This window comes from Equus caballus, chromosome 16 (genome assembly GCF_041296265.1).
Source record: "Equus caballus isolate H_3958 breed thoroughbred chromosome 16, TB-T2T, whole genome shotgun sequence".
Taxonomy (NCBI): Eukaryota; Metazoa; Chordata; class Mammalia; order Perissodactyla; family Equidae; genus Equus; species Equus caballus.
Window position 1 is genome coordinate 59531190 of NC_091699.1, and position 144179 is coordinate 59675368.

Genomic DNA, 144179 nt, shown 5'->3' on the forward strand with positions numbered 1-144179 from the left:
CCTCTCTTTTTTAAAGCTCTTCTGTACAGAAAAATTGCCAACATCACAAAAGTAGAGAGAATAGTATAACAAACCCCCATAAGAGCTATTACCCAACTTCAACAATTATCAATATTTTACTAATCTTGCTTCATCTATACCTCCACTTTTTTGTTTGTTTTGCTTGAGTATTCTAAAGCAAATACCAGACACCATATTATTTCACTGATTATGAGAGAGAAAGAGAGAGAGAGGGGCGGTGGGGGTGGGGTGCGGAAGAAACACACAGTGGGTATTTCTAATAGAAAAAGACTTAAAAAACCCCCACATAACCACAATATCATTATCATAACCAATAACACTGACAATGATTCCTTAATATCATTATAATACCCAGTCTGTGTTCAGATTTCCCTGAGTATCTTAAAAAGTTATTTTTACAGTTTTGTCAGAATCAAGACTCATAAGGTTAGCATATTGCTCTGGGTTGACATATCTCTTAAATCTCTCATACGCTGTTATAGTCAACTCTCCCTCACCCCCTCTCCACTTTTTTATTGCCATTTTTTGGTTGAAGACGTCAAGGGATTTGCCCTGTAGAATTTTCCACATCTTGGATTTGGTTGATTGCATCCTCAGTGTGTCGTTTTAACATGTATTTCTCTATCCTCTGTGTATCCTGTGAACTGATAGATAGATCTGCAGTGGTGATTTCTTAACCCTTTATGTGTCATGGACCCCCATTAGGTAATCTGACAATGTTCATAGACCCCCTTCTCAGGAAAATATTTTTAAGTGCATAGGATTACAAAGAAAGCTATTTACATTTTACTATAATTCTCAAAATATTTTTAAACTTTTGTAATATAATAATATATCTTCTTTAACACATTAAATAGCAAGACCTAGCAGCAGGACTAACAATTATCATAATTATGAAGTAGGTATCAGCAAAAAACAATATTTTGAGGTATCCACAACAACAGTAATGGGATACGAAAGAATCCATTTCATTGTTGACAAAGTTTTTGGTACTGCTTTTATTGTAATTTTGTTTTTTGTTTGCATTTACCTACATTTATAATTGAAGACAAATTATGCTAAATTTAAGTTAAACTTTAGTGAAAATCAAGATGGTAATTATGTTATTGTTCAAGTTCACAGACTTCCTGAATTCTACCCATGGATCCTTGTTTATGAACCTCTAGTTTACAGGTTAGCTTAGATTCAGATTCATTTTCTTGGGATAAGAATTCTTCATCTGAGTTGCTGTGTCCTTCCCTTTATATCACATCAGGAGGCACTTAATGTTTGGCTGTCCCAGTTTTAGTGATGTTAGGACTGATAAATGGGGTAAAAAGAAATAACCAGATCTCTTCTTTCTCCTAGTAGGTTTACTACCACTGATGATCATTGATGGATGGGCTCCCATTGTTCAAATAGGGGAATTAGAGCGTTAAGAAGAAAAATGACTGTAATGATTAAAGTACATGAAATAGTCTTTAAAAATTCATGAGTTCGGAGCCAGCCTGGTGGCGCAGAGGTTAATTTTGCACATTCCACTTTGGTGGCGGTGGCCCGGGGTTCGCCGGTTCGGATCCTAGGTATGGACATGACACCGCTTGGCAAAGCCATGCTGTGGCAGGCGTCCCACATATAAAATAGAGGAAGATGGGCACGGATGTTAGCTCAGGACCAGTCTTCCTCAGCAAAAAGAGGAGGATTGGCAGTAGTTAGCTCAGGGCTAATCTTCCTCAAAAAAAAAAAAAAAATTCATGAGTTCATTAAAAAAAATTTGTTAGTTTCTAGGGTACCAAGTCATTATTCTGAAAACTGGTAAATAAAGGGAGGAAATACATATTTATCCTGCCTTTTCTATATAAATTGTTTTTCATGACAACCAAATGATTAAAGGTGGAAAATTCATCATTGAAGAATTCTAACTAATAAATTCAGAAAGAAAGATAGAACTAGAAAAATGGTTTTCTTTGATGCTTAAACACAACTCTATTCCCCTTTGGCAGTTTATTTTTGCTTTCTGGAAAAACAAAATGTCCCAGCCTCAACTTATACATTTCTGCCCTCAACATGGAATTAGTGATTTTCTTTAAAAAGTCCTGGTTCCTTGTAGAGAGGAATGGTGTTTAGAGATCACCTCCTAGGGCCCAACAGTGCACACTATTATTGAATTCAGACACACTGCATCACATCAAGGATGGACAGTTGAATAGAGCTAGACAGTAAACTCCAAGTTCACATTGATATTTCCAATTCCATTTTCAGATTACAGAATTTTCCCTAACCTCTTTGATTTTTATTTGTATTTCTTTTCCCTTACACAGAAAATCTTGGTGTTAAATGACATTATCATAATTGATTATTTGCTTATTCTAATGTATATACATTACCGAGTAATAAAAATGTTGCCAAGTAATATTTTTAAATAAAATTTTTTTAAAGATTGGTATCTGAGCTAACACCTATTGCCAGTGTTTTTGTTTTCCTCTTCTTCTCCCCAAAGCCCCCCAGTACATAGTTGTGTATTCCAGTTGTAGGTCCTTCTGGTTCAGCTATGTGGGATGCTGCCTCAGCATGGCCTGATGAGTGGTGCTAGGTCTGCACCCAGGATCCGAACTGGCGAAGCCCTAGGCCACAGAAGCAGAGTGCACGAGCTTAACCACTCAGTCACAGGGCCGGCCCCTAAATAAATGTTTTTAAGAATGTTTTTGAAATATATCAATATTACTTAATAACAATAAGACTATTAAATTCAAGATTTTTTTGTTGGTTCTTTTCTTCCCCTTAGGGTATATCCCTTTAGTCAAAAAACTGTGTTTTAAAGTCACAAAATAATTTTCATTTGGTTATGCTACCTGCTTGATAGACAGTTAAGTTCATTTCAATTTTAGGAACTACTTTTTAGAAATTAGACTTAACCTTTCTATTATGTTAAATGTTCACATGGTCCCAAAGTAAAAACTATAAAACAAGATGTATTTAAGGAAGCCTTGCTTCCCTATCTTTCCCCTTTACTCTGTTCCTTTTTGTAAGTAACCATTTGTCTTAGTTTTGGGGTTTCCTTTCATTGTTTCTTTCAGAAAATATAAGCAAATGCAAAAATTATTCACCTCTCCTTACTCTAAAGGTAGCATACTATACACACTCTTCTCACCTGTTTTTTTCCCACTTTACAGTATTTCCTCCCCTTCAGCCCACAGTGTTGTATAGGGATCCCTCATTTCTTAGTACAGCCACATAGTTCTCCATGTTGTGGTTTATTCAATCAGTTATCTATTGATGGACATCTCGTTCCCTTAGTCTCAATCTTGAACAGATAAGCGTCTGAGGAAAATCCAGAACATTGAGAACAAAACAAAAAACAGAAACAGAAAAAGGAAGCCAGAGAATAGAGCCTACGTGAGAAAACAAAAACTACCATTGATAGCTGCATGGAGTTGAGAAAAGGTATGTAACCATGGAAAAGAGAGTGGGGTATCCCAGCAGAGGAATGCTCACAGGATAAGAAAAAGCTCTTGGAAAAATGACAATGTGATATCAGAAATAAAAAACTCATTAAGAAGAATTAGAAAATAAAACTGAAGAAATCTCCCAGAAACAAGGGCAAAAAAGACAAAAACAATGGAAAATAGGGGAGAAGTGATTTGAAATCAAGGGACTATATCACAGGGACCAATCCTGGAAGTCTGATTATAGGATTCCTATAATTTGAATAATAGGATTTCCAAAAAGAGAGAATAGGGAAAATGGAGAAGAAATAATCAACAAAATTATTCAAGATCATTTCCCAGAACTAAAGAGCTTAAGTTTCAAGATGGAAAGAACCCACTCTATACACAGTGCAATGGATGAATGGGCCCACACTGAAGTACATCATTTAGTAATTTCAAAGCATTGGGGAGAAAAAGATTTTTTAGGCTCCCAGAAATTAAAAAAAAAAAAGTCACATAAAATGGGTAGTTGGAAGTTTTCGGATTTCTAACCTAGAATTTTATACCCAGCCAAACTATATCATGGGTGAAGACAAACACAATCTAAAAAGAATTTACCTGATGATGCATAAATCTTGAACCAAAAAAACCCAACAACAAGAGTTAGAAGCTTTATTTAGAGACAGAGCCATCAAAATGATCAACTAACAGAGATAAAAGTGGTTACCTCTGGGGAAGAAGTGCGCTGGGGGGGGCTGACCTTTTAACTGTGAGAATGTATAATTTTGGTAAAAATATAAAAATAGCAGAAAGAGAAGAAATAGTTTTAAAAAGAAAGACAACTGTTTTGAGAACTGTTTTGAGTTGATATGACTGTTTTGAGGAATATGATGAAGGATATCAGAGGAAGTATGACAAGAAGATTCTGAGATGCTTATGGAACTGGTCCAAGGGCGGTCCAAGTGTCACCTCACCAATCTCATGGCTTGTTCTCCTTGATGTAAGACCCTGCCTAGGCCTTCTGGAAGCAGAGACTCCTTGCAATTGGCCAAAAAGAAGAGGCACGCTAGAAAAGGTGGCATAGGCCTTTCCTAAATATAAAACTGGGAGATGTTGGGAAAAGCACTGCAGAAAGGATATGTAAAGTCTCCTAAAAGTGAAAGGACCAATTTTGTCTGAGAAATGCAAGTAGCTCCAACTGTTTGGAGACCAGTTGTGTTTCCCAAACTTTGCCTCATGTTATAATCACCTGGGGAATTTTAATAATACTGATGTCCATGTCATACCCCATAACAACTAAATCAGACTATCTGGGAGTAGGAGACAGACATCAATATTGTTTTAAAGATCCTCAGGTGATTCTAATGTGCTGCCGAGTTTGGGAACCACTGGAGTACAGTGTTTGTGTGAGGAGGAGAAGACTGGAAGGTAGGGTAAAATCACCAAGAGTCTCAGACGCCCAGCTACCTAATCTGGTCTCTGTAGGCAATGGGGGTGCCACTGAAGGCTTTTTAATCGAAAGTGATGCAATGTGATATTTGGGGAAGATTAATTAAAGGTGAGACTCCTCCAGAAGCAAGGAGACCACTAGCTAGACTGATAGGCTAGTTCTTGATTCAGAATAAGCAGCGTAGAGAAATACACGGGCTGTGTGCATTAGGTGTGTCCATGAGTCACCAAATACTGCCTGCCTCATTGGAAACTGTACTGTTCCTCTCGCTAAAGCACTGTGGTGTCCTTCTCCCTGCCCCTGGGCCCGCCTGGTGTCGTGGTCTCCCAGGTGGATGCAAGAACCACCAGGAGGCAGTGTAGGCGAAAGCCTTGCCCCCAGAGAGGGCTGCGGGCTTTGCTCTCTGATTGGGCCAAATCCCTGGCGTGGAGGAGAGTAATCCCCTTCGCCTAGAAGTTGAGGACCAAACAGGAGCTGTGAGCGAAAGGGTGTGCAGCTTGTTGCGCCGACAACCGAAGGAGAAATGGCAGCCTGAGGTTGTCCTAACCGTCTCCCAACTCTTTCGGTCATCACTGCCCTTCCAGGAGGTTCCTTGTTAGTTCCTGCCTGTGGTGCGAGGTTCACGCCTCCGTAAGCGCCATGAACACGGCTGCGAGCATCAAGACGTCAGGGGCCTCACTGGCCTCTTTGCGTGTGAATCCCCAGCGTCTCCAGAATGGAGAGCCGAGCACACGGTAAGTACTCGATACCCAACGAATGACTGAGGCAGCCGGGAAGCGGGAGCTAATGGGCACGGCGTTCGTTGACCCGTGGGCTTTTCTCCCTAGTTTCTTTGTTGGAGAGGAACAGGAGGGAAGGAGGAGAGGCGAGCCAAGGCCGTTGGCTGACCATTTCCTCAGTTTCCCCTACAATCGCGGCGGGCCCCAGTTTACGAAAGCAGAATTCACCGATGACCGAAACATGTCGGAGGGGTGTGTCTGTGTGTGCACGCTCTGTCCCTCGTGGTCACCGGCTCGAAACACTTATTTTTCAAAGGCGGCCGAGAGACACCCCATTGGAGCACTCACGCAAGATGGGAGACAACGAAACGCCTCTTTTGAACACAGTGACAAACACCCCCTCCCACCCAGCGGCGACGTGCACGTGACACTTTTCGGGCTTTCGCAACTACGTGGAAACTTGGAATAGGTCTGCGGCTGCACACAGCCGGGACCCGGGGTCCCCTCGCCCCCGCCCCTGCTCGTCACGGCCCGGGAGCCGAGCCACCGCGAGCAGGGGACCCCGCGCCGCCCCTGCCCAGGGCCGCGGCTTTCGAGCTTCCGCACTGCCCGCCGCGCCCTGTCCCCCGTGAAGCGGCTGCCAAGGCGGCGGCGGCAGCGGTCCCTCCGGCCCCGGCCATGTGGGACCCGCGGGCAATGAGGTGCGTAGCGGCGCGGGAAGCGCGGGGGGCGCCTCCAGCCTTCCGGGCCCCGCGCCTCTTCCCGGCGGGAAGCGGCCGCGCGCCAGGGCTGACGACCCCCGAGGCGGCGGCCGGGCGGGCCATCCCCGTGGGCCCCGCTCTCATCCAGGTGCAGATGGGGGGCCTGTTGCACGGGATTGGGCTCGGGGGGCGGCTCCAGCCTTCCCGGCTCTGGGGGACTAGGGCAGGGGCTGCGACAGGACTGCGGCGGCGCGCGGCCTGCCTCGTCCCCACCGGAGTACCGAACCTGCCGCTCCCAGGCCCACCTCCCTCATCCTGCAGGGGACCCGTGGGCCGCCAGCAGGTTCTGATGAAAGGACCAGCGGACGCGCCCCCGGGGCACTCTGGCTGGCAGGCGCCGGGGCTCGGGGCGGGATTTCCTGGCAGGAGGAGGGTCGCGATTCCAGCCGCGGGCAGGCCTTTTCCCTAGCCCGCCCGATCGTGAGCTGGGCTTGCCCGAAGGGGCCTGCACCGTCCGCCGTCCTCGGCTAAACGAGTCTGGGGGCGGGGTGGCAGCAGGGGCCGAAGGCTCAAAAGCGGAGAGCCCAGAAGCCCGGGCTTCTGCTCCGGAGCGTTTTCAAACGTGGGCTCGGAGCCTGGAACCTGGGAGGCGCACTCCGCCCCCTCTGTCCCCGCGCCGCCGGGGAGCCCTGCGTGTTTGCAACCTGGCTGAAATAGCGCCTATTTTTCGGTGTGCAGGGCAGGCCAGCTCCACTCCCAGCTGGGGGCGTTTCTGGGCGGCTGCAAGCTTTGATGCTTCCTAGGGAAGATTCTTAAGGAGATGTGCAATATGAAAAATAAAACATTTTCAAACAAGGGGAGAGAAAGGGACTCTGACGTCTCTAGTCCCTAGCCCAGTTGCTGTTGGCCCAGTCAACTCTTACGCTGGGAAGGAAGAGCCGGGAGCAAAGGTTCTTGCGTTCCCAGCACCCAGCTTCTCTCCACCCCGACCCCGATGCCTCGTGCTGAGCCTCCCGGGGGCCAGGCACCTTTTTGTGGCAAGGCTGTTACCCAGATCACTGGGTCTTTTGTTGAGCAACCTGTTTCGTGCCTTATAGAAAGCACTACTTTGTAGGAGAGTCAGAAGTTTCTTTCAACTGTTTTCCATCAGCACTGTTTTGTAGAATTGCAGGATGGGTGCTTGCGTTCTAAGCACCCTTTGTTGGCACTTGCATCCTCTGCAGGGAATGCTGGTGCGATGGGTGTGTGTGGCATTCACCCCCAAAGTCAGATTCCACTGCCTCAGGCCTATAAGGTTTCTCAGTCTTTTTTGACCAAGACCCACTATAGAGACCCACACCCACCTACATACATATGTAAATATAAAACTGCACCAAGAGCTTCATGGTATATTTATTCTCTCTGCAGGGAGAAGTATAATGATATTTTCTATTTTCGGTTTTTTAAAAAAGTTAATCATAATCTGTTAATTGATCTTATGACAGACTAACCAGTTTTAGGTGGCAACTGCAAGCTTTCTTTGGGGCATCTCCAGAGAGGCTGAGGAGAACATCAGCATTTCCCTGGGAAGCTGACTTTGGAAGGGAGGGCGTGGTGTAGAGATGGAGGAGGCTGAAATCTGTAGCGGAACTGTGAAAGTACCATAGGACGCGGCTGTGAGGTTCACACCAGTAGCATCTGCAAAGGCAGGCTGGAGGATGCTTTTAGTTACTCTGGTTCTGCCTGTCTGTCCACACCAAGCTGGCTGCCTGACATGGGGCCCAGTGGGGACTTGTGTGAGTGCTGGCAAGGTAGGGAATAATGGCTCCTTGCTATTAGGACTTTTGTTGTTGTTTTTTTTTTTTTGAGGGAGAGCAAAGGAGGGTGCTGCAAGGCTGCCACAAATTCTGGATTTGTACATTTGAAAGGGGAGTCTTTAACTCTGCTCAGAATTTTACAACTGCAGTGTCAGGAGCGGGGCCATCATGGTGTTATAGATGAAGAAACTGAGGCCCATCACCTGTTAGTCCTTACAGCTGCTTAGTGGTAGATCTGAGCTTAGACCCCCTCTCTCTTGACTTCCCAGCCCGTGGCTCTCAGGGACAAATAGAGACTTTGCCTTGTGGAATTCTTAAACTTCTGTTTGCTGAGTTCTGTTTTCTTGTGCTTGCTACCAAAGGCCCATTTCTATGGTATATATCCTCTTATTATTTTATCTTTGCTTTTGAGATGAAGATTCTTTTACTAGCCAGAGTAGGGCCTGCAAGCCCGTTGTTTGAGTCAGGAAGGTACAGTAATCCTGAGGATATTTTTAAGAACTGAAGTGGAGGTTAGGGTGTGGGCCTCTGGCATTGTGGCATTGTTTTTGCTGACCTTGAGGAACTAACTAGCTGTTCTCTCCCTTTCCCAGATGGGGAAGTGGAGGTGACAGGTCACTGCCTTGCCTCCAGTTTTCCAGTCAGTGACACAGCTGACCGTGGGCTCATGGCTTTTGTAACAAGTTTCCTTGGAGCGCAGCCTGAGATTCTTAAGGCCAGTAAAATCTTTGTTAGTAAGAAATCTTTAAAAGGAAGAAGAATTGGGGGAAATGGACAGTCTCTGAAGCAAAGATGACACTTTAAGTTACAGCAGAGATTGATGGTGGGGACAGTGGCAGTGGCAGGCACAACATTCAGGTTTAAACTAAAAAAAAAAAAAGTATTGAGCCAGGTAGACAGGCATCCCCGAAGCCCCCAAAATGCCCACAGTGCTCCTGGGAGGCTGTCCATTTTGCCTGATCGGACATTTTTCTTGGTCTCAAATTTCTTAAGTAATGATTGCCTTGTTTCCTTGTTTTTGTGGAAAATCTGGAAGCTTGAATGAGCTTTATCTATGATACCCTGACCCAGTTTACCTGAATCGACTCCACTCCATCTTTTTCCTGGGTGTTGAGCCTCACTCAGTATCAGTGCCCACCTGCCCTCACCATGGCACGTTTGTCTGAGCTCCTGTGTGCCTGGTGAGCTGGCGGGACTCCTGTGTGTCTGTCAGAGTTAAGCCAAGTCTGAGTTTAGCTATGCCTTTATTTGAAGTTCCAGTGACATTTAGATTGAGAAGTTTTAATTCTTTTAGATACTGGGCCTTCCTGTTAATGGGGGCAGCACTTGGAAAGGGGACAGGCCTGCTAGCCCTAGAAAATGGTGATGACATTTTGGAGGTATAGGGGCAGAGAGATTTTCCCTTCTTCCCTTCTAGGTTCTTTGGCTGGTCTAATGATTAAATTGACATAAGACAGATTAACGGGAGAAAACCAAATTTAATTTCATATGTACAGCAGCCCCATAAAAAATGAGACTCAAAGAGGTGACCAAAACAGAAAGCTTTTACACCTTTTAGACAAACAATAAATTTGTGAAGAATTAACAAGACAAAAGGGTTTGGGACTTCAGGTATTAAATTAGTGGAGAAGTAACAAGATTTGCTTATATAGCCTTCTCGGCCCTAAATTCCCTTTATCTGGGGATAAGGATACCTTCTATTCTCCTGGTACGGGGGGATCCTTTCACATGGGAGATTTATCTCCTGCTTTCAGGGAGACAAGGGTCAGTGTGTCCTTCTTGTCTCGGCTGTTTCTCATTACCTTTAATTCAAAATAATCTATGTGCCAAAGTGGCATATTTTTGGGTGGTGTATTCTCCCCTTCCGAGGAATCCGGCCATTTTGCAGGGAACTGCACGAAAGATAAAATATAGAGAATTACAGTGCTCTGCTGGGCAATTTGATTCCCTGTGACAAGAATACTCAGATCATAGCCTTGGACTTGGATGAGCTTCGTGTCGAGCTGTGGCCTCCAGGGCGCTTTCCTTTGGTCACCGTTGGGCCAGCTCATCCTCTGCCCATCAGGGTCCACTCTACCTGGATGCTCAAAAATTTGTGACTTTGAGGGCTCACTCAAGTCTAAACTCATTGGCCAGGTACTAAGGGTCACCGTTATTTGGCTCTCTCAGACTTTTTCTCTAATGTGCACTTTCTCCTCGCCTCAATGTCTGACCTCTTCTCAGCTCTTTTTGCATTTTGTTTTTCAAGTCAGTTCCACTCACCATATGTGTGAGGGCCTTGTTTTGGCCTATGGAGGATGCAAACTTATTTGACACAGGTGCTGCCAGTGGCGGTAGAACAGAGTCAGTGCCAGGCAGACCCATGAGAAAGGATTAGTGGAGATGCAGACAAGCACTCCTCCAGCTCCCAGCTCCTGAATCCTTCCCAGGAGGAAGTGTGGGAAGTCAGTTTTGAGCCTAGACAGATGCAGAGAACTTCTAGCAGGTAGATTAAGGGGTGCCAAAAGGGAGGGAGGGACATTCCAGGTAAAAGGAGCAGCTTCTTATTAAGGATAATGGTGAGCAAAATGGCTTATACTGTAAATATCAATGTAATAATAAGAATAGTTGACCCTGTGCCAGGCTGTATGTTGTGTGTTTCATGTATTATCTTATTTAATTCTCACAGAAATATTATGAGCAATCCCCATTTTACAGATCTCCCAGCACCAGAATGTAAGGTTCATGAGGGCACAGTGTTTTTGGTCCATCTTGCTCATTCAAATATCCCAAGCATCCAGCAGAGTGCCTGGCACACAGTAGGCACTCAATTAATATTTGTTGACTGACTGAGGAAACGGGTAGTCCGGTCATGTAGGTGATGCTGTCCCTGTTTTCCAGCCTAGGATTAAGTGAATTGGCTACCTGACACCAGGCCGGGAAGAGGTAAAGTGGGACTTGATCTCAGGTTCTGGACTTTCTCTTCTCTGAGGAGGACACACTCATATCCTCCTTCTGGTGCTAGCCCCAGCCTTGTTACACTGCTGTACAAAGATGTGTAAGAGGGAGGGAGCCAGACGAATTTGGGATCATGAGGCTGCAACGTGGGGGAGTCTATAGTGTTGGAGAATGCTGGAGAGGTGAGTCAAAGGATGTGTATATGTGTGTGCGTGTGTGTGTGTGTTTTAACAGCTGTGTTTTATTTGGAAGGCTGGGAGTGTGGGTGAATACATTTTTTTCAGCCTGGCCAAAGTCCATACTTTTCTCAAGGGCAAGTTGAAGGCCCTGTGTTTCAGGAAGCGGTCAGCTGGTGTTAGAACTCGAGCTAAACCTCATGTCCTCCCGGCACTTCTAAGGGGCCTCCCTTCGGGGGTATCCCTTTTAGGGGTCCCTGTCTAGGGGAGACTCTTCTGTTTATCGGGAGCTCCTGAGCGCTCTGCACACTCCCCAAGCTGCTGTGGATGGTGTCTGAGCCTCTCCGTTGGGTTTGTCTTGATTTCAGATTGAAGCAGAAGCAGATTGCTGTGGTCTTGCTGGTGGCGGGTGGGATGGAGGCCATTAATTAGCATTTCCAGTCTTACAGAGGAGCTTGGGGAGGGCGCTGGAGGAGAGGATCACTAGGCCGCTATTACTCAAATTCTCCTTTGAGAAAGCACTTTGTTCAAGGGCTGTCATGGGCTGGGCTTGTGTCCTCCGTGGGGCTGCTCCCAACTTCACCACCACCTGCAGCTCCCAGGTCCTCTGAGGGAGAGTGGGGAACCAAAAGGAGGGGAATATGGCAGGTGTGGGGTGGTCTGGATTTAGCACAGATACCTGCTTCAAGATTTATGAGCAGCCTGTGCTGCCGATGCTTAACTTTCTCATTTGTCTTGAGGCAGAGTGTGGAATTCCAGCTTTCTGGGTTTTCTTTGGGTTTGCTTTGCAGAGATTTGATTTTAATTTTAAAGACCATCGTTCTTGTTTTCCCTAGTCTCCCTCACCTCTTGTTTACCTCATCTCCTCCAGGGCTTGTGGACACAGATTTTGGCATCAGACTTGGGTTTGGGCCTTGCTTGGAGAAGTTCCATCACCTTGATTAAACCTATTCCCTGACCTGTAAAATTGGGATAATAATTATACCTCCCCTGCCAGCATTGTTAGGGACATTCAGTGAGAAAATTCAGGAGAAGGGCTTAGCATAGGGCCTGGCACAGAGTAAGTGCTCAATAAAGTTTTCCTGTTATCACGCAGCTGCCTCGGATGACTCATATTCAAATAGTGAAATGAAATGGAAGAATGCCAGGCTGTGGCACATAGTAAGGAGATATCGTGCCCACCACTGGCCACCAGCTGGGAGGGAGGCCTCCTTATGGCCTTCCACTTTGGAAGTCAAGGGATCGAGATTCCACTTCAGAACCAGAAGTTGAAATGGATCCATCTTTGCCCTGTAGTGATATTTCTCCAGCATCTTCCAGGGGCCTGCAATGGTGTTAGGGTCTCAGAATGTCTGCCTTTCAAGGTCTGTACTATCTGCGCACTATCCAAGACTGAACTATACTGTGAGGTTTTTAGCTTGTCCTTCCTTAAGAATGGCTTTCTTTAGTAATCTGAGTTTACATTCTTCCTCCCCCCCCCCTTTTTTTTTTTTGCTGAGGAGGATTAGCCCTGGGTTAACATCTGTTGCCAATCTTCCTCTTTTTATGCTTGAAGATTACCCCTGAGCTAACATCTGTGCCAGTCTTCCTCTATTTTATATGTGGGTTGCTGCCACAACATGGCTTTGAGTGGTGTAGGTCTGCTCCTGGGATCCAAACCTGTGAACCTGGGCTGCCGAGGTGGAGTGCGCCAAATTCAACCACTATGCCACAGGGCCTGTCCCTCTTCCTCTTTTTTTTGGAGTTAAAATATTCCTTCTTCTGTGAAGTTATGGGGACAGTAGATGATACACTTTTTTTTTTTGATGTTCTTCTTTGGCAAAATAAAGAGCTGGCAACCCTGTTTAGGTTCCCTTCCATTTCTTGCACGTGTTACTGTTTACCAGTTCCAAAAGTCTCGGCACCACTGATCTACAGGATTATTCTTTGCTTTTAGCATTTCTGAATCTCCGAGACCATAGTTTCACGTGGTTGGGTAAGTGGCCCTGTTTACTGACCGTTGAATTCTCAACAGGTGCTTATAAATATGCAAACATCTTTCACCTTTATTTTTCCCCCAGTAGCCAACAGCTTTGGCAGTTTTATTTTGCTTGGACTAATCTGTTGTTTCTGGTTTGTGCTTTGTGTCATTGGCTTTTATTAAAATCTGTGTCCTCCAAGGGAACAGCTGACCATTCAACATTTCTTGGCTTTCCAAGAGACGGTCATAAATCCAAAACCACCAGTGAAATCGTCTAGTTTGAATTAAGCCTCCCAAACCTTTCATCTGTCTCTGATAAGTGAAGAAAGAGCCAGAAAATCATTTATTTATGCAACAATGCGGAGCCCGTGGGTTGCAGAAATAATAAGACTTACCAAGACTGAGTTTCTGCTTTAAGAACTCAGTCTACTGGGGAAGGCAGACAACAAAGTCTCGAGCGTGGAGCTTTTGAGACCTTGCACAGTGGTGGGGGCAGGACGCCCCTGATATAGACCCTTGTTTAACGTGAAGTTGGAGAGGGGGTGAAATGGGCAAACCACTCTCGCTTTCTTCCTTCTTTTCCAATGAATGAAAGAAGGCAAAAAACTATGTAGGCAAAATGAAGAAAGTTCTGGAAGGCTGCTAATGTCTTTGGTAATTAGGGAAGTGGCAGGAGAACATCTGGGCCTCAGAGGCACTGGATTGTGGAATTGTGGGGCCCCAGAAGCCCCACTTTCTGCCTCTCCTCTCGCTAGGTGTAGGTTTCCTGTTCTCTCACCCTAGCCAGGCTTCTTCTCAGGGTGGGGGGTAAGCTGCACCTCTCTGGAGTCTCCTACCCCAGCTTCTACCACCAGAGGAACACCTCCCAAAGTTCCAGTTCAAAAACTCCTGGGAAAGGGCGCTGGCCTGCAGGTCTGGCACACAGACCTCTCCCCTGAGAAGGGCTCTGTGGGGACCTGAGCAGCCATCCCGAGTGTACTTCCTTTTCTTTTCTTTTTTCCTTGAGGAAGATAGCCCTGAACTAACATCTGCTGCCAATCCTCCTCTTTTTGCTGTGGAAGACTGGCCCTGAGCTAACATCCGTGCCCATCTTCCTCTACTTTATATGTGGGACGCCTGCCATAGCATGGCTTGCCAAGCAGTGCCATGTCCACACCTGGGATCTGAACTGGCGAACTCTGGGCCGCCAAAGCGGAATGTGTGAACTTAACTACTGCGCCACTGGGCTGGTCCCCTCTGAGCGTCCTTCCTATGGGGACTGTCCTCCAGCTGCAGAGGGTTTAATAGGGCCTGAGAGCAGGTGCTGGGCCCTTCTTCTCAAGGAACAATCACAGTAGAGAAAGATTTGGAACTATTTTCAGACATTACAGCACTGATCTCTCCCACCCCTCATCCAAGGCCTTGAGTCTCAGATTTTCTCAGCTGTAGCTGCTTCAGTGACTGCCAATTTCAGGTAACCCCTTTGAAAACAGGCAGATGCTAGGGCTGTGTTTTTCTTACCAAATATTTTCTCTTTGCCGGGTAAACAAAGCAAAGGTTCTGTAAATGTTGCTGGGATCACACTCAAATTACATGCAGGGATGGCCATGGCCCATACCATCACCCGGACCATCGTGGACCAGGGGCATGACCTGGGTTCTGGTCCTGGCTTTCCTGCCCACCCACAGGTGGTGTGGACCAGGGCTCTGGGTTGGTGGCCAGGAGGTGAGCCTGGATGTCACCTCTCATGCTCACTGCTGTGTGACCTTGGTCAGGCCCTTGAATCTCTGAGCCTTGAGTTCCTTGCTCCAGAAATTTTAGTGCAACCATCTCACTTTATTAAATCCTTTCTATTTATATCATTCTGTGAACATATTCAGAGAGGTGTTGTATAAGTTTCCTAGGGGTGCAGTAACAAATTACCACAAACTGGATGACCTGAAACAACAGAAGTTTATTCTTTCATGGTTCGGGAGCATTCTCCCCATTCCCAGGTCTACTTCCCAAACATCACCACTCTTACTAGGTCCTTAAGTGTCCTTCCAAAAATCCTCCTAATAGGTCAAGTGCACACATGCACAAATATATCCTTAAGCTCTTCAACTTTCTCTACGAATTGTTCTCCAGCTTGCTTTATTCACCTTAAGTGTGTATTTTTTTTAAAGATTTTATTTTTTTCCTTTTTCTCCCCAAAGCTCCCCTATACATGGTTGTATATTCTTCGTTGTGGGTCCTTCTAGTTGTGGCATGTGGGACGTTGCCTCAGCGTGGTTTGATGGGCAGTGCCATGTCCGCGCCCAGGATGCGAACCAACGAAACACTGGGCCGCCTGCAGCAGAGCACGTGAACTCAACCACTCGGCCACGGGGCCAGCCCCCTTAAGTGTGTATTTTGACATCTCTTCCTCTTACTTTATCTAGATCTGCCTTACGGTTTTTAATAGTTGTATGGTGTTCTGTACTAAGCTGTCCCATTCTTTGTATAAACGTCTCCAGTTGTTGGATGTGTATCGTTTTTACTTTTGCAGAGAACAAGCCAGTGAACATCCCGATGCACTTGAACAAAATATGTTTGCAGAATAAATTCCCACCAGCTAAAGAGCTGTGTGAAAAGTTTGTGCACTTAACATTTCTTTTTTTTACCTTATTTTTTTAATTGAAGATAGTTGCCGTACTACGTTGTATTAGTTTTGGGTGTACGAGACGTAGTGAGTCAACATTTATTTACATTACAAAGTGATCACCCTAATAAGACTAGTTACCATCTGTCACCAGACAAAATTGTTACAATATTGTTGACTATATTGCCTATGATGTACATTACATCCTCGTGACTTATTTATTTTATGACTGGAAGTTTGTACCTCTTAACCCCCTTCACCTATTTCACCCATGCCCCACCCCATTCCCCTCCGGCAACCACCAGTTTGTTCTCTGTATCTATGAGTCTATTTCTGTTTTGGTTTTTTCACTCTTTTTTTTTTTTTTAGATTCCACGTATGAGTGAAATCATACGGTATTCTTTCTCTGTCTGGCTTATTTCACTTAGCATAATACCCTCTAGATCCATCTATGTTGTCACAAATGGGAGAATTTCATCCTTTTTTATGGCTAATATTCTATTGGATATATACACCACATTTTCTTTATCCATTCACCTACCAATGGACATTTAGGTTGCTTCCATATCTTGGCTATTATAAATAATGCTGCAGTGAACATAGGGGTGCATATATCTTTTCAATTTAGTGTTTTTGTTTTCTTTGGATAAACACTCAGCAGTGGTATTTTGAATCATATGGTAGTTCTGTTTTTAATTTCTTGAGGAACCTCCATACTGTTTCCCATAGTGGCTGCACCAGTTTACTTTTCCACCAACAGTGCACGAGGGTTCCCTTTTCTCCACATCCTCGCCAACACTTGTTCTTTGTTGTCTTTTTGATAATAGCCATTCTGACAGGTGTGAGGTGGTATCTCATTGTGGTTTTGATTTGCATTTCCCTGATGATTAGTGATGTTGAGCATCTTTTGATGTACCTATTGGCCATCTGTATGTCTTCTTTGGAAGAATGTCTGTTCAGGTCCTCTGCCCATTTTTAAATCAGATTATTTGTGTTTTTTTGTTGAGTTGTATGAGTTCTTTATATATTTTGGATATTAACCCCTAATAGCATACCTCATTTGCACGTATCTTCTCCTATTCAGTAGGTTGCTTTTTTGTTTTGTTGATGGTATCCTTTGCTGTGCAGAAGCTTTTTAGTTTGATGTAGTCCCATATATTTATTTTTGCTTTTGTTGCTGTTGCCTGAGGAGATATATCCAAAAAAATATTGCTAAGATCCATGTCATAGAGTTTACTACTTATATTTTCTTCTGGGAGTTTTATGGTTTCAGGCCTTACGTTTAAGCCTTTAATCTATTTTGAGTTTATTATTGTATATGGTGTAAGGAAGCGGTCCAGTTTCATTCTTTTAATTGCATATTTTGGCATCTCTTCCTCTTACTTTATCTAGATCTGCCTTATAGTTTTTAACAATTGTATGGTGTTCTGTACTAAGCTGTCTCATTCTTTATATAAACTTCTCCAGTTGTTGGACTTTTGGATGTGTATTGTTTTTGCTTTTACAAGGAACGAGGCAGTGAACATCCTCATGTTCTTGAACAAAATACATTTGTAGAATAAATTCCCGGCAGCTAAAGAGCTATGTGAAAAGTTTATGCATTTAACATTTCCACAGACAGATGCTGCACCGCTTACCCCTGCCATCGGTGGTGTGTGAGAGTGCTTCTCCATCTCCAGCCATGATTTTGCTGGTGTAGGGTGTTATTAAGCTATTTTGGGGGCTTTTTTGATGTAGAGACGTTTTAAATTTTTTATGAATTTATGTCTATCACTGTATGGTTTCTGCTTTTGGTATCATTCGACTGGCTTTCTCATATATGAAGGAAGATTACATACAATTTTTTTTCATTGCATTAAAACTTTTAAAAATTTGTGTAAATCAAGAATCAAAAAATATAAAAAGATTACAATGAAAAGGAGGGAGTAGGTCTCTCTCCTCAGCACCCCCTCACCCCCAGTCAGGTTAAATAATTTTATTTCTGATGGATCCCTCCAGAATTTCTTTATACATATACAAGCAAATGCGAATATATATTCTTATTCAGCTCTTCCCTCTTGTTTTTTAAAATTTTGCACAAAAGGGAGCATAACGTACACACTGTTTTGCATTTGCTTTTTTAAAATATATTTTTGAGATTATCCCAGATCAGAACATAGAAAGCGTCCTCTTTCTTTTGCTCTATCTTTGTTTCTTGCCGTCTGTCTGTCTTTCTTCCCATCTGTCTTTCTTTCTTCCCGTTTGTCTTTCTTTCTGTCTTTCTGTCTTCACTGTGTAATACCCCACTGGGAGAGCTGCACTATAATTTATTAAACCAGTCCCCTGTTGGTGGGCATTAGGGTTGGTCCTAGTCTTTTATAATTACAAACATTTTAACAGTGACTAATCTTGTACATCCGCCATTTCCTGTGTGTGCAATCAGGGTGTAAGTTTGATTCTTGGAAGTGGAATTGCTGGGCCAAAGGCCATATGTATGTTTCACTTAGTTAGATATTGCCAAATTTCCTCCTAGAGTGGTTGAAGATAATCTAAAATTTGTACCTGTTTTCTCTTTGTGCTTTTATGGTTTCTTTTTCTCAATGCTTTTTTAAAAAATGAGATATTTGTGTGTAAGTAAAGGCACAGATTTTAAGTGTACTGTTCAAGGAGCTTAACAAATGTATACACCTGTGTGGCTACCGCCCCAATTAAAATATAGAACATTTCCCCAGAAAGTGCACTTGTGCCCCTTTCCAATCAATAGCCCTCTGTCCCTAGGCAACCGCTTTTCTGATTTCCTACATTTGCCAGTTCCAGGTCTTCATCTAAATCACACAGCCTATACTCTTTTGAGTCTGGCTTCTTTTGCTCGACATAATGTTTTTGAGGTTCTTTATGTTGCTGTGTGTGTCAGCAGCTTGTTCCTTTTTATTTCTGCGGTGTCTTTTTCACACTAACATTTTTTCATTCATTTAGAACGAATTTTGGTTTATGATGTGTATTAGTTTTGTATTACTGCCATAACAAATTACCACAAATTTAGTGGCTTAAAACGCTGCAAGTTAATTACCTCACAGTGTGTAGGTCAGAAGTGCAGGTTAGCCTGGCAGGCTTCACAAGGCTGACATCAAGGTGTTGGCTGGCTGGGTTCTTATAGACTCTGCAAAGAATCCTCTTCCAGGCTCATTCAGGTAGTTGGCAGGAGCTGGTTCCTTGCAGCTCTAGGACTGAGGTCCCTGTTTCCTTACTGACTGTCACCCAGGAGCCTCTCTCAGTTTCTAAGGCCACCTACATTCCTCATCATGTTGCCCCCTGCTCCATCTTCAAGTCCTGCAGCCATGGGTCGAGTCCTTCTCAGGGTTCACATCTTCTGTGGCCTCTCTTCTGTTTTCCTCTTCCCCTGCATCTCTCTGACTCCAGCCAGAGAAAGTTTTCTGCTTTTAAGGATTCATGTGACTAGATTGGGCTCACCCAGACAATTCGGAGTAATATCCTTGTCCTAAGGTCTGTGATCTTAATTACATCTACAAAGTCCCTTTTGCCGTGTAATGTCATGTATTCATAGCTTCTGGGAATTGGGGCGTGGACTTTTTGGGAGGAAGCATCCATTATTCGGTCTACCACATGGTATGAAGTAGAAACTTAACTTCTATTCCAGACATTTAGCCTCTTGTACCAACTGATTCATTCTTTGCTTATCTATTTAAAAAATCACCTTAATCATACATGGAATTCTTTTGCTGTATATATTTATTTCTGTTTATTCTGTTTTGGTCCATTGATCTGCTTACTGTTATGTTAGTATCACACTTTAAAAATTCGATAAGTTTGATAAATTTATTTTAAAATGTTAGAGGAGATTTTCTCTTAATACTTGCTTTTTTATTAAAAATGTCTTGGCTATTCTGGCTTCTTTACTCTTTTAGATGAGCTTGAGAATGCTTTCATTAGTGTAAACATCCTGGTTTTTTTAATTGAAATTTATATTAATTGAAAATATACATTAATTCATTAATATGGGGACGATTTGACATTTTATAATAGCAAATTTGCCCAAACAGAAACATGTTGGGTATTTTTAAAAGTCAAGACTATTTTTTTGAGTAAAGTTTTGTTTTTTCTCCGTATGAGTCTTGCAATTTTATGAGTGTTAGTGGATATTCTATAAGGAGCCTTTAAAAAAAGCTCCTATGAGATTTATATATATAATTATACATATTAAGTATATATATAAAAAAATAAGGTATTTTTTAATTAAAATTTTTCTTATTACCCTGGTTTTTCCTTGAAAATCTGGGTCTGTTCCCTCAGGTTGGACAACTTATTTTATTCCTGTGTTAATTTAAGCTTGTAAGCATCAAATTGTAAAGCAGTGTGACTCTAATTAACCTTCCCAGGAGTCCTGCTTTTGCTTTTCTCCACATAGTGAAATGTTCCATTTGTAATCTAGAATTTACAGAAAAGCATGTTTTGAAGTACTGCTTAGCTGAAGGACAAGAGTGAGTCACTCTGAGGTGAGTCAAGTCTTAATATGAATATCAGGGGACACTTAGGACTTTAAAGATGGCTGTACTGAAAATTCTGAGCAGCTGGTCAGTCAGTAGGGATCAAACTTGAATAGCAGAATAAAACTATTTGCCTTCTCAAACAGAAAACAAGTTGCTTAATGAAATCATGTCAGAAAATTGTCTTCATGCTTGCTTCGCAAAGTCAGTAGTGGGTGACTGGAGGAAATACGGCCCGATTTACTCAGCACAGCCTTTGACCCCACATTTTGTGCAAAATAGAGTACAGAAGTAATTTCAAGAGAACTTAGTTCCTGATTGCAGATATTATTAATCTCTTTATATTAGATGTTGTGCGGGGTAGAAAGACACGCACTGCTCATTAATCTCTGTGTGTTAGGTGTTGTGTGGGATAGAAAGACACACCATGTTTAGAGGTGGAAATAGGGTAGTGCAAGGAGTGTGGAAATACCCAGCCCCTGGGGCATAGACTCTGCACACCAAAATTTGGGGAAACACCCTCATACATCTACCACTCTCACACACAAGGGATTAAAGGCTAAATTTCTCATTGAGAGAAAAATAATATTTCAGATGTTGCAGCCAGACTACTAGTGTCTATACAGAACTGCACTCTCCAATAGAACTTTCTCAGTGATGGTGATATTCTGTATCTGACCTGTCACATATGGTAGCCGCTAGCTACAGGTGACCATTGAGCACTTGAAATGTGGCTACAGTGACTGAGGAACTGAAGCTCTCAATTGTATTTCATTTTACTTAGTTTAAATTAAAATGTAGATAGCCACATGTGGCTAGTGGCTACCATATTGGAAAGCATGTTCCAGATAGAGTAGTATAGTTTGAAGTCCTAAATCACGATGCTTTTGGCTCTGAGTAACAGAAAACCTAATATACGCAATAAGGATATTTATTGGCTCCTTCTGGGACACCCTGTTTGGCAAAGCCAGCAACTCCTGCCAACTACCTCCTCTCCGGCCACCTACCATTATAGAGCCAGATGCTTGTTTTCCCAGATTTCTGCTTATGACCAGTGAAACACATGGAGAAGTGTGCTTGGGGGTTTGGGAAAGTTTTCCTCTTTTATAAAAGTGATGAGTGGTAGTAGGGAGCCAGATGGTTTTCTACCACCCGTCCATCCTGCCTTGAATGTAATGCCTGGAGTTTTAGCAACCATCTTCTTCCATGAGGGCACTTAGGTTGGTGTTGCAGAAAGATGAAGAGCTATGCTCTTACCCCTGACTTCTGATTATGGGAGAAAATTTCTCCTCCTGGTTCAAGCCACTGTTAGTCACAGAAATGGAAATCCAGAGATAGGGGAGGCCTCAGGATTCTCTCAAACCAGTGGCCCGCACATACTTTCCTGTGATTCCCTGGCCCCTGTCCCCTTCCTTTCAGTGTTGGCTTCACCCTCAAGCTGGAAGCAAAATGCAGCTGAAGTTCTGGGCTGCACATTTACACATCTCAGTGTCTAGATTTGCAGCCTCACTTCTACACTGGACAGTGCCCCGAGTGACAGAGAGATTTGCTTCTGGAAGCTTATTCAGAAGAACAAGAAAAAAGGTTCCCAGAAGCTTCCAGCAAACATCGCTTTAAGTTTCAGGGCCAGGACTGAGCCCCAAACCCAGCTCTGAACCAGTCCCTGGCGGGGAGATAGAATTTGCTCGTCAGACCTTCCTCAGGAACTAGGGATGGGATTGGCTTCCCATAAGGCTAGGGGCTCAGTGAGGAAGGGATAGGTAATGGAAAGAAAACTAGGGTTCAGTTAGGCAGGAGTGGCCACTTTAAAGGCCCCAGGAATGGTTCATTGTAGCCAAATGGGTAGAGTGTCCGAGTTTCCTAAGTTGTAAATATCATTAGTTGTTATTCAGTGCCAGCTTTCAAGTTTCTGCCACAGAAGTTTAAGCTGTCTTTAGTTTTTTACAAAAACATTTCCTGGCACCATGCTATCACTAGAATCTAATGAAATCTCCTTAGGCACTTATTGGTAAAGCCTCTTTAGAAAATTCATTTCCTGAGCTTTTCATCGTTGGTGTGCTGTTTAGTGGAATGATGGTTGTTGGGTGTCCGGGTCAGAGTCCACTCCTCTCCCTGCTGTCAGGTAGCGATATTATTGCTGAGAAAATGAGCTGAAGGGAGTCTGCCATATTGTCGTCTAGTGGTTACTTATTAAAAACAAAACAAACAACAACCCTCTACTTTTAAATCGGGTCTGTTTGGCACTTTACGAGGGAGGATATACATATGGCTAATAACCTTATGAAAAGGCACACAACATCATTAGTCATCAGGGAAATGCGAATTAAAACCACAATTGGCTAAACTTAAAAAGACTGATAATACCCAGTATTGACAAATGTTGGCAGTTTGTACTCCCAACACACTGCTATTGAGAGGATAATTGGCCCCATCCCTTGAAAAACTGGCCGTATCTACTAAACTACACAGTCCCTCTACCCTGTGATCCTGCGAGTCCGCCTCTTGGCTCCATATCCAAAAGAAATGCAGGCATGCGCTCACTGGAAGACATGTACAAGAATGTCTATAAACAACTTTATTCCTAATTATCTCAAACTAGAAACAACCCCAATGTCCATCAATGGAATGGATAAATAAATCGTGGCATATTTATACAATGAAACACTGTATAATAGTAAGAGAAATGAAATACTGAAGCACACAGTAACATAGCTAAGTCTCACACGCTTAATCTTTAAGGAATGAAACCAGACTCAAGTGTCCCACTGTGTGATTATGAGGTTTAAGAACAGACAAAATGAATCTATGGTTTAGGGATCAGAAGAGTGATGAAGGTGGGTTTAGACCAGTCAGGGGCAAGAGAGAACCTTCTGGGGACCTGGAAATGTTCTGTATATTGATCTGGATAGGGGTACATGGATGTGAAAATTCATTGAGCGGAGCACGTACGATTAGTGCATGTAATACACAGTACTGTGTTTTACCTCCATGAAAATGTTGAAAGAAAAAAATTGGGCTTGTTCAAGGTAATGGGTTATGACAGATTCCTACTATATATCTTTTCATTAATATTGCATGGTAATTGTTGATGTATGTTGTCTGACGATTTGACTGTAACCCCAAATACATTAATTGCATGATATTCATGGTCATATAAATTATCTTTGAGTACTGAAAACCACATGCATATGATGCCTGCTGGAGGACTTTTTTTTCCCCAGCTTTATTGAGATATAACTTGTAAGGTATTTTAAGTATACAGTGTGATGGTTTGCTATACGTATAGTACTTTTGGAAAGGATTTGGGGAGGGGTTTTGATTGCCATCTTGTCAGTGGGGCTAGCACCTTGGCATGGCTTTGTAAGTTCTTGGTACCTGCTGGCCTTTCCTCTCCTGGATGTGCGTGTAAATCAGGACTGCCATGACACAGGGGAGGCTTAGGACCCTGCTGTCATTTGGGTATCTTGGCATAGCATAGTACATAAGGAAAATAATTTTTCTGTCAAAATTGGAGTAGAAACACAAGTCTGGAAAATATTCTTTTACATTGATGTATTAGTGTTTCTTTTTTCTTCCTTTCTAGGTTTTTAGTTTGTTTTCTTCTCACTTTTCGGCAAAAAACGTAACCTAAGCGTTACCTTCTTAACCACTTTAAGTATACAGGTCAGAAGTGTTAAGTATATTCACATTGTTGAGCAACAGATTTCCAGAACTTTTTCAGCATGCAAAACTGAAACTCTATGCCTATGGAATAATAGCTCCTTATTGCCCCCTCCCTCTAGCCCCTGGCAACCACCATTTCTACTTTCTGTCCCTATGAATTTGACTACTCTAGGTTAAGTGCACTCCTACAGTGTTTGTCTCTTTGTGACTGCCTTATTTCACTTAGCGTACATCCTCAAGGTTCATCCATGTTGTAGCATGTGGCAGAATGTCCTTCCTTTTTAAGACTGAATAATGTTCACCATATGTATGTACCACAGTTTGTTTATCCATTCATCTATTGATGGATCTTTTATTTACCCTTAACGCTTTTTTTATCCTTCACTTTCCTCTAGGGCAATTTCTTAACTACTTTTTTCCTTATAGCCACCTCCCCAACCTTTTAAGACTTTTTTTCCTAATACAGCTCTCTGCCCCCCATGAAATTTTAATATCTCAGATACACTGTATATCTATTTGTGTATTGTATGTATATCTGTGCTTTGTACATAAAAAGGATAAAAGTTTTCACTCCTCAAGAAGCAATTTTTGCCCTTTTGGGGGACAATATTGCCCCATTGAGAATGCACGCTATGGGGAAGATGACTTCCAGACAAAAGTCATAGAGGCAGCCCCAAATTTACTAAATATCTTGGTAATGAAAGAAATGGCACTTGGAGAAAATTTTAAACTCACCTCTGCTTTCTCTTCTCCCACCAGCTCCCCAACCCTCCCCACCGTGTGTGCCTGCACCCCTTAAACAAACACACAAAAAAGAAAGAAGAAAAAGGCGAATCCTGACTTTGGTTTGGTTGGGATAGAGAAGTATCCTTCCCAGTTCTGGTGTAGGGATGGCGTCCTCTCTGCTAGAGTGGAGAATGGCTCTGTGACGGCCGCCACCCCCTACCCCCTTACCACTGCTGTTGCTGGAATGCTGTAATGAGTTCGTGATGCCGTATTTGGCTCACAGGAAATATATTCCTATAGAATATATTTCTACTTGGTACATCCTTGACAGTCACAAGTGATCCATTTTCAGGCTTTTCTGTGCTTTCCAAAATTGTGTACGTCATAAAGCATATACTTTACGCCATTAGATTTGGCGGCATCAGAACGGTTATTCTCTGGCTAGGCTGTGTATGTGTAAAAGAAATTCAGTATTATATGCATTTATGTTTGGACCCAAAGCTCCTACTTTTGTAATGCAAAATAAAGTTTGACTAAAAGCTTTAGAGTTGATTTTTCCTGCCCTTCACTCCCTTGAAGTCCATTAGCAACTCACACTGGCTCTGCCTCCTGAATTTGTTTTACGTTGGCCCATTTCTCTCCATCTTGTCTGCAGCCAGCCTGATTCAGTTAGTTCTTATTAATCCCCAGCTTAAAACTCTCTAGTGCTGTACTGTCCAATATGGTAGCAACTAGTTGCATTGTGGCTATGTAAATTAAAGTTAGGTAACATTAAATAAAGTCAAAAATTCAGTTCTTCAGTTGTATTAGCCACATTTCAAGTGTATAACATCCACATGTGGCTAGTGGCTATCAGATAGTACAGAAGAGAACATTACGATCATCACAGAAAGTTGTAATGGATAGTGCTGCTTTCCCAGTTGCCTTTAAGATGAATTCCAAAACCCTCTGATGGCCTTCAAGATTCCAGGTCATCCATCTGTTACAGCCATTACCTACTCCTCCAGCCTCACGTCTGTCCCTTACCCCCCTGGCAGTTCTTGAACTGTGAAGCTCAGAGCCTTTGCATATTCTGCTCCCCTTGCCCTACTCTTCACTGGGCTAACCAGTTATTTTTTGGATCTTGGTTTAAATGTCGCCTCTAAGAGAGACCTGCCTTGCCCGCTACAATCGAAGTTATATTCTCCTTTTGTATGCTTTCTTGTACCCTCTACTTTTTTCTTCTTTTTCTTTTTTTTTTTTTGAAGATTGGCACCTGAGCTAACAACTGTTGCCAATCTTTTTTTTCTCCTCCTCAAATCCCCCCAGTACATAGTTGTATATTTTAGTTGTGGCTTCTAGTTGTGGCATGTGGAACGCCATCTCAGCATGGCCCAATGAGCGGTGCCACGTCTGTGCCCAGGATCTGAACCAGCAAAACCCTGGGCTGCCGAAGCGGAGCACATGAACTTAACCATTTGGCCATGGGGCTGGCCCCTACTTTTTCTTCTTAATATTCATGTGTTTATTTATTTAATGTCCATCTCCGTAACAGACAATAAACTTCTTGAAGGTGGGGATAGTGATCCTTTCACCATCGAACCCCCGATACCCAGTACAGTGCCTAGCTTGGGGTAAATGCTGTGTAAATATTAAAATTGGAGTATTTTGAAAGTTATAGATCCTCTTGGGAGCCGCATATGTGTTGGTGAGTGTGTGAAAATTTCATCAAAAGAGGCACAGTTTTAAAAACAATAAAAAATCCCTGAATATTAGGGAAATAGTTATTTATGGTGTATACTTGGTGCTGGGAGTAGGACTTCTAGGATGCTAATTTTACAAGGGTGTTTTGGACCTGGAAAAGTCAACTGGTTTTAGGATTACCATCTTGACTTTGGTGTCCATGTAGTTGGGGGTAAATGAGGCCGTAAATTAAAGCTGAATAATTTAAAGTTGGTGGATGAAAGGGACAGGCTGGACTGGGACAGCCCTAGGGTATGGCAGGCCACTGAACTGGGCTTTTGGTGGCCTGGGCAGGCTGATGAGACAGCTGAGGTGGTGACAAGGTGATCTGGTCTTTCTTGTTGTATTTAAACACCCAGGTAGGAGAGGCTTGGGCCCAGCGCTTCGTACTTTCCAGAGGCCTTTTGAAAAATTTTGAGTGAGTTTCTTAAGACAATCCCTATTCTTCTCCTCCTGCCTTTGTAACCCTTCCCTCAAGAAAAAAAAGAAAGAAAAGCAAAGAAACAAATTGGAGTCCCCAGAATGAGGCCTGACTTTGGCTTCTTATCCCAGCTGTCTCTCGCCGCTTCCCGTGGGGAGTGGGAAGGAGTCTGTTCTAAGAATTGCTCTTTCTGGCCTCAGTTTGGAACTGTCTCTACCCCTAGCATTCTAGAGTTGATCTTGGATCATTGACTGCTTTTGCGGTCTTTTGAAAGGATTTTAATAATAAACAACATTACCATCAAATAACAAAATTTAACAAATTTGTTATCAAGATTTCAGGTATTATCCAAAAACTTAGAAAGGTAAAACCTCCCTCTGCCCATTCAGCTGCCCCCGGGGCCCACCCGTTTGTAGATTTTGCTCTATTCCTGTAAGTCAGTTATAAAATTTCATGTGTATATATACCATGAGTAATAAAAACCACAACAACGTGGATCTGTTTTGTTTCAGATTTGCTTGTTTCAAGATCTACTCAGTGGATTTGCATTTTTCGTGCTTCCATTTTCTTGGGTGTGGCTAGGCAGCCCATGACGCCTCCTAACAACTGGACCTTGAATTCTGTAGGGACGTAGTGAAACTGACTGACAGCCAACACTGCAGCTGTGAAACTGTCTCTAATCTTTCAGCTTTCGCACCACTAACGAAACTGAAAGTGCAGGGGAGTGAGTGCCCAGTGCCAGCCAGAATATCATATACTGCAGCCACGTGACTGGGTGCTGACCTGTTAGCCTCTGTGTTGGCCCCTCAGAGGTAGTTGAGCTCCTAAAGTCAGGCTAGCTAGGTTTGGATTCCAGCTCTACCGCTGTCCATGGGACTATGGCAAGCAGCTTAACCTCTCTTTACCTCGGTTTCCCTGTATGTCAAATGGGGGCACAGTCATGCTTACCTTATGGGGCTTCTTGTAAGAATGAAATGACACGATTGCTACAAAGCACATGGTAGGTGCTCAGTACATATTAGCCTTTAAGGATATTGCCATTATGGTAAGTCATTACCACTTGTATTTAACAATTTCATCCTATAAATAGACTGCCTAGTTGTTAAAAAAAAAAAGACTCGACAACTGAGCCCTCTGTGTTCTAAGGCAGAGAGATAAAGCTTTCTTCCCTATGATGAGAATGTAGCTGTCAATAAATCCTATTAAAAAGCAAAAAGCCTTCTGTGTGGTTGGCAATCCCCTTTTCCTGTGATGTGATTGAACCAAGAAAAAGCAGAAACATGAGTGGATGAACACACTTGACGTTTGCTAACATAGCATTAAGGGCTCACTCTTGGTTTCCAGAGGAGTAGGAAGAAAACCAAAAATTCTGACGTGAATAGTTTTTATTGTATTTGTAAATACAGCGGAAACGTTTTGTGTTTGAATTCTTTAATTAAGCCCTTAAGGGTCTTGTTTTAATAACATTTGTGGTCTGATTATTAAGGCGGTATATTGTAGAGCAATTGGAACTTCAGAAAAGCACAAGGAGGAAAATTGAAACCCTGCCTAATCCCAGTGGTGCGGCTGTTATTTTGGTGTATTTTTAATACATTATATGTGTTTAAAATTTAATTTGGGATTGTATGCCCTTTTGTGTAGCCTGTGTTTTTCATTTACTGACTTAGCCTGTCATTAAATGTTCTTTTACAAAATGGTTTTTAAAATAATTGTCCGATGTTCTACCACATGGATGTTTTATAACTGATTCAAATCCATTATGCATTGTGGAACGTTTAGGGTTATTTCCACTTTTTCACTGTGGCAAATATCCATGAAGCTGAATCTGTCCATGATGTAGTATATTTCCCCTTTAAGCAGTGTATGACAGCCCCCAACATTTGGGGTCATCCTTTTAAGTATTTTCCAGTGTTTCCACTTCGTTGTTTTAATTCTTACTTTCTTTGCTCACTAGTGAGGGTGATCCTGTTTATCCATTCCCCACAGATTTAGCCATTACTTGTATTTTTTTGTGAATTGTCTGCATAGGACCTTACACATTTTGCACGGGGTGTTGGTCTTTTCTTGCAGTGGAAAGGTATTTATAAAGGAGGAGTATTAACCCTTTGTCAGTTGTTACAGCAATTTCCTTTTTCTAGTTGTCTGATCATGGCCAGTTTAAAAAATATTTATTGGACGTATGGCTGACAATATGCAAAGGAGAAACATGTTTTTATTTTGTCATCAATTAATTTTTGAATTTTTTTTCATGTTCTCCTCAGTCATCTCTGTAAATGTGAGCTATAGAATTGAGAGATTATTTAATGAAAAGTATAGGTGGAATTTCATGCTCTGGCTCATTTGAGAATCCTGTGCTTCATTCTGATACCGCTCTGCCTGAGGAATGCGGTGCAGTTCAAAAACCCCAGTCCCAATAAACTCATATGGCTTTAAAATAAGCCACCACTTATGTCTGCTTGGATCTGCTTCCCCTGTCCCAAAACCCCTCACCAAAATTTAAAATGATAAAAGTAATAACAGTTATTATCTATCCAAAAATTGCATTGGTTAACAAGACCCCAATAGGTTGTATGACCCTACAGGAACATGGCATATGTAAACACCTGAATTGTCCTCCCCACTGCCTTGCCTTTCCCGTTGCCATCTTGGGAGGAGAAAATCCTAAGGGACATGGCTTCTGACCCCCGCCTTTCCCTGCCTCATGGACAGCTGCTTCTTGAGGCTTTCCAGGGTGCTCTCCTCTCTCTACCTTTGTTCAGCAAACATTCCTGAGGTCCTTCAGGTAGGCAGGGCTCCAGGTGCTTATCTCCGACTACCTGGGCCACACCAGAGAGAATCAGTTACAGGTAGCTTCTCTGGGTCTGGCTGGCATTCAAATCAGTTATACTGCAAATATTTAAGTATGCCTGGCTACAAAAATGATCAAAACAGAAGTCGTGACCTGAAAGAAGCAGGTGCTTCTTGGAGGGCACAGACAAGTCAGCAGGCAGTGGCAGATTCAGGGACAAATACTCGGAGGCTTATTTGATAGTGTTTTAGGAAGGAGAGGAGGGCGGGAGAGGCAGTGGTTGTGGCCCTGTGCCTAGCCCCTTGTGTATTGAGGCCTTTAGAAATGCACGTCTCATCCCCCTCCCACCTTCTAAGAGAGTGGAAGGACCATCATCTGAGTTTTGCTTGTGCCAATAGGTGATGTGGTACAGTGGTTAAGGCAGAAATTTGGAATTGGAGTCAGAACCCAAAAATGCCATTAGCAGATGCTTAGGCATGTGACTTGAAGCCCTTTGAGCCTCAGTTTCCTCATCTTAACAGTGGGGACAATGCTTCCTTAGGGGAGGTAGTGATGGGTAAATGAGAGAGTAGTAACAGTACCAGTTATGGGAATAGCTGCTGCTTCTCGAGCGCATACTACCTGCCAGGTTTATATTGGCTAGTGCATGGAAGCAGCCCCCTCGCCCAGTGCCTGGCTGATCATTAACACAGAATAAATGGAACCATTCTGGCTGCTGCCCCTGAGGTCAGAAAAGAGCTGGGGAAGAAATGGTCTCAGTCTGGTCCCCTGGTGGTGAGGGGTGTTGTCAGGGTGTGCCCTCTGCAGGGGGTGGGGCCAGAATGAACAAACTGTCTCTGCAGACTCTCAGCAGGGCAGATGTGAAGGCGGACGTCATGCCTCATGCAGCCCTGGCAGCGAGCGTTTCCTCCTTCTCCTCACAGGATGGACCCGAGAGCTTACGCTGAGCTGTTGAAAGTGTCCGGCAACCAGGTTCTTAAGAACGGGAAATTCTCTTTGGCCATCAAAAAGTACGACGAAGCCATCCACATTCTCCTGCAGTTATGCCACTGGGGGTAAGTGGATTTGTTTTTGTTTTAAAAGTAAATGGGGACTCACTTTGTTGCTTATGCTTTCTTCTAATTTCTTATCACACCACGTAGTTTCTGTTTTCTTTCTCTGCCATTTCCTGTTTGGCTTCTCTGCCTCCTCAGCTCAGAAACTGAACAGAGAAGAGTAGAGTAATAAGAGAAATGGAAAGTGAAACACGGGACTGTTCATAAACATTGCAAAACTTCCCCTTCTGTCTGATTATGGGATTGGAGTCCCTGGGATGATCGAAGTCCCCAAACCTCTCATTTGTCATTCATTTCATTTTCTTGATTATCTATGCCATTTACTCCCTGGCCACAGTGCACACCCCTCAGGAACTAAGGCCACCTCTTCTCCTGACCCTTCGAGTAAAGGCTTATGGAGGACCCCAAAGGGCTTTTGTTTATGTAGGTTGTAGCTATCAATATAGTGTATTAGAACTTAAAACAGAGAAAAATTTTAAATATGTATTCATTCATCCATTTAAAATATCATGATAAACCCATTACATGTTAACGTAAGTTACATATTTTTATGAAAAATGGCTATATTTTCTGAAACTAAAAATTTAGTGGGAAGAGTGGCACATTTTACATTTTTGCAAATCTCTTTAGTGTCTGTCTCAATAGAAGACATCTGGCTTCTCACATCTGCTTCTGTGTTCAATCTGTTGTGATATCACATGTCATATAGCCTCTGGAAAATTCCCCGCACACGTGAGAGAATGAGTGTGAAAAAGACGCAGAATGCCTTAGTATTATTGTTGTATTGGTTTTCTGTTGTCACTATAACAAATTGCTACAAACTTAGTGGCTTAAAACAATACAAATTTATCTTACAGTTCTGGAGGTCAGAAGTCTGAAATAAATCTCACGAGGCTAAAATCCAGGTGCTGGCAGGGCTGGTCCTTTGCGGAGGAGAATCCATTTTCTTGCCTTTTTCAGCCTCAAGTGGCTGCCTGTCTTCCTTGGCTTGTGGCCCCTTCCTGCATCTTCAAAGCACATCGTTCCAGCCTGCTTCTGCCATCACATCTCCTCTGCTATAGCGATGGCTCCCTCTGTCTCTCTCGTAAGGACCGTTGTGATTATATCATAATCCAGGAGAATATCTTCTCAAGATCCATAAGTGAATCACATCTGCAAAGCCCCTTTTTTCATAAATGGTAGCATTGTCTGGGGACCATTATTCAGCCTGCCACCATTGTGAAAATATTTTGACGTTGTGGACCACTTGAAACGGTCTTGGGGATCCCCAGAGGTTCCCAGATCATACTTTCAGGACAACTGTAATAGAGGAAGCAGAGGATGGCATTTGGGGGGTGCATGCACCCTAAACTTGTACTGAGAAATGACATCAAGTTAAATTCCTGAGCCATGGCTCCCACCTGCTACCACCTATCACCTTGTGTCTATACTCTAGCTGGACTTGAGTGTAATTGGTTTGGGTCTGTAATTGTGCCTCCTGGTTCAGACCAGAACTGTGTTAGAGCTGGGCCTGGAGCTCCTCGTTCAGGGCAAAACATTTGACTTTCTTAATGAGGTAGTGTTGGATGGTAGTTACGGCCATAGACCAACCCCACACTGAGTGCTCAAATCTCAGCTCCACCACTTACTAACTGTGTGACCACTAATGGGACTTCTGCTTGGGCCCTTGCGTGTTGCCTTTCATGGACTTTCCTGACACTGTTCCCTTGCCCATCACCTGCTGCCTGCTTTCTTGCCGCTGCCAGCTGGCAGAGGGATTTAGGTGCATGTGTTTACTGAGCAAGTGCTCTCATGAGAAGAGACTGAGGGAAGCAGGATGGGGCAGGGGAAGCCTCCAAGCAGGGAGTATCTCAATGGGGTCAGTTTCAGCCTGATCCCCTGGGGAGCTCTGGAGCATGAGTTGTACTGCAGAGCTGGTCCCACTTTGTGGCACAGGGCTGACCTTTTGATTCCTATGTCAGTCATTCGTTGGTTGTAGGCCATCTGACCCTGTGAGTTGTCCTAGGGAGTGGGGCTGAATTGATTAGCTTGGGCTCCATAACAAAATACCATAAACTGAGTGGAAAAACAACAGGAATTTATTTCTCACAATTCTGGAGGCTGGAAAGTCTGAGATCAAGGTGTTGGCAAATTCAGTTCTTGGGAAGAGCCCTCTTCCTGGTTTGCAGGCAACCACCTTCTCACTGTGTCCTCACACGGAGGAGAGGGAGAGAAGAGGCAGCTCTCTGATGTCTTCTTACAAGGGCATTAATTTCATCATGAAGGCCCACCCTCGTGATCTCCTCTAAGCCTATTCACCTCCCCAAAGGCCTCATCTCCAAATACCATCACACTGGGGGCTAGGCTTCATCATATGAATTTAGGGGGACACAGTTCAGTCCATTGCAGGGGCATAACTTCCTGGGGAGAGGGCAGCTTCCTTTAGGCTGAGGATAAATCTTTGGAGAACAGGGCACTAGGACCCCCTAGCTGCAGCCAATAGTTACTGCAGCTGGGGATGGCTGCCCCAGGCAGGGTATGTGGGCTGGACACTTGCAGTTACAGCTCCCTTGCCAATCACCCTCCGACTGTGCTCCTGGGGCCTCATCCCTCAACCTAGAGGGAGTGATGGGCAGTGAGAGAAGCTGGACACAGAAAGCATTGAGGATGGGGACAGTAGCAGAGGTGGTTTTTACTTTGCTTTATTTTTGTGCTTCTCTGCATCTCCTAACTTTTCTATAGTGATTTGTATTCTTTTCACAATTAAAATATTCAATAAAAAAAGAAACTTAAGCCTTGCTTTTCCCCCTCATGTGTCTTGAATTCAGTGGCACCTGGGCTTCTGTTGACATATTGTGGTATATTTTACGTTTTCTTCCTTCTTCTGACCTGGTTTCAGTACTAACCTTGCAGTGTATTAGCAGAGCCTCTGCCTCCCCCTGCTGTGTTTTAGAGGGTCCCCCTGAGACTCCCTCAGCTGTGCCCCTCTCCACAGGCAGGAGTCTGTCAGGCCAGGGGCTTGACCTACCCAGAGCCCTTGCCTCCCCTTTGGTCTGCACCGTGGGTACCAAGACCCTGGAAATCCTGCCCTTAGACCCTGCTCCCAGGGCCTGCACAGGCCTCCTATCCATGGCCCACTCTTCTGAGGGCTGGCCAAGCTCAGGGGTGTGGACAGAGATTGGAATTATGCCTCCTGCCATGCAGGATGATGGCTGAGGTGGAAAGAGAAGAGGGAGCAGGCAGGGGCGCAGGTCTGGCTCACCCTGCCCTGACACAGTGCCTGCAGTTCTCAATTTGAAGCTTGCCTTCCAGGTATTATAAAGTAAGAGGATAGAACCTATTTTATTGAACACTTTTTGAGCTGGATTCATGACCTTCAAATACTAAGGCTAGCTCAGTCCAATAGGACTTTCTGTGATGATGAAAATGTTCTATAATATAGAATTTAGCTGTTGAGTACTTGAAATGTGGCTAATACAACTAAGGAACTGAATTTTAAATTTTGTTTAATTTTAATTAATTTAAATTTGAATAGCCACAGGTGGCCAGTGGCTACTGTTTTGGACAGTGCACATTAGCCAAATGGTGGTTGGGCCCCCATGTGCACTCTGGCACTGGGTCCTACAAATGTTAGGTGGCCTGCCTATGTTCTAGGACTGTGCTCATCCTGTACCTCTCACGCTAGGTCCGTGGGGGTGCTGTGGTCATGTGTTCTGAAAGCCCCTTTCCATGGTAAGCTCTGCATCTGTTCAGCGTGAACATGCATGTGGAGTGACACACAGTGTGTTCGGACTCTGCTGAGGCTTGGTGGGAACTCCCATCCTCTCCATCCTTAGGACCAGTCACCATCTTCCCAGCATGTCTATCAGTGGTCTCTAAAAGATGAAAAGATCTGGAGAGATCAATTCGAGGTGGAACCATGGTGTTGTGAACACTCATCATTAAGAGGGGGAAGCAGAGGATTTGGGAAGGATGAAGGACAGATTTGTGCATTGCACATGCCCCAGGCTTTCTAAGGGGCTAGAGGCTCAGATGTGATGGGCATAACTTGGACATTTCCTGCTGAAACCCCTTCATGATGGCAGCAGCCAGCACCAGAAATGGTGGCCTTTAGGGGTGATTTTCTGTATTTGCAGAAAGATAGCTTTACTGACCACCAGTTTGTTCTTTCTCGCAGGGTTCCCCCCAGGGATGTGGCTGTCCTGCTGTGCAACAAATCCAAAGCGTTTTACTGTCTTGGGAAATGGAATGAGTCGTTTATGGCTGCCGAGGCGTGTCTTGAGTGGGATCAAACCTACGTGAAGGTATGGTGACACTGGGGCCTGCTGCCTCCTTCCTCTTAACCTGCCTCTTTCCCTTCCTTCTTTTTAGAATGGAAAGGCTAAGAGTGCTTCTCATTCAACTTTCTGCACCTCAGACAGATGCTCACAGGGCATGTGAGCCGTATCTGGAGAAGAGTAAAACCAGTGATGGCCAAGTGTTGAAATGCCCGTGTAGGGTAGAGCAGAGCTGGGCCTCGTGGTGGATGGAGTGCTGTGGAGTCACGTGGAGTCACCATGGAGCTCCTTTTTGTTCTGTAGTTACACCAAAACTCATAGTCTCTTCATGGTCTTTGCTGTTTGCAAGTTTCATTTTAGCAAAGCTTTATTTCAAATGCAAGCTGGGTGGACAACATGGCACCGATTCTTCAGAAAGCATCCTTACGGTAGAAGTCAGCCCCTTTGGCGGGATCAGGGAAGTCTGAGAACCCTTTAAGCTGTGAACAAAAGTCAGTAAATGATCATTTGATTGTGTTTTCAGCTAACATGCTCTGGCGCCCACTCCGCCAGGCGCCTTCACCTTCTTGGTGCCTCAAGGCAGACAAAAGGAGTGAAAGGCACCATCCCAGCCCTGTACTAATTCACAGGCAAGCTGGGGGAGGAACAGCATGTGCACAATCAGAGGCCTTAAGTTAAATTGCAGTTCTGGAGCTATCTGAGGCAACACACAATTAACTGTCAACGTAGTGGCATAGACGGTTTATAGAGGAGCTCTGCAATAAAGTGGGAAAGGCACAGCGTTTTTTCTCTCTGCTCTGCTGTGTACTGGCTTCAACAACTTGGATGAGTTACTTTTCCCTCTATAAGGCTTCATTTCTGTAGGAGAAATGTGTGCTAATATCTTTGTCTTAGAGTTGCTTCAAGGACTAAGGAGCCACTAAGTAAGGTTGTTGGCACTCAATAAATAGGAGTTTGTATTATATCCTCAGTGGTCTACATTTCATGTGTGACTACTAGAAACAGAACACAGTGGGAAGTGGGTGAGGAGGTCTCACCTACAGATTACTACAACCTGGAGGAAGGGGTTTGTGGATTTTACATTAAACCTCTTCTATTGGAGGATGGATACTTTAGAAGTTATTGAATAGTTTTGAAAATGGGAAAGCATTTCTGAGGAATTTTCCCTGAAAGACATCTTAGGATTTTCCATCCCCCAAGTAGGATAAGGGAGGAAGTTGGGAGGGTTTGCCTGCATCCCTGAGGCGGCAGCTGTGGCTGTGGCCCCAGGGTCTGAGGGGGTCCTGGATGATGCTCCCAGATTCTTCCTTAAGTGGCCAAACTTGTAGCAGCCCCTCACAGCCCAACAACCAGGACCACTCCCCCATTCTTACCTGGAGGTCCTGGGGGTCTTCCTCCTCCATTCTTTCTCCCTGCCCCAAATGTCCTCTGTAGGGGAGGAAGAAAAACCTTTTCCTCTACCCTATTTTGGTTCAGTGGCCAGGGCCCTGCAATTAGACTGATGAGAAAAATTAACAAGAGAAAAGCGTAGAAATTTTATCTGATGTTAATTTTTATGTGGCGCAGGGGCCTTCCTAGAAAAGAAGTGAAGACCCTAAAGAAGCAGGTAGGCCTGAGAGCTTATATGCCATTTTTAACAAAGAGCAATAAATGGTGGAGACGCAAAGACAAAGGGAAGGGTTTTTAGACTTCTAGGGCCTACAGACTGTGAGAAGGTAAATATATGGGGAAACTAATGGAAGATAAGGGGTATCTTAGCAGTTTGTCTGTGCTAGTCCATCTTAGTGCTGACTTTCCATCTTCTTCACGGCCATAAAAATTCCCCGGGAGAGAGGATTTATGGCAGCCCTCATTTCTTAGAGTTTCTGCTTTTAGTCGGATAAGAGAAGCTCCGGAAAGGCGTCTTTCTACATCTGTTGAATCTCAAATGCCTTCAGCTCAAAATAATCCTTATGCCAAAATGTCATTTTTTGGGGTGGCGTCTTCTGAGCCCCTCACCCCCCTTCAAAATAAGGGATGAAAGAAACTTACATCTGAGGAAGGCAAAGAAGTGAGGAATTCTGTAACAGCTTGCCTGGTTGGGGGAAAAAACACATTTTTCCCCCTTTTCTGATTCTTAGCTAAGGTTTTAGACTTTCAAGTGAAGGTTAAAACACGTCAATAAATAATCAGAGATTTGATGTTAAGTGGAATTTTCAAGTGCTTGCTTTTTATATGAACCCTGTTGGTGAACACCTTCTGTTGTCTTAGACAGAAATTATTTTGGTAGATTCTGATGCCAGTTTATTTAGATGATCAAAGTGGACAAGGCAGTAAGTATCATTTTGTTTCTACTCAAGACTCATACAGTTTGTAGACAGGCAAAACTGGACCACTTTCCTCTATTAATCATTGTAATTTTCCTCTCCCTACAGAAATCAAATTTTTTTTTGCCTCTGACGTATATTGCCTATAATGTGGAGCTTGGTTAATCTCAATGCTTGTCCTTACAATTGTTTCCCCTACATACCCAGTGGAAATTGTGTTTACTTTGATTGAAAGGGAGAGGGAACAACTTCTGTATTTTCAGGACAATCTCACTCTTTTCTGGAACACTGCCGTCATGGGTGTTTTTCGTTCCTCTTTTCTTGCCCAGGCTGTGATTTGAGGCATGAATAAATAAACTGCACATGTAGAATTGGAACCAGGCCCACCTCCTTCTCTCCATGTCATATGTCAGATGCTTTATAAGTCCTGGATTGAAAGTGATTATTTTCTTGGCAGTTAAAAAAGGACGGGAAAAATGTGTCACAGAATGTAGTGTGGAAATCCTGTATCCAGTGCTTGTTAGGAACCTGTGTTTATGTAGAAGTGAGACTCCTCGATTCCGTTTCTCCAAGTCGCCAATCTTGCTTTCCTTTCAGCAGCAGGTTAAAAGAGATGGATGTGCTACGGTTTTGGTTTTCTTCTGTTCCAGGGCTACTACCGAGCTGGGTATTCCTTGCTGCGGTTGCTCCAGCCTTATGAAGCCGCTCGCATGTTTTTTAAGGGTCTGCAGCTTCTGCAGGGCAACCAAGACCAGATCCAGGTTGCTGACTTCCTTGTGGGAATCTTCAACACCACGGACAGTAAGCCACAACTGGGGAAGCATTCTTTCTTTCTTCTTTTCTTTTTTTTAAGGTCCTTGTTAGTTTCCTTGGATGGCTCCTGGGGACTCTGGCTCCTGGGGACTCAGGCTCCTGGGGAGATCATTCTGGGGTGTTTCTTTGTGGCTGATGGTTGTAGTTTAAATCAAACTGATTTTCGCAATAGAAAGCCTTTTGGAAGCTTTGGTGGCACATGCCTTGTAAAAAACTAAGTCCTTTTGCACAAATCACTTAAAGCTTTCCTAATTTTGTTTCAGACTTTGTTTTCTGTGGTGCTATTCACAGAGCTTTCCCTACTTATACTACTTGTTTTATGTGACTTTTTGCTCTCTCCTGTGATTTTTTGTATGTATTTCTCAAATATGTCGAGAAAATATTCTTGTTTGCTATGAAAATAACGTGGAAGGGCTGATGGAGAGTCCTGTGAAAGCTGGCAATAGGTGCTCAGTGTGGCGGCTGCGATACTCATGGCAGCAGAGGATGCGCACACTCGTCTGGGAGTGACACATGGGGGCCTTTTGCATGGCTCATTAGATTATTACTCTAATGACCTGGCTGTGAGATGGCTTTGTCCATGGGCTGGATTAGCCAAAACAGAAAACCATAAAGCACAATATAATATACTCCTTACCAGTGACAAAGGAGCTCTTTCTCTGGTTATCTTAGCGCAGTCTGAAATTCCACCGCTAATCAGGCCATTGTTCTCAAATATTGTGTTTGATCACATTTAAGATTGCACTGTTTCAAGATGTGCTGTTAATTTATGTTCTGCTATTGAGAGGAAACATCGATTGTAACACCTGTCCCTGTTCTAGAGATGTTAGAATGTGAAAAACGGCACATGTTAGAATTGCTGAAAAATGGTCTTTGGCTTTCAGAAGTGGGGAAATCACAACTGGCAATAGATTCAACTCTCATAGATCCAACTGTTCCCATTGCAATTGTGGGAAAGCAACTTCTGTGGCCTGTGGCTGGACTCCTACAGACTTTTGCAAGTTTGGCACAGAGGGGGGGTAAGAGCAGTATCAGGCAGTGAGTAGAAGGGGCCTAGAGGTGGGGACAGCCTGTCTCTTAGTCAGAGAAGCAGAAGGTCCCCAGACAGGTGCTGAAGGGTTGCAGCTCTCTAGTTAGCCTCTTGCTGTGACTGAAGCCGACTTTCCTTTCCTCTGAACCTGATGGCCTGGCCCGTTCTCTATACTTCCTTATTGTCTTGTCTGTGTCTTTTAAAAGTCACTGTTCTGTCAGAAGCCAGGGCAGAGCTATGGGAATTCCAAACAACTAATTCTTGGTGACTGCACCTTTAAGAAATCTGGATGGTTTCCCTTCTTGCCCCCATCCTGAGAGGGGGCAATTAACAGGACTTCTTGGGGTGACGCATCCCTTATTTTGTAGGCAAAGCATTCCTGTTTGGAGGGTGAATGTCTGCTCACGGCCCAATTTCTAAATTTTGGAAAACAGATTTGTGGAAATTTAGTATCTTTTTGTACAATATATATTTGTTCTGGTATTTACTTATTTTTGGAAATTGATAACCCTCAAAGAGATGCCATGTTATTCTGGCACCTGACCCTTGAATGTTGTCATGCATGAGTTTGAGAAATGTGGTTTGGAGGATCGTGAGATGCCATAGGCTGATGGGCCACTAAATGAGAAGAATGAGTATTGACTAAAAGAGTTGGTAGACCTGGTTTTTGTCATGAACCAACTGTATGATATGCCATGAAGCCTGACCTCGTTGTCATAGTTTCTCATCTGTTGGGTGAAAACAATATTTGTTGTATCTTTCTTAAAGGAAGTAAAGTTTGTAACTTCCCTTAAGCTTGCATTTCTCCTCTGTAGATGGAAATAATAGGCACTGCCTTCTTGCTTTGTTTGAGGGATTAAATATAAACCCATATCAATGGGCTTGGCAAATAGAAAAGCTCAGTGAATGTCAGCTCACATTGATGCTGCCTAACTCTTAGGGGGTTGAGTTTACGGGCGCAGTTAAATGATTGCTACTTCAGTCAATTATATAGGACTTTGAAAATGCCTCCCTTTCTGATATCTTTAATTTACCATTTGTCTATATGTGGTCTTGAGTGGAGGATCTTTTCCTAAATGTTCTATACTTTGCCCAAGTTAAAATTTCTAAACAATGGAACTTTCTTTCAGATGACCCCATTGTTTTGCAAAGTTTCTTGCCCTACTTTGACCATATTTTCACTACTGGATTCTCAGCAGAAGTATGGCAATCTGTAATAGAAAAGTTGGCAAAGAAAGGCTTGTGGCACGTAAGTAAAAGGAGATGGCTCTCTTGTGGGGAAAGTACATTCTTGATTAAATGATTTCTTTCTGCTGGCACTGGGGGATTGTAATTTATTATTTGTTTATCTTGATACCAAAGTAACTTTTTAGCTGTAAAGTCATTAAAAATGGAAAGTCGCTGAGATGTACTAGGCAGTTTCCATTCTTTTTTAAGTTAGCGAAATTACTGTTTGTGGCAACCTCACCCCTTGCTCTGTGTCTACGTTGTCTTCAAAGAAATGTAAAGACCACATGCTAATGGGTAATGTGGAATGAGGAAAATAAACAGTTGCATGCTCATCTTCATAATCTTTGGCATGCTGCCTTTGCTAGTGTGGGCCCAGATGACCTGCCTGTGCCTCTCGGACGGTTTCCGTATAGCTTTAAGGGACCCACAGGTAGCAGTGAGGCTGTAGGACCCAAACCCGGGGCGAGGAATCCATAGAATGGAGGAGCAGAGTGGACTACGGAGCCTGGCTTCAGTGGCACACTGAATTCAGTGTCTCCTTGAATCCTAATCTTTCACTTTCTATTTTGGGCTAATTACTACTCCTGAGCCTCATTTCCTCATTTGTAAGTTGCAGGATATAAACCTATTCCCTCAGGGTTTTGGTGAGGATTAGCAGTAATGGCCCAAGAGCACCTAATAGCAGCTAATGTTTATTGAGGGCTTACAATGTGCCAGGCACTGAGCTAAAGGAGTTTAATAATTCCTGGCATATGCTAAGTCTCCAGTGAATAGTAGCTGTCATTGACGATGGCTTGTAAGTGCTCATGAGGATGGGCTGGCCAAGGCTGGGAGTTTGGTTAGAAAGGGCCTGGTGGGCTTTCTAAAGCTGGGCAGTCCATAAAAGTCACCCAAACCAAGGGCAACCCATTAGGACTCTAGATCCAGGCAGGCCGAATGAGCTTAGAATACAGAATTCTTTTTTTTTTTTTTTTTGAGGAAGATTAGCCCTGAGCTAACTACTGCCAATCTTCCTCTTTTTGCTGAGGAAGACTGGCCCTCAGCTAACGTCCATGCCCATCTTCCTCTATTTTATATGTGTGACGCCTACCACAGCATGGCGTGCCAAGGGGTGCCATGTCCGCACCCAGGATCCGAACTGGTGAACCCTGGGCCGCCGAGAAGCGAAACGTGCAAATTTAACCACTGTGCCACCAGGCCGGCCCCCAGAATTCTTAAATTTTTGAAAAGGACATGGATTCCATTGGAAATCCAATGAAATCAATGGGACTCCTGTTGCATAAATGCACAATTATGGGTATAGTTTCGGGGGTACATAGGAAATCTTCTAAAGTCCAGCTATGGGTTTCCTGAAGCTTATCCCCACATTAAAAGGTCTTGAGAAGGCAGGCAGCCAAGGGAAGGCCCTGGAATCCAGCCCAAGTGGCAGGTCCAATATTGTATCAGCAGTGGAGCCTAGGTCATTTTCAAATATTGGAGACAGAAGCATCTTGTAAATAAAAGCCAGGCCAGCAATCAGGACTGTCAGAACTCTGAATGTGTTATCTGGGATTGAGTATGGTCAGTGGGGCCTGTTTAGGGTGAGCAGTTAAGAGTGGACATCAAATTGAAAGATACTGGAAGCAAGATGTGGTCACAGGGTGCTACATCCACTGGTAAGAGCACACATGGTGGGGGTTGGTTCTGAGGTCGGGCTTCCAGTCATGGCCCTACCAGAGCCTGGAGCGCTTACATCTGTGGTGTACCTGGATGATCTCAACAGGGACCTCTCAGGATGCGCTGTGTGACCTAGGAAAAGTTGCTTAGCCTCTCTGGGATTCAGTTTCTTTAGTGACTTTAGATAGAGTCAGTGGTTTAACAACTGGCTCTCTGAGAAAAAAAGTCCCGATGTGTAGCATTTGCCAATTTCTCTAGCGTAAATACTCTCACCGTGGTCAATTTCAAGCTCCTAACATGACTACAGGACTTGGAATTGGGAGAAGATGTGCACAGTTCCCTCTCACTAGCTGATAGGAGCTGACTTTAGCACACCACTTGACTGGGTCTAATGGACCCCAAATACTTGGGGTGATGAAACACTGATGTGCTGAAGAATTGATTGGGATGGGCTATTTCTAAAGCATTTCATTCTTCATCTGGCTAAGCTTTAATAAATTTGCAGGGAATTACTTTTTTGCTCCACTGCCTCTGTACTCTCTGCAATGCTGCTTGCCATTAGCTGCTCCTGTCCTCAGCAGCCTTTGAGGAAATGTGGAGAGCTTAGCTCTCAGCCCGAACAGGAAGTTGGCTAGACAGAGGGACTTTGATGATTATGGTCCAGGCTGTAAAGCTTGGCAAGTAGCTTAAAAAAAGAGACAGGGCTGGAGGGTGTTTGGTTTTCTTTTTGGTTTGTTGATTTTAAAGCTGAAGATAATTTTTGCTCTAATAACCTATATGGAGAACATTCTTATGCCATCTTTTTCTTTTTATCCTCTCTCCTCAGTCATTTCTACTTCTGTCAGTGAAAAAAGACCGACTACCCAGAAATATCCATGTCCCAGAGTTATCCCTGAAAAGTCTCTTTGAGGTAAGGTGGCTTCTTGAAACATATGGTTTCAAGTCAGGCCACTTCAGGCTTGTATTTGGGACCTTCCCCTTTCGCTGTCTCACCACACGTTTGTTATCTACAGTAACCTTAGCCCTGAGCCACAGCTAATCCAGGTTTTATCGATTCCAAAATTTATGGGTGAAGGGTTTGAAGTTTCATATTGATGTAGTGACTTCCGTGATTCTTCCTGTGTGTATGTTGGTTTTTTCCTTTTTTTCAGAAATATGTCTTCATTGGACTTTATGAGAAGATGGAACAGGTGCCTCAGTTAGTCCAGTGGCTCATCTCCATTGGTGCAAATATTGAGACTATAGGCCCGTATCCGCTTCATGCCCTCATGCAACTCTGTATCCAAGCGAGTGAGTGTTCTTCCCATTATTCCTCCTCCGAGCTGCCCTTCCAGCTCTGAGCTCTGGGACTCTCCTGAGCTCAAGCGAAACCAGAATGTGGCCACTTGAATGTAAAATATTTAAATGATTTGATTATTCAAATGGATGACGGCAGCAGGGAAACAGCATCATTTGTATTTATTCTGAGACCTGGTTGCTACAAGAGGCCCAAACTAAAAGGCTTCTGTGTTCCTAGACACATCCTGGCAGCAGGCTGGAGCCCTGGGACCCAAGGAGGAGACTTGGGACAGACAGCTTTTGCTGGGCAGAGCTCCCAGGAGGGCTGTGGAGTTTCCTCTTGCCTGCAGAGGCAGCTGTGGTCTTTTTCCCAGTTCATTTTCTCTCTAGCCCAGAGGGCCAACCACTGTGAGCAGGGTGGGGGGTAGTTGGAGGGGTGGATCCCAAGGGAAACACTGGCTGTATAGCTGATAAAATTTGCTTATGGTTCTTTTAAAGGACTCCTATTTTCATAAAGTTCTTTTTTTTTTATTAGTCTTCACCTGGCTATAGGATTTAAACTTTAAAATATTTTAATTTGATCATTAAAACACACGCACACACACACTTTAGATAGGAGCTTGTTTTTCTTTTCCAAGCATGTGTAGCATCATTGTTGGACAATTACCCAGACCATTTTAGAGCCAGAAGGGGACAAGAGAATTTGTCTAGATAGCTTCCTCTTCCAGGCTGTGTCATCTCTCTGGGAATGAGGGAGAGAGGGAGTGGCCAGGGGCTGGAGGACCTGGGGCCCGTCTTTGCTTTAGTCAGGTTGGCCCTGCTGTTATCCATTTCATGTATTGGAGAATCGATGAGAGGTTTTATTCTGACACAGGGATTGGTGGATAAAACATTTATTAGTAAAGTCTGATTAAAAGCAATCTAACCCAATCCTCTTAGTTTCAAAATTAGAAATCTGGAACCCAGAGAAGTGTGCCTCTGGTTAGGAAAATCATGATTCTTCGTTGTATCTACTCTTGAAGTTAGCTCCTCTGGTTACAGGCCGGTATTGATCAGATCAATCTTCAAGTTTATCCCTGATTAGTTTCTCAGAGGAAAACTCTGACATGGTGACAAATGATGTCCACAGAGTTGCCAGAAGTGTGATGCTTTCCTCCATCTCAGGAGCTACAGGGAAGGAGTCTGGAAAAAGAATTTAAAATATATGTTCTATTGATAGTAATGTAGTAGGATAATCTAATCAGACATGCTGACTTGATTACTGACACGGGCGGTGTTGGTGCCTGGCCTAGATCGTTTTAATCACCAGTGTCCCCATTCCACCTGCTGTGAGTACTGGTGGTTCCAGCAGAAAATTGCTCTTTGTCAACAGGCACCACTTTCCAGGGAGGGTCTCCCTCAACCTTGCCTCCCTCCCTTGGGGCATTCTGTAGCTCTTGACTGACGGTCAAGGGACTATAAAAGGTCAGCCCCTGCCTCAAGTTGGGTCAATGCTGTGGTGCAGTTCATGTTCCAGAGCTCTCCATGGGATCAGGCTGAAGCCGACTCAGCTGAGACTGCATCCCTGCTTGCCTCCTTCCCCTGCCCAGCCCTGCTTCCCTCACTGTCTTTCTCCTGAGCTCCCTTTCAATAGATCACATGTACGAGAATCCTTGTCTCAGGCTCTGCTTCTAGGGACTCTGACTTAAGAGTATTATGAATAACTTTCTAAGACTCATCCTTTCAATTTACAAACTCCTGTGTCTCCCACACCTGTTTGTGGTGAGTGGCAGTGTATGTTGGATTCCCCATTTGGTTCCCTCAGCATGGTACACGTTGATTTGCTTTGCTGATTTTCTGTATATAGAAAATAACCTTAGCAACTCCTTTTAATTCCCTTCAGAGGAAAACCATCTTTTCAAGTGGTTAATGGACCACAAGCCTGAGTGGAAAGGCCGCATCAACCAGAAGGATGCAGATGGCTGCACCGTCCTGCATCTTGTCGCAGCCCACTCCCACTCCCCAGGATACCCCATGAGGCGTAAGTAGCAATACCGTGCTGGGGGGTGTGCCATGGGCTAGATGATTTCAGGCATTAGAGAACCCACAAAACTGACCACTGTGTTTTACCTATTCCAACCTGTGACAGGCTCAAAGGGCTGAACTTTGCCTTGAATGAAATGTGATCGGGAGGGTAGGCTGGATGCAGAAAGGAGGTTGAGAGAAGGGTGAGAAGGAAGAATTACTGGGCTCCATGTACTCTTTGGGCTTTAAGTGGCTTCTGTGGGGTTGAATATCTCAAGTTCATGGGCTTCTGGCTGCATTTGTTCCCTCCCTCATCACATGCTTACAAAGTGCTTTCTTTTATGCCGAATCTGTGCTAGCCACCAGAGATGAATTGTGAACCAGACAGCAGATTGGCGCTTCATGGCACTTAGGAATCTGACACAGGAATCGCATGCTCCCAATCCAGCCAGTGCCAGACAGGCCACGTGAAGGAGTGAGGCTGGCCATGCAAGGAAAAGCTGGTCTTTGATGCAGATGTATCTTGTTAGCCTGTGAAACAGGACACTGTGTAAACTCCCACACAGCACTCTGATGTTGCTCATTTTTTGGAAACCCTCAGACTTCTCCCTCTTTGGTTTCTGTTTTGGATGGAGACAAGTATAACTTTTCCATAACACAATTAGAGCAGCTGTGATGACAAGTGGTAGTGGACTCAGTCCCGGTGGAAGGGAGGTGACAGGGAACAATGGGGGCTCGTGCCTGGTGTGGCTGCAGCCTGGTACTGACCATGGGAACCAGGTCGTGCTGCCTTCTTCTGATGGCAAGAGATGTTGAAAGCCTGGATTTTTAAAAAATATGAAAACTCATGATTAGAAAACGTTGGCTCAAAATTAAGGATGCCTGTGGACTAACAGCCTGAAGGCCTTGAGGTAGGGACCTCTGGTCTGGTGGGTCCTCCTAGGAAACTGCAGTTTTCTCTCCTCAGCCCATCCCAGGAAGAACCCAGTGAGGTTTGTGTCTCTAATGTCTTTCCTCACTGAACTGGGTCCCAGGAATCCATATCTGGGGAAAACAGAGAAAATGTGTCCAATGGATTTTTTTTTTTGAGGAAGATTAGCCCTGAGCTAACATCTGCCCCCAATCCTCCTCTTTTTGCTGAGGAAGGCTGGCCCTGAGCTAACATCCGTGCCCATTTTCCTCTGCTTTATATGTGGGATGCCTGCCACAGCATGGCTTGCCAAGTGGTGCCATGTCCGCACCCGGGATCCGAACTGTGAACCCGGGTCCCCAAAGTGGAATGTGCGAACTCAACTGCTACGCCACCAGGCCGGCCCCCAGTGCATTTTTTTTTTTAGCTTTATTCATATACCCTATAATTCACCTATTTAAAGTGTGCTAGTCAATGCTTTTTAGTATATTTAGAGTTATGTAGCCATCATCACAATCAATTTTATCACATTTTCCTCATCCCCAAAACAAACTCTGTATCCCCTAGCAGTCACTCTCCATAGCCTCCTACCTCTGCAGCCCTAAGCAACCACTAATCTAATTTCTGTCTCTATGGACCTACCTATTCTGGACATTTTCATAGACATGGAATCATACGATATGTGGCCTTTTGTGACTGGCTTCTTTCACTGAGCGTAATGTTTTCAAGGTTCATCCTTGATGTAGCATCTATCAGTACTTAATTCCTTTTTATTACCAAATAATGTTCCATTGTATGGATATGCCACATTTTGTTTGTCCATTCATCACTTGATGGACATTTGAGTTGTTTCCACTTTTCGGCTATTGTGAATAATGCTGCTAAGAACGTTTGTGTATAAAGTTTTTGTGTTGGGATATATTTTCATTTTTCTCAGATAGTTACCTAGGAGTGGTATTGCTGGATTGTGTGGTAAATCTATGTTTAACCTTTTGAAGAACTGCCAGACTGTTTTTCCAAGTGGCTGCACCATTTTACGTTCCCACCAGCAAATCACAAGGGTTCCAGTTTTAATATATCCTTGCCAACACTTGTGATTATCTTCTTTTTGATGCCTTATGTATTTCAGTACCTTCTTAAAGATGGTGGTTTCCTGGCAAATGTTTGACAACTGAATTTTTAAAAAGAAAAGCCGTAAACTGTAGTGTTTTCCAGTTTCCTTGGTATAAATACTGCCACAATGAGTGATTTCAGGTTACCAAGGTGATGTCACTGAACGTGGAGCTGGGAAGTGTGCAACACAATATAATAGAATTATATTGTATTTTCACCATACAGATACATATTAAGATAGATGTGAAGAAACCTCATCATAGATAATAGAAAAATGTAGTAAAATAATTAGGAAGTGATGATTTTTGTTTCTAATATAATTTATTGATTATAAGTTTAAATAATTTAGTTTTTAATAATTGCTGTGCTTATCAACTGGCTTACAATATTCCTGGATATTTGACAGTTGGTCCTTCTGGACTGGCGTAAGCTGGCTCCAGATACCACTGTGATAAAGCCATCATTAGCCTAGTAATTTATGGTTAAAGTGTGTACCTCCAGCCTTTGTACTCTCCTTACACATCCCCATTCTGAAAATCCCCAAGAAAAATATCATTCCAGATAGGACTCTCTAATTTGCAAAGAAACACATTCTCCAGGTCTCCTGAATTCCAGGTGGCTTGGGCAGTGTTTGGGTATTTTGTATGCCTGCTATGCTTTAGATACTGTGTGTATTGATAACTTGGCAAGCATTCCATTTCCCAGATTTAAACCAGCACCGTCCAATGCAAGTGTAATGATAGCCACATATACAATTTAAAATTTTACTCTTTCAAAAGAGTAAAACAAAATGAATGCAATTAATTTTAATAGTATATTTTATTTAACCCATCTATGCAAAATATTATCATTTCTTCCTGATTCATTGGAGTTTTTATCTTTTTCCAAATGGCTACCTATTTGTCTCAGCACCATTTATTTAAAAGTCTGTTGTGACCTCAGGAATTTGAGATGCTACTAATTCTGGACTTTCTGTTCTGTTATACTGGACTCTTTTCCTATCTATGTGTTATAGGCTTCTTTGAATCACCTTTTAAAAAACTAGTTTAAAAATTGAAAGTATGCTTCACACCAAGAAGGCTAAAATAAAAAGAGATGGACAGTAACAAGTATTGACAAGGATGTGGAAAAATTGAAACCCTTGTGCAGCGCTAGTAGGACTGAAAAATGGTGCATCTGCTTTGGTAAAAAGTCTACCAGTTACTCAAAAAGATCAACAGAGTTACCATACGACCCGGCAGGATTACTCCTGGGTATGCACCTAAGACAAATGAAAACATAGGTCAAAACAAAAACTTGTACGTGAATGTTCATAGCAGCATTATTCACAACGGCCAAAAAAGTAGAGACAACCCAAATCTCCCATCAACAGATGAATGGACAAACAAAATGTGATGTATCCATCCGATAGAATATTATTCAGCCTTGAAAAGGAGTGATACACATGCTACAACAGGGATGAACCTTGAAAATGTGCTGAGTGAAAGAAGCCAGACACAAAAGGTGCATGACTCCATTTATATGAAATGTCCAGAATAAGGAAATCTCTAGAGATAGAAAATAGATTATTGGTTGCCAGGAGCTGGGGAAGTTGGGAAAGGGGGAGTGTGTACTAATGCATGTAAGGTTTCTCTTTAGGGTGATGAAAATGTTCTGGAAATGATTGCATAGCTTCATAAATACACTAAAATTCACTGAATTGTATACTTTCAAGGGATTAATTTTATGGTATATGAACTGTATCTCAACCAAAAAAAATTTTTTAAAGGTAAAAGAAAATTAAAAATGCATGCTCTTAGTAAAAACCAAAAACAAACCCCAAACAAGAACAACAACAAAACACTTCAAAAAGATGCACAGCAAAAAATAAATTTTCCTCCACAAAGTTAACTACCAAAACATTTTTTGTGTATGTTGCTGGTATATATATTTATAAAGCCAAATGTCTTTCTTTTCTCTTCCAGATATGAATGTGAGCATCCTCTACATTCTGTTCAGCAACTTGCTTTTTCCCTGAACCATGTGTCTTGGCCATCTTTCCCTCATAGTACCCGCACAATTATTTCTTGCTTTTTCCCTGAACCATGTGTCTTGGCCATCTTTCCCTCATAGTACCCGCACAATTATTTCTCTCTTTTTTTAACAGTATTCTCTCGCATGACTATACCCTACTGATGGATATTTAAATGGTTTTCAGTTGTTTTGCTATTGAAAACAATACTCAAGAGCACATTTTTTACATCGATCTTTGTGAACTGTTGGGAATGTATCTGTAGCATGATTTCCTAGTTGAGAAATTGCTTGTTCAAAGAATTTGTACACTTTATTTGGATAAACTCTAATTTTATTGAAATTTTAAATAGATGACATTAAAAAATCAAAAGGTACATACATTGAGAGTCTCTGTCCTACATTTGTCCTTCAACCACTCAGGAACCAGTGTCACCAATATCTTATGTTTTCTTCCACAAATATTTTATGTATGTACAAGTAAAAACATATATACAGTGCCGGCCCGGTGGTGCAGCAGTTAAATTCGCATGTTCCGCTTCGGTGGCCTGGGGTTCGCTGGTTTGGATCCTGGGTGCGGACATGGCACCGCTTGGCAAGCCATGCTGTGGCAGGTGTCCTACATGTAAAGTGGAGGAAGATGGACACAGATGTGAGCTCAGGGTCAGTCTTCCTCAGCAAAACGAGGAGGATTGGCAGTAGTTAGCTCAGGGCTAATCTTCCTCAAACAAACAAAAAAAACATATATACACTTTTAAGATGTTAGCATATTGATATGTATTTAGATTTTGAAAGCTATTGCTGACTTGAGCCCCCGGAAGATTGCACCAACAGTGTATGAGATTTTCTACATCTTGAGTATTTTTTGGTACATGGAGAGTCAAGAACTCTCTCGATTCTTTGATGTGGTTGGAATTTTAAATCCTCCATTTGAAATAATTGCAGTATCATAGGACCTTAGAAATCTTTGGTTCTCTTGGCATTTTGGTGGGGGCCGGTTGTTATGATGGTCCTACTGGCTCTGGAGCACAGTGGTTTGAGAAGCCCAGGGGTGCAATCCCAGAGAATCACTAGACCCAGGCAGCAGCGGGACCCAAATCTGAGAAATGGTCATCTCCTAGAATTGAAGAAGTAAAGATGAATTGGGACTAGTTGCATCTGTCTTGGTTACAAGCTACAGACAGTCAAACTGGCTTAGGCAAGAAGAGGAATTTATTGGCTCATGTGACTCAAGGGTCCAGAGTTTGGTCCAGGTGCTCCCAAGGTGTTTTCAAAAGTCTGTCTTACCCCTAAGCTCTGTTTTCTTCTGTGTTAGTTTCATTCTTAGGCAGGGTCTCTTTCAGTTGAGGCCACCAGCACCTTCAGGCTTATATTCTGTCGATTTGTCAATCTCAGCCAAAGAGGATACCTTCTCTCAATATTTCAGTAAAGGTCCTAGGAATTAGTCTCAGTGACTTGATTTTGGCCCATGCCCTTCATGAACCAATCCCTAGAGCTGGAAGGATGGAATGATCTGATTAGCTAGGACCTGGTCGGATGTTCAACCCTGGAGCTGGGAGCAGGGACAGAGCCAGAAAGACGGCATGATCTGGTTGGCCAGGTCTTGGAGAAGTGTTTGTCCTGGAGCTGGGAGGTGGGATGGAGCCAGAGGATGGAATAATCTGATTGGCCAGGTTCTTTCTGTTTAGGTGTTGCCCCTGGAGTGGGGGCTGGGGCTGGGACAGTGGTGGAGGATGTGGTAGTGACAAGTGTGTGTTTGTGTGTGTGTGTGTGTGTCTGTCTGGTGTTCACTCCCCATCAAATCAGGTAGGCTGGGAATGGGGAGAGTTGCTTTCTCAATGGAAAACGGGGGTATTGTTATCAGGAAAAGGGGGAATGGATGCAAGTCAGTGAAAAAAAAATCTAGTATGTTAGTGGTCTTAAAATTTTGCTTTCTAACTCCCTTAAAGAATTTCGAAAACCTGTGCACCTGTTTACATATTTATAAGTCAATATCTAGAATTTTTAATCTGTAAGTCTAAATAATTGTAAGCAAAGGTAATTTTCAGAGTTTTGGACACATTGATATTTTAAAACAAAACTGTTATCTCACTCCTTTACTTGTATGTAATAGAATATAAATACTGCAGCGATTTGGTATCTTCTAACATCTACTTGAAAAATTATAGATAAGCTCTTTAATAGTCAAAAATATCAAATTGTGCATTCATGTTTTTGGATCACATTTCCAGTTTACTTTTCAGAAAGAAGTTTGCCCTAATGTATTTTATGCTTGAAAGTCTTTTCAGTCATCCATTGATATACTGTTCTGGAATGAAAGTACTTATGTAGCTTTAAATTTTAAAAAATTTCTGTGATTTAGGACTCTAAGGTGAATTTTTTTCTGGATTTAATTATTACAAAATTACTATTACTACAGAGATCATAAAAACAACAGAAATATATTAAAAATTCCTGTACGTAATTGTTAAAGATAAAAATTTGGGGAGGAGGTCACCGAAGGGTGGGTTGTAGTGCCTTTTAAAAAGGGCTCAGCTGGCACCTAATTTTCCCTTATGTTGATACCCTGAAGGTGAGGAGTTTTCGCTTCCTTTGGGGCAATACACTATGCTAATTGGAATCATTCTCTATGCTGTGTAACAAATCACCATAAACTTAGCATCTTAAAACAATACCCAATTGTTAGCTCATAGTTCTATAGGTCAGTAGCCTCAATACCTTGAGGGTGAAGTCAAGGTATTGGCTGAGGCTACATTCTCATCCGGAGTTCCAGACCTTCTTTCAGGCTCACATGGTTGTGGCAGAATCCAGTTCCTGTGGTTGTAGGACTGAGGTCCCAGTTTCCTTGCTGGCTGTCAGCCAGAGGCTGCTCACAGCTTCTACAGACCACACACATTCCTTGTCGTCTGGCCCCCTCTATCTTCAAAGTCAGCAGGGGGAAATTTCTTGTGCATCAAATCCCTTTCATACTTTGAATCTCTGCCCTCTTCCAACTATGCCCTCTAGACCTTTGACCTTTAGGGTTCATGTGATTAGGTCAGGCCCACCTGGATAATCCTCTATCTTAAGGTCAACTGCTTTGGGACCTTTATTACATTTGCAAAGTCTCATCACAGCAGCACTAGATTAGTATTTGATAGAACAACTGAGAGAAAGTATGTGTACACCAGGGGTTGGAAATGTTGGGGGCTGTCTTAGAAATCTGCCTACCACGGTGAGATACTCAGTGGGTCAGAAGTATGACTTTTTCATTTTGTCTTATTTTTGTGAAGTGAGTGAAGGGCAGTTGTGACTGAGGTGATAGGAAAGGAGAACACCATGAGCAGGATGATACATGGAGTATAGGTGCCTTGTCACGGTGGTGAATTTTAGGAAAGCCTGGGTCTGGACACTGGGAATCAGGCATTGATTCACGTAACTCTAGTGCCCACGTAAGTCTTTGTACCTCCAGGGAGACCCCCGTTCCATTCTGAAACACCTTGATGCTTGACAAGTAGATATGTCAAAGCAGCAAATGGAGCCTGCAGCCAGAGGGTTGGGGCTGGGAGGTTGGAAACAGTGACAACAGAAAGACCCTGATGCAAAAGCAATTGTCACGTTCTTCTCCTCTCCCTAGACAGGCGTTTTTTCTGGAAGAATATTCTGTTTCCTTTAGAGAATAAAGAAATCTCAAGTCACAGCTTGCTGTTATCCTTACAGCTGTTAGCTGTTGCCTAGTAACCTGATTCCCCCTCTCCTTGTTGTTGCCAAGGAGAGAGGAGAGAGGTAGAGAGGAGCACACTTCTGAACCTCTTAAAAGCTATTGTCCTTCGCACTCCACACAGGACTCCTAGGTTCGGGGAGTTGGGTGGACTGCCCAAGGCTGGCACTTCAGGTTCCCTAAACAGAGGGACATTGGTCTCCTTGTCCTGGGCTGCTCTGGCAGGGAACTGGGCGTGAGAATACTCATGGGGACGTCTCCTTATGGAAGGAACCCTTATGCTAATGCCCCCTTCTCCTTCTTGCCCACCCTAGGACAAACAGAGGATGTGCAGATGCTCCTGTGCTTTGGGGCAGACCCAACCCTGCTGGACCGACAGTCCCGGTCCGCAGTGGATGTTCTGAAGAGGAATAAGAACTTCAAAGCTGTCAATGAAATCAACATTCACTTGAAAAAGCTGGCTGCATCTTCTAAGGACCTCTCAGGTACAGCTTCCAGTGAATTAAGTTTTTTTGAGGGGTAAAAGTGGTTCTGTGACATTAGGTACAAATCAGTTTATCTTTTCTCGGTATGTGAAGATGAAAGTGAGACCTCCAATGTTCAGAAAATTTGTTTGCTTTTTATGACAGATAGAATGAGACAACTCTTATTTAGAGAGCGTCTATCACATTCTGGGAACTTTACCAGGTCCACCTTTGGGCAGTATGGCTGATTTTTTTTTTTCATGCACGCACACAGTAAAAAAAGAAAAAAATTCAGCCAGAACAGGAGCTAATCAAGCCTACTCCTCAGAAACAACTACAGCCAACAATTTAAAATACACTTATATCTCTATTTCTTGATTTATCAATTTTGGACAGTATCTGTTGACTGACTACTGTATAAGATCAAGAGCAAGAAGTCAGCCCTACTTGTTGAATTTTGTCTAGTAATGTTATTTATGTCATTTACATTCTATTTCTTATCTCTAAGTTTTCCATGCTTCATCTAAAAATGGAACACCAGGAAATGGCATTTTCGTGGTAGTATGATTATGTCAATATTAACGCTTTCTACAACTAGTGGCATAGCTGGACCCAGAGAAAGAATCACCCAATATCCCCAAAACTTTGCTCTTTAAGTGTGATACTCTTTAAGCATCCCAATTTAATGAAATATATACATACATATTGTTGTGTATATGTGTATATATATTTATGTACCTATATATACTTTTTAAACTTTATTTAGACTTTAGCCGCAGCATATATATATTGCACTCCTGTATGGCTCTTGTGGCTCATGGTGATCTGGTTAGATTTCTCTCTTGCTCTGCTAGAGTGCGTGCCCAAGTAAGTTTTTCATGGAGGAGATGTGGATAGTAGACTTACGGAGGTTTTGAAAGTGTCTTTATTTTATCTTTATATTTAATGATAATTTGTCTTAATATATGCATCTTATTTCAGCATTTCTAAGTTGCACTTTTTCCCCACATTTTAACGTCTTTGAAATTGGAATGTGTTTTACAATCAGTGACGTGTCGCAGTTTAATGGCAGTTTTCTAGTGTGCCTGACAGTGCATGGTGTCTTAGGTTTCTGAACTATGCTATAAAACCTTGATCTTCACAACTTTGGAGAAATCGTTGTATGTATTCTAGCCCCCGTCTGCTATGGATTAGAAGTCTGATGTCACTCTCATTTGTTTTGCCTTCTAGGATCTTCTCTGTGTTCAGAGTTCTGCCGTTTCCCTGTGATGTGTCTAGCTGTGGGTCCTTACTCATTCTTCTGGCTTGGTGCTTGCTGGGCCCTTTTGGTCTTTTTTGGCTCAGGGAAATGATCTTCTGTTATTGTGTTACCCTTCGATGTCTTTTTCCTCTCTTTGCCTCTACTGTGAGATGGGTGAACGTCCCCAGTTTATCGCACGTCGCTCTACTTCTCCCTAATGTCGTCTAGCTCCCTTATTTCACCCACCTCTTTAACTTGGTCTTCAGCTTTTCCTTTTGTAATTCAGCTTGCCCACTGAATGTTTTAATTTGGAGAATCAATTTTAATTTCTAACAACTTTCTTGTTCTCTGATTTTCTTATCTGTGGCAACTGGTGCTTGTTTTACAGTTGCCACTTCTTGAAGGGCATTTAAGAATATTGATAATTTTTTTGCTAAAGAATGTCTTCCTCTCTTTTCTGAATTATTTATTGTTTCTTTCTGGGTTAGTTGATGCATTTTCTTGCTTCTCTCTTGTGCTGTTGGTTTCCCCTAATTATCTTCTGCTCTTTGGATGGTTTGTATTTATGAGTGAAGGACTAGATTGATTAATACTTAATAGATGGTTAGTGTGTGTTTGCTGAAGTTATTTGGAGGTGTTTCTCCAGAAACACTCCCTCCTGGAATGAGTGAGTAGGTGGCAAGCTGAAGGCCACCTGTAGGGTGTGTGCTGGGGTGGGAGTGGGAGGCAGCCTGACAGGCTGGGGATCAGCGCAATTGCCAGAGTCAGGAAAGTTTTATGTGGGGGACATTGAAGCTGTTTTTCATTTAACACCCCCGTCTATGTTTTAATTTTCATTGATTTGTTTAAAATATCTTCTGTTGTTTCCATGAGACCATGGGAATGAGGGGAGAGAAATGTATTTGCAGAGTCCTCTGTTTTTCATGGATGTTCTTTTAAAGCTGTGACATATCATACTGAGTTCCAGTTCACTATTTAAAGGAATTGGTGGGTAGTGTAATTAATAAAGTATTGTGAAACGCTTTCTGGAAGCTTATGCCTGAAATCTCAGTTTCAGGATGGTTTCTCTTGTTTGAGAAATTGAAACTAACCAAACAGATTTTGCAATGAAGTTCCACATTTTAAAATAACAACAAAAAACAACCAATTAATGGTAGAAAATGGCTGATTTGTTTGCAAATTTATCATTTATTAATTCTATTGTTAATTCTTAGGATACTGTATGTGTGTAGATGTGTGCTATAGAGTAGCATAAGTCATTCACTTTTGTTTGGTCTTTCGAAGTTTTGATTTTTTATGTTTCCTTGTACAATAGAATCTTTGAATATCTACTAATCCTAAAAACATCTCATCTTCTGCGAGAGGGCCTCACTCTCCCTTCCGTCTCTCCTCTTTCACCAACGAAATCTGTGGCCCAGGTTTGGAACCAAAAGAGACTCAGTAGAATGGCAGCTGGTCCCCGTTTTACTTGTTAGAATTCAACTGTACTGACTTGGCAGAAAAGCGCACGCGAGAGCAATGTGCCTCGTTCCAGGCCTGCTGTTTGGCTCTCTGGTTAGTTTGTGGTGGCTGTGGATGCAGTCAAGTCTAAAGCCCCAAATACTCTTTGGTAAACTTATTGGATGTTTGATTACTTTAAAGCTTTACAGACCATTGACCACAAAGGTTTCCAAGCCATGCTCGAGGAATATTGAAAGACTATAGGGAAATGCTGAGTCAAAAAAGCAAAAGAAACTGATAAAAATAAAAAAAGAGGGGGCTGGCCCTGTGGCCGAGTGGTTAAGTTCCTGCACTCTGCTTTGGTGGGCCAGGGTTTTGCCAGTTCGGATCCTGGGCGCCGACATGGCACCACTCATCAAGCCATGCTGAGGCGGCGTTCCAGATAGCACAACCAGAAGGACCTACAACTAGAATATACAACTATGTACTGGGGGGTTTTAGGGAGAAGAAGAAGAAGAAGGAAAAAAAAGGAAGATTGGCAACAGATGTTAGCTCAGGTGCCTATCTTTAAAAAAAAAAATTCAAAATAGAAGAGGATGACAGTTCAGGAAGGGCTAGCAAGTCGAACTCTTCCTATATAGTACTTCCCAGGGTACTCCTAGCAGCGGAACCTTTGTCGAAGTCCATCTCGGAATACGATCTCCGTACAGAATTATGTACTGAATATCAGTGTTCTCTTGTACGTCCATTCGGCTGTATAGAGTTGTAGGCATACATTTTATTTTTAAGATTTTGCCAATTGCACAAACTTTAAAACCTGAAGTGGGTGCTTTTGAGACTGGTATCATGCAGTATAATTTTCTGTAATGATGGAAATGTTTTATATCTGCTCCGACTGATATGATAGCCACTAGTCACATGGATGTTGAGCACTTGAAATGTGTGTGGCTCAGGCAACTAAAGAACTGAAATTTTAATTGTACTTAATTAGCTTTGCTTTTATGTGATTAAGTCAGTTTGGCCACTGTACCAGGACAGTGTAGTTTTAGACTTTAGCCCCAGAACAGTCTTTCTGTCCAGAGTGGTAGTTGAGAAGACAGTGGGAGGGAGAGGTAAAGGGAGGGCCAGGGCCATGGGAATAGAGGTAGATCTCCAGCCATAAAAATGAGAATTTTATGGACTTTAATCCCTCCGCCTCCTCACACATTAACGGGCCAGATGGAAGCATCAGCTTTGGGAAAAGCTGCTGCTGGGAGTTTGGTACCCTCGTTCCTGACCTGGGTCTGACTTGATGGGTTTTGTGTTCTGCATCTGTGGTCCTGAGTAAAGCCCCATTAGGACACCAGCTTTTTGTCCCCCACTGAATGACCATTCCACTTTACAGACCAGGATAAAAGATGCTCTCATCCTTGGCTCCTCCTGGGGGTCGCTGTGGCCCATTTTGATGATAATGGTGGTGATGGTCTCTTTGGATAGGGTGGCTTTTGCATCTCGGTGAGACATAAAGGGTCTTGCTGGAGATGTCTGCTGCTCTCTGACTCAGAGCTTCCCGACGGTAACCGGCACACGAATCATTTGGGGGGCTGTGAAAGTGCGGATTGTGATTCAGCAGTTCAGGGCAGGACCCGAGATGCTGCATTTCTCACGAGCTGCCAGGGGAAGCCAGAGCCCACTTTGGGGAGCAAGGCTTTAGGATTAAATCGTCAGGATTGTATAACTGTCTTTCCCGGCCTCTCATGGCCACCGCCAGATGGCAGCATGTCCACCTTCTCTGGTGCCCGTTGCTCAGCTCTTCCCTGTGGACCAAGAACAGCAAGATTGGAGCCTTTGTTTTTCTCCCAGTTGTTTGTGATCTTCTCTGATTCACTAGTGCAGGGCCTTTTAGAATGAGAACAAATCCAGGCCTCTGAAGCCTTTTTCTCTGGTCCTCCAGTGGGGAGCCAGCTGCTTTCTGCTGTGTGCTCATGCAGGTACCTCTAGCACAACTCTCAGGGCACTGGAACCTTCTCTTTGTGTCCAAAGATGGAGGCTGTGACTCAGAGGCCACGGTTTGTCAGCTCTGCATCCCTCAGCACCAAGACCCTGCAGTTTTCATTAAATGCAGGCATGCGATGTTGACTTCAAGGATGTCCGTGATGCCTTTTCCTTACTATAAAAGGAATATATTCTTTTTTTAAAAGAAAAATTTAAAAATATAGGAAAGGAAAACAAGAAAATATTAATTCTCCATAAACCCAGCTGCCCCCCAAATTAATGTATTTGTGATCTAGTCAATTAGTTTTATTCCATGCATTTATAGTTACACATTTTTCTTTTCTTTTCTAAAAATGAGATGAATACATAAATTTAAACTGATAAAATGTGTGTAATAAAACTTACCCGTTTTGCCTTTTTTTAGCTTGAAAGAAAGATTTTGGGGAAAAACAAAATCTCTTTTTAAAGTGATTTATTTCTGTTCTGTAACACTTCTGAGGACTACTGCAACTTCAGAAGATCTCTTTTAGTTTTAATTTTTAATTTCAAATCTGCTTATATATGTATATGTTCTAAATATGATCATTGTAGAAAATTTGTAAAAATATAGTTTTATATAAAAACAAAGATTTATTGTAATTACTCTTGGGCATATTATTGTCCAGTCTTTTATTTTTGTCTCTTACTAAGCTTATGGAAAATTTAGAAAAAAGCAGACAAGTTCAGAGTAATAAACAAGTTGCCCGTGGCTACCCAGGGATACCATTGTCAGTTTTTTAGTATCTCTCCTTTTATCTGTTTTTATGTGTTGATTTCATTCTCAGGAGTGCTAGTCAGCCATTGCTATACCACACACGGGTTTTCTATCTCAGAGTGAGCCTCTGGCTGAGGTGATGTGGGTCTTCCTTTGCCAAATGGTTTCCATTTCTTCTTCTATGGAGGATAGTGGGTCTCGCTTCTGTCTGGCGCCTGAAGGTCTCTTGATCAGAGGGCAATGGGCGTTTGCCCCAGAAGTTGGTGTGTGTGTGTCTGATGTGCTGACTTGGTTTGTTGAAAGCTGACCCAGGTGTGTATCAGACTGCACAGCAGATAAGGTGGGAGCTCTGCTTGGATCCCTTGGGTCCCTTTTACCATTGTGGTGCTCCCTGCCGTGGTGGGCCTTCGCACTGGAGGCTCCTTCTCAAGAGCAGTCTTTGGGCTTATGGAGCCTGTGCTGCTCATGCTTCTTCCACCCAGCAGTGCCTGTCCTCCCAAGGCAGCCTGTAGCCAGTGACTGATAGGTGTGACAACTTGAAATCCAGTTTCTCTTGCCTTGGATGGGGACAGCTCTGAGGTGTGACTCACTCCGGAGCTCCTCTGTGGGACCAGGTGCAGCCACCCTCTGTGGGACTTGACCTGAGCTCACACCCTGGCCTGGCTTCCCCCCGGACCCCTAACCTGCGCCCCGGCTCCCTAACTGGTCTCCTCCGTAATAACCGTGTGTACACAAATCCTTGGCTCGGGATCTGCCGCCCAGCAACCTGAGTGAAGATAGGATGCTTTTTGTTTTTCTCTCATTTTTAAACAGTCCATCTCTTTTAAAGTGTTCTGACTCTGTTAGAACATGACAGTGAACATTTGTTCATCTCTTCACAACATCACAGCACTTAGGCCAGGCCCTTCTCGTTGGGTGTGAAAACAGATGTCCAGTTCTGCTCCCTTCTCTATTCTGTAAGGTTCCATTTTAACCGAGTGCTTTTTGAGAGTATAATCTGATACCAAATAAAACATCTACCCTTTTTCAACAGCCCATCAGTGGTCGTTTTCTAATCATGACTGCTTTCTCAAATAAATTAAACCAAGGCGGTATCGTCCTCCCTTCTTTGGCCAGAGATGTGGCTCCTTACTCTTGGCTCTTTCCACTTGCCAGTAAGACACATGGGTGACCGGCATGTAGTTGGATGTTGCTGTTGCTCTAAGCCACCCTGCGGTCACTTCCCTGAACTCTTATATCAGTTATCTATTGCTGCGTAACAAACTGCCCCAAAACTTAGTAGCTGAAAACAACAGACATTTATTTAGCTCATGATCCTGCAGGTCAGCAGTTTAGGCTGGGCTGTTCTCATAGCCTTTACTAAACTCCTTCGGTGTCTGCAGTCTTGCTGAGCTTGGCCAGGCTTTTTCACCTCTATGGGGCCTCAGTTTGTACAACTGGACTGATTCCTCTTTATTCTATGCTGTCTCTTCTTCCTCAGAAGACTGGCCTGGACCTGTTCACATGGCAGAGGCCAAGGTCCCAAGAGAATGAATAGAACTCAATAAGGCCTCTTGAGGCCCCAGCTCAGAACTGACACAAAAATCACATTGACTGCATTCTTTTTTTATTATTATTATTTTTTAATTTTTTTATTGCAGTAACATTGCTTTATAACATTGTATAAGTTTCAGGTGTGCATCGTAATATATTTCAAGTTCTGTGTAGATTACATCATGTTCACCACTCAGAGACTAATTAGAATCCATCACCACACACATGTTCCTAATCACCCCTTTCACCCTCCTCCCTCCCCACTTCCCTTCTGGTAACCACCAGTCCAATCTCTGTTGCTATGTGTTTGTTTGTCGTTGTTTTTATCTTCTACTTATGAGTGGGATCATACAGTATTTGACTATCTCCCTCTGACTTATTTCACTTAGCATAATACTCTCAAGGTCCATCCCTGTTGTCCCAAATGTCTGTATTTCATCGTTTCTTATGGCTGAGTAGTATTCCATTCTGTATATATACCTCATCTTCTTTATCTATTCATCCCTTGATGGGCACCTAGGTTGCTTCCAAGTCTTGGCTATTGTGAATAATGCTGTGAACATAGGGATGCATGTATCTTTATGCATTTCTGTTTTCAAGTTCTTTGGATAAATACCCAGCAACATCCACTGCATTCTGTTGGTCATAGCAAGTCATGAAGCCAGGCCAGAATCAACGGGAGGGGAGGGGAATAGGTTCCACCTCTTGATGGCTGCAGAGGCACATGGTAAAGCACCTGAAGACCCGGTGGGGGGTGCCTCGTGGTCATTTTTGCAATCTACCGCAGCTGTGTCTCTGTATTCAGAAGCATGACCTGGTGTTGTTTTGCAGGCCTGAGCAATGGTGATGCACCCGCTAGTGAGAGTGACACTTTCCGGAAGACCTCTGAGCAGCTGGTGAAGTACATGAACTCAGGAAACCGGTCATTGCATAAAAACCTTCTGAAGCAAGAAGTAGTTCAGAGGTTCTTGCGCCTCCTTTCTTCTCTGCAAGGTAATTTTTCTCACAACATTCAGTTGGTTAAAGATGATTTATACTCATTAAAACTCTTTTCTAATATCGTTTAAAAATTAATTAAAAAATAAATGTAATGATCTCCATGTAAAACATTCAGACAGCATAGAACATTCTTCAGTGAAAAGTCTATCATCCACCCCTGGACTTTAGTCCCTAAATCCCATCCCTGGAGGCATCCTCTGTTACTAGTTTTTCATGTATCCTCCTAGAGTTACTCTTTGCATATACTCTCCATTTTTCAATACCACAGATGTTTCTCTCTTCTATTATTTCTCTCTTCTAATATTCTTTCTCTCTTCTAATATTGGCTAATTTTGGTGTATAAAGTTGTAGAATTGAATGTTAATTTTTTTCATTATAGGAAAATCAGGAAAGTTCCAGAAAATAACTTTAGATGACAAACTTTACATAATTAGAGAAGATTCTAGAAATCCTAAGCAGGTAAAATTTAGTATTTTTAAAATTGGCAGACAGTATGGTCTAAATGTAAAGCATTCACTTGGACCATTTGTAGGGCTGAGATTTCTCAGTTTACGGGAGAATGCAGGAAGGCCTGGCCAGAAGAACCAAAAATGCTCTCTTTAGGGTAGTATTTAAGGCTTGGAATATTTTGCATTTGAATCTTAACTCTACCACTTAGCAGATCTGTGACCTTGGGCCAATTACTTAACCTCTTTAGGCTTCGGTTTCTTCATCCCTGCCTGGGCTGGGAAACTAACCTCATGAGATGACGGATGTACAGCACTTAGTCCAGTGTCCTACACATAAAATGCTGATACCCATTAGCTGTTAGGGTAAGTTGAAGTGAGGCAAGGCTGCCAGAGCAATCTTCTCTCTTGGATATGAGTGGGTCAGAGATAAACAGCACAGCTGAGGGGCTGGCCCCTTGGCCGAGCGGTTAAGTTCGCGCGCTCCGCTGCAGGCGGCCCAGTGTTTCGTTGGTTCGAATCCTGGGCGCGGACATGACACTGCTCATCAAACCACGCTGAGGCAGCGTCCCACATGCCGCAACTAGAAGGACCTACAACAAAGAATATACAACTATGTACCAGGGGGCTTTGGGGAGAAAAAGGAAAAAATAAAATCTTTAAAAAAAAAAAAAAACAGCACAGCTGAGACTCTGGAATGGGAGCCTTTGACTTTTGGACTTGATGTCATCTGCCCCACACCCATGAAGACTGTCCTCATGAAATTGGCTCAACGCAAGGTTGACAGAAGGGAAGCCATATTATAGACAAGAAACCATATTGTAACTTTGAATGACCTCTGACTAACTAACCCTGGATATGTACCCTTCAGGAGATCCACCTGCTCTGTAGCTTTTCTGACCCCTGCTTGTGCATATACCTCCCAGCTGCAATAAGACAATAACTTCGTTCTTTTGAGTTCCTTAGGAATGTGATGACCCCCAAACAGAGAGTCTATGCTGATAGCTATCATCAATGACAACTGAAAGATCTGGTGTGGTGACTCTTGGGTCAAAATTCTGACCTCCCCCCCTATAACCCACTGGCCTATATAACTGCTTCAAGATTCTGTGCCCCCCTTAAGATGATTCCTTTGGACATTGGACGTTTGGAAGTCGGCCATCTTCCCTCTTGCTTGCAAGCTGTAATAAGATGCCCTTTCTCTGCCACCATCTTGCCTCTTGACGATTGGCTTTATCTTGCAGTGAGCAGATTGTGCCCTTTGTGCGGCAACACTCATTTATACTTAGGGTTACGAAAATAAAACATGACATATTGGTGTTTGGTAAAAATCTCGTAAGGGACCCCAAGGTGAGAATGTTGTTGTCCTTTGCATTTTGTGGTCTGGGCTCTGTCTTTTCTCTCTTTCTCTGTGGGGACTGTGTGTGTTGGGGTGGTTCTGCTTTCTCTCACTTTGGCTAGGTTACTTTCTCTGTTCCTTTCTGTGTCTCACTCTTTGTGTTGTTCCTGAAGGTCTTCTCCCAGCTCTCTTCTAGCATCTCTAATCTACCCAACTCTTTTGAATTTTTTTCTCTCTTTACTTTCCCCCTTTCTCTCTTCTTTGTCTCCTTTATTGTCCATTGGGTAGGCTATTTAGGATTGTTTCTGTTGGAAGTGACAGACAGATTCAAATTGGCTTAAACCAGCAAAAAGGTTGTATTCTTGACTCTCATAATGGGGATGCCAGTCTGGCTTCAGGTACACATGGCTTCAGGGATCTATCCAATGTCAGCAGGCCCCAGTATCTCCCGTCTTTCAATTCAGCTGTCCTCTGGTTGGTTTCCATCTCAGACTCTTTGTAGAGACAAGATCAAGGTCTCTAACCACTGACTTTGTCCAGCATTTCGGACCTGCAGACGCATCTCTCTCTCAGTGGTTTGAACAAGAGTTCTCCACTTTTGGTCACAGTGTAAACCTCTGAACCAGTATCTGTGGTCCAAGGGGTGGAGGATCCTGACTGGCTTAGGCCCAAATCCTATGCTGCCCCCATCTCTGCCATGTGGAATGGAGACTCCTGGCAGGTGGGAGAGCACTGCTACCAGAAGACAAGCGAACAGATTCTGGGGCACAAAAATGACAAATGTCTATTACAGAAGTTTGTATTTTACACTTCTATTTTGCCAATTCCTCTTAAGATAGTAGGATGGCCTATACTGATTTTTTTCTTATTTTCAAATGAGTATTTTAAATGTTAAAATGAACATTCATTTTAGACAACTTAGAAAAAGGTGAGAAGGAAAAACTAGCAAATGCAAATCAAATTACTCTTATTTTGGTAACCCTTGACGTCTTCCCTTCTCTTCCTCACTGCTTTCTTACTGGTAGGGTTGCCAGACAAAATACAGAATGTTGGTTGACTTTGAATTTCAGATAAACAATCAATATTTTTTTAGTATAAGTATGTCCCAAATATTGCATGAGACATTCTTTTACTAAAAATTTATTTGTTTATCTGAAATGCAGATTTAACTGGCATCCTACATTTGTATTTGCTAAATCTGTCAATCTGTGTACTACTGAGGATCTATTTTAAGTTTTCTACCCTTAAGATATACCAGGAGTCTCAACTGGGAGAATCGTTATCCTGTCTCCGGACATCAGAAAACAGATGGAAATACTTATGTATCATGATACAAAATTAAGAATGGGAGGTTAAACCATCCTCTCGTGATTATTCCACAAATCTTGACTTTTTAATCATTCTATAATATCTCCCTATATTTCAGTGTTTCTTAAGCAGGCCACATTCTTAGTATTATGCAACATTTAAGCTAGGCTCTTGCCCTTTTGATCTCAGTGGAATGCCCTAACTTAAGTATTCTTCCTTACAACACAGTCATCATTCTGCTCTCTTCCTGGGCCAGGCTCTACGCTCCTTGGGGGATTTCTAACCTTCCCAGGCGATCTGTGCTTACACTGATGTTCACAAGTGGTTAAGCAGCTTGCCCAAAGTAATTAATTACTTGTTTATAGTTTCCCCAGTGCTTAAAAACACTGATCAGTAACCCGTGTTAATTATGTATATATGTGTTGGGTTGTAGTTGGGGACAGAAATCATATGAAGCCTTCACTGGAGTGTGGTCTATTCTTATTTTTGAAAGAAATTCCTCCTGACCTGGTCTGTGACATTAATCGCGACTGTGCCAACACCTTCATCAAGTTTTTACTGGAAAAACAGAAATGGCCCGAAGTGCTTCTGCTGCTGACCCGCAAAGTCAGTGGGGAGCCGCCGCTCGGAGACGGCCTCATCAAAGAGTGCGACCTCTCGGCCCTCGACCTCTGTGCCATCATCCCCCAGCTCAGCACCTGGGACCAGCGGAGGACACAGCTCCTGGGCTGCCTGATAGATGGTGGAGGTGAGATTGCCTGGATGATACACACTGGAGAGTGGTCCAATGGGAGTCCAGGCTACCACCTGTCACGGGGTCTCCACTTGATTGTGGAGAATCCTTTAAATCCTGCCTCATTCTCTGCCTCCACATCTTCTCATTTTGAAACAGTGATGGGTTTAATGCCCCGTCAGTGGGTGTTGCCCTGTAGGAACTCTGCATTTTCATGAATTCCAGTTCCTCTGTTGTAGTCTCTTTCTGTCTTGTGTGAGAAGCCTCAGTCAGGTATGTGGAGGGGCTCCTGGGCCCTGGTGTAGCTCACTGCGATTGTTTCCTCCTGACCCCCTGCTGGACTTCCCTGTGCTCAGTATGCCACCTGGGTCCTTGTCGGCTCTGTGGCATTCTTTTCTCATCAACGGATTGGGATTTGAAATGCTTGTTTTTAAAGAAACAGCCAAATAATTGGTGGATGGAGTCATCTGCCACTTTCATCAGCACAGTCACACTTGGCTGGCTGTGTGTCTGGAGTGTGCAGACGCCTTGCAGGATTGGGTTTTACTTTAAAACTCGTTTGGAAACACCAGCCTCCTCCTGCCCCTACCTCCCACCCCTACTAATGCTGCTACTAACTGTGGCCTTGGGCAGGCTATTTATGCCTTCATCTCCTCATTTATAGAATGGGAATGATCATAGCCCCTCTTTTTTAGGGTGTTTTGAATATTAAGTGCGTTCATGTATGCTGACTCTTGGAAGAGCACCTTGGCTGTGTGGTTTTCTGCTTGTGTTGCTGTTTAAGGGGAAATGCCCTTCAGAAGGAGCAATGGCACATTGGTACTCAGCTCTCAAAGTGCCATACAGAGCCTTTGGGCATTGGCTCTACTCACGGGTTTCAGGAGGTAGATGGAATGTCTCCTCCAGTTTATTTCTTCAAACAGTCCTTGCATGGAGTGTTACTACCTTTGCCCGGAAACCGTGGCTGTCATGGAATTCCTGTTTTATTCCTGATTCAGCAAGCACATATTGAGCACCTCCCTGGGATCAGGCGCACGGGACCCAGGACAGAGAGTAGATGCATGGCTGCTGGAGGCATGCATAGAAGGGCTGCAGATCTGCCGTGGGTAGAGGTCAGGGAGCCTGCAGTGCAGAGGGGAGGTGTGGACTCAGCTAAAAGGAAGGCATGTGGGGGTGGAGAGGTGTCAGGGAAGATGGCAGTTTGAGGGTGGACAGGCATCTTGGGAAGAAGCTTTGCAGAAGCATAGGCTGTAGGAAGCAGTGCTCATGTCTTGATCACCGACTATATGTCAGGTTTGGTGTTGAGCAAGCACTGGGATTTTTTTTTGTTTGTAGGCCCTGTCCCCTCTCCAGGGCAGTGCTACTGGTGGGGTCCATGGTCCTGTGGTGTGATGAGACGGGGAGCTGGAGAGGTGGGAGGGCCAAGGCCCTTGGACACTTGAAGGAGTTGGGCTTCCACTCTGAGGATACTGGGAAGCCTTTGCGTCCCACAAAGGGTGGTGGTAGGTGGGCCTCGAAAGTCGCTCAGCATCAGCTCTTCCCTAGGAATAAATGGCAGAAGCAGTCCCGTCCTCCTCAGGTGAGCCAGGCTGTGCCTCATCAGAGAGCTGCAACTCACAGTACCCTTGTCCTCTGCCTCCTCCAGCCTTGCCCGAGGGTCTCCAGGACAGCCGGGAGAAGCCGCTGGTCATGTGCCTGAAACGTGAGGACTTCGAGTTGGCTTTTCTTCTCTTGACCAAGGGTGCAGACCCCCGCAATATTTCTATCACGGAAGGCGATACTCCTTTGCATGCAGCACTCCACATCTTTTTAGATACCAAATGTAAGCCTTTATTTCTTAAGCAGTCTTTTCCTTGAGGAGGAAGCTGGATATCAGAACTGATGCTATGCTTTTTGGTCTCTCCTGCTGGGAAAACCAACAATCTGGGAAAGGCTCGTTTCTTGGCCAGGGCTGCGCATATCTGGTCCTCACCCATAGCTTGATGGGAAGGAGTGACCATCCTGGTGTGGATGGTCAGAGTGAGTTGACTGATGAGGATGCTTAAGTTTCAAAGTTGGCTGTCCGTAGCTGACAAATACTTTACATTTATTTACTCCATTTTCAAGGGTCCTGACATAAAGAGTCTTATTGGAATATTATAAAGTTATTTCAGGGTTTCTCATCCTTGGCACCATTGACTTTGGGCTGGGTAATTCTTTGCTTTGGGGGGCTGTCCTGTGCATTGTAGGATGTTTAGCAGCATCCCTGGCCTCCACCCACTAGATGCCAGTAGCACCTCCCAAATTGTGACAGTCAAAAATGTTTGTAGACATTGCCAAATGTCCCCTGGGGAGCAAGTCGCCCCTGGTTGAGAACCCCTGGGTTATCAAATACTTGGGGAAGTTCAGTGTTCTGAGATGCCTCTGGCTGGCATCTCTTTCAGATCCAGGGGTCTCTGTTCCCTGAGAAGAGCAGCTCAGCACTCACAGGTTTTGTTTGTGTTTTTCAGCTGACATTGGTTTTAGCTTCCTCAGCCACCTGTTGGATCTATTCTTGTCCAACCCCACTGAATTTCACTACCTCAATCCCAACACCCAGGACGGTAATGGGAACACGCTGATGCACATCCTCTTCCAGAAGGGCATGATGAAGCGCATGAACAAGCTGATAGATCTGCTGGTGAAGTTTGACATCAACTTCAACCTGAAGAACAAAGAAGGCAAAGACGCACGGCACCGGATTAAGAAGAATGATGCTCTGCTCTTGGCCTGGAACAAAGCCCTGACGGAGAGCAGGCGGAAGAGCCGGCAGGACTCTGCTGCCCACTCGAAGCTCCTGAAGTCGGCTGCCCCTGGTCATGCGTCTCACCTCAAGTCCCAGGTTTCATCCAAGTCTCCACCATGCAGTGTCACCAGAACCCTGCCCGAAGGAACCGTGGTTCCTGACAGCTGGGAGACTCCTGTGGATGCTCAGGTGATGAGGCAGGGGCCTGGAGCTGGCAGGCCCTGCTCTCTGAGAGACCGCCTTGTGCAGAACATCACAGTTTTGATTCAGCAGGTTGAATTGGATACGTCCCTCCCAGAGGACTGTCCTCAGGTCTCTAAGCCTCCAGAGACAGGAGCTGGCACAGACGTGAAGAAAGACAAGCTCCAACGAGCCCTGGGGCCAGGGGGCTCTGACTGTAGTGGGAACAACCCTGCCCCCCATAGAGCAGGAGAAGGGCATGCTCAGGCAGGCCTTGGGGCCTCGCAGCTCATTCCTGCTGGTCACAGAAGGAAGGAGGGTGGCGAAGATCAGGACGACTGGAGTGTGCAGGAGATTGAGGCCTGCCTCCAGGACTTTGAGAACATGACGTGGGAGATTGAGTGTACTTCTGAGATGCTGAAGAAGCTGTCCAGTAAGGTAATGTCCAAGGTCATGAAGAAGAAAATCATCCTAGCCATCCAGCAGCTGGGGAACGGTGAGTGGACCCAGGGCCTGCAGAAGCGGCTGAAGCACCTGAAAGGAAGCATCCAGCTCTTTGAGGCCAAGCTGGACAAAGGAGCCCGGATGCTGTGGGAGCTCGCCATTGACTTCTCCCCTCGATGCAGTGAGAACCCAGAGAAGATCATCGCCACAGAGCGGAACTCGCACTCTGTGGAGAAGTCAGGGCGCGTCTACACAGAAATCATCCGGATCTGGGACATAGTTTTAGATCACTGCAAACTGTCGGACTCCATCAGGGCCATCTGCAATGCCTACAACCGTGGCTTGTCTTGCATCCTGCGGAAGAAGCTGAAGGGTATCAATAAAGGCCACGTGGTAGCCAACATGAAAATCCAAAATCGGATACCCCGCTGCTATGTGGAGGACACAGAGGCCGAGAAAAGCAGGGAGCACGTGAACCCCGAGTACTTCCCTCCAGCCAGCGCAGTGGAGACAGAGTACAACATCATGAAGTTCCACAGCTTCAGCACCAACATGGCCTTCAACATCCTCAATGAAATGACAGCAACGGTGGAGTACCCCTTCCGGGTGGGCGAGCGCGAGTATGCTGTGATCAACATTAACCCCAGGCCACTGGAGCCCATCATCCTCATTGGGCGGAGCGGCACTGGGAAGACAACTTGCTGCTTGTACAGGCTGTGGAAGAAATTCCATGTTTACTGGGAAAAAGCCGAGCAGGCAGGAAGCCCGCTGTTGGCCAAACAGATCTGGCTGAAGAGAAGGTTGGAAGTGGAACCCGAAAAGGAGGGTCCAGGTGGGGAGGAAGAGGAAGAAGAGGAGGAGGAGGAGGACGATGACGAGGAACAGGAAGGGTCCACTGAAGTGGAAACAGTGGAGAGCATAGATGAGGAGCAGGAGAGTGACGCCTGTGTGGGGGGAGCCAGTGGGGAGCCAGGAGGGTCTGGCCAAGCAGCAGAAGTATGCACCTCAGAACATCCTCACCAGCTGGAGCATTTACATCAGATCTTCGTGACCAAGAACCACGTCCTGTGCCAGGAGGTGCAGAGGAATTTCATTGAACTTTCCAAGTCTACCAAGGCCACCAGTCACTACAAACCGTTGGAACCCAACGTTCACAAACTCCAGGACCTGAGGGACGAGAACTTTCCTTTGTTTGTCACTTCCAAGCAGCTGCTCCTCTTGCTTGATGCTTCTATGCCCAATCCATTTTTTCTGAGAAATGAAGACGGCAGTTTGAAAAGAACCATCGTAGGATGGTCCACGCAGGAAGAGTTGACCATCCCCAACTGGCAGGAGGATGAGGAGGAGGCTGAGGTGGATGGGGACTACAGCGAAGAGGATAAAGCTGTGGAAACACGTCTCTGTGAGAGTGACCCCCGGGTGTACGTGACATTTGAGGTGTTCACTAATGAAATATGGCCCAAAATGATCAAAGGGAAAACCTCCTACAACCCTGCCCTGATTTGGAAAGAAATAAAATCTTTTCTGAAGGGGTCTTTTGAGGCCCTCAGCTCCCCCCAGGGGAGACTCACAGAAGAAGAGTATAAGAAATTAGGGAAGAAGCGGTCCCCTAATTTCAAGGAAGACCGAAGTGAGATCTACAGTCTCTTTTGCCTGTATCAGCAGATCAGGTCTCAGAAAGGTTATTTTGATGAAGAGGATGTTCTGTACAACCTGTCCCGGAGGCTGTCAAAGCTCAAGGTGCTCCCGTGGTCCATCCATGAGCTGTATGGTGATGAGATTCAGGACTTCACTCAAGCGGAGCTAGCACTGCTGATGAAATGCATCAATGACCCCAATGCCATGTTCCTCACTGGGGACACAGCCCAGAGCATCATGAAGGGCGTGGCCTTCCGCTTCAGTGATTTGCGCTCTCTGTTCCACTATGCCAGCAAAAACACCGTAGACAAGCAGTATGCCGTCCGGAAGCCCAAGAAGATCCATCAACTGTACCAGAATTACAGGTCCCATTCAGGTATGTCCAGGTCTTGGGCTCGCCTGCAGGGAGGTGCTTGGGCACTGACCTTGGGCTGCTTTTGAAGCTGCAGCCTAGATTTTGTTAGGCTTTTGTAGCTGAAGTGAGGAAGGTATTTCAGAGTGTGTTAGTAAATAACACTCATGAACTAGAGATCTTATGATTTCTGCCACTACTCATTCTCAGGTTGATAATTCAAGCTGTGGTTCAGTGGAAGTGAAGTTTTAAGTAGTTACATCTTAGGAAGTTTGCCACAACATGAGAACATTTTCAGGGGAACGTTGAAACTGCTTGAGAACTTCTGTTACAGCACTTCGGAAGCGTCTGCTTATGCAATATAAAGTAATACACCAATTACAAGGCATTAATCCTTAAAGCAACTTCTCTCCCAAAGAGAAGCGAAAAAGGAGGGGTGGGAGGTGCTGGGAGATAATGTACACTCAGGTGCTTTTACTTTGTACCTCAGTTGTGCCCCTTCTCTGTGCCAGGCACGATGCTAAGCAGTTTTTGTATGGTACCTGTGCTTAATCCTTATACCACCACCACGAGGTAGGCATCATTCCCGTTTTACAAAGCAGGAAACTGAGGCACAGAGGGTTTAAATAACAGGACACCAATGCCAGAATACTACCTTTATGGCTTACAGAATGTTCACAAATTCACCTCCTGTGTCGTACGTGTGTCCATGAACAATATAGAGTATTATTTTACACATCTAGAAACTTTATTTAGTGGGATCATGCCAGACACATCTTTCAGCAACTTCGTATTTTTACTTAATGTTATGTTTTGGGATTTCTGCATGTTGATAATGTGGAGCTCTGGTCCATGCAATTCTAATCACTGTTAGTATTCCATTTTATGACTATGCTGCAATTTCTTATCCACTTTCCAGTGATGTACGTTAGGTTCCTGCCTATTTTTTACTGCGACATACAATCCTGGAGTGAATCTTCCTGAGCAAATCTCTTTGGGTCTATGTTATATCTTCTTGCTTTGCTCTCCTGGTGGGTGTGAAATGACATCTGCTGTGGTTTGAATTTCCATTTTCCTGAGAAGTGGCATCTTTTCATGTGTTTCCTGGCCGTTCTGTATTCTGTGAATGGCCTGTTCTACTCCTTTGCTCCTTTTTTAATGAGTTGGGTTTTTTTTTATTTATTTGTTAAGAATTCTCTATGGATTTTGCCTTCACGTCCTTTGTTGGTTATGTGTATTGCAGGTTCTTTCCCCAATTATGTGGATTGTCTTTTTAACTTTATTAATGGTAAGAAGGTATATAATTAATTGTGCTCTTTAGTAGGCAGATACTTTTAAATTTTAACTTGTGAATATTTTAAGATTTGCTTTTTTGTGTCTTAAGAAATCCTTCTGATCTGGAGTTAAGATATTCTCCTCTATAGTCTTCTAATGGTTTAAAATTTTGCTTTTCATGTTTAGACAGATTTAAATTTGGGTCAATTTAATTAATTAAGTTTAATCTAAAATGTATGTGTGGTGTGATATTGTCTTTATTGAAATAACCCTTCTGTGATCTAACTTTACTTTTTTCCGTATGGATAATCAGTTGCGCTGACACTGTTTCCTCATACTCCATCCTTCCTCTGATTTGTAATGCTGCTTTTTTTGCATGTCTGTGAATCTGTTTTTGGCATCACTATTTTATTTGATTTGCCTTTTTTGTCTATTCTTGTGCTATTATCACAGTATCATATTTATGATAGTTATCAAGCTTCAATAACCACTTTTTGTAATTTTGGTTAGAATTTCATTGAATTTGTTGCTCTTTGGGAAGAATTCTCATCTTTACGTTATTGGGATTTCTGAACCATAATCTTGACGTATTTCTCTATTCAGGTCTTCTTTTATTGCCTTCAATACTATTTTATAATTTTCCCCAGACATTTTACACAGCTGTTAGATTTGTCCCCAATGGATCTTATACTTTTTGTTACTATGATGGCTGCCATTTTTTAATTTTTTTATATTTTCTAATCAGTTGCTATTAGTGTGGAGGAATGCCATTGGTTCTTGTATGTTGATCTGATATCTAACAATCTTGCTTATCTAACATTCTAACTTTTAGATTTTGGCATTTTTCTGCAGATATAGACAGTTTTTATCTTCTTTTCCATACTTGTCATTTGTTTTTCCTATCATATTTCATTGGTTACAACCTTAAATAGAAGTGATAGGCATCTGTGTGTTATTTCTCAAGTTAATAGAAATATTTCTAACATTTCACCTTTTAAGTCTGATGTTTATTGTAGGTTTTTGACGGATGCTCTTTTCGTAGATTCATTTCACATAGGTTTTGGTTTGATGAAAAGAGAAAACACTTATATACCACACACATATACATATACTTACACACACACATCCATACACATACACACATACACACACACATTGTAAAATTAGATTACAATTCTGATTTGTTTAGCCAAGGATTCAGAAGACATTTAAAAAATCAGGTAGCCTCCCGGAGTATAGCATACACAACAGAATTCAGCCCAGCTTTCCAGGGCTCTTGAAGTCCCCACTGATGTTGCCCGTGAATCACAAGATCTTGATGGTTTTGAGCAGCTCAACTTCTTGCTCTTCCATGATCTTACACCTGGGACTCTTGCTGTGTGGGAAGAGCTGGTGCAAAGTAATTTATGTTCTTAATAGGAAATACTAGCCCTTCCCTTCCCTCATGTGTTGAGGAAACATTTATTGAGCTCCTACCCTGCCTGGCAGTGTGTGGAGGCTGGGTGACCATGACTCATAGCTCATGTTTCTTTGTCCTCAGGTTGTGGCTCCAGTGGCATCCTCTCTTCCATTGTTGGGTCCAGTAGAGAGGACTTGGCATGGTAGTTGAATGAGCCCCTCTTTCTGATGTGTACCCCTGGTTCAGCACCACTCGTCTGGGGCCAGCAGCTTTCATGATCAGCGAGATAGAGCATGGCAAAGGGAGTTGTTCCTATTATTTTTTTTTGCTAAATAACCCACTTGGACAATTACTATATAAACCCCATCTCCCACCTCCACTCTTGAGATGGAGGGAAGACTGTGTGTATTTGTTTCTGTAGAAAGAACCAGAAAAAGCCCAAATAATATGTACTAGATTTTAGAGACTTTGAATAGAGACTTTAGAAAACGCATACAATTTTAAAAAGAATTACAAGCTACCTGTAAGGCCGCTCACTACTAACATTTTCTTTCATTTCCTTCTGCTCTTATTTCTTTATATACATTATATGCATTTATCACACACGTGAATATATACTATGTTTAGTGAATATTTTCCCCTATCTTTTATTTATTTGTTTTTTAAAGATTGGCAACTAAGCTAACAACTGTTGCCAATCTCTTTTTTTCCCCCGTCTTCTTCTCCCCAAAGACCCCCCAGTACATAGTTGTATATTCTAGTTGTGAGTGCCTCTCGTTGTGCTATGTGGGCCACCTGCCACAGCATGGCCTGATGAGCGGTGCCATGTCCACACCCAGGATCAGAACCAGTGAAACCCTGGGCCGCTGAAGTGGAGTGTGTGAACTTAACCACTTGGCAGCGGGGCTGGTCCCTGTTCTTTTTTTAAATTGAGATTCACACAGCATAACAACCATCTGTTTAAAATGTGCAATTTAGTGGTTTTTAATATATTTACAAGGTTGTGTGACCATTACCACTATCTAATTTCAGAACATTTTCATTGCCCCAAAAAGAAATCTCATAACTGTTAGCAGTCACTCCTCATCCTCTCCTTGTCTCTCCCTGGGAACTACTAATCTTTCTGTCTCTCTGATTTGCTTATTCTGGACATTTCATGGAAATGGAACCCTGCCATACGTGGCCTTTGGTGTCTGCTGCTTTGGCTTACTGTTTTCAGGGCTCACCCATGTTGTAGCATGTATCAGTCCTTCATTCCTCTTTATTGCAGATCTACCTTTTATTCTTTGAGTATGTTCATGTAAAAAATTATTTATCTTGCTCCCCAGAAGGCTGTTTAAGTGGATTCCAGATTTCCACTATAGTCAACACTTTTGTGCCCTTTTCTGACTCCCCCATTAGTGTACATCCCTGCCTTTGCTGGCTCTTAGTGGGGAGGGAACCACAGCAGCAGCTGATTTGCTTAGATTCAGCAGTTTCCACCTGTCCTCATTGATTTATACTGTATACTTTTAATAATAGTCGTATTGGATAGTAAAATTTCCCTTTACTGTTAGGTAATAGCAATGGGGACACATAAGTCCATTCCATGCGGTTCTACCAAGAACATGGTATTCTATCTGGTATCAGGCAAAGGGCACATGGCCCATAAGAATAGTGCAGAGACCCAGGATGATCTGTGTTTAATCCAGCTTCAAATCCTGTCACTTGGAGGTGTTTACTAACTTCTCAGACCTTGGAGTTCCAGTTGGTAAAAGCAGGATTGTCTAATCTGTCTCACTGGGATGTTGTGAAGATTCCACAGGGTGATTTTTCTGAAGGTGCCTATTGTATGGGAGTATTCAGTCCGAATCACTGTCAGGGTTACTTCAGAGCTTACACAAAAATGGGACACAGGGAGAAAGCTCTTTGGAAAATCCTTTCTCCACCTCTGACAATTTTTCTTAGTATAGTCCTTTCTCAGCTGGGTATAAACTTGGTGGAAAAGGGCAGTGGAGGCTGTGGTTGCTGCCCCCAGCTCACATCCAGCACTGCTGTTCCCACGTTCCCATGGTAACGTTGTCTCCAGTGCTCTAAGCACCAGTGAGAGGGGACAGGATAGTTCTTGCTTCCTTACCATCTATACTAGCGTCGTCTTTTAGCATTTTAACAGCTCTAATTGTTTAGATTACATTTCTGCTTTGACTTTATAGGTAATTTTCCCTAACATAAATGCAGGTTGGGGATGAGATCCTATAAAAATCTCCTTAGCACAGCAACACATTTCTGCCTTCATCCACTGGACCCATAGTAATACAGCTCAGAGCCCAGGTGGTAATCTAATGGGAAATGGAAATTGGCTTGCAATTATATATACTATCAGGGCCAATACTACTTCTCAGGGAAAAAAATAAAACCGAAAGAAAAAAACAACCCCAAAAAAACCCAGCCGTGTTGTCATGTTGTTCAGGGTCTGATGTGTTCTTTGTTTCATCCCAGGAATCCTCAATCTGGCGTCTGGAGTGGTAGATTTACTTCAGTTCTATTTCCCAGAATCTTTTGATCGCCTTCCAAGAGATTCTGGCCTCTTTGATGGTCCCAAACCAACTGTCCTAGAGTCTTGTAGTGTAAGCGACTTGGCAATTTTGCTTCGAGGGAACAAAAGGAAAACCCAGCCCATTGAATTTGGAGCCCACCAGGTGAGCTTCTTGGGATCGTATGTTTTGAAATAAAAGGCGGTTTGCATTTGAAAAATAGTTTGAGAAGCTGAATTATTCCACAAAGTAGAATCAACAGTCCCTGTCCCAGAATGGGTAAGTTTCAGAGATGGATGAGTGACTCATTGTTAATATTTCCACTAGCCTGACTGACCAAGGCCATACTGGCCACTTCTCTTTAAAAACATTACATGCCTCTCATAGAAGTAGACTGGGCTTTCCCAGATTCCTCTTTGTAGAATTTGATGTTTTTTTCTCCCCATCTTCATTTTTTTTTTCCCCAGGTAATTCTTGTAGCCAATGAAATGGCAAAGGAGAAAATTCCAGAAGAACTGGGGTTAGCACTTGTGCTAACAGTTTATGAAGCCAAAGGCTTAGAATTTGATGATGTCCTTCTTTACAACTTTTTTACTGATTCTGAGGTACGTCATACTGAATTCTCTTCACACAACGCATGTATGTGTATGAGCTACACTTCTACTCTGAGAAAGAGAATTTGGAGCTGAGTAGAAAAGAGTTTATCACAGGTGCCTGTTTCTGTTTTGGAGCATCATCCATTTGTTGTGGGGCTTTGTGTGTTTGGATGTGGGTTGTGACAATGGCTGTGTGTTGTTTCATAGTGTGTCATGGGCTGGTTCTCCCTGTGCCCTGTCCTTTCCTGCTCTCTTGTTCGTCTCTTCTCAATGCCTGGTACCCAAGTGCCAGCTTCCGGTTTTCACTTGCTGCTGTTATCCTTGGCTCCCAAGGATGCTCAAGTTGGAGCAAGCTCTAAGGAAAGCCTTACAAGTGAAGGTAAGGTTAGCAGTGTCCACCTTATGAGGACAGAACTGGGCAAAATCATTCATAGAAAGAGACAACTCCAGGAAAACAAATGAGGCTTGATTCCTGCCCACTGGATCAGGTAATGAGGGGGACGAGAGCAGCCGCCTTGCCTGGGAGCTCTCTTCTGGCATGGCTTCCCCGCCACTGCTTGCCGCCCATGCAGATGATGTCAGTATAAGAGTCCCTGGATTGGGGCTGGCCCCGTGGCCGAGTGGTTAAGTTCGCGCACTCCTCTGCAGGCGGCCCAGTGTTTCGTTGATTCGAATCCTGGGTGCGGACATGGCACTGCTCATCAGGCCATGCTGAGGCAGCGTCCCACATGCCACAACTAGAAGGACCCACAACGAAGAATATACAACTATGTACTGGGGGGCTTTGGGGAGAAAAAGGAAAAAAATAAAATCTTTAAAAAAAAAAAAAGAGTCCCTGTATTGACCTCCAGTGACTTCTGTGCTAGCCCATTGCTTTGACTTGGCTCCTGAGTCCTTGTGATGATCTTTCTCCCCAAGCTCAGTACATTATGGGTAGAGCCACCAACTCAAGGCCATTGTCCTTGGTTTTCTAGCCACTGGTTTCTCTTCACCAGCATCTTTTGGTGAGGGCTCAGACTGGCTGCTGACTGCTCTGTGGGGTCTCCTTTGAGAACTTAGCTGGCTGTGTCCTGTTCTCTGTTGCAGACTTCCTGCTGCACATGGTGCATGCTTGAAGGAGCTGTTTTTCATCCCCAAGTCAGGAGCACTGTTAGCTTTGACACCTTAAAATCTGCCCCAGAACTGACCTTTTAGGTGGAGTCCTTATGTTTTTTTCCTGTTCTTTTTTTTGTGTCACATTTGCCTTGATAATACCTATGATTAATATTTCTATGGGTGCTTTGCAGTTTATAAAGTACTTTTTGAATGAATTGTTTCACTGCATCCTCTGCCAACCCTCGTGGGTTGTATGTATTTTTATTACCCTCATTCTATAGATAAAGCCAAGGGTCATGGAAATTAAGTAAATTACCCACAGGCATAATATAGGTGGCAGAGCCTGAAGATGAACTCAGGTGCTCTGAGTTGTAAGTCTCCTGATCTTTCCACTGCACTTCCTTCCTTTTAAAGCCCCGCATGCAGATTGACTTCCAGAAGCTTCCACAATGAGTATATCAGTGCCACACCTTAAGTGCGTTCCTTTTCTATTAATTTTTGCTAATAAAATCAGATGCACTCTTATTAACCCTGGAACCATTTTTACTCTCTGAGGACTTTTTTTTCTCATAATATATCCATTGGTCATGGTTGGACTGAGATTCTCCTAAAAGAGGAAGGGGTAAAACTTTGTTATTCCTGTCCTTATTAAATCCAGATGTATGCTTGTGCTAGTAAGAAGCTCGAGGAGTTCTGGACTTAGGGATCTGTAACTTGTGGTCGACTCTGTGAGAGAAAAACCCAGTTATTCTGTCTCACTTTGATCCTGGAAATGGCAAAGGCCTGGATATCTTGACCCTATGCCTCCACCAATGACTCAGTGAGTTGCACAAAATTAACACAATTGAATCTTTTGGTAACATTCGCTTCATCCTATGTACACCCTACGTACACAATAAGACTTCTTTTTGACTTCTGAGGTCATGCTTCCCAATTACCAGGGAATGTAAATGCATTCGCTGGGACAAAGTACACCCTCAGTTTATCATTTACAACCACAAGACCAAAAAGCGTTAGTCAGCAAATGAGAGGAAATGCTTTACTCAGAGAGGAAAGACAGAGATCACATAAGTCCCTAGTCACCCGTGGTTGACTGCTCACGTGGGGTTTCTTTCGGGGTGACTAGCTGGAGGCTGCTGGATAGTAATTGCTATTTGATGTAGGGGAACAGTGGAGAGCTCCTCTCTCCATCTCTGGCCTCTTCTTCCACCCTGTTTGTGTTTCTGGCAGGCACTCTTTTTGCACACGTGTGTGTGCGCCTGTGTGCATGTGTGTGTGTGTGTTTGTGTAGGGGGGTTCTTGTTGCTCTAGTTTGTTATTCTTCTCTCTAGAGGATATTTACTGTTAACCTGTTCAACCACATGGTCACCAGGGCCATCTTCTGAGATGGGGAAGGAACTGAGGAATGGTTACAATAAGTCCTTCTGTTGTAGGATTTTGCCTCATTTTGGAGAGAGGCAGCCATTCTCCCAGTCACCCCCAAACTCTCCTCCTCTGGGGACTCTCCTGCCCCAGCGAGGAGTCCTTTCCTTCACAGTCACATGTGAGTAACACTGGAGGGACTTTGAAAACCACAACTTTTGTGGGTTGCTTAACTAACTTAGAGAACAGACCCCACAACGGTAGGCTTGCTGGTTGAATCAAAGCCCTTTTCCTTTGCAACTGTTAATCCCAATAGAAGAAGCTGGGAGACTTTTAAATGCTTCCTCCTTTCTTGCCAGAAGTGCTGCAGGCCTGTATTCTTGCCACAAATACACATTCTCACTCCTAGAAGTCTATCTTGAAAGTAAAATGTGTTTTGTTCACGGAAACAGGTTAGTCATGTATGTGCCATTCGAGCAGCTTTTGCTTCTCATTCAGCAGTTTTAAAATACATAGGACATCACTAGCTCTCCAAGGTCAGCGGTCTGCGCCTCCTGCTGTCTGCCGCGGGAGCCTCCCAGATCTCAAGCACTTGTGTCTTTTCCTGCTTTCTTTGGCAAACGATTCAGCTGTGTAAACAGCTTTACAAAGAGGACAGTCATAAACATGTCCTAAAGTTTTTTTTTACCTTCCAACTACTTAAATGATTATGTGATTCATATCTCTTTTCAGAACATGGTGATTAATTCCATAATTGGTTAGTGGCGTAGCCATTTTTATTTAGTACATAGTGTTTAAAGCATTTAACCTAATATTTATATAGTTTAGGTAATGGAGTAACTTAAAGGAGGTCAGGAACTGTGCCCACCCCATGTTTTCATCATTCTTGAGAAGGTACATAAGTGGCAAGTAGCCCCTTTTATAAATCAAAAAGTAAAGGCTAGGAAAGTTGGCTACCTACTCTTGAGACACGGTAGAGTATGAAATCTGAAATTTCATAGGAATTCTGGACTCTCAATACTGCATGTAATCTGGGCACTTTGGCTTCACTGGGGTCTGTAAACCATGATCTGGGGGCCGAATCCAGCCCATGGCCTGTTTTGGATGGCCTGTGGGTTAAGAATGGTTTTTACAGGGCCAGCCTGGTAGCATAGTGGTTAAGTTTGTGTGCTCTGCTTGGGTGGCCCCGGGTTCGCAGGTTCACATCCTGGGCACGGACTTTCACACCTCTCAATTAAGCCATGCTGTGGCAGCATCCCACATACAAAATAGAGGAAAATTAGCAGAGATGTTAGCTCGGTCACAACCTTCCTCAAGCAAAAAGAGGAAGATTGACAACAGATGTTTAGCTCAGGGCCAATCTTCCTCACCACCACCACCAACAAAAAAACCACCCACCAGAATGGTTTTTACATTTTTAACTGGTTAAAAATAATCAAAAGGAAGACAGTATTCCATGGCACATGAAAATTAGATGAAATTCAATTTCAGTGTTGAAAAATAACATTTTATTGAAACACACCCTGCCTATTCATTTACATATTGACTATGGCTGGTCTTCCCCTATAATAGCAGAATTGCATAGTTGTGAGAGAGACCATAAGGCTCACAAAGCCAAAAATACTTATTATCTGCCCTTTTAGAGATAAAAGTTTGCCAACCCCTGATGTACACAGGTACTATGGTTTTGTGGTTTGACTTTGGGTAAAGGGAAAAATGACTAAAATAGCAACTATTTGTCAAGCATTGTTTTAGACACTTGACATTGATTATCTCCTTTTATTTTCCCAACAGATTCGGGTAGTTCTGTCATTCCCATTTTACAGAGCAGGAAAATGAGACATAGAAGCGATAAACAATTTGTCCAAGGTCGCATAGCTAATAAGTGGAAGAACTGAGATGTAAATTTGTTCTGTCTGTCTGACCTCAGCATCTACCTTGCACAGTGTACCCCACACCTCCTAAATTTTCCATCCTTGGTTAACATAATTTAGTTAGAAAATTTTGTCACATGCGTCTTAATGGCTGCCCTTAAGTGGTATCTCTTAAACACATTGTAGAAAGGGGTGAGGACGCTGGGTTCCTCTCTCCATACTGCTTGTTGAAATTCTTTCAATCAGAAGAACTTCCTGGGCCGTTAGCATTCCTCCTGGGAGTGTGCACATGTGCCTGGCTTCTCAGCTGTCCTGGCCATGTGTCTGGGGGAGTTTTCATGGTAGCTTCCCTGATCCCTGTTTGCACAACATGAACCCCCACCGCCCCCACTCTGAGGCCATAGGATGGCCCCCTCCTCAGAGATGGGGCTGAAGGCCTGACCCCCATGCCAGGAGAAGCGGGGCTTAATTCTCCATGAGGCCCAGAGAGGAGGCTGTGTGTACAGTTCAAAAGCCTATTCCGTTGGTCTTTAATTTGTCGTTGTTGTTCAGGCTTACAAGGAATGGAAGATCATCTCCTCATTTACACCTTCATCATCTGACTCCAGAAAGGAAAACCAGCCACTGATGGAAGTCCCCCTGGAGAAACCCAGCTCCTCTCAGGGCCGGTCTCTCATGGTGAATCTGGAAATGTACAAGGTGATTTCCTGCTGTTTGTCCACATGCTCATTTGACAGGGTGCCAGTGAACAAGGCTTGGACTAGAAGATGAGATTAAAGATGGAGCTTGTACTTCGCTGGTCTTTCTGTACGTCAGTATTGGGGAGGGGAGGAAGGGAATGGGAGTGGCAGGGATCTCAGTGTTGGCAACCTCCCTTTTCTCAGCAGAGATCTGGGTTTGATGGGTGGGGCACTGTCTGAAAGTGGAAGCGGGAGGTTGTATCCTCTGTTCACCTCTGCAACTCTGCTCTATGCAGAAATTTTCCCTTTTGCTGACGGGGAACTCAGAAGTGAAGCCCAGGACTATAGTTAGTGGAGACTGTTGTATACCAGCCTCTACCATTGAGGGACCTGCTTCCCCTTTCCCTTTGCATCCCAGCTACATCACCCAGAAGGAGGCCAAAGCTAAGAAGTTCTGTAGAGTTCTTGACTGAGGGAGGTTGATGAGGGCCTCAAGAGAGTGAGGGCAATATCGCAGGATATTGAACCAGCAAAACCAAAGACTTTGGGAGAAACTACTGTCCTAGTTTTATGTCTGATACAAAGTATAAAACAAATAACCAGAACAGCAGTTATCAGGTTATTTCTGTAAATGCCTATAAGGCTCCAAAGAAATGGAAGTTAAATCATTGCTAAGCTATGCGAACCTCTAGATAGCCACAAATTGGTTGTTGTTTTGAAATGTGCATTATTTAACCAAGTAGGTCCTCCCCGTACGCAAGTCATAGCCCCTTATTTCTGCAATCCTTAGTCATAAGGGAGGTCATGAATAATTTAGTGCTAATGATAGTTATAATAGAAGCATGTGACTGTTGAAGTTTTAAAAATAAGTTACAGTAATTGTGTAGGATGTAACCAGTGGGATAAAGCGAGTGAAAGGTACATGGGACCTCTCTGAACTATCTTTGTAACTCCTTATGAATCTATAATTATTTCAAACTATAGAATGATAGCAAATTCCAGGGCGGCCCTGTACTGAGGGTGTGGTCCCTTGTTAGAGCTTTGTTTATTTGTGCTGCGGCCACACTGAGCTCCTCATGTCCTGCTCACACCTGTGCTGTAGTTCTCCAAAATTTACTTTTTGTGTCTCTCCAAAATCAGAGTAAGCCCACTGAAGTGTATCCCGTTGTAGCTATAGACAAAAGACTCATTCTTTTTGTTCTCAATCTTGTCTTTAGCTCCTCAATGGCGAGCTGAAGCAGCTGTACACGGCCATCACGCGGGCTCGGGTCAACCTCTGGATCTTCGACGAAAACCCCGAGAAGCGGGCTCCTGCTTTCAAATATTTCATTCGAAGAGATTTTGTTGACGTTGTGAAGACAGATGAAAATAAAGGTAAGCCCTATTAAAATGTTCTCACTGTTGGATAGGAAGCGTGTCACTCTCAACTGTTCTTATGGTTAAGTACAAAAGGTGTAGTTTTTTGAAAGCACTTTCTTTCTTTTCCACATTCCTCTGAGAAAGGAGGGTTCGTGTTTATGGCTAAGGTGTGTAGGAAAGTGGTTGTAATGGCATTGGGAGAGTTAAAAGCTTCAGGGAAGATCTTTTATTTGTCCTTTAAAAGTGAGGGTCCTGGGCGAGGGTTAGAGGAAATAGGTTCTGTTGGGAGAATATGAAGTGCTGTGGGCTTTTGCACAGCTGATTGGCAATATCTGTCAAAATAAAGAATGCACATACCTTTTGACCCAGTGATTCCACTTCTAGAAATCTATCCTAGAGATATTCTTGTATAAAATCTCAAAGATACATACACAAGAATGTTCTTCACAGCCCTGTTTGTAATTATAAGAAACCAAAAACGACCTACGTGTTTACCAATGGGAAACTGTTTATAGTGGCTCCTCAGGTGCTGGGACTGGCGGGTGTGGGGTTGTTGAGTAGATATGGACACCTTTTACTTTCTACCTTTATGCCCCTCTGTGCTGTTGGCAGTGTTTAAAAAAAAAAAATCATTATCATGTATCGTTTTCATAATTTACGAAGACTAGCTAATTAAAAAATGGAGTAAAGGTGTCCTGATAGATAACTAGGAGAGAAATAATCAGCCCTTTGTGGAGAAAATCGTTGTCTTTCTTATGGGTTAGCTGGTGAGTCGGCCCCTCCAGGCCGTGGTTAATTTCTCCAAGGAAAGGGGAAAGCGCAGGGCTCGCCTGCCGTCCAAAGGTCTGCTGGTTCCCTGAACATTTTACAGCCAGTTTTGTGGAGGCTATTTCTGGTTACAGCCAGTGGCTCAGGTGGGGGCCAGGATTAGATGTTCTGTCCCGTGACCTGACTGTTCTGGTGTAATGGGAAAAGTCAAAGGCTGGGAGTTCACCTAGCTTCTCATTAGAACTCTCCACCTTCGCGGCCATATGACCTTGTTCAGGTCCCGCTTTCTCTCCCTGGGCCTTCACTTCCTCGACCAAAAGGAAAACGAGTGGGTTGGCCTACCATGCATGGTCGTTCTTAATCTTTCCTGCAGCTTATACTCCTTTTATTCTCAAAATATGTTGCTTAGATCATCAAGATAGGCAATTTTTTAAATTTAAAAATTCAAAATGAAAAAGAATTGCAATTTATTTAATGTCTTGGTAGCATTAAGAGTACAAGGAAAAGTATACTCTTATGTGTTCCAGGTTGCATGTGGTAAAGTCGTGAGAACTTCTGTTCCCGCTGTGCAAGGGAGCTTGGGCTGAGTGTAGTGACCATGCAGTTTGGGTTTCTTCAGACGGTGCCAGTGGAGTTCACTGGCCCTATGCAGAGAGACTGTGGGACTTTGCTGTGGGCATAAAATGTCACCAGGGCACTGATTGTGTATACAGAGTCAGAACAAGACACTGCGAAGTCATCTTTGCACACGGTGCTGCAGGGCATGACAGAGGGCCAGCAGGGAGGGGTCAACGTGTGTTTTTGCACCTCTAAACAAAGTTGGCACGTCTGCCTTGCTTCCCTGATTGGTATTCATTGGCCTGGGTGTCCCTGACTCCTCCAGCTCAGATGTGACTGTCAGCATTGTCCTGGTAGTCACTGTCTTTTGTGTGCGTGATGAAGCTGTGGTTCAGACCTGCAGGGAGTGTCGCCCACTGCTGGTGATGCTCAGGGGCCCACTGAGGGGGGTGGTGATACAGTTGCCAGAAGGCTAGTGAGGGTAACAGACGGGTCTGACAGCAGGTGGTTGTGATAGTCTGTGTCCACCAACGAGAATGTGTCAGATTGCTTACTAGGATGAGGGCAAAGTCTGCACATTTGGAAATACTGTAAAATCCTGTCACCTTGTCCCTTGCTAAGGTCCCAGCATGGGAGTTTGCTAAGAGCTGCATGGCTTTGGACTTTCAAGGAGAAATTAGAAATTACCATCTGTCTTCTAAGTCATAGCCATAGAAATGGAAGGTAGACCAAAGTTCAAACACCAAACAGCATCGTTTCTCATCCCCACCTCCTCCTTCCAAAACCTACAACCGCCTGGCTTGGTAAGCTAAAATATGTATTAAGTGAAGACTGGAAAGACAACGCGGGTGTGTCTATTTGCTAGGGCTGCCATAGCAAACCACAGGCCAGATGGCTTACACAACAGAACTGTATTGTCTCACAATTCTGGAGGCCACGAGTCCAAGATGAAGCTGTCGGCAGGTTTGGTTTCTTCTGAGTCCTCTCTCTGTGGCTGGCAGATGGCTGTTCCTCTGTGCAAGCCCCTGGTGTCTCTTTGGATGTATTAATGTCCTCCTCCTGTAAGGACATCAGTCAGATTGGATTAGGCCCACCGTAACAGCACATTTTAACTCGATCATCTCTTTAAGGCCCTGTCTCCAAATACCGTCACATTCTGAGGTACTGGGGGTTAGGGCTGCAACATAGGAATTTTTGGGGTCAGGGGACAAAATTCAGCCCATAACAACAGGTTTAAGTGAATGAACACCCAGAGAAGCAAACCCACTTTTCTTTTTCATTCTAGACTTGGATGATAGCATGTTTGTTAAGACCTCAACCCCTAAGGAGTGGATCGCACAAGGAGATTACTATGCTAAACACCAGTGCTGGAAGGTAAGGGGCTGGACCCGGAGCCGGGGCCGGGGCGGGGGGCAATGAGGTCTTTGTATCCGGTGGCCCCATCAGGCCTCACAGGCAGGTTTCTCACCATCAACGTTTGTCACCAACACAGGGTGAGGGTAATAGCGCTTGTGCCACTTCTTCTGAAGCATCAGGTCACCCATGATGAGGAGAGCTCCCCGTCCTGCTCCTTCCCCAGAAGCAGGCATGACAAGCCTTCATTTTGGCCAAGTGCTGATAGGAAAATGCAAGGTCATGGCCTCTGCCCCACCAACAAATCCTTCTATTTATTTTCTTTCCCTCCTGTACTCTATGCCTAAAAGCTTTTGCTGTCATCATACTGCATTTTAAAACAGCGACAGATTGGTCCCCTCATTTGTTTTTCAAATTGATCACACATAGACTTGCCTGCCATTCTGAATCTGGTGGGCATAGTTCAGCTTTATCACTAGACTGAGCTGACTGATTTCCAGCCACAAGCCATCTAGGCGAGCCTGAGCGGTCTTCTCCCGGGAAGTGTTGTCCCTGCTAGTCCTCTTGAAATATTGAAACCAGCTGGAAGAGCCTGATCCCTTTCCCCGCAGTCAGCATCCCTCCACGTCCCATGGTCGCAGAGGGTGCACCACTGCATGTGTCTCTCCCGTGATGCAGTGTTAAGGATGTCTTCACCTGGAGGTCCCAAACATCCTATGAAAATGATGGGAGTGGTGTTTTTCATCCAGTAACAAGAAGTCTGGCCTCAGGGTTGGTTCTGCAGTTCAGGAAAGTCAACATGGGCCCAGTCTCATTCCATCTCTTCCATGCATCATCTGCATTTTATGAGAGATGTCCCCCTCATGGTTGCAATAGATGCTTGTAGCCATGCCAAGCACCCAATTCTCCCCAGCAGCATCCCCAGCAGGAATGAAGGGCAGGCACGTTCCTATCACAGTCTGGTCTTTTTTCATGAAGTCCCCAGTGGATTTATCCTTACATCTCATTGGTCAGTACTAGGTCACATGCCCATTCCTGGCTGCAAGGGAGTCTGGGAGAGAAATCCCACTAGCAATCACAGCTCTGCACAGGAGGTAGGTTCTGCCATCAGGCAACAAAGAGCTGTGGGTAACTACCCTGCGATGTCTGCCATCACAGGCATGACCACACAAAAATGGACGTTTTGGTCCTCCCAGGCACCTGGAGTGCTCCACGCCTGCATCTGTAGGCAGTGCTTCCTGAGAGAGCAACTGGAGCTGAGTTTTGGACAGATCGCTTTCTTTCCTTTCCATGCCTCAGTGCTCATGCTAGACTTTGAGGTTTTGTTAGACTCAGGTCCAACTCCTCCAACGTTACAGGAAAAAGTGTCTGGGGTTCTCTTGCCACTTCTGAGCAAATGTTTTGACACAGTGATTTCTCTGAAGGGCTTGTCCTGCTGCTTTAATGATCCATGTTTTCGTTGGAGTTTCATAGAGATGGACCCCAGTGGAGGTACTGGGAAGTGATGAGTGCAATGAAGCTGCAAGTCAGAACTTAATGGAAACCACCATTCGAGGGGTCTTCCATCTGACATGCCTGGGAAAAGGCACTGTCAGAGTTTTCCTATTCTCAGTTCTTAGGAGGGTGTTGTCCGCTGTGGCAGGGAAAATGGTTTTAAGTCTACAGCAAGTAACTCACATCTGGGGTTTATCAGTTACCTTTTGCTGCATAACAAACAACCCCAAAACTTAGTGGCTTAAAACAAGTCACTTATGCGGCTCACAGTTCTGTGGGCTGGCAAAGCTGAGTTCAGCTGAGTAGTTCTTCCAGTCTCAGCTGGGTGACTCACGCATCTGAACTCAGCTGCCAGTCAGCACCAGGTCTGCTCCTGGGGGTTGGCTGCGTCATGGCTCAGGTGATGGGCGTGAATGGGGTTCCTGGATCGCGTGCCCATCATCCTCCAGCAGTCTAGCCTGGGCTTGTTGACCTGATGCCTGAGCAGGGTTCACAGAGAGTAACAGAAGCACAAAGGCCTCTTGAGGCCTGGCCTTGGAGCTGGCCCAGGATTTCTGCTGCATTCTGTTGGCCAAAGCAAGTCACAGCCCAGATATGAAGGCAGGGGAAATGGGCAGCATTCTTGATGGGGGAAGCTCTCGAGTTACACTGTAAAGGTGTGTGGATGGATACGGGGGGAGTGAAGGACTGTGGCCACCCCTGCAATGGGTTGTAGGGGTAAGAAAGCAGAATTTGCACTGTTGTACGTTTGGGTGTGTCTGGAAACTATTTCCATAAATATGGAGTATTTAGCTGCAGAAGTTGACAGAGACTCAAAATTTTATTCACTACCCATCCTTATTATAACTGGAAAGAAATACTGAACACTTGGCTGTTGTCATAAAACCAAGAATTCGCTTTTGGAGAAAGGGTAGGGACGGGTAACGTGGGCAGCAGGTACGGTGTGAACTGGAGAACCATGTACAGTCCTTCTCTTGAATCCCTTCAGACCACTGTTGGTGTTAGCCAGACGTGTTGCCCATGAATTTCCAATTCTTTATCCCGCTAAAAATACCTTTTGAATGTTTGACTCTAAAATCTTTTTAGGGGAGCTGGCACAGATGAGAATGTTATAAAAAGCCTTCTCCTCACCTGACTTTATTTTGACTCTGCCAAAGAACTTCAAGACTCAGGTGGTTTATTGACTTTTTGGCTGCATGTCAATGAATGTTTCAGAACCACCATATAAATGGAAACCACTTGAGATTCATTGATTCAGGAGATTCCTGTAGAGTTATGGGCCAACCATTGTGTTCAGGACGTGGGGATATGATGGTGAGCAAGACAGGCATACAGAAGAGTGCGTAGTTCCAGCTGATGCACATGTCACAGATGAGAGACCAGCTGCCCCTGGAACCGCCTGTCCTGGACGGGGAGGCCAGGGAAGGCTGCTTTGAGTAAGGGAGCTGAGACCTATAGGATGAATGAAGTTAACCAGGCAGAGGAGGAAAACAAGAGCATGTCAATCAGAGGGAACAGTGTGTACAAAGGCCCTGCGGCAGAAAGGAGCATGGCACAGGTCACGGGGATGAAAGGAGGCACATGGGGTCAGGGAGGCTGGAGCAAAGAGCCTGAGGGAGAGAGAGGCCCTCCTGTCCACTTTATCAGTAAGTGCCACTTAATCTGTCCCTTGCCCACGCTGAGACCTAATCTCTATATACTGGACAGAATGTGAACTTTCTGCACTGTAGCCTGCTTTGAGACCTGCTTTTAGCATTCCTGTTTTAGAAAAGCAGCTTTCTGCTGGCAGGGATTGGAGTGCACTGTGACTCCCCTGTGACACTTGCCTGCCCACCTTCTATGTGGTTAACACAGATGTGCGTGTCCCAAGGATCTGGTCAGTTCTCTTCTGGGACGTGTCGTGACACCATCTCTGTCCCCATTTCTACCCACAGTAGGTGTGCCGTGGCAGTTCCACCAACAGTGCCAGTTAGCCTTTGTAGTTACCAACTAGAGAGGACCTGGGTGAGCCCTGAAAAGCCGCTGGGTGACTTTGGGCCAATCACTCTGTGTCTCTGACCTGAGGCTGTTAGTATATACGAGAGGGATGAAACTTCTTGCACATGGCTGTTGAAGATTGAATGAGGGTGTTATTAGGGTGGCCTGTGAAAATATGTATTATATATTTTCCATGGCTTCTGGGTACTTCCAAAAGGAAGCTCGAGGGTGAAGTGTTAGCTGGTAACACTATTGGGCTGTATCCTCTGAGGCCATTTTCTTTAGCTTGTCGGCACCTTCCTGCTTGACCCGCAGATTGGCTAAGAGGGGTGAGACTCAGGGCTTTGTCAGTGCCGATGTGGGGTGCATGCTGTAACTCTTGGTCTGGACGGCACCTCCTTTACCTTACTGGGAATGGAAACCTTTCGCTTATTCCAGGTTGCAGCCAAGTGTTACCAAAAAGGAGGTGCGTTTGAGAAAGAGAAGCTGGCGCTGGCCCACGACACCGCCCTGAACATGAAATCCAAGAAAGTCAGCCCCAGGTAAGAGTCTCGGGGGTCATTTCAGCTTTGCTCTGAGGAGAGCACGCGGGTTAAATGTATTCGCGTTAGATCAACATTCCACGGAAGCTCTGTTTTGTTTCCCTCCTCCCAGGGAAAAGCAGGTGGAGTATTTGGAACTGGCGAAGACCTATTTGGAGTGCAAAGAACCAAAGCTGTCCCTTAAGTGTCTGAGCTACGCCAAGGAGTTCCAGCTCTGCGCCCAGCTGAGCGAGAGGCTGGGAAAGGTATGGACGGCGCCAGCCCGTGGCTGCTCCCGGGAGAGCTGGGCTTCACTCGGCAGCTGGAGGGGCGACCCTCAGCCTCTGCTGTGTCAGAAGGGGCCTCCAGTCTAAAGAGAGAGAGCCTGGCCGTGTTGACTCTAGGGTAACCCTTCTCTCTCCACGTGCTCAAACGTTTACATGGCTCCAAAGATGTGTGCGTGCACATGCGCATATGTGTGCGTGTGTGTCCACATCTGTGGGAATGTTTGAGACCTGATATTAACTACAGGGAAGCCAAATGTTCAAATCAAAGGGAAGATGAGGGTTAGAGTATTCCTGCCTTCTTTCTCTCTATGTTCAGTCTGGAGTTGGCCTGGGCGAATGGCCTGGCATTTACATGGCAATTTTTCTATGTTCCCAGTTAATTACACTAGATCTGCACCAACCGCTCTGGCAGCCACCAGTCTCATGTGGCTATTTAATTTAAAATTTAAGTTAATTAAAATGTATTAAAACTAAAACTTCAGTTCCTCAGTCTCCCTAGCCACATTTTAAGTGCTTATTGTTAGAGACCATTTCTGTCATTCTAGAAAGTTCTGTTGAACAGAGCTGCTAGTCTAGAACACAGCCACGCACAGAGTGGTCAGCAGGCTGGCGACAGGCCACAAGCTGTTATTTGTCTGCAACAAGATTAACATGGAAGATGAAAGCCTGCAGAGTTTTTATAGCAATTTGGCATTGCCATAACATCCAAGTGGGATGATTTTCTTAGTGATTCATTTTTCTTCTTTTTTTTTTAAAGTGAGATATAATGGGCATATAACACTGTATTACTTTTAGGTGTACAACATAATGATTCGATATATGTATATGTTGAGAAGTGATCGCCACAGTAAGTTTAATTCATGTCCATCACCACACATAGTTACAAAAAATTTGTTTTCTTGTGACGCGAACTTTTAAGATCTACTCTGTTAGCAACTTTCAAATATACAGTGCAATATTATTGACTGTAGTCACCCTGCTGTACGTTACGTGATGTGTTTTTAGTGTATCAGTTGTGATGGATTGGAGGACACGTAAAACCATCTGGTCCTTCACCACAGGTGGTTTGAGAAGCTTTGCTCTAGAACGCCTGCCCACGTGTGGCTTTTGCATTTCCCCCTCTATCAGGCTTTATGACCCTCCAGTAGGAAGGTGGGTTTCCACATTTGTATGTGAACTGTAGGAAGTCCTGGGTCCAGAGCTCCTCTGCCGTTGGGCGAGGTGGAGGTGGGACCTACTTTTGAAAGTTTGAAATGTGGTCCCAAGTCAGGGTCAAAGAAGATAAGGCTTCCCGATGCTGCCTGCCCTGCCTCATGTTTATTATGGGATGTGACTCGTCAGGATGATAGGAGATGAGGATGGAGTAAGGATTTCAGTGTGGGTGGGAGTTTGGGTCCTAAGATTCCAAGAACTAGAATTTCCAACCTCTCCATGTTCTTAGCCCCCACCCTCCAATCTCCACTGCCACCAGCTTGGAACCTAAACAGTGACAACTACAGCGGAGAGGCCTAAACCTATCACTTTCTCTTTTGCCTACCAGCGCCTGCCATGACTGGGCCAGAGACTCCTTCCTTATCTGCTCACCTTGCCTCCCCCAGCCTGCCAAGCTCTGCCTCTGAAAGTAGGGGGGCGGGGGGAGAACAGGAGGCCGTAAGTGCAGCCCCTGTTCCCTTCTCCAGAACTTCAGCACCTTCCAGATGGGGAGGCCACTCTGCTCTTGGAGGTACAGCCCCCTCTTTTGTTCTGCTGCCACAGCCTTGACCACTGGTAGCAGCTTCTTCCACCTTCCCTCACCAGTACATTCTAGAAGCTCCAAGCCCCATTCAGGAAAGAGTCTGGTCCCTTTCATTGCTTAGACCCCTCCCTGGAAGGCTGTTCAACTGTCAGCCAGCCTCAGACCTCTTGTGGTCATCCCACCAAACTGACCAGCATGATTCAAATTGACCAGCTTGGCAGTAGCCTTTGTCAAAATCCTTAAGTCAAATCATTTCCCTGTTCCCAGCCCCAAATGTGTGCTACCTCTGGGAAGAAATGTTTGTGGGGGGCTGTAGGAGTGTGAGATTTCCTTTCAGGAGTCCCTCTGCCTTGCCTGCTTCCTGCCCCTCTCCAAAGAGCAAGATTGGTTTCCCTGGAAACCTCTCAAGGCCCTTGCTCTGGATGGCAGGTGGGGACCTCCTCATGGAACAGAACAGGCCAGAGTAGGGAGCTGCCTCTTAGAGGCGGCCCTCTCTTCTCTCTCTCCATTTGGGCGCACACTTGGCACCTGCATTCACTCTCAGGGAATTTTCTTCTGGGTAATCAGCATTGACAAGGAGAGGAAAAAGATGGGGTGTTCTGGTTATGGGGTTTTGCTGATGTGGCAGGATGGGTCTAGGGGCTCCCTGGTCTGTGAGGTTTCTGGACGTAGAAGAACCTCACACCTGAATCCTGTTTATATTTTGGCATTTTGTGTAGCTTGTCTCATTAAATAAAACCCAGCTAAGATTTATCAGAGGGCCTGGCATATGTATTTTGCTTTGTTTCATTTTGGTTTTGTTTTTATTTTCTCTTTGCACCTCAAGTCCAGCAAGTAAAATGATGACATTAAATATTCAGCAAATAGATGGACCCCCTCCTGTGTGCCAGGCACTGTGGGTGCTCAGGGACCAGCAGGCAACAAAGCAGAGACCCCTGCCTCTGCAGAGCTTCCCTCCCTAGTGGGGGAGAGATGACAGACAAGCCGGTAGTATAGAAGATGTCAGTGGTGATGAGGGCTAGGTAAGGAGCGAGAGTGTGTCAGGTGTTGCTACTTTAGACTGGGGTGGGCGTGTCAGGGAGCTGGCTGAGAACAGAGACTCTGAGAACAGCTGCTGGAGGGCATCACGGGCCAAGGAACCTCACAGGGAAAAACCCCTAAGGTGGGAGTGTGTGGGCAAGTTTGAAGAACAGCGAGGAAGCCAGTTTGGCCGGAGCAGAGTGAGCGGGTTGGAAATGGTAAAATGAGCAAGAGAGGATGGAAAGAACAAGTCATGTGGGGCCTCATTGTCCATGGCAGGGACTGGATTTTGTTCCGGTATGATGGGGAGCACTTGGAAGGTTTTGACTGGAGGAGTGACATGAAACTAATTATTTTGATGCTCTGTGGAGAGGTGTGTAGGCAGCAAGAGTCGAAGCAGAAAGGCCAGTTAGGAGAGTTCTAGTGGTGGCTTAGGCTGAGAAGATGGTGGCCTGGATTGCCACGAAGGTGGTGGAGGTGGCGGGAAGGGCTCATATCTGGGAAGTGTTGGGAGAGTCACGTAGACAAGCTTAACTGATGGGCTGGATGGGAAGTGTGAGAGGAAGAGGAGTGGGATTTCCTCTTCTGTTCACAGCAGACCTACCATTGGTTTTATTTTGTTCATCCTCTTCTTCTTTGTGGCCAGTCTCCATTCCTATTTTCTTCTCACTGGCAGCCATTCCAGTGCATGTAATATGTGTCCCCATACGCATGCATAATTGAAGAATAAGTAGTATTTCTATACATATGTATTTTAAGCTTGTCTAAATAGTGCATCTTGTTCTATTTTTTCATTTTTTCCACCCCCTGCTATGGTTTTACAGTCTGGCCAGGTTTCTGACTGCTGGTAGTGTTCCAGAGTGGGCATTACTGCATTTGACTTACCCATTTCCCTAGTGGTGAATGACCAAGTTGCCACCACCTCCCGGTCGCCACACACAGTGCCGTGATGCAGTGTGTCTCCTTCCAGTTGCGGGTGAGATCTGGGAGGTGTATTGCTTGCTGGCCCCAGGGTGTGCTTATACTTAATTTCACTAAGTGAAAGTGAAAGCCACTTTGCTTTTCAGAACGGCTGTACCACTTTGTGCCTGAGGATTCCACGTTCCTCGCATTCTTGACTATGTTCAATGGGATCTGATTTTCTAATTTTTGCAGCCCTGATGGATGTACCTCCCTGTGATATTAATTTGCGTTTCTCTGTTTATTAGTGAAGTAGAACATCTTCATTTATTTGTCATTCAAGTTTCCCCCACTGCAAACTGCCAGTTTATGTCCTTTGTCTGGTTTTTGTTGTGTTTTCAGGAAAGTTTTCTTCTTGTGGTTGCAAGAATCCATTTTATGGTCTGGACCTGCCCAGTCTAGTGCAGTGGCTACATGTGAAAATTAAAATTAAATACATAAAAAATTCACTTCCTCAGTTGCACTACCCACATTTCATGTGCTCACTATTCACATGTGGCTAGTGGCTACTATATTGGATAGCATAGATAGAGAATATCTCCATCCTCACAGAAAGGTCTTTTTGACTGCTGGTCTAGATGTTAATGTTTGTCTTCTCTTGTTAACTTTATTTCACGTGTCTTTTGTTGAACCATTTGATGTAGTCAAATCTATCAGTTTCTCCCCTGAACTTTGTGCATTTTGGGTTTTGTTGAAAACTTTCTTTACCTCAAGGTCACAAAGATAGTCTCTTACATTTTCCTCCAGTATCTTTTACCTTTAGATCTTTAATCCATCTGGAGCTTACCTTTGTGTATGGTGTGAGGTTGGCATCTAACTTTATTTTCTCCTTATAAAGAATTAGTTTTCCTAATATTACCTATGTTTTAGTATTTGTCACTGGATTCTAACAAATAGCAGACGTATGATCATCCTCTTTATTATTCATGGTGTTGGCTTATTTTTAAGATAAAAAGTCATGTTTTGAATACTCTAAGAGTAAGGTTTCACTCTGTTCTAGATAAAAGATGCCGCCTATTTCTATAAGCGAAGCCAGTGCTACAAAGAAGCTTTCAGATGCTTTGAGCAGATTCAGGAATTTGATCTAGCACTCAAAATGTACTGCCAAGAGGAGCTTTTTGAAGAAGCTGCTATTGCAGTGGAAAAGTAGGTGGTTTTATTCTCCCCCTTCCCCTTCCTCTCTGTCCCTCTCGCTGCTTCATGGGGACAACCTGCCCTGGGTTGTGCCATCCTGCTCTTCTGAAGTTGCTTGACCATGTTGCCTACCTTCTACTTGAGTGGTGGCCTCGGTGCTGGGTCAAGAACTCCTTGAGAGCAGGACTCTGTGTTTTCCACTCTCTCTATAAGCTTTGACACAATGTCATGAAGGGAAGGGACAGAGAAGATGAAGGGTATGTTACAAGTGTATATATAACATGCATGACAATTTTGTACTTAATGACGGTTCTGTCCGCTCCACCTTTACCTGCTAAGCTGACAGTTTTGCTGATGTGTGGATGGATAAAGGTAAGAGCACTAGTGGGAAATCAGGATTTTGCTTCATCATTATCTACTGGCAGATGCTCAGCCCTACACTCATATGTATGTGTGTACACACACCCTCGGTTGTAGGACACATGAGTTTATACATGACCTGTAGAGGCCTCCCTGAACCTTTAGCTCAGCTAATATTCCAAAGGTGAAGTGGAGATGGGTGGGGTTAGTAGTTGGCAAGGAATCCAGAAACAGCCTGTGGTTGATGCTCTGGGAGATCTTCCTGGTGATATGAGACAGCAAGAATGACAGAGTCTGCTATCTACATTTCTGCTCAGCAGGGGTTTGAGTCTACTCTCAGCTCCTGGAAAAGTAGGCTATGGGTTGGTTCTATATTTCTTTTCTTTCTACCAAATTATGCATGTAATGAAATGAACATAATTGACCTAGATGTTCAAACTTGAGATTTTTATTTTTAAGTTAGTTTTTATTAAAGTATAACATCTATTCAAAAAAGTGCACATAATTTTCACAAAGTAATATACTTGTATAACCAGCACATAGATAGATATTGAGTTTTATTTTTGGAAATGGAAAAGTGGGTGTCCAGTACCATGGTTGGTAATTGAGCATATTCCTTTATCCAGGTCTTGGGTACCATCATGTGTATGATATACTCAATCAGTAGGTATTGGTCAGCTCAGGCTGCCATAACGAATGCCATAGATTCGGTGGCTTAAACAACAGAAATTTGTTTTCTCTTAGTTTTGGAGGCTAGAAGTCTAAGATCAAGGCTCCAGTCAACTGGGTCACTGGTGAGAGCTCTCTTCCTGGCTTGCAGATGGCTGCCTTCTCGCTTTGTCCTCACATGGCCTTTCCTTGGTGCTTATATTTGGAGAGAGAGCATGTGCTCACTCTGGTGACACTAATCCTATAGGATCAAGGCTCCACCCTTGTGACCTCATTTAACTTTAATAACTTCCTTAGAGGCCACATCTCCATATACACCCATACTTGGCATTAGGGCTTCGATATATTAATTTTAGGGGATTAGGGGACACAAACTATCAGTCCATACAGAGTGTCAGCTGTGACATTTATTGGGTACCCAGTCAGCAGGGTGCTATGCAGTGGTGTTGTGAGTAATTGACCAGGCCAGTTCTCTTGTGAGTTCATATGACAAAACCGACTGAGAGTTGTTTTTTTTAATACTTTCAATTATTTATTTAACCTTCTGTTCTCACTTTTCCAGAAGAGCATTGAATAATCATAGATTTTCCCTAGAAACATTTGTTTTTTGGTCTTTCATTACTATTTTAATTTTTTTCAGGTTTTTTGAGGTGTACAACTGAGAGTTTTTAATGAATTGTTGAGTTGAGATCTTAATCTGAGTATTTTTTTTTCTTTCTGCTTTTTCTCCCCGAATCTCCCCAGTACATAGTTGTATATTTCAGCTGTGGGTCCTTCTAGTTGTAGCACGTGGGACGCTGCCTCAGCATGGCCTGACGAGTGGTGCTAAGTCTGCTCCCAGGATCCGAAACAGCAAAACCCTGGGCTTCCACAGTGGAGCGCGCAAACTTAACCACTTGGCCATGGGGCCGGCCCCAGTAGTCTGAGTATTAACTGGAGCCTCACACTAGAAATATCTGCGTGTCTTTTGGAGGCTGTGCATACTGGATGTAGAATTCAATTGCTAACTGGCATGACTCAAAATACACTGAGGACATTTTAGATTTGAAAAGAAAATATGTAGATGGTTCCTTAAACTTGCTAAAAATACTCCCTACTCCATCAGCCAGTACTCACATGAGAAGTATATTCCCCTCCTTTATCTTTATTTACACTCCTTCACGGAGGGCATGTTTATACTAGGAAATCTGATATTTACAGGATAATTCTGGGGCATCATAAGGTCTCTGGGCACTTCTGTGGTTGTGAGGAAATATATTTTGTCCTGCAAGAGTTCAAAAGTAAGCATGTTTTGTTGGGTTGTTCCAGTGCCTTGAAAATTGGTAGTGTGGGATGTACTGACTTTGATCAGCCAAGTAAAGGGGACCCCTTCAGAACTTCATGAATTCACACTAACTCAACCACATGCATACCTGGCAAAAGAGAAGAATCAGAGGTTGGATAAGAAGAGGAAGACTAATACACTCACTGGCCTGTGTATAGCTTCCATCTTCATCCTTTCTCATTAATCACATATCACACTGAACAGTATTGTATACCCAAAAGGATTATCATGCTTTTATGACAGTTTAAAGGATTTTTTTCCAGGGGCAATTTTGACTGTGCCTAACTTTTGTCCTACAGATTGACTTTCAAACTTAACTTTCACTTGCTTAGGTTGCAACTCCATTATATTTCATTAATTAAACACACTAATGCTCAGTTCCTTGGGGAATAAATAATTAATTTTGTCAGTATAAAATGAAGCATTTATAATGATGCTGGATAAGTGGAGGTCCTATTTTGTAGTTTGTATCTACATGTGAGAATCTTATGTAAGTTGCTCTGTGCTGTATTTTGGAAGAAATTTTCTATTAGGTAATAATGAGCTGACATTTGCGTGTCTGTCATTGCAGGTATGAAGAAATGGTAAAGGCCAAGAGCCTTCCCATATCCAAGCTCTCCTATTCTGCCAGTCAGTTATACTTGGAGGCTGCAGCAAAGTACCTGAGTGCAAATAAGATCAAGGAGATGATGGTCGTCCTCTCGAAGCTGGACATAGAAGACCAGCTGGTCTTCCTGAAGTCTCGGAAACGGCTAGCAGAAGCTGCAGATCTGCTGAAGAGGGAAGGTCGCAGAGAAGAGGCTGCCTTGCTGATGAAGCAACATGGCTACCTCTTGGAGGCTGCCAGGCTCACTGCCGACAAGGACTTCCAGGCCTCGTGTCTGTTGGAGGCTGCCCGCCTCAATGTGGCCAGTGGTTCAGACATAGAAAATACCAAGGCCATTCTGAGAGAAGCCGTTGATCTCTACCATCAAACCAGTCAGTTGTCTGGGATTGCTGAGGCCTTTTTCCTGCAGGGGGTAATCCTGAAAGACTTTCAGAAGCTCAAGGACGCCTTCTTCAAGTTTCACAAACTCAACCACTCGGCTGGAGTAGTAGAAGCACTCTATGAAGCCACCTATCTGTGTGAGGCCGAGCCTGAGAAGGTCCTGGCCCTGGCTCCAGGGGGCTTGGAAGTCCTCCTCGATCTGGTCAGGGCCCTTAAAAAAGTGACCAACAATGCGGAAAAGGAAATGGTCAAGTCTTGTTTTGAGTTTTTTGGGATTTCTCAGGTGGATGCCGAGTATTGTCAGATGGCTCAGAATGACCCTGGACCCATATTAAAAATAATTTTTGACCTGGATTCAAACTTGAAAGAGAAGAAAACAAAAGACCATTTCTTGATAATGACTGAGCAAGTGAAATTAGCCCTAAAGAAACACCTTCTGAGCAGGCTGTGTCAGGTCACACGGAGCCTGCTTGGGAGGACCTACCCCGGGGTCTGCATGAAGTTTATTGTAGGCTTAAAATGCGAGAATGAAAACTGTGAAGATTTCCACAGGCCTTTGCGGCGTTGTGAGGCCAAGTATTTGGTTCAGTCAAAAATGCAGCTGGTGGCAATCAATGGACTGCTTTTGGAAGCCAAAAAGGTATTCCCTAAAATTTTAGCTCAAGAACTTGAAGAAATCGATTATATTTTATCTACAGATACGTATGGCCTTTGCAAATCCTTTCTGAATGTCCTCTTCCCTAAGCATTTCCATCAGAGAGTGTTGTCAGAAAACATCATGGCATGCAAAGAAATCCTCAAACCAAATTACAAATTCTTCCGATCCTACAAGTTTGCTCTAAAAGAGTACATCCATTTTCTGTTTCAAAACGCAAGTGTACGAAGCCGCCGGGAGTCTACAGACCTGTGGCTGAGCGCCATGCAGGCTTTCCTTCTCTCTTCGAACTACCCGGAGGACTTTGAAAAGCTGCTCCACCAAGAGGAGGACAACTACAACAGGGAGCTCAAAGCTCTAGAGTCTGAAAAAGAGGAAAGGGGCAGGGGACGAGGCAGCAGGATGAAAGGAATAGAAGGGAAATTCGGCATGCTGGCGCCCAACAAGGACGATGAAAGTGCCGAGAAGACCCACCTGTGCTTCATCCGGCTGCTGGAGAATTGCATCGACCAGCTCTATGTGTACAGGAACCCAGAAGACTGCAAGAGGCTCTTTTTCCGTTTCATGAACGTCCTTGTTAAGAGGTGTAAGGAGCCACTCATCCCCAGCATCGGAAACACAGTGGCCCTGTTGGAGTTCCAGTTCATTCACTGCGGGGCGGTCCTGGCCTGCCTCTGGAAGAATACCATCCTGTGCCTCCCCAAGAGCTACATTGCACTCTTACACTACTGGGAGTTCCTGTTCAGCAAGGACAAAGAGCTCGGGGACGTGTTCTCCATCATCCAGGGATACAAACCTAAGGACGTGATAAGAGCCATTCAGAATTTCCGGTACCACCTCTCCTACCTCGTCAAGGTGCTATGCGGTGATGAGAATGAGAACTTCAATGTTCTGCTCGATGCCTTTAGTGACATAGACTATGTAGTCTCTGGTGAGGCAGAGCGGACCCTGGTGCTGTGCTTGGTGATGCTGGTCAATGCCAAGGAGGTTCTGCAGCCAAACTGCAAGACTCTTCTGTACCACCACTTCCAGGAGATCGAGAGGAAGCTGAAGCTGATGAGTGTGGACAGCCCACACCAGGTGCCTGAGAGGCTCCTGAAAGTGGTGAAGCGGGTGTTGATGGCGGTCGATGATAAGTCTGTGGCTGAGGCGCTGCAGGACCTGCTCCTTGAGCGGGATGAAGAGTACTTGATGGACTGCTATTGGCGGTGGGACAGCATGCACACCAAAGGGGTTGTGATCCGTGGCCTCTATCATGAGGAGGTCAAATTAAACCGCCTGCTCTATGTGGACCCCGTGCACTACTTTGCTGAACCACAGTCTGAGTTTGGTCAGAATGAGACGAACGAGCTGGTATCAGAAGACCAAGATCACCTCCTCACTGCCATCCTTTCCAAGAAGCAGTGGAAGGCTTCCATCCAGCGGAAGTTGCGAAGAGTGTGCCTGGTGGTGTCCCTGTGCATCAGCTGGAGAAGGGCGAGTGCCCAGAAGAAGCACTTCAGGGAGGAGACTGGGGAGCCCAGGGCCGGCAACTTCAAAAAGGCCGACGTTGACAGGACCCAGTGTGACCTGTGCGGAGTGAAGTTCACCTGCTGTCCTGAGAACTATTTCGCTCCCGATAAAGCATTTGAGGGAGCGCCTTCAGAGGCTGTGGCCCTTTCCAGGGCTGAGCTGGAAGACAAGGAGTATTGGGAGAGGAACAGTGAGTCTTATGAGCAGCATATCCACCTAGAAGGCCATCAGAGGCAGCAAGTGGCTTACCAGAAATACTCTGAATTTTTCCGGGAGAAGGTGGAGCCAGCCATTGAGGAAGGCAAGCTGGTGGTGCAGGACATTGAGCAGAGCATGTGGGTCTCCAGTCACCTGGGCTCCAAAGAGCACAGCCACATGCTGCAGAGGAAGGTCCAGGAGAGCATCGAGAAGGTTTTGGATATGGTGGAGGACCTCTACAGACGCAAGGCCTGGGCTGGAGGTAAGGGGCCCTCAGAAATGGGTTCCAGGGGATGTTAGAACCTGGACTTTGAGAACGCATGTCAGAGTCAAGTCCTTTGAGGGGTTGTCCGACCTGGGATGATAGAACTTGGCCTTAACAGAAATACAAGTGAGGACTGTGTGTTCTCAAGTTACAGCAAAACGGCATTGTTTGGACCACCCCTCCCCCGATGAAAACTCTGTCTCGGGCCAGGATGGTTTCCCCTGGCACTGCTGACAGAAAAGGGCCCGCTAACTAACTCTGTGGAGAGGCTATAGGGAAAATGTTTAAAATCTTGAGGAAACTCTTTAAGCTTCTGATTCATTCATTCAGTGATCATTTCTTGAGCACCTACTGTGTGCTGAACCCGTGACTAAGATCTGGAGACGCGTAGCTGTTCTCTTCCTTTTAGGAGCGTCCCTCAACCGTACCCACTGTGAGCCTTTAATAATACGAATTCTGTGGTCTTTGAATCACATTTCCTCTAACTTCTTTATTAGCTACTTCTTAGCAACACTGAGTGGAAGTGTGCTGTGTATAAAATTAGTAAAATTACATATTTTAAAATCATTCTACAATTCAGACACTCAAGTTTAAGGTTGAATGACATTTTGAACAAAAGCTTCCGTGAGAGATTTGCTGTTGGCAGTCTCTAGAGACACACAGCAACGGCATCAGGCTGGCGTTTTATTGTAGTTTATGTTTGTGGCAGAAGGTGGCTGTGGGTCCTTACCATGTCGTTCTCCTCAGGAGAGGCACAGACACAGGCTCTTGGGAGGTGGTGGCTTTGGCTCTAGGACTGGGTGTCTGAGTCCCTGCAGGGGCCCCTTCACTCAGAGCCCTTGTTCTTTCGTTCCCATAGCGGAGGAAGTCATGACTCAGCAGGTCGACGTTCTGACCCCGTCAGTCAGAAAGGCGCAGGAGTGGCTGAGGAAAACAGAGCTTCACTTGAAGCAGGAAGGTAAGGAGTCCTTCCTCCCAGGGTATTGTTCTGGGTCTCTAGTTGCTGGTTCTGCTGACTCCCGGGTCAATTTGAAGTGGGGCTGCCTGTGATGTCAATAGTGGCTGCTCACTGTCTTGGAGCATCGCCCCCAGTGAGTCAAATTATTAGCAACGTAGTATCTGAGTCTCCCCGTCTGACTGTTAGAGCCGTTAATCTGGGCTCACGTTAGTTGCTTTTTCAAAAACCACTTTGCCACTCATGAGCTATTATCGATGACGTTCAGTCACTATTCATACTCAATACAGTGACTCCTAAGGATAGACAAAGGATTGCAAAACCATCTCTTGATAAATATGTTTGCCTGGATCAACCATTCATGTAAGTCAATGAATATTTACTGAGTGTCTAGTATGAATCAACACTGTTCTGGGCTTGGGGATATGAACTAAACAAATTTGTGGACAAAACAAAATCATTGGGGAAACCTACACGCGTCTGCCTACAGAGGGTTAAAGGCCTGTGCAGAGTGAATCAGGTTTCTCTTCTGAGCTCAGAATTACCTTGCCATGTTCTATATGCTCTGGAAAGTCTTTCCTCTTGCCCATTCTAACTGCTGCCCCCTCTTGACTGGACCTCATTTCTTCTTGCTCCAACTATATCACCTGCCCCAGATTGCCCTCTGGGAGTCCTCCTAATCCAGATGCTACTGGAAAATCCAGACCCCACCGCTGGAGAAAACTTGAAGGGACTTGGCATAAATGTCTATGCCAATAGAAAAAATCTTTAGAATATAGTCCCTGCTGGGACTCTGACTTTTGTGATTGTTTCAAAAGGAAGATAACTGGTATTCCAACTCAAGTCTGTGTTTGACTTTAGGTTGTGTTTGGTTTCTTTGCCGTTTAAAGGGTCTCTAACATAAGGCCGGAGGAACCAGCCTGTAAAAGAACTTAATTCCGGAGAAGAGTGTTTACATTGGCTGTTTCTCAGCCTGGAAAATAATGTCAGGACTCAAAGAAGCATCCTCTCTCTCTGGCACCTGGTGGAAGACTTTTTTTATATTCTTTAATTGAAAGCAATGATTTCAGAGACATTAGGTTTTACTAGAATGTTGTATTTCTCAGTGGAGTGAAAAAGTCATCTTTCTGCACTTTGTTTCTGTCGTTTGCTTTTTCAACAGGTGTTGTTCAGGAAGATGATTATGAAAATGAAGTTGAAGACTTTGGCGAGCTCCGTCCCAGAAGCCGTCAGCGGAAGTGTGGAAAGCGGAGAAAATACTAACGTTCACACAGCTGCTGCCTTCTAAACCTTCAGAACATTCCATCTTGACTTAGAATTCTGTGTGCTGAGGCGGAAGAGAAAAAGAATGTTAATTAGCATAAAATAGGAAGGGAGTCCCACAAACCTTTGCTTTTTGTTCCTATTTCTCTTTCAGTGGTGGTTTAGGGTCTTATTGCTCCCTTACCTGCAGGGATCTCTTAAGTGCTTTCCAAGTTCAAGTCTAGCAGTATCAGTTCCCCCTAAAGCTTGTTCAGATGGGAGAAGTCATAGCTGAAGGGAACCTTGGGACTCCCCACCCCAAGGCCCCGGGTTCTCTGGCTCGTCACCGTCGTGACATGAGTCAGTAAAAGGGAAACCCCCCGCCTCAGAGCTGCTGCTAGCCTGGGTCGGGAAGCCCTCTGTTGAGTCCCTCATCTCCTTTCATGTGGCTGTGACCTCAAGTAGTACAAGAGCTGTGTGTGCCCAGGGCCCATGTGGGCCCTACTGCTGGCCACCCCTGACCCAGGCCACACTCTGGTCATCTCTGAGCCTACTTGTAGTATGGTTCCTTCCATTGTATATTTTAGCCTTTTCTCTCTGTGGCAATTTTCTGCCCTTCTTGCCACCAATTTTTTTGTGACCATTCTCAGCTATCTGTGCGAGTCATAGTTAGATTACCTCAGAATGTAGTCAAGAATTTCCCCAGTGTCTAGCCTCAGGACCTTCCCCCAAGAAGGAGAGGCTGGGGAATGTTGCTGGAGGTTCTCAGCCTGCCTCTCCACGGTGGTCCTAACTCCACCTTGGGTACGGTGCCGACATTCCAAAAGGTGTTTTGTGTGTAGCCCTGTATGTCTAGTTTTCTTGCTTCTCCCTGGCAAGTTTGCCGTCCTAGCTTAGGTTGACATTCTGATGAGCTTCCTCCTGCTGAGCTCACCACGGTGGGACAGTGACCTGCAGAGTTGCAGGTTAGGGACAAGTGGACAGAGGAGGAAGCCAGCTTTACAGTGCCAATCCATAGGGATTTGGCTGTGAATCACTGCCCTGTGGCTGGTAGACCCTGAAAGTGGAGGGACTTGGGCCTGTTTGCAGGAGCCCATTGCTCCCCCACCTCCCGGGGCCAGTGGCCATCAGTATGGTCCCATTAGGGAAACTTTCATGCCTCGTGGTTACTCCCCACCCTTTCCCCACCCCTCAGCTCAGCCTGGTGCAGAAGGTCAGGTTCACGTTGGTCCTTCATTGTTGTGTCATCACAACAGAATCAGCTTTCTCCCCATGTTGCCACTGCTTTTGCCGCTGGTTGTTTTCTCTTTGTTGTCTTTCTAAATGATTCTATTTCCTTGAAACGTTTATGCTTCTAATTTTTATTAGGTTATGTTTCTAATTTTTATTCCAAGTGTTTTTTACAAACTTGCCAGAAAAAGAAAAAAAAAAACCCCAATCAAATCTTGCTGTATTATCACATTTTTTATAAAGTTAAGTCATTTCTCTTGCCTAGAGCTGTCCATTTGTTTATTTCCAATCTCCACTCTGAGAGTAAAGGGGTCAGTCTTGGAGCTGGTTCTTTCTGGTCATCTGGGTGATGCTGACCACGGTAGAAGTTTGCTGTGCCTTCTGAGATCAAGACATCCAGGGACAGAGAAATATAGCTCAGCCCGGGGACTCGCAGCTGTTTGCAGTGTCTCTTGAGGTCCTGCCTGTGCAAGTTCTTTCCCGTTTGGGTGTTCCTGAGCGTGCAGGCTGCGGACGGTAAGGAGATTTGTCAGTGTCGTGTATTGGAACTACTCCCTAACAAGAACGTTGCCCTGGGAGGCAGGAGACCTCGAGTCGAATCCTTGTCCTTCTCCTAATGAGCTGTGTAACCCGGGGTGAGTTAGATCTGTTCAGTACTCCCTGAGTGCCTAAATGTTGCACCACTCTTGGGGAACTCATGATCTGGTGTGGGGGAGAGATGAGAATGTAGAAAAGCAGCAATGATAGAAATATGTATTGCATGGGGTGGTAGCAGCATTTACATAACCCAGCTGGGCCTCAGTTTCTCCCTTTGGGAAATTGACTGGTCTAAGATTTTTTCCTGCCCTTACGCAGAGTGATTCTGTAGGCTGTTGCCGTGGGTTTGAACCTGCTCAGGTCTTCGGTAATCTCAGTGTTTGCTTGTGTTGAGTGAGCAGGACAGCTGAGTCTTAGAAAGCAAAGGATCCTCCAGTCCTGTGTTTTAAGGTCTAGGAGGCTCAGAACTGGGTTAGAGGATTGATCCTGCTACCTTCTATATCAGCAGTGCCTAATAGCATTACCTTGAGAGAACTCCCAAGAATCCATCTCAACTTGTGAGAGTCCTCAGAGTGTGGATGTGGAGGTTGTGGGGAGAAGAATGGAATTTGGCAGCAGAATCCATAATTCCCGTTGATGACCCGAGTCCTGAGGCCCAGGCCAGAAGCAGGGGCTTTGGTGTCCCAGGCCTGGCCTGGAAATCCAAGATGGGCGGATGTGTCAGGGGTCCCCAGGAGCACTCCCAGGTTCAGCAATTCACTAGGAGGGCTCACAGGACTCAGCATACAGCTGTCTTCGTGGCTCTCATTTATCACAGCAAAAGTACACCAAGCACCATCTGCAAAGGGAAAAGACACCTGGGTGAAGTTTGGGGGACACCAGGTGCCGGCTTCCAAGGGTCCTTCCCCAGTGGAGTCACACAGGACACACTTAATTCCCCCAGCAATGAACTGTGACAACATGTGTGAAATGTTGCCAATCAGAGTAGCTCATTAGAGATTCACTGCCCCCTGTTCTTATTGGGGGCTGGTCATGTAGGCATCTGTCAAATACCCAAAGTCTCAGGAGGAAAACAGGAGTTCACCATACACCGTATTGTTTATACAAACAGTTTTGGCACTGTGAGCCACTCTTATAATTTCTGGAAACAGTGGAAACCTTCCTGAAAACCAAGTTCCTAGACAGCAGCCAGGGCCAACCTTGTAAGCAGGCTTTTCAAAAGATAGCAGTCAGGCCTGCTTTGTCAACTCTTTCCTGCATGGGGGCTTCCCCCAAGTTCTGGCTCTGTCCTGATCCTCCTGCTAGCTTGCCTTCTGGGCCCCGCTGTGTATCCAGCTGCTGGATAAGCACATGCATGCGAACTGTCTATCTCCCCAGTCAAGGGAATGAATTTTCAGGGACAGTTCATCTTCTAAAAACCTGTCGTGAAGAATCAGCTATTTTTCTAATTGCCTCAGATATTGATTCCACTTCTTTGCAGCCGGTGTTCACCGTTCAGAATGCTGTTTGGGTCCCTTGAGGCCTGCTGGGGAAAGGAAAGGGGCTGGGTGCCTCTGGTGGCTGTTCCCCTCCTTCTCCCTCTAGCACACACGTGCTTTGGCTTGACCATTCTTAGGTTCTTAGCCAAGAGCCCTTATTCTCCTCAAGTTCTCTCTGGGAGCAAGATTCCAGTCTTCCAGTGACTGAAGGAAGGAAGGACACTGAGGGGAGCCCACACCATCTCCACCTCTGTGCTGGCACCTCAGAACCTTATCAAGTCACTGATGGGGAAACTGAGGTCCTGATGCTGTTTCTTATTCTGGGCTGCAGGGCCAGTCTGGGGCAGGGCTGAGCCCTGGATCTGGGTTTTCTGATGCCAGCCAGCACTCTTTCCACTGAGGACGCAGATGCTGAAGTCAACGGCAAATGCCAGCGATTCTTGGAGCCCGTCACCCCTGCTCATTAACAGTGCGTAGTGTGCACTGACCGGCACTTGGGCATTTATAGAGCTCACCGCCTTCAACTTCTCACTGCTTTTGGCAATAGTGTTCTCCTATAGGAAAGTGGAATGCCTGGCAAGGAAACTAATGTGTGTTCCACTGTCACTCACCCGGGGCAGCCTGGCCTCTGACCCCCAAGGACAGGACAAGGTAGCTGCCCCAAGTCATTGCCTGTGGATAGCACAGCACAGCACAGCAGCTCCCGAAACTGCTGGCTTTACTCTCTCCTTAATGCCCTCACCCTTGACCCTGAATACTGTCGTTCACACACAGGAATCCCATTCTCCACTCCCCTACCTCCGAATCTAGGGCTGGAGATGCTACATTTACCTTTCCCTAGCCAGCCTTCCTCAGTTTCCCCAGAGTGGTCACTTGCAGCTCAAAATGAGCCCCAGGTGTGCTGGGCATCCTGGGCAGCACTGATCACTGCAAGAGCACCTGCACGTGGAGCTCTGTGTAACTTACAGCGTGTGTTACACCTGTTCTCGGCATGGAAAGAGGGATTATTAGCACTTGTAGCTCCTGGCTGTCACCAAGGTCTCCTGCTGGCTAGAGCGTGTCAGCTTTTAACTTCTCTGGTGCCGTGGAGTGGGCTCCTCCACAGGGGCTGATCCTTGCTGCCGGGTAGGCACAGGGCTCATGGGGATGTGAGAGGTATGAGGTCAGGAAATGGACAGGGCTTGTACTCTACCCTCCGGAGCTCACAGAAGGGGCTTTCCCAGGCCCGAGTTGGGGATCACTCCTGTGGTCCAGGACAGTGACCAAGGTTATAAACACTCAGTGTTAAAATCCAAACAAAGCGATTTCCAGGTTTTACCCAGTACACACTTGAGGTCTTTCATTTTTGTTTTTAAATGTTAATAGAATTGAACGTGAGCTTCCTAGCTTTCCTTCTGGTTTCAGTATGGCTTTGATAATCCTGGGGTTGAATGGTTTAACAGTAGTGCAAAACACACAAATCTCAGTTGTACAAGAAATGTCACATTTTATTTAAATTAATTCAAATCCTATTCTGAGCCCTCTTAGGTGGGAAATTCAACCCAAGTCATTATTGGGGGACCCTCTGCTTCCTTGAGGTCTCTTCAGTCTTAAGAGGCTTATGTGGTGTGGGTAAAATGAGGGAGTCCCTCTCTCCTTCAGTTCATTGTGGCCACCACTGACACATTTTTTGTCTGAGCTGCCAGCGTGTTGGAGGAGATGAGCAATTTTTCTCCTTATGAACTGATCTTGGCGATGCTGGGAGCCCTGGGGCATCTGGTCCAGCCTCTGTAGATAAACCATTGAGCCATCACCCCTGAAATTTTCCCCCCTCCCCATTGCATTGCCATGAGGGTGAGTTCAGGTCCCTCTTGATGATGACATCCCCTGACCCCTGCCTCACCCCTGGACTGAGGGAGACTAAAGTCCTAGCTACTTCCTTGGAAAAGGGGGTGGAAAAGATGAAAAGAAAATCACAAATTCATAGCTGAATAAAGAGCTGAGAGCTATGGTAGGTAGATCTCAAAGACAGCCACTGTCTATTCCTTCCCATCCCTCTATGTGTGTGTTACTCCATCTGTCAAGAGGTGGAGTCTCTTTCCCCACCCTTTATCACTTGGTTTGGCCAACAGAATGCAGCAAAAGTGACACTGTGCTGATTTTGACTCTGGGTCTGGCTTTTTAAAAGCAGCTTCTGCTTTTCTTCAGGGTAACCCAGCTGCCATGTAAAAATTCGACTATCCTGAGACCACCATGCTGGGAAGAAGCCCAAGGTAGCTAGGTGGAGAGGCCTCATGTGGAAGCCACATGAAGGGGCACCCAGGCACCATTCATGTGAGTGAAGCCTTCTTGGACGTTTCAGCCCAGGTGCCCACTGAATGAGCCCAAGCCAGTGACCCTAGCCGATGCCATATGACGCAGAACCACCACCAGCTGGTACCTGCCCAAATTCCTGACCCCCAGAATCATGAGAATTAATAAAACACATTGTTTTGAGCTGCTAAGTTTTGGGGTGGTTTGTTATGCAGCAACAGATACCTGAAACAAGGGCCTACTATGTGTCAGGTACTATTAAGCGTGTTCCATCTGTGATCTCTAAGTCTCACAACAACTCTCCAAAGAGAGAGTGACAGTTACTAAGTAATACACTATGTGTAAAGTGAGGTGTTTGTTGAGGTCAGTGAGCAGAACTCCCTAAGGGAGCCCATTTTATTACACAATCTGCCTTTGGAAGGAAAGGGCTTCATCCACCTGTTTCCCCAGCCTAGTGGAGATCCTAGTACCCTAATACATAGTACCCCAGTACTTTGAGGGATCCTGGAACCCATCCCTGGAACCAAGCATTTGGCATCTTAGCCACCTCCCCTCCAGACCCTGACATCCAGCTGGCCATACAGGGCTTCACCAGCAGCTGAGACATGGTTGCCAGGGCAACCTGCAGGAGGAGTTACTCTGACCAGGTCACAGGGTTCTCTCCACTCAGCTCCTGGGTGCTGGCTCCCAGCACTGCTGGCTGTCACATAAGGGCAGGCCTTCCCCTAACATTTTTGGGGCCTGGGGTTAGAATACAAAGAGAGACTTCCCCCCCAATCCCTTTGATTCACCCTGCTTCATCCTGCACCATGAAGGGCCTCCCTTGCATGTATATGAACAAGTACATGAACATTCCAGCCACACATTCAAGCTCTCACCCCTCCTCCCCAAATAGTTACCATTGGCCACCCCCTGGACCCAGCACATCCGTGGGGAATTGGAGCAGGGGGCTCCTGACTACTGGAGTGTGATCTTGAGGGGCCTGTGGCTATGAACTCTTTTGCAGGTTTGGGGCACAATATTTAGCTAATAACAGCATTGTGCCACTCTTCTTGGTCATTTCCCCTCATGCACTTCCTTAGGGGCCTTGCAGGACAGGAAGCCAGCATTCAGAGCTTCTCTGTGATACCATCTTAACCTCCACGTCTAGCATCTCAATCCCTCTCTCTCTCTCACACACAGACACGCAGAGAGACACACACACACACCTTTCCTTGGCCTTCTCTAGCAGGCTGATCTGGCATCTGGGATGCCTTAAATATGTCCCTAGATTGATACCATGAGTTACCAGAAATCTGTGTCCCTGGGGTCATCTTTAAGTTCATGATGCAGAGGATGGGTAAACCAGTGCAGCAGGGAACTGCTCTCCCTTCTGCCATAAATATCTTTCCTAAGCAGTTGAGCCTGGCTTTACCTGATCTTGTTATTCTGAACATGATTTGGAGGTTTTGACTGTAGGACATAAGGCCAAGTGGGCGCCCTGAGGAACCGTCTCCCCACCCAGTGACCACCCCTAACAACACAGAGGTTAAGAGTTCACAGGAAGCCTGCTGTTTAACCTGATAGACCTGCGTTCCTTACCGCAGCGAAGAAACCAGGTCTGCCACCAACAGTAGGCAGCTGATCCTCACTCCCGCCCACTGCTTGCTCGCTAAGGGGGAGGGAAAAGCCATCAGCAAGGTACCAGGCGTTCTTTAGGTGGGTTGTTGTTTAGAAACCTGTCTCTGGTGCTGTAGAATTCTAACCCTTTTCAGAATTCGATGTTCTCTGCCAAAGCCACATCATCTGATCCTCCTCAGTGGTGATGTGACCTGAAGATCTGATGGGAACTTTTGGGGATGAGTTGCATTGGGGAAACAGTATCCTCACTACAGTGTCTTTGAAGTGAGCTGTAAGACTGAAATTTGGCTTCTTATACTGGCTGTGGGAATTCAGACACATTATTTGAAAATCTCTGAGCCCAGCTGGGCATTTATAAAATGGGAATAATGACACGAGCTTGTAGCGTGGCTGTTGCATTATCCTCCCTCTTTCGCTGCCTCGCTTCCATAGACAGATCAAGAATGTGAAAAGATTTCAGGCAGGGTTCTGTTTCCAGGGCAGGGAGGGGTGGTCACGAGCAATGATGAACTCTGGGGACATAGCTGGATCAGCTTTTGGGTGCCCTTTACGGAGGTGGGGACATTTCTAAGAAGGCTTTGTTCCCTGGGACCCAACCGTCTTTTAGAGACTGAGACTATTTTTAACTCAAGTTTTAGTGATGCTGCAGGACAGCTGTTTCACGGAGATACGTAGGCCAGTCTGTGATATTTGGAGTCATCATTTTAAGGTCAGGGAGTGGGATGGGGGAAGAGAACTAGAATAACTTGAGTTTCTGGAGGCATCCATAGAGATCCACATCTACCCTGCAGAACACCGCAATCCAAATTTACCTTGTGGCCACTCTTGAGTGTCTGCAGGGGCTGAGCAGATGAAGATTCTTTTGTTACACTCCAAGTGGAGTGTCAATTTCTGCCCTGTTTCTGTCCCCATCGGCCATTACCAAATCGCGATGGAGAAAAGATTGACAAAGACTGTGTTGGTGAGGCTGAGGGAGAAGGGCGCTCTCACATGGTGCAGGGGGGACAAAACCCGAGTGGCCTCTCTGGAGGTCACTTTGAGGTTATCTATTAAAATTAAAAACGGACTCACCTTTGGATCCAGCATTCCCACTTTTTATTATTATTATTATTTTTAATAGTGGTAAAATACACGTAACATACAATTTACCATCGTAACTGTTTTTACTCAGACGGTTCAGTAGTGTAAAGTACTTCACGTTGTTGTGCAACCAATCTCCAGAACTTTTTGATCTACAAAACTGAAACTCTGTACTCATTCGACAGCTCCTCATTTCCCTCCCCCAGCCTGTGGCCAACATCGTTTTGTTTCTGTCTCTACGATTTTGACTACTCTAGGTACCTCACATAAGTGGACTTACACAGTATTTGTCTTTTTGTGACTGGCTAATTTCCCTTAGCATATTGTCCTCAAGGTCCGTCCATGTTGTAGAATGTGTGAGAATGTCATTCCTTTGTAAGGCTGAATGACATTCCATTGCATGTATATTCCGTTGTTTATCAGCTATCCTTTAGCGAATGAGTCCTCCAGGACAGCTCATACAGGCACTGGCCTACTGAACACTCACAGCCACCCCGTGAGAGAGAGTTCGTGATTACATGCATTATACAGCCGGAGAACAAGGCCCTGAGAGCTCTATCTAGCCCTGTCCCTCGGAACTACTCCCTCCAGCCTAGATGGGGATCCTGGTAAGTTTATTTGAACTGTAGAGAGAGAGGGGAAGCTTTCTTGAGAATAAAAATACCATTTTTCCACCTTCTACTCCACCAATTTCCTCCTCCCTTCAGTTTTCCTTCAAGCAGATGTCAGCATGTTTCCAGTTTTCTGGAGTCCTCTGGCTATTTTGACTGCTGACTTCGCAGGTGCTTATTTGGCAGTGGGAAGGAGGTGGGAGCGAGTGTTTCGTGTCGCTGTTCACGAAGCCTGTTTTCCTAAGTGAGAGCTTCAATGACGAACTCAGCATCAGGGTTTCTTTCCCACCATGTCGCTGGGCTTGTCAGCCTAGGAGTGGGACCCCTGGGACAACACAGGGCTCGGCCACATCCAAAGAAGGAAAAGAGTCTCTGACATGGAATGTTCCTGACTTCACAAGGGAGGAAACAGGACAGACCAGATTGGTGACTTTTCAACTTTGCTCGGAGCTTCTGGGTCAGAGCTTGGGGGAAATACTTCATCCCTCCTGGGGCTGTGAGATATGGGAACCACTGGACGAAAGGCGGAAGATGCAGTCAGTCGTCCTGGACTTTGTATGCCTGTTACCAAACATCTGAGTCCTCAGAACCGACTGCAGGGTTGCTGACCTTGATCATCAATTCTCTTGGCTCATCAGAACTCAGCTCTTGGGGCCGGCCCTGGGGCCAAGTGGTTAAGTTCGCACACTCCGCTTCAGCGGCCCGAGGTTTGCCGTTTCAGATCCTGGGCGTGGATCTACACACTGCTCATCAGGCCATGCTGAGGCAGCATCCCACATAGAAGAACTAGAAGGACCTGCAGATAGGATGTACAACTGTGTACTGGGGCTTTGGGGAGGAAAAAAAAAAAAGAGGAAGATTGGCAACAGATGTTAGCTCAGGGCCAATCTTCTTCACCAAAAAAAAAAAAAAAAAAAACCAAAAACCAAAGAACTCAGCTCTTAAGAACCCAAGTCAGGTTAGAGTTTTTGGGGAGACCTGGGTTTGCAACTGAGGCACATTCTTGGAAAAATTCTAATCTTCCTCCTATCAAGAGCTTTCAAATAAAAATTTTAAAGAAACAGACATCTCATTAGAATAAAAGTAGACTCTGGAGATGCTGGGCTGTCAGGTTGTCTGTGCTGGAGGAGGGGGAATGTGGCCTGAACCCCAAGGGTACAGTTTGTGAGTAGGCAGGGCGCGTGTCCAGAGAACGGTATGGTATCTCTGCATGTATGCATGCGTGTGTGAGTGTGTGTGTTGGGGGGCGAACTTGGGCATGGAGGAAGAGGGTGCAAGTGGCTGAATTTCTCATCCCTTCTGTTCCTTCTTTGCATTTAATTCAAAGGAAAAAAAATGCGCAGGCTGCCCAGGGGTGTCCAGCTGGAATTAAGCCACTGCAGTTTAGCGAACTGTAATCCGCAAATATATCTGAGAAGGAGTCTTTGGCAAGGGACAAACACTGTCTACCCTTTTTACAAGAAATTTTAAAAAATAAAGTGAGAGCCTGCAATCCAGAAGGGTCTACAAATCCTTTTCCCCTCCAGTGCTGATGGCAGTAGGTGTGTGGGGGTGGGATTGTGCAGGGAGGGGCAGGGGGAGCTCTGAGCAGAGGGGAGGGGGCTGCCTATTTGGCTTAAGGAGAGGAGAACTAGAAGCCTCTTGACTAGGCCCTCACCCACTAACCATAACCAGGTCTATTAGCTGGCCAGGGCTGCCAATAACAAAGTACTGCAGACTGGGGGGCTTCAACAACTGAAGTGCGTTTCCTCACAATTCTGGAGGCTGGAGGTCCAAGATCAAGGTATCAGCACTTTGGTTTCTCCTGAGGCCTCTCTCCTTGGCTTGCTGATGGCCCTGTTCTCCCCGTGTCTTCACATGGTCTACCCTCCGTGTGTGCCTGTGCCCAAATTTCCTTGTCTTATAAGGACATCAGTCATATTGGATTAGGGCCCACCCTAACAACCTCATTTCAACTTAATTACCTCTTTGAAGGACCTACCTCCAAATACAGGGGGTATCTGCTGTTAGGGGTGTTAGAACTTCAACCTACGAATTTTTGGAGGACTCACACAGCCCATAACACCAGGCAAAGGCCTCAGTTTTCTGAGCAAACTTGAGGAAGAGCGAATTTGGTTGAATCAATTAGAATAAGTTGTCAAACCGCAGAGAACAAGCCTGTGGTGGTGAAGTTTCGGCTGAGCAAAGGGGACGAAAGGATTTACGTCACGTGGTTGACTGGCATGCTGCAGGTGCCCGTGGGGCTTGGACAACTGGCTGGCTGGGGCGGAGGGCGTAAAGGCTGCTCTCTGAGCTCTATCATCTGCCTCCCTGTTGTCTTTTCTTATCCTACTCTCTGGACGTCTCCATCACTCCTGCAGCCTCAGTTTCCCTAGTGTGTTCGTGACTCCACAATCAAGTCTTCCTGGCCCAACGTGTCTTCCCAGGGCCTGCTGGGCTTCTCTACCCTGATGTCTCGCTGGCACAGTAAACACAGCATGCCCCAAACAAAAATGCTCTGCTCCTTGGGCCAACTTTCCTTCCTGATGTTTCGATTTTCATGAAGGGCCATCATCCCCCAGTCATGAGCCTCAGAAGAAGCTGGTTGCATCCCTCAACGAGATGATGAACTCCCTGAGGGCAGGACTCGGGCTGGTTTACTGCTGCGTCCCCCATGCGTAGGTGTGCAGCTCTTAGCAGACAGCCAGTAGCTGTCTGGAGACAGAGGGAATGAATCTCTAACCTGTTTTATCCCCATGGCTTATTTCTTATCAAATCACCAAGGGAGAGAGACTGCTCAATTTCATCCAACCTTCTGGCAAACATTTACTGGGCACCTACTATGTGCTTTGACCCCCTTTTATCAACTGAAACTTAGCTGGGTTCTAGGGGTACAAGACAGAGTAGAGATGCTAGAGCGGCCTTGAAGGACACGCTCATACTCACATTCCCTCCAACGCTTTCCTCTGTCCTGACTCAGGTCTCCTTTTCCTCTCATTTGGACCATGGCACCCACCTCCCAGGGCTGCTCAGCTTTCCCTTCATTTGCGTCTTAGCCATTGCTGTCTGTTTCTTAAAGCCTCACTGATTACATGGTTCTGTTGCTCAGAGGCACTGGGCACCCTAGGCGCCTAGCCTGCGGATCAGGCTCTCCCTAGCCCGCTTGTCCAGCCTGATTTCCCACTTCCCCTCCTTTGCCCCCAAGAAACTGATATCCCAGCCTCCCTTTTTCCAAACTGTCCCCTGAATGTACACTGTACTTTTCAGATTCTGCACCTTTGCCCAGGGCTAGTTTCTGCCTGGAAGTCCCTTTCCTAACCCAGTTCACCTGTTGAAATCCTTTCCCTCCTTTATTCCTCTGCTCCCAGACCACCACCTCCAGGAAGTCTTCCCTAATCCCCATGTGGAAATGGACTCTGTTTTTGAGGTGGAGACTGATACTCTGCTCCCCAGCATATGATCTACATGCCCATATTGCAGCCCTTTAGAGCAGAAGGTGGAACAGAGCTTTCATGCACGTGCCTGCCTCCTTCTAGTCTGCATGGGCCAATATAGCAGTCCTAGCCACATGTAGTGATTTAAATCAAAATTAGTTAAAATTAAACAGAATTGAAAATTCAGTTCCCCAGTCACACAAGCCACATTTTCCACACTTGCTAGGGGCTCTGTGTTGGACAGCACAGGTATAGGACATTTCTATTGCCACAGAAAGTTCTGTTGGACAGTGCGGCTCTCTGATCAAGAGCCTCTGGATACCTGTCCTCACAGTAAGCACCGGGCTTGGCCCATAGTAGATGCTCAATAAATGTTTGTTGAATTGAATTGGACATATGTTTCGGAGGGAGTAAGAGAACCAGAGGACCACTAAAAAAAAAAAGAATCTTTGGTGCCCTTGAACCAGCTTCGCAGTCATCCAGAGTGAACTGACAGCTGCCCCTGAGGGGCAGAAGGACGAGGAGAAAGGAAGGGAAGGCCCAGGAGCTAAGCACCCACTACTTGCCAGACCTCATGTACAGCTCCCAAAATTTGGTGGGGCTGGCGGGATGCGTTTGTGGTGCAGACAATTGCTATTCTAAACACATTTTCCCATCTAGATGAGACACATTTTTGGCTTACAGCTTAACACAGAATCAGGGCCAAGAGTGTGCACTTGAGTGGGTGCTGCTGAGACTGTCAGATGTGTGCGCGCTGCTTCCTTTGTTCCCTGTTCCTCTGTGCTACCCTGCCCTCCCCTTGCCAGCCAGACAGGTGGGCTCACCAAGGGGCCAGGCTGCCCGGAGCAGAGCTTCTGAGAGGGGACACGAGGAGATTAGAGGAAATGAGGAGAGGCCCATGCAGAGAGGGAAGAGCGAGGCTCCTGGCCTTTTTCCAGTGTGAATCTGGGGCTGTGTGTCAGTCTTAGCTTCAAAGAGAGGCCCCTCCCATGTGGCAACAGCGAGCTGGTTTCTCTGGGAGACCCAGGCTGCAGGTCCTCCGGCTGCGAGTAGGAGGCTCGGAGCTCTGTCAGGCTCAAATCAAGAAGCGGGTCATGTTCCCTGTTAAACTCGGTTCCTTCCCCATAAATGCACCCAGGAATTAATATCACAAGATGATTTTGACACCTGGGGCTCAATCTATTCCTGGGCAAAGAAGAGTTCTTTCTCCTTCAAGAACGTTCTTGAGTTAGCCAAGCATAGCAGTCATGGCCTCTGTGTGGGACACTCACTAACTGGCGTTTGAAACCAACTATCTCATGAATATCATTGCACTTAGTCTTCCTGGTAACTTGAAAAGCAGGCAGTGCCCATTTTACAGATGTAGAAACTGAGGTACAAAGAGGTTAAGCGGCGTGCCTGTGCCTTTCCCCCATCGCCCCTCAGTGCCCTGCTCCACACCTCGCTAGCACAGTATAAACATGCCCCCACCATGTCCGTGAGAGATTTGCCCCCCTGCCAGCCAAACTGAGCCAGGGCATCCATCTGGGACCTGACACAACATCAGGTACCACTGACTCCCACAACTCCAGTTAAACCCTTAACCTGTCCTGTCACACCCCAGCATCATCAGCCCTAAGCATCACCCAGCACAGACTCCTCTAAAGAGAGATGACAACCATCAGGCAGGACCTGGAAGCTCCTTGCTGCCTATCCCCATCTCCCAGCTGGGTCTCCACCACAGGCAGGGTGTCGACTGCTTGTTTCTTCTCTCAGGCTCTTTGCAGCCAAGATGAATCATGCCTCTACTCACTGTCTCCCCTAAGAGATACCTCCTACCTCATCTCTCCTGTGCTCCTATTGTCTTCAACTTTTTTTCCCTCATCCCCTGTGGCAGATTGTGTTTTCCCAAAACTGGCACAGCGATGCTTCTAATGCCATGTGCTCTGCCAGCTCTGTGACCCTCCTCATCAAGAGAGAGACTCTGTTTTCCCTCCTCCTGAACTGCAGTGTTCGGGGGTGGGGGCACTTTTTTAGGACCTTAAGGAACAGAATATAGCAGAAAGAAAACTGCATTATTTCCAAGGCTAGGTCATAAAAAGTGATATGGCTTCTGCCTGGCTCTCTCTTGGAGAACCCAGCCACCATGTTATCAGGCAGCCCAAGCAGCCATAAGGGGAGCCCCCATGTAGGTGTTCTGGCCAACAGCCTCAGCTGAGGTCTCAGCCAGCATCAACCACTAGACATGAGCGCGTAAGCCTTCAGATGATTCTAGCTCCTAGTCCTTGAGCTGCCTCACATAATGCCACATGGAGTAGAGACAGGCTATGCTTAGTGAGCCCTGTCCAAACTCCAGATCTGTAAGCAAAACAAATGTTGTTTTAAGCCACTATCTTTTGGAGTAGTTCGTTATGCAGCCACAGGAACTGGCACACCCCCAATGGACTTTCAATCACAATAATTAATGATCGTGAATGCATCCCTTTTCTGATTTTCCCCCCCAGGACTCCTGTCTCTGGTTGCTGCTTAGTACATACCATGTAGGATAAAGTCCATAAGACCAAGGGACTGTGACTTTGTATATTATGGTTTATTTAAAAATACTGTCTTGATCTAGTTTTGAGGTCCTGGCTAGAGGCTGGAAAATTCTCCTTCTTGAGCAGTCAATTAAGTTCTCACACCCCTTCTGCCTCTATCAGGCTTTCACATTCAGGGCCACTAAACACCTGCCCTAATGTCCAGGGCCAGGTACCAGACAACCAAGGACAGTTCCTGTGCCACAGAAATTATTCAAACTAGTCAATCCTAGACCTGCTCACCTTGCTTCGTCCATTCCTTCCCTTGGGAACCACAGTCAAGGCTCTTGCTCACAGCTCTTTTTTCTCCTTCAGCCTTGTGCTTCCCTGAGTGGCCATGCATGGTGTGCTGTGTTCTCCCAGGGAACTGTGAGTAACAAAACTGTAATTCTTTTCAGTTTCTCTCTTAATCTGCTTCTGATCTCACTACACCTCACCCGAGCATATGTGGTTAAAACACCTTCATTATTAGAGTTCATAGGTCATGAGTCTGGGCTTGGCTATCTTAACTAGGCTTGCGCATGTGTCTGTGGTTCACGTGGGGATTCTGTTCCAGGCTGGGCTTGGCTAAACAACTTTAGCTAGAATAGATATGCTCCACATGGTTCTCATCCACTTCCTGGGATCAGTGGACTAGCCTAGGCATGTCCTTCTCATAGAGAGAGCAGCAGCACAAGAAGCAAGCCAAAATTCAGAGACTCTCTTAAAGCCTAGGCTTGGAACTGACACCCCATGACTTCTGCCTCCTTGTATTGGTCAAAGCAAGTCACATGGATGTCCGGGGCGGCGGGAATTATGTCCCACCCCACAGTGAGAGACCACTGAAAAGGTTACCTGAGAAAGGCAAAGGGCACAGACACAGGGAGGAGTGAAGAAGTGGGGTCCTTAATGCAAATCTGCCATTTGTTTCCAGCAGTGCTGCATCTGGAGAGTTTGTTTTGCTTCTGGTTTGGATTGGTCCTCAAATAACCACCTTTTATCATTTGTCACTGAACTTAAAACAGTTAATTTGGATAACGTATTTTGAAATTAATTATTTTTGACTGGATTTTTACCTATAAGCACACAAATTATGCACCTAAGGTAAAACATTAAAGCAACACAAAAGTATACTATGACTATTAAGTCTTTCTTCCCCTGACTACTGACTTCCTAGTTTTCCTTCCAACACTATTGTCCTTTCTTTTTTTCACTTAATAACATACATTATGTATATCGTACCTAATTATCTATCTCATTTATTTTATAACTACAACTTATATATATGCTACAACTTAACAAGTCTCATGTTGAAGGATATTTAGATTGTTTCCAGTCTTTTCCCATCATGATGATGTAGTTAATATCCTTGTCCATTTATGTCTGCATATATACAAGAACATGACTATACAATAAATTCTTAGAAATGGAACTGGTGGGTTAAAGTGTATGTGCACTGGAGATTTTGCCAAATTGCCATCCATTGATGGTTAATTTATGCTTTCTTTTACAGTGTATGAGAAATGTGTTTTCATACACTCTTGCCAAAGTGTTATTACACTTTTTGACCTTTGTCAATGGAATAGTTATACCCAGTAATCTGAGTTTTAATATTCACTTCTCATATTAGCGAGTATTCTGACAAGCTTTTTAGACATTCAAAGGCCTTTTTTATTTACTTTTCAGTGAAGCGTCTATTCATATTCTTTGACTATTTCTGCTGGATTGCTGATGTTTTTCTTATTTATTTGTGGGCACTCTTTATGGAAAGGAGAATTGGCTTCTCACTTATCACGTCTAGCAAATATTTCTTCATAGTTTACAGTTTAACTTTGTTTAGTTTTAATTTTGCCTTGCAGAGTTTTCTCTATTTTTTCTCAACTCTTAGTTCTATCTTCCATATTCCTTACTATCTTTTTTGCTCCTTCCAAGTTGGCTTATATTTCTGCTTGGTTTATTTTTTCTTTCCTGAGTTTTTATATCTTTTCTCATCTGCTTATATCAACCCCATGTGTCGGCTTTGAGCTCTTGTTTTAAAGGGATGATTGTTTCATTAATTTCTTAGGTCATGGTCAAATGTTTGGTCAAGATTTTCATTTGCTCCATGGCAGCATGCTTCTGATGTAAGTTTTTAATCCTCCAGTTGTTTTCCTCCTCTCTTGTTCCTCATTTTTCTTGCACTTTCTGGTTGCTACTGTCAGAAGAATCAAATGAGGGTGGAGTCAGGGTTGTGTTCCCAGTTAGTAGGTTCAGAATGAGCTGGCTTATGATACAGCAGTGTGTGTGTGTCCATGCGCATGTGCAAGTGTGGCATGTATGCTGAATTTGTTATGATGATAGAAACCGGCAGCTGCATAGATGCTCATAATTCAGTCTCTCCCGTATCCAACCTTGTATATAGAGTTCTTCCTGAAAGACTAAGTGACTCCGTGTGTCTTGTCTTCATATTCAGCCTATTTCCCATGCTACCCTGTGGTGCCACATGGGACCCAGGTTATCTCCTATAGCTGTTTCACAGCTGATCCCACTATCCAGACCCAGAGTGTTGATTCTGAGAGCTGTGCCACCTACCTTAGAGCTCCGTGTTTTGCAGAATTTGTCTGGGAGAGCAGTAGCAGGTGTTCCTGCTCAGTGTCTTGCCAGGGCTAAGAAAAATATAACTTCCTTTATTCCCTTATTGTAACTTAATTATCAGCACAAGCCCCTATCCCACCAGCCTAGTATGAAAATTCAACTTTAGTTTTTTTCTTTTTTACATTTTCCTGAGGCTGTGTGAAGGTTTGGACTTCTGCCTATATGGATCCACAAGCAACACTGAGTCCTAGAACTTATTAGAACAGAATAGTCCTGAGAATAGGTTGGGGCTTAAGGGCAAGTGAAAATCATGTATGAAACAATGCATTTTTCTGAGGTCTTCTGAATCTGTATTTTTGTATCCTAGAGCCTGTAAGTTGTTTCTCAGTATCCATTTCCCCTTCTTTTACAGAAATAGAATCCCTGATGTTTAGCTCGTTACATGGATACCAGGAATAAAGAGCTATATTTTATGCCCCCCTTTTGGCTAAGGGTAGCCTAAGTGGTTAAGTTCTGGTCAGAACTGGCTGGAAACAGGATTAGTGAGTTTAACTTCTTGGATGTACTTTAGAGAGAGCATGACATTTTCCTTCTTTTCCTCCTTCCTACTGCCTGGAATATGGACATGATGACTAGAGACAGGGGGCCATCTTGGATCACAAAATGGCATTGGAAGTGTGGGACATGTACAGCAGAGTTGTAGGTACCAGGAAACTGGATACCTGCTGAGGAATGTCATGCCAGTTCTGGATCACCCACTTCTGAAATTCCATGTGAGAGAGAAATAAATTTCTGTTTAGCTTATTTAAATGTGCTTTTGGGTTATATGACATTCACAGGTGAAGTTGCTCTTATTTATTATACTGGATTCAAACTTTCGGCCTTTGTCAGTCTCTTTCACAGACCTTTCTGTGAAGGGTAAAGTGTTATGTACCAGGGAACGGAATGGGGAAATTTGATCTCTTTATTTCTTCTAAGCTTATCAAAAATGCAAGTAAGGCCTTGTTCTCTTGGAGATATAGGGTTTTCTTTGGATTGGAAAAGGTTTTATTTTCAAATGGCAAACCGGGCCCTAAATTCAAATGCCTATAGGAGCTGTATCGGTAAAGTCAGTGAGGCTGGCTCGGTGGGGATTGTGGTGGATGGAAGAGCATGTGACCCTTCTAAGGACAACAACCACCACCAACCTTCAGCAGACTGTTGCCAAGTACTAACCAGTGTGGCCAGCTTGGTTGATCAAAAGAAACCACAACTCCAGATTTGTAAGTGAAATCTCCAAATTATAAAATCTTGGCACTACTTGGAATACATTCAACGTACAATACAAACAAAAGCTGTGAGAGGGCTGAATCTGGCCCAATGTCCTAGGTTCATGGGGGAAACAGAGGGAAAAGCAAGAAGGGGGAGCGGAAGGGAACTGACTGGCTTAAGTGGGGAGGGATGATAACAGGATCTTTTAGTGATGGGATGTATTCCCTTCTCACAGAGCCATCTGGGAGGTGGCTGGACCTCTGTTGTCTTAGTTGGAAGGTAGAGAATGGATGCTATGGACTCATTTATTTATTGTCAACACATATTTATTAGAATTGGAAATCACTATGTGCCAGGCATGTGCAAGATAATAAATGTGACTATAATGGACAAAGGAATAGTTTATATTCTGATGAGTAGGATAAATGATAACTAAGTGAATAGAAAATGAGCAAAACAATTTTAGTGTGGTATGTACTGTGAAGAAATATGAAGCAAGGTGATATGATAAAGATTATTTAGAGTGGGACTTCTGCTTCTGATCAAGATGGAGTAACAGGGACCAGATTTACCTTCTTGCTTTAAAAACAACAAAAATAACAGCATACACACACACACACACACACACATATACACAAAATGACACTATAGTATTCAAGACTCTGAACATCAGGAGAGTTATCCTTAAGAGATAGAAAATAATGGAGTGAGCCCTATGATTGCCACAGTTTACTGCCTGGAGGAAGTGCTCAGCCCATGATGCAGGGAGGGGGAGCCTAGGCAGAGGTGGGTAGTCTCCCTGAGTTGAGATGGAGCTGGGAGTCTGGGAAGCCAAAGTGGCTAGAAGATTCTCAGGACACAGTACCAGAGAGGGGTGAGTTGCAGACAGAGAACTCCAGAGGGTACCCTTCAAGTGTTCAGCTGAGTGCAGTGTGTGAGGAAACTACCAGAGGCTGGAGAAAGAACCATTCAAAAAGATTAGAGAGAACAATCTTTCTCTCTAAAGAGAAAGGCTTGGAATAGTGCCTGTTCTCAAAAACCAGAGAGAAATAACTCATAATTCATAAGGTGTCCTAAGATTACTAAGAAAGGCCTGCCTCACTAACAAGAAAAACTAACCTTAGACTAGATGAATCTTAGGTATCACCTAACAAAGCTTAAAAGCAAGACATGAAAGGACAAACTTTTTCCCAGTGACTTAACTGTGTCCCAGAACAACGTTCAAGAATATTTGTAAGAATAGAAAATATCCAACAAGTTAAATTCATAATGTTTAGCATCCAATAAAAAACTATCAAGAAGGCAGAGAAGAAGGAAAATACAATCCATAATGAGGAGGAAAATCAATTAATGGAAACTGACCTAGGAATGACACAGATGACAGAGGTAAGCAGACAAGAACATTAAAACGGTGACTATGACTGTAATTCATATGTTCAAGAAATTGGAGGAAAGATGGAATATATTAAGTAGAAACATAGAAGATATAAAAAAAGATCTGAATTGAACTTTTAGAAATGAAAACTACATGTGCAAGATGAAAAATACACCAGATAGGATTAATAGCAGATTAGACATTGTAGAAGAAAAAATTAGTGAACTTGAAGGTGTAACTATAGAAACCATCCAAAATCAAATGCATAGAGGAAAACAAGAATACCAAAAAACAAAGAATGGAGTACCAGTGAGATGTGGGACAACTTCAAGTAGTCAAATGTAACTATGTTTGGAGTCTTTGAAGGGAGGAAGGAAGCAAAAAAAAAAAAAAAAAATTGAAGAAAAACTGAAAAATTTCCAAAGTTGATGAAAATGATAAACCCACAAATCCAAGAAGCTGAACAAAACCCAAGCACACACACACGCCAAAAAATCCCCCAAACCAAACCAAAAATGAACTACACAAAATACACACAAAGAAAACTACACCAAGTCACATTATAATGAAATTTCTTAATATCAGCAATAAAGAGAAAATCTTAAATGTAGCCAGAGGAAAAAAGACACATTGTGAACGGAGGAACAAAGATAAGAATAACAGCATATTTCTTGTTGGAAATAATGCAAGCTAGAAGACAAGTGTAACAACATCTCAAAAGTCCTGAAAGAAAAAATATCAACCTAGAATTCTACATGCAGCCAAAATATCTCTCAAAACTGTGGTGAGGATGTCAGCAAAAATGGTGGAGTAAAGAACTTCAAATTCCATCCCTCCATAAAAACAACAAAAATGGGTGAAATCTGTGAGAATCAACTTTTTTGAAACTCTGGGATTAACCAAAGGCTTGCAGTAACTCAGAGACTGCTTATTCAAGAAAAAATGGCTGATTCTCAGTAGCAATAGTGAACTTTGTGGTGGGTTTTACTCACCCTAGTGCTATTCCTCACTTCCCCTTTCAGTAGTACCCATGAAAATAGTAGTCCACATTCTTGGTACCAGAGAGAGCAAATGGACCTCAATCAGAAAGAATTGTAATTAAGCGTTTGTTCTGACTTGTATGGTGGTTCCCTGGAAGACTGGCTCAAAAAGCTTGTTTTTATTTTGCCTAATTGGGACCTGGCCCAGTGATAAAGCTGCTTCCTGAGAAGCATTTGTTGAAAGCCTTTACAGGCTAAGAGACTAATGTCTTAGTTGCTGCTGCCTAAGGTAATAGATAACAGTTGTAGCAAACACCAGACTAGCCTTAGAGCTTGAGAGGAAAGGCTGGGGAATGAGATATCTGTAAGGATTGTGAAAAGTTGTGACATATTTCTGGAAAGATAGAAGTCCACATGCATGCCCAGGGCTGTGCGCCTCATCTTGGGAAAGACTCGAGGGAGCCCTAAGCAGTCACCTTCTCCTGATCTTGAGGCTCTGAAGATGCAGGAAGTGAAGGCTAAGGTAGAGTTGTAAAGTGTATGGCTGAGTGTTGGACACATACCTTAACAACACACACACAGAGCTCCTCAGTGAAGACTGGAAAATTTTTTGGTTCTAGACATTCAAGGAAATCTCTGTCCAATCAGTAGATGACAACTAAACTATTAGAACAGAGAATTCAGGCCACACAAATAATGCAGACGATAGAATTAATTCAGAAAAGTCACTAAACAAACAACAACTGCAATATGCAGCAGCAGCAAAAGTACTGGGGAGGGGAGAGAATCAGATTTTCAGAGTTGCCAGATTATAATATTAAAAATGTACAGTTTTATTATAAGACATGAAAAGAAACAAAGTTTAGTTCATTCATAGGAAAAAAGAAATTAATAGAACTTTTCCCTAAGGAAACCTAGACATTGGAATTACCAGGACAAAGAACTTAAATCAACTGTCTTAAATATGCTCAAAGAGCTGAAGGAAACCAAGGACAAAAATTTGAAGAAGACCAGGAGAACAATGTCTCACGACACAGAGAACATTGATAAAAAGATAGAAATTATAAAAAGGAATGAATAGAAAGGTTCAACTGAAAATGAAAAATCACACATAGACACATCATAATCAAACTGTCAAAAGCCAAAAGCCAAAGAGAGTATCTTGAAAGCAGCAAGAGAGAAGCAGCTCATCACATACAAGGGATCCTCAATCAGATTAAGAGCTGAATTCTCATTGGAAACCGTGGATTGATTATCAGTAGGAAAAGAGTCTCTGCATATTACTGCTTGCGCATTCCTCTACTGAGGCTGAAGAAATGTACCTGAGATGCTAGTGGTTGGGGTGTGTCAGAATTGAAAAAGGGATGAGATGGGCATCCCTCCTGCTCAGTACAGGTCTCCACACCTCAGAGTAATGGGGCCATCCAGGGAGAGCCCCTGCTGCTAAGCGCCTCTTAGACTGTTGCCAGATGTATGGTGGATCCAGGGAGCCCAGGGAAGACTCAAGAGCCAATCAGCTTAAAGGAAGGGTGTAAACAAGAAAGACACAGAATGATGTCTCTAGCCAAGGTTTCTTAGTCTAGTGCTAAGCATTGTTGCTATTGACAGTGTTACCATTGAACAGACGTTTCAGTCTTGTTTTCTTCTGTGGACCAAGAGTTAGGACTGCTGACTCTGCCCCCTCACAAGTGATTCCTTTCCCCTCTCCTCTTCAAGGACCTATTGAGAGACACCATCTAGGCACCAAGATGCTCTGGCTGAGAGCTTAAGAAAGCTCAGCTTTGCTTACCTGGGTTCCAAGCATTCTTCCAGGTTTGCCTGTGGCATGGCTAGGTTGCTTGGCAACAGGGCTCAAAAGACAACAATCTGCTGAAATGACAGAGGGATCCACCCCCACTCCAAAGTACTTATCTTCTTCCCCTGGAGGATGAGGACTGCCGTCTTCAGTTAACACGAACATGCTGGGCCAGAACTGCTGGGCAATTGAGAGGCTCCTCCTTCCTAGCCCCTCAGCCACTTTCTGTCACAGTTTTCTGCTTTATTCGCCTTATTGTATTTACCACAATTAGATGCTATCTTGTTTATTTGTTTTTTATTTATTGTCTGTCTTCTCCCTTCAGAACTTAAAATCCTCGAGAGTCAATATTTTGTCTATTTTATTCACTTCTACATCTTCAGCACCTAGTGCAGTGCCTGTCCATAGAGCCCCAATCAATATTTCTTGAATGAATGAGGGAATAAATGACACAAGGATAAGGCTCCTGTGCTCTATATTGGAGGTGCAGAGTGGGGTGATGGGCCTCCTGGAGGCTGCCTAGATGGCTCTCTGTCCTTCCCCAAGTGTGGGGAGAGGCTGAGTTGGCAAGGCTTCAAAGTGAGAACCCCTATAAACGAAAAGGAGAAGGAGGTAGAGGACGGGGAGTGCACGTCAGGTCATTCAGGGGGTCCGGATTGGCCAGAGTGTGATGACCAGTAGGCACTAGGATCACAACTGTGGCAGTTGACATTCACAGCAAATAGTTTCGTGTTGCTCTTCATCAAGCTTATGTTTCTAAAATTCCTGGTCATACTTGGTCCCCTCATGCTTCACCTAGTTACCTTCCACTGGAATAGATTGTGCACAGACCCTGGGAACATACACACGTCTCTACATTCTTCCTGAGTGAGGTTCCATAGAGAATTTAGGGCCTATGTTTGGCTTGCTGACCGTCCAAGCCCGCTGGAGTAGAACCCTCTAGATAAGTCTGAAGGTGTTTAAGGCAGCAGCTTTCTATCAGACCTGGGCGTGGTCCTAAATTTTAACATAAGGTTTCTCTTAACCTCAACTAAGTGCTACGTAGTGTTGCAGTTGTACCACAGTTGATGTGTCTGCAAGACTGTTCTTCAACATGGCCTTGCAGGCAGGCAGCCACTCACATTCCTCACACTTGGGAGAAAAAGGAGGATCATCTTTCCTCCACTCCACAGGGACTCAGTTTCTTTTACAGGCTCTGCTTCTCTGAGGGGCTGTGGTAAATACTGCTTGACCATTCCTACCAGGGTAAATTGCTTCTAGGCTGGCCCCAGGTGGTCCAGCCCAACGTTGCTCCTAACAGGCAAACTTGGAAGGCATTGCTGCTGTAGAAACAATGATTCAGTCTTATCTTCTTCCATGGACCAAGAGTTAGGACTCTGCCCCTTCATGCAAAATGAGGCCAAGGTCTCGTAACTTGGTCCGTAAGACTGCACTAGGCATGCTCCAAACAGAGTGAGGCAATTTCAAAAGTAGGCAGGACATCTCAAAATCTTGAGTTTACGCTGATTCATGCACAATTACTCCCCGGATTCATTAAGCTCTAACCTGCTACTTTAACGCAAAAGTTTATCACTTTATATTACTGGTCTCTTTCTCAAATGCCTTTTTAGCTCTTTCACATTCCATGTACCAGGTGTTCATAACCACCATCTCATCATAGAACCCCCCCAAATGTCCATGTACAGGACGACCTCCGTGGGAGCAACATGGGGAATCCATGATCACAGAACAAGTGGGTCTGTAAAAACCCGCTGAGATGCACACGTTTGGGAACTGCCTTGTTAGTTGTCACAGCAACTGTTTATGAGACAATGCAGATAAATCCCCAGAGCTCCTTGTATGCATTGCTTTGACACTTTTGGAAGATAGTTTTTGGCATCCCACCCATGCCCCGCTCCATGGGACGGGGAAAGAAGAATGAGTTAGCTTTACTGAGAGTTCATGCCTGGAGAGACATCTCTCGTTGCTCTGCTCAAATCCTTGCTAATTCAGTGACGATTCCAGGAGGCGCTTAGATTTTAGCACTATCCCTTGGGTCAGATAAAATATAAAACGTTTTAATACATAGTTGTGAACACTTCAAACCACCTTCTTTTCTGGCCTTTTGCTCAGTTTCTGCTTGGATCTTCCTTCCTTTGGGAAGACTACACCATGCCCAAAGTCTAGGTTTGAGCACTTATTGTATGCACCCACCAAATAAGCTGTTGTTGCCTTTTTACCTGTCTGTATCCCCCTAGCCTGATGACCTTTGTAGATCAGGGATCAGGCCTACTTTGGTCACTTTTGTAACCCCAGTGCATAACATCGACACAGAATATATTCAAACAGTGTGAATATTTATTTTTGAATGAATTAATAGAATCCATCCAGACATCCGTTTTAGCCTAATCACTGAACACAGAGGTGACTTCTGAGATCAGGTCTTGTTCCTCTTTCATCCACTTTGTAAATCAGCATGCTGAATTTTTTTTTTCCTGAGGAAAATTTGCCCTGAGCTAACATGCATTGCCAATCTTCCTCTTTTTTTGCTTGAGCAAGATCAGCCCTGAGCTAACATCTGTGCCCATCCTCCTCTATTATATATGTGGATCGCTACCACAGCATGGCTTGGCGAGTGGTATACGTCTGCGCCTCGGATCTGAACCTGTGAACCCAGGTTGCCAAAGCAGAGCATGTGGAACTTTAAACACTCAGTCATGGGGCCGGCCCCCTGAGGTTCTTTTCCTAGCCTCCCTCACTCTGCTTTTAACACCTTTTATTTTGAACAACCTCAAGCTTATAGAAAAGTTGCAACAGCCACAAAGAGCTTCTTTTCCTGAACCATTTCAGAGTGAGTTGCTGACATACTGCCCCATCACCTTTCAAATACTTCAGTATTTACCACAAATGAAGACATTTTCCTACATGACCACAACATAGCCATCAAAATCAGAAAATTAAATTGACCCACTACTGCTATCTACTCCTCAGATCTCATTTAAATCACCAAATGTCACAATATTGTCCCAAAGAATTCAGTTCAGAATCATGGCTTTTATTTATCAGGCCTTTTAGTCTCCTTTAATCTGGAAAGATCCTTAGTCTTTTCTTGACCTTCTGAAGTTGATACTTTTGAAGATTATAAGCCAGAGACTTTGTAGAATATCCTTCAATTTGGGTTTATCTGAGTCACCTCGAGGTTAGACTCAGGTTAAGCATCTTTGACAGGAACATCATAGAAGTGATGTTCTCACCTTCTTATTGCATCCTCTCAAGTGGCACATGATTTTGATTTGTGTCATTACTGGTGATATAAAGTTGGACCATTTGATTAAAGTATTGTCTGCCAAGTTTTCTCCACTGTAAAGTTACTCTTTTTCCCTTTGTAATGAATAAATATTTTATATGGATATACTTTGAAGTTATGTAAAATTCTATTCCTCATCAAAATTTCAATTAAATTAACTCATTAATTAATATTGGTATGGATTCATGGGTTTCTACTTTATTTAATGGATTATAATCCATTAATATTATTATTTATTTTGGTGTTCTAATTGTCCCAGATGTGGCCAGTAGAAGTCCCTTCAAACTGCCTTCTGTGTTCTTTAGACAAGTTCCCATGATTTGAGTATTTTGTTGCTCTCTGATATAACAACATCGTCCTGGCTCATCTTGTATTTTCCCTACACCAGCCAAGGAATCAATCATTTCTTCAAGAAGCTATCGTTCGAGGAAGATCCAAGATGGCACCGTGAGTAGTCCTCTTTGTCTCTCGCCCTTCGAGTCTACAATTATTTGGACACTTATCGCTTGACAAAGGATATCCAGACAGCATCTCAGGACGTCTGAGACACCCACGCGACTATACATCGGAAGGCGGACGGACTTTCCTCCGGGAGGATGTGGAAATAGGTGAAAACTCTCTGACCCCGACGGGCAGCCTAGTACCCGCAAGCGGCTTTCTTCCAACGGACGCCCCCAGAGGATCCACACACATCTAGGGCAGGAGCGAGAACACAACAGAGGAGCGACGGTAGAAACAGGTGACCAGAACCCTACCTAAACCCCCCGCAATTACTCCTAAACGCAGAGGGAAACTTTGGAGTTGCACACCTGAGCCCGCGGGGAGAGTCTCTCCCCGCCATTGGCGGGGAGACCCAGCCTGGTGCTCGGGGCGCCCGGAGGGTCCCAGAGAGAGACACGGAGGGCACGGAGGTCTCCCAGCTGCCGTTGCCCAGCCCGTGGGACTAGGGATTGCCGGAGATCTCGGAGAGGACCGGGGTGGGGGAACTTTCAAAGGCCGGTTCGGCGACCCGGAGGGGAAGCGCCGGAGCTCCGCCAGGCAGCAGACAAAACTCTCTGTGTGCCGTTAGCAGAGGGGCCATGCTGAGCATTCACGGCTCCGGGAGAGGCCCGGAGAGAATCCCAGAGGGTGGGGCGACCCCCAGCTGCCGTTGCCCACCCGGTGAGGCTAGGGATTGCCGGAGATCTCGGAGAGGACTGGGGCTGGAGAGAGTTCCAGAGACCCAGCTTAGTAGCCTAGGGGGAAACCCTACAGGCTCACAGAAGCCTTAGGGAAAGCCTCTGCACAGCACCAGTAGAAGGCACCCAGCCGCCAGCCACAAGGCTGGAAGACCCCAGGGCAAAAGCAGCATAGCTAGGTGTACTAACCACAGACTGTAGAAGATACCAATAGCTCTCCTGCGACCCATAGAGGACAAGTGAGATTTGGTGGGTGCCGACAGCAACGGAGCGACAAATATAAGTGATCCCACCCCTGGCCGCTGGAAAAGCCCATAACACCGTTGCAGACCCCAAGGAGAGAGCGCATCTAGGTGGGCAACAACAGTAGGCACCTGCAGCCTGAAGCCCCCCGTGACGGCCCCCACGGCAGAGGAGGGAATCCAAAGGGCCACTGTGGCTACGAAGAGGGGCCCAGGCCCAGTTAGCAACTACGGACAGGGTTCCTGGTTGGTGAAGTATAAACAGCTGCTCCCCCCACTGCAGCAGCTGAAACAAGTGAAAGGAGCAACTAAACTCTATCTCCATGCGGAGGCACAAATCAACATCATCAAGCAATATGAAAAAATACATTAAATCTCCAGAACAGAAAGAAAGTAACAAATACACAGAAAACAATCCCAAAGAAAATGAGATATATAACCTAAATGATGATGACTTCAAAACAGCCATCATTAAAATACTCACTGAGTTAAGAGAGAATTCTGACCGACAACTCAACGAGTTCAGGAGCTATGTCACAAAAGAGTTTGATACGATAAAGAAGAACCAAACAGAAATATTGGAAATGAAGAACACAATAGAGGAGATTAAGAAAAATCTAGATGCTCTGAACAGTAGGGCCGATAATATGGAGGAAAGAATTAGCAATTTGGAAGATGGCAATATAGAATTGTTGCAGGCAGAGGAGGAGAGAGAAGCAAGACTTAAAAGAAATGAAGAAACTCTCCGAGAATTATCAGACACAATTAGGAGATGCAACGTAAGGATTATAGGTATACCAGAGGGAGAAGAGAAGGAGAAAGGGGCAGAAAACCTATTCAAAGAAATAATGGCTGAGAACTTCCCAAATCTGGTGAGGGAGATGGATCTTCAGGTGACAGAAGCCAATAGATCTCCAAACTTTATCAATGCAAGAAGACCAACTCCACGGCATATAGTAGTGAAGCTAGCAAAAGTCAACGACAAGGAGAAAATATTAAGGACAGCCAGGCAAAAGAAACTAACCTACAAAGGAACCCCCATCAGGCTATCAGCAGATTTCTCAGCAGAAACTTTACAGGCTAGAAGAGAGTGGAATGATATATTCAAAAATCTGAAGGACAAAAACCTACAGCCGAGAATTCTCTACCCAGCGAAAATATCCTTCAAATACGATGGAGAAATAAAAACTTTCCCAGATAAACAAAAATTAAGGGAGTTCATTGTCACAAAACCTCCTCTTCAGGAAATCCTCAGGAAAACCCTCATTCCTGAAAAATCCAAAAAAGGAAAGGGGCTACAAAACCAAGAGCAGAGGAGATAAGTAGAAGGACAACAACAGAGAGTAGCAGCTCTACATCAGAACAGATTAAACCATGGGACGAGAAACAAAGGAAACTGAAGAAAACCGGAAAACAAGACACAAAATGGTAGTGGTAGGCCCCCACGTCTCAATAATCACTCTAAATGTAAATGGATTGAACCCCCCAATCAAAAGACACAGAGTGGCAGGATGGATCAAAGAACAAGATCCAACAATATGCTGCCTCCAGGAAACACACCTCAGCCCCAAAGACAAACACAGACTCAGAGTGAAGGGATGGAGAACAATACTCCAAGCTAATAATGAACAAAAGAAAGCAGGTGTCGCTATACTAATATCAGACAAGGTAGATTTCAAAGCAAAACAGATAAAGAAAGACAAAGAGGGACAGTATATAATGATAAAAGGGACTCTCCACCAAGAAGACATAACACTTATAAATATATACGCACCCAACACAGGAGCACCAAAATTTGTAAAGCAACTCTTAATAGAACTAAAAGAAGACATCAACAACAATACAATAATAGTAGGGGACCTCAACACACCATTAACACCAATGGACAGAACATCCAGACAGAAAATCAACAAGGAAATAATAGAATTAAATGAAAAATTAGACCAGATGGACTTAATAGATATATATAGAACACTTCATCCAAAAACAGCAGGTTACACATTCTTCTCAAGTGCACATGGAACATTCTCAAGGATTGACCATATTTTGGGAACCAAAGCAAACATCAATAAATACAAGAGAGTTGAAATAATATCAAGCATCTTTTCTGATCATAACGCTATTAAACTAGAAATCAACTACAAGAAAAAAGCAGAGAAAGGTGCAAAAATGTGGAGACTAAACAACACGCTTCTCAACAAACAATGGATCATTGAAGAAATTAAAGAAGAAATCAAATATTATCTGGAGACAAATGAAAATGAGAACACGACACACCAAATCATTTGGGATGCAGCAAAAGCAGTCCTAAGAGGGAAATTCATCGCAATACAGGCTCACCTCACTAAACAAGAAAAAGCTCACGTAAGCAACCTCAAACGACACCTAACAGAACTAGAAAAAGAAGAACAAACAAGGCCCAGAGTCAGTAGAAGGAGGGAAATAATAAAAATAAGAGCAGAAATAAACGATATTGAAACAAAAAAGACAATAGAAAGGATCAATGAAACAAAGAGTTGGTTCTTCGAAAGAATTAACAAAATTGACAAACCCCTAGCCAGACTCACCAAGAAAAGAAGAGAGAAATCGCAAATTAATAAAATCAGGAATGACAGAGGAGAAATCACAACAGATACCAATGAAATACAAGAGATCATAAGAGAATACTATGAAAAACTATATGCCAACAAATTGAACAACCTGGAAGAAATGGACAAATTCCTAGACTCCTACAATCTCCCCAAACTGAATCAGGAAGAAATGGAGAATCTGAATAGACCAATCACAAGTAAGGAAATAGAAACGGTAATCAAAAACCTCCCCAAAATCAAGAGTCCAGGACCAGACGGCTTCTCTGGAGAATTCTACCAAACATTCAAAGAAGACTTAATACCTATTCTCCTCAAACTGTTCCAGAAAATTGAGAAAGATGGAGAACTCCCTAACACATTCTATGAAGCCAACATCACTCTGATCCCCAAACCTGACAAGGACAACACAAAGAAGGAGAACTACAGGCCGATATCACTGATGAACATAGATGCAAAAATCCTCAACAAAATTTTGGCAAACCGATTACAGCAATACATCAAAAAGATTATACACCATGATCAAGTGGGATTTATACCAGGGACACAGGGATGGTTCAACATCCGCAAGTCAATCAACGTGATACACTACATCAACAAAATGAAAACGAAAAACCACATGATCATCTCAATAGATGCAGAGAAAGCATTCGACAAGATCCAACACCCATTTATGATAAAAACCCTCAGTAAAATGGGTATAGAAGGAAAGTACCTCAACATAATAAAGGCCATATATGATAGACCCACAGCCAACATCATACTCAACGGACAAAAGCTGAAAGCCATCCCTCTGAGGACAGGAACAAGACAAGGGTGCCCACTTTCACCACTCCTATTGAACATAGTTCTGGAGGTGCTGGCCAGAGCAATTCGGCAGGAAAAAGAAATAAAAGGAATCCAAATAGGTAACGAAGAAGTAAAACTCTCGTTGTTTGCAGACGACATGATCTTATACATAGAAAACCCCAAAGAATCCACAGAAAAACTGTTAGAAATAATCAACAACTACAGCAAAGTAGCAGGGTATAAAATTAACGTGCATAAATCAGTAGCATTTCTATACACTAACAATAAACTAACAGAAAAAGAACTCAAGAACTCTATCCCATTCACAATTGCAACGAAAAGAATAAAATACCTTGGGATAAACTTAACCAAGGAAGTGAAGGATCTATACAATGAAAACTACAAGACTTTCTTGAAAGAAATAGGCGATGACATAAAGAGATGGAAAAACATTCCTTGCACATGGATTGGAAGAATAAACATAGTTAAAATGTCCATACTACCTAAAGCAATATACAGATTCAATGCTATCCCAATCAGAATCCCAAGAACATTCTTCACAGAAATTGAACAAACAATCCTAAAATTCATATGGGGCAACAAAAGACCGCGAATTGCTAAAGCAATCCTGAGCAAGAAAAACAAAGCCGGCGGAATCACAATCCCCGATTTCAAAACATACTACAAAGCTACAGTGATCAAAACAGCATGGTACTGGTACAAAAACAGGCCCACAGATCAATGGAACAGAATTGAAAGCCCAGAGATAAAACCACACATCTATGGACAGCTAATCTTCGACAAAGGAGCAGAGGGCCTGCAATGGAGAAAAGAAAGTCTCTTCAACAAATGGTGCTGGGAAAACTGGACAGCCACATGCAAAAGATTGAAAATTGACCATTCTTTTTCACCACACACCAAAATAAACTCAAAATGGATCAAAGACCTAAAGATTAGGCCTGAGACAATAAGTCTTTTGGGAGAGAATATAGGCAGTACACTCTTTGACATCAGTTTCAAAAGAATCTTTTCGGACACTGTAACTCCTCAGTTGAGGGAAACAATAGAAAGAATAAACAAATGGGACTTCATCAGACTAAAGAGCTTCTTCAAGGCAAGGGAAAACAGGATTGAAACAAAAAAACAGCTCACTAATTGGGAAAAAATATTTACAAGCCACTTATCCGACAAAGGGTTAATCTCCATAATATACAAAGAACTCACACTGCTTAACAACAAAAAAACAAACAACCCGATCAAAAAATGGGCAGAGGACATGAACAGACATTTCTCAAAAGAAGATATGAATATGGCCAATAGACACATGAAAAGATGTTCATCATCGCTAATCATCAGGGAAATGCAAATCAAAACTACACTAAGATATCACCTTACCCCCGTTAGATTGGCAAAAACATCCAAAACCAAGAACGACAAATGTTGGAGAGGTTGTGGAGAAAGAGGAACCCTCATACACTGTTGGTGGGCATGCAAACTGGTACAGCCACTATGGAAAACAGTATGGAGATTTCTCAAAAAGTTAAAAATAGAAATACCCTATGACCCAGCCATCCCATTACTGGGTATCTATCCTAAGAACCTGATATCAGATATCTCAAGAGTCCGTTGCACCCCTATGTTCATCGCAGCATTATTTACAATAGCCAAGACGTGGAACCAGCCTACATGCCCAGAAACTGATGATTGGATAAAGAAGATGTGGTATATATACACAATGGAATACTACTCAGCCATAAAAAAAGACGAAATTGGCCCATTCACAACAATGTGGATGGACCTCGAGGGCATTATGTTAAGCGAAATAAGTCAGTCAGAGAAAGACGAACTCTATATGACTCCACTCATAGGTGGAAATTAGTATATTGAGAAGGAGATCTGATCGGTGGTTACCAGGGAAAAGGGGGGGTGGGGGGAGGGTACAGAGGGGGAAGTGGTGTACCCACAACATGACTAACAAAAATGTACAACTGAAATCTCACAAGGTTGTAATCTATCATAACATTAATAAAAAAAAAAAAAATTCAAAAAAAAAAAAAGATACAAGTACATGTTACATGGGAACACATGTGTGCTGACTCCATTCACCCACACTACTGGGCCGTTTTGATTAATAAAATAAGATAATGTATCAAAAAAAAAAAAAAAAAAGAAGCTATCGTTCCCTTAGTGGAGACTGGTATGTAGAAACCAAGATGTAGGCGCTATGTGTGCTCATTGCTATTATTGGGTCATTGCTTCTCCCAGGCTCTTCCAGTGAACAGAGCTAGAGAATATGCATATGTCTCTGTGTTTGGGGGCGTTGGGGAGAGAGTATACATAGGTTACATCTATATTTCTATAAGTTAAAACCTTAAGTTAACACTGATATCTCCAATTACACTCTATCATCACAGGGTTCATTTGAGTTTTTTCTCCTTCTCCAACAGTAAGAAATCTGATGCTTATTCTCCTCAGTATGCTTATTTATTTGGTCAATCTTCCTGTATGTAATGAACCTCCTGCTGCCACGGACCCCTTTGGATTGCCCAGCTGCACCCTGAAATCCTGCATTGAACTATCCCCAATGCGATTGGTCTCTTCTCCCAGCTCTGACTGCCTGAACTGGGTTACCCCTTCCTGCACCCCTGATCCTCCTTCCCATGCAGACACGCCCTTCATTCTGCTCAGGCTCCAGTGCCCCCATGCCAGGTTGCCCTCCACATCCACGTGGACTTCCTCTTCACCTGGCTAGGGCTCCATCACCTCTTTCTGGGTCAGTGTGCCTCCCCCACATGTAACCCTTATCTTGCTTGGCTTCACCTAATGGCTTCTGGATTTAATCATTCAGGGAGGGAAGTGAAGGGATTAGAAATGAAATAAAAGATGAAGAAGAAACTCTCATTTAACTTTAAAACTGTTTAAACATTAAAATTATTTTTAATTTTTGAAAAAGTAATACATGCATAGGATAAAAACTTTAAAATATTGCTTTCTCACTGCCTCTTTCATGATCACTCTGTGGTAATTATTTTCTATTTTTTATATTTCATGATGCTTTGACATCTTGGGGGCCTTGCTGACCCAGGAAGAAACTGACCCTTCTAGGCAGAACTAGCTAATTCCTAGAGACAGCAAACAACTTGCCTGGAGCACACCCTTCATATGCAAACCAACCAATCCAAAGCCCATATCCCCAGCACCTCCCTTATCTAACTCTCACACACCAAGCTCAGGCCAGGTATCAGATAACTAAAGACTTCCCCTATAGCTCAGAGCCCACTGAATCACTCAAACTGTCCAATCCTCAGCTTGCTGAAATGTGCCTACCCGCCCTTACTCTCTCCTTCTGAGAAATGACCACAAAGGCTCTGGGCCATGCTTTCTCCTCTGTTCCTTCTGCCTCCTGACTGACCCTGGTGCTGCCCCATGTGGCTCTGCATATTGTGGTGTGCCTCCTTCTCTTGGGAGCTGTAACAAAATTTCCTTCAGTGGCATTTATCCCTCTGTGTTGTTATCCAGTCATGTCTCTAAATCAAATCCTGAGTACAATCCAAACACACCTTTCTTCCACTTTCTATAAAACATGGCTTACTTCTCATTCATTCTGTGTTTTGTTTTGCTGTATTGCCCTAAAGAGTAAAAACAGGGCATCAAACAAAGGGAAATTCACCATCTCACCCTGAATTTCATTAAGTGATGCATTCATGACAAAAGTTTAACTTTTTGGTTTAATAATTGCTTATCAAAGTTAATAAAACCATTGATGTAGTTTTAAACAACTCTTTCTTCATAATAATAATGTAATTATCTAATATAATAAAACCTAAACTATATTAATAAATTTTATATTATATTAATAGTACAATATATAGTTAAATTAAAAAGGCTAATTTCATAAGGTATATATTTTTATTACAGAGAATTATGGTGCAATGATCAATTAAGGCTTTCTAGGATAAAAAGAATAAAATTCTGTGGGAACATGCAATAGAAATATAAGTTCAATAGTTCAAGGAGAAAAAGAAATGATATAATTTCCAATTGTTAACAAACAGCTTGTTCATACGTTTAAAAAATGCTGATGATGGGTCTCAAATTGCCTTGATATTTATATCTTTTTTTGTATTTCAAAAGAGGAATATGACAATTTTCTTTTAAAAGTTAATATTTCTAATGCACTAGAAATTACTTTTGTTAAAATAAACTCATATTGAAAAGTTTTAGATGACATAAAAAATGTGTGAGGATGTATATAGTTTTTCGAAATTATTTTAAGGGTATATGTGCAGAAAAGTTTGAAGGAAAGATGGAAACTGGTGCTTTTCCACTCAAAAATCAAATAACCAGGAGAGAGAATCTGATTGGCCAAGCATGAGTCATTTGCCCTCTTCCATGGTCATAGAGGCAAGACCTGATGATTGGCAGTTCATAAGAAGTGTAGGGGAGGAGGACATTTCCTCTCCCCAAATGGGGGTTCGTCTGGCCGGAGAACGAATTAAATTCACATGAGACAGAATAGCAAGAGAAAATTAAACAAAGCTTTATGAGGAACCATGGCCCGGGGCCTTTCTTCCCGAAGGAAGAAAAGGCACCGAAGAAGTGGGGTGCGCACAGTGGTTATATACCCCCAAACAGGGTGTTTCACATGTGATTGAAGTGTCCCTCCCACAATAGTCACAAGATTGCCCTGTGGGCACAGCGCTTGATGGACACAGCAGGTAGTGGTCTGCTGTCTCAGAGGGTGTAGCTGGAGGCAAGTCGATTGTCTGGAGCTGGGTGGTCACAGGTGAGCTCAGCAATCAGTTCCTAGCCTAAAGAAAGATGCTTAATCCTTAAGGAAATGCCAACGTTGGGAGGGGGAGGGAAGTCAGTTACAGGAGGTTACCAGACTAGCACAATAAAATGCAGATTTAAGGCCTTGCCTTTGGTATTGATTAAGAGTTTCTAGAGAGAATGTCATCTCCTTTCTTCTTCCTGGTGCAGAGAAGAAGGCACCTTTTACAGATAGAGATTTACCTTACAAATGTAAACGTGTCCTAACAAAGGGCAAGTTCCATTCCTCCTTCCCTGTCCCAGTTTATCAAAAGCAATCAGCCTCAAATAATCCTGATGCCAAAGAGACATATCTTGGGGTGGCCAATTTCAGGTCCCCACAGAAGCAACAAGACTGGAGAAAGGTGGGCTTCCCCAAAGGGACCCACAGCTGAAATAGCTGCTGAGGACTATGGAAATGTTGACACAAATAATCCATAACCAACCTATAAATCAGAATGGGGTCAGTTTATTATGAGCCAGAGTGAGGATTATAACCTGGGAAGGCCTTAGAAGGTATTCCAGAGAAGCATGGGTTTCAGTACAGTCTTAAACACATCCAGGATACATTTTCATCAAAATTTCAAAGAGGTATTCAGTTGCAAATTAGCAGGTCAACATGACCCTGATGTCAGGAAAATAGAGCTGTTACCAATAGGGCGTGCGTAGGAGGGGAAGTATGGATTCTTATCTGAAGAGAGTGCATTCTTTACTTCAATAGTTAAGCAGATGTACAATGTATGTTTGATAGGCTATAAGTCACGTTTTTTAGTTCAAGCCGAATCAGTTTTGAACTCGAATAGTTAACTCATATACCTCAGATAGTAGCATTGTCTTTGACATTTTTTCATTCAAGTACTCCCAAGGGTTGACTGCAACCACCACCACCACACAGCAGATCCCTCAAAACAAGATCTCAGCTCTTAGCAATGAATAGCTACTGCCCACTGGACTCTCTACCTAGGTGGCTTACAGCCACTTCAGACTTAACACCTACAAATTCCTTAATTCCTGCCCCCATAGGGCCTTCTTTCCTCCTCCAGACTCAGATGTGTTTGCTGGAATCACCATCCGCCCAGGCTGAAAGCTCGGATCTTACTGCACTTCTTCCTTCTGAGAACTGTGACGACCAGCATCCACACAGCTTAGCTATCAGGACTGAGAGCTGAGACCACTTGTTCATTCTTACCTAGAAGTTACAGCTGTGAACTGGTAAATAACTTCATTGTTTGCTTCAGGGAATTCCTATAACCTAATTTGTTCAGTTTGCTCATTTAAGCAAGTAGCTCCCTTCTCAGGAAAATATATTGCTCACCTGGCAAACACTCTATCAAGCAACTGTTTACTTACCAAGATTTACTTTAAGATCCTCATCATGCTGTGTCCACTGAGGGGTAGCAGAATATGCCAGCCCAAAGTATGCCACATTGGCATAAGGATTATTTTGAACTTAAGGCAACTGAGTGACAGCAAACACAAGAAAAGCTCTCCACCTTCCTCCTATTTGCCTAAAATCAGGACCTAAATTTGTAAAGGTGTGCCCCATGCCCTGTTTACCAGAAAGGACAGAAGTTAGTCACTGGAGACAACTCTAGACCCTTAACAGCCCAGAGAGGCCACCAAAGGAATCTACATAACAAACCTTACTAACTAGCCCTTATATACCATTACTTTCCCTATATATTTGCCTGCCCACAATTTGCTGCCCTTAAAGCTCAAAATCTTTCTCCTTTGTCTTGCCACTTCTCTAAAACTTTATTATTCTTTTTTAAAGACGCTATATAAGCCCAAGTTCTAACCACACCTTTGAGCTACTCATCGCTGAGTGCTCCCGTGTGTGATGCACATGTTAATAAACCTCTGTTTATTTTTCTCTCGTTAATTTGTCTTTTGTCAGTCTAATTTACAGGACCCAGGAGAGAACCTGCAATGGGTTGAGGAGAAGGATTTTTTCTTTTCTTTCCTATACCACCAATCCTAAACTATAAAGGGTTGGGGAAATAGATTAAAAACAAAATCTTCTGACCCAAAAATCCTCTCTGCAAAGGTACTAGAGAAAGAAAACACTTTTATTATTGGACAGGCAGAATGTGATTGAATAAACCAGAGTAGGCCACGCATCGCAGGCAATCTGCTAAAAATTGCAAAGAGAAAGAAACTCACCCCTTTTTATAGTCAAGCAGATACAACTCATTACATACATGTTTTCAAGGTAAATGATAACTAGTCCTCAAGGAAGGAGACTTGACAGCACCTTTTGTTACACATGGTTATCCTAACTAGCATGGTAATTGGGAGATTCCTTGTGATGGATTTTTTGCAGGAGAAACAAACTTCTCAAATCTTTATGACAGGAGATTGTTTTGCAAATTGGAGCAAGGTCCCATGGAATTTAGGCTCTTACTCTCCCACAGGAATAGGGAGCTAGGGGGCTATCTCCCTTATGTTTGCGTTTCAGAAAGATGGCTCTCAGGCCCTTGAGAAAACATTCCTGATTTGTGAGTTTGGCAAGAGGCTTATTCAGCCATTATAAAAATATACAGATGTTTGAAAAGGACAGAGAAAGACATTCTGAAAGAAAAAAAGGTGGTGGGGAGCGGTCTATTCCTTTATTTTCAACAAGGAGAATTAAGCCTCCTTTAAAAAATTTGTATTTGCCCTGGCAAATGTTACATACTTTTCTCAATCCTAATTAGCTCCCCACCTTGAAGACCTGTCTTAAACTACTTGATCCCAGACCCAAACCCCTGACAAATAAATGGCAAGTAACGGGATATATTGGAGTATATGAGGAAGCCATTTGGTATAAACCTAAGTCAACCTGACTTTGTTTTCCCAAAACGGCCTGACACGGCCACTGAGCATGCATTATATATCTGCTTTAAGCATTTGCTATGTCCCAAAGACAAGAATGAATGGTCTTAAGATAAAGGTGCAACTGCCCCCACATTGGCATTTCCTTAAGGATAGGCATCTTTCCCTAGGCTAGGGACTGATTGCTGGGCTTACCTGTGACCACCCAGCTCAACACAACAGACCTGCCACCCTGCTGTGTCCACCGGGACCACAGACCTACTACCTGCTGTGTCCATCAATTGCTGTGCCGAGAGAGCAGTCTCATGACTATTGTAAAAGGGACACTTCAATCATGTGAAACATGCTCTTTGAGGGTATATAACCACTCTGTTCAGCCCACTTCTTTGGTGACCTTCCTTCTGTGGGGAAGGAAGGCCCTGGGCCATGGTCCTCACATTTTGGCTCAAAATAAACTCATCCAAATTTTCACTTAGGGATTGGTTAGGGATTATTTTCATCAACATTTCTTGGTGTAGTTGCAGCAGGATTTCAGAGAAACCCACTGGAGACCATCTGGAATCTACACTGAATGGGCATTTGATACCAATAGAGGCCCATTGAGCCCCCGCAGATCACTACATTCTTCAGGTAACCCTGGTGAGTTCTCCTGAAACCTGGACCTCCTCATTTTAAGTTGACAGTCCAAGAGTTTATATGAGCTGGTTAAGGTCTTAAGACTAGGTGTCTTAAGGGGGTCCTGGTACACACCCTAGGTAAGAGGAATCTAGGGGGAGTTCCTAGGAAAGGGACATCGAGGGAGGATTTCCCAGGCCAGGTGAGCCTAGAGGGAACTTTGGAGTGAATGGGGCAGGCTGACCTTTTAATTTGGCTTTAAATTGGAAAGAATTGTGTTTACAAAGTCTGAACAAACTGCTTGATAGAGAAATGAGGGACTGAACATGTTCAGCCCCAAAGAAAAGGGAGACTGCTCCTTCTGGCCTTTTCCAGCCAAAAGGCATCCTTAGGTGACTGAGGACCTCAGCAGGAGTGTCAGAGGATCAATCCTCACAACATGTAGTGGTCCCATGGGGAACTCCACTCTCACTTATGGTAATTAATCACCAGCGCAATGGGCTGGTCACCTGGGCACTCTGAGCCTCCATAGCAGTTTTAGACTGCCAGAGGGAGAAACTGAGGCACATAAGAGAGCATTTACCACCTTTCTCTAGGGAGTAACAGTCACAAGGAGAACATTTTCTGACCCATTACACTGTCCTTAGAAGTTGTTCAGACTTTATAGCAAAACAAAAACTAGAAGAAAAGCAGGAAATTGAGCTTCTACAAAAGCCTGATCAGTTCCCAAATGGGCAGGCTCTCCTCTGAACTCTGGTTGGCTTCATGCTGTGACTGCAATTGCTTAACAAAGGGGGATGTTCCCAAGCCAGATTCCTAAGGCTGAAAGAAAGAAAGAAAAAACTGGGAAAACAAGTTTTTGCCACCGTGGTCTGCTCCTTGTCTCTGTCTTCTTTTTGTCCTTTGTCATAAGACATAGGCATCTCTATAAGCCTGATGTCTGGGAATATGCGCATAGGTGGAAGCTGTTGCTAAGGGCATCTTGGAAACCAAAAAGCCCACAAATTTGGTGGGTACGAGTCGAGCAGTTAAAAGCCATTAGGACACTCCCCACCTTAAGAAGTCTCCTGTGGAAGGATGAGTTGGTCACAGAATGGGGTAGATGACACAGGTCCCCCCGCCAACTTGAAGAAAATGTCTGTGCAACGATGAGGTACTTTGTAAAACACACACAATCCCCAACCCCACAGATCCTCCCTCTTGTATATCATTCTGGCTTGAAGAGACCCAAGGCTTCGCTAAAGCTGTTAATGTGCATATTAGACGAGGTTTTTCTTTTTGTCTTGTTTGTAGATTGAGAGCTTGGCTTTGTGACCTTTCTGGTCTCTGCCATTGAAGGATTCATGTACCAGCATGCATCTTGGCAGCCATTTGGGTAGACTGGGCAAACACTCTCTTTGTTTGGCTGTGTCAGGTCTCAGGGCAGTTTGTCATAAAGGGTCTTAATTGTTCTGTTGTTTATGTGTATGTCCATATGTGTAGGTTACAAATGTGTGATATTTTTACCTCCCAATGGTATGTTTTCTAAAGAGCTCTACTCAATTGACTTAAAGTTAAGTGCTTACAAAAATTTTTCTAAATGCAACTAACCCAAACGTCTTTCAAGTTAATGTGAGATGAAGAAATTTTTGGTAAATGAGAGCTTGTTTAAGTTTGTTGGTTTGATTAAAACAGGCATGCCTTCAAAGCTATCAGCATTGGATATGATGCAGACATGCAGTCTTTATTCTATGTTTATTGATCAGATAAGTTGATGTTATCTCTTACAAAATGGCTTAACAAAAATAATAACTTAAAATGATGGCTAATTTTGTCTAATGTCTCATGAAGTCTTATAGGCAATCTAAACGATTATTGGGAACAAGTAACTAAATAGAAGTGAAAAAGCTGACTGTTGGGTGAACTTTTAACAGTAAGTATGTGTTATGGTGTATGTACTTAAAATGGCTTCCAAAATCTCTTTGGTAACTTAACTTTGAAGTTTTTCTAGGTTAATTTAAATGATAAAGATTCATTAAATATCTAGATCATCTCTAAATAAAACAGAGTGTTGGATGTTAATTGCTAAATATAAGTTTATCTATTTTTGGCTTTTTCTTACAAAAAAACTAAAAGGTGTTTAGGTCTGTTGGTAAACATGTCTTATGTTTTATTAAAAGATTGTACTATAAAGTAATGTGTTTCTAGAAATTATAAAAGGTGTTTATAAATTTGCCAAGCTACAAAATGCTAAAGAAAGTTTATAATTGCTTCTTAATTTTCACTAAAAATTAAGAGTTCTAAAGGTTAAAAATTCTAATATGTGATTAAAGCTACTAGAAACTAATAAGGAAAACACATTTGTATTCAAGGAAAGTAAGATGTAAGTTTTCAGTGAAGAAGGTATAAAGAATGGAAATATTTTGTTTGATTGGTTAA

The 144179-nt window shown here is 44.1% G+C and overlaps 1 protein-coding gene across 3 annotated transcripts; it reads left to right on the top strand.

Annotated features, from left to right (window-relative positions):
- Positions 1-5333: 5333 nt before the first annotated feature.
- On the top strand, positions 5334-104161 carry TRANK1 (tetratricopeptide repeat and ankyrin repeat containing 1). Of its 3 annotated transcripts, none has more exons than XM_023620746.2 (24): positions 5334-5612; positions 30494-30625; positions 34782-34908; positions 37838-37988; positions 40161-40279; positions 42743-42826; positions 43068-43206; positions 45077-45214; positions 53246-53416; positions 61168-61329; positions 64922-65176; positions 66807-66983; positions 67651-70563; positions 75692-75891; positions 76194-76331; positions 81206-81352; positions 82551-82707; positions 85304-85392; positions 89281-89384; positions 89497-89629; positions 94366-94511; positions 97424-100467; positions 101330-101428; positions 102588-104161. In XM_023620746.2, the coding sequence occupies exons 1-24, from the start codon at positions 5518-5520 to the stop codon at positions 102686-102688; spliced, it is 9021 nt and encodes a 3006-aa protein (XP_023476514.2). In that variant the 5' UTR covers positions 5334-5517; the 3' UTR covers positions 102689-104161. The 3 variants fall into 3 exon arrangements, with proteins under 3 accessions (XP_023476514.2, XP_023476515.2, XP_005600889.2); XM_023620747.2 differs by lacking the exon at positions 5334-5612 and adding an exon at positions 5992-6298; XM_005600832.4 differs by lacking the exon at positions 5334-5612 and having other exon boundaries at positions 30384-30625.
- Positions 104162-144179: the final 40018 nt, after the last annotated feature.

Coding starts and splice junctions, on each gene's coding strand:
- TRANK1 (XM_023620746.2), top strand. CDS start 5,518: ATGAACACGGCTGCGAGCATCAAGACGTCAGGGGCCTCACTGGCCTCT. Junction 61,330..64,921: donor CCTCCTTTCTTCTCTGCAAG/GTAATTTTTCTC, acceptor TATTTTTGAAAG/AAATTCCTCCTGACCTGGTC. Junction 70,564..75,691: donor GAATTACAGGTCCCATTCAG/GTATGTCCAGGT, acceptor GTTTCATCCCAG/GAATCCTCAATCTGGCGTCT.